This window comes from Gobio gobio (genome assembly GCF_949357685.1).
Source record: "Gobio gobio genome assembly, chromosome: 13".
Lineage (NCBI taxonomy): Eukaryota > Metazoa > Chordata > Actinopteri > Cypriniformes > Gobionidae > Gobio > Gobio gobio.
Genome location: NC_137106.1, coordinates 27988238 through 28090337, shown reverse-complemented (window position 1 = coordinate 28090337; position 102100 = coordinate 27988238). Strand labels below are relative to the sequence as shown.

The 102100-nt window shown below is 37.1% G+C and overlaps 3 protein-coding genes across 4 annotated transcripts; 1 reads left to right on the top strand and 2 right to left on the bottom strand.

The window, feature by feature from the left end:
• Window positions 1-15145: 15145 nt before the first annotated feature.
• eno4 (enolase 4) lies at window positions 15146-28779 on the top strand (the record flags this gene model as incomplete). The annotated part of the gene is made up of 13 exons (XM_079832756.1): window positions 15146-15319; window positions 15570-15698; window positions 20397-20581; window positions 20710-20858; window positions 22265-22434; window positions 25503-25631; window positions 26225-26296; window positions 27154-27312; window positions 27453-27578; window positions 27701-27893; window positions 28049-28095; window positions 28453-28570; window positions 28688-28779. The coding sequence occupies 13 exons, from the start codon at window positions 15146-15148 to the stop codon at window positions 28777-28779; spliced, it is 1743 nt and encodes a 580-aa protein (XP_079688882.1).
• A 149-nt stretch (window positions 28780-28928) lies between these two features.
• On the bottom strand, window positions 28929-70572 carry shtn1 (shootin 1). 2 transcript variants are annotated; one of them, XM_079833358.1, is made up of 18 exons: window positions 70459-70566; window positions 70081-70268; window positions 68349-68401; window positions 67446-67506; window positions 59857-59951; window positions 53320-53482; window positions 52744-52841; window positions 52314-52395; window positions 50992-51086; window positions 50701-50847; window positions 50332-50485; window positions 48911-49037; window positions 40302-40384; window positions 39013-39119; window positions 36802-36852; window positions 36483-36609; window positions 36249-36395; window positions 28929-29090 (listed from the first exon to the last, which is right to left on the bottom strand). In XM_079833358.1, the coding sequence occupies exons 2-17, from the start codon at window positions 70145-70147 to the stop codon at window positions 36262-36264; spliced, it is 1644 nt and encodes a 547-aa protein (XP_079689484.1). In that variant the 5' UTR covers window positions 70148-70268; window positions 70459-70566; the 3' UTR covers window positions 28929-29090; window positions 36249-36261. The 2 variants fall into 2 exon arrangements, with proteins under 2 accessions (XP_079689484.1, XP_079689483.1); XM_079833357.1 differs by lacking the exon at window positions 28929-29090 and having other exon boundaries at window positions 35877-36395; window positions 70459-70572.
• Window positions 70573-71141: 569 nt separating this feature from the next.
• On the bottom strand, window positions 71142-100787 carry atp6v1ba (ATPase, H+ transporting, lysosomal, V1 subunit B, member a). Its single transcript, XM_079832942.1, has 14 exons — window positions 100547-100787; window positions 89646-89701; window positions 88603-88701; window positions 88394-88487; window positions 88212-88289; window positions 87366-87505; window positions 83221-83322; window positions 82405-82502; window positions 82197-82320; window positions 75424-75574; window positions 74258-74340; window positions 73712-73816; window positions 73480-73609; window positions 71142-72102 (listed from the first exon to the last, which is right to left on the bottom strand). Exons 1-14 carry the CDS (start codon window positions 100653-100655, stop codon window positions 71960-71962), a joined length of 1512 nt encoding a protein of 503 aa, XP_079689068.1. The 5' UTR covers window positions 100656-100787; the 3' UTR covers window positions 71142-71959.
• Window positions 100788-102100: the final 1313 nt, after the last annotated feature.

Below are 102100 nucleotides of genomic sequence, written 5' to 3'. Positions count from 1 at the left end.
CAAAATCTAAAACCAAATTGCTGCCCCATTACTGCCAATGCTGGAATTCAAAATGTCACTGAATTAGACATGTCGAACGGCACTGCAAATTGTGATGTTATTTATTTAAACAACTCTTAACAAATATCAACAATGTAAATACAACAGTGTCTTTCACTTTTGTAGGAACATTGGTTTATGAAAATGGCTGGTAAACCTTGTATTTTATTGGTTATGTGACAGCTTTAGCCGTGTTCGCCAATTCAATGCACTCTAACAACAGTTTGGACGTCCTACAGTATCCATAATTTGCTGCAAAGACATGGTTCTTCTTTTGTCATTAACCATAACCATTTTGTCATTAACCATACAAAATTCCACCGCTCTTTAAGACTGAAAGCAATTTCCTTGCCTTGCTGCAGAATTATAACTTCCTATCATTGAGATCTATTCTGGATTCAGCATAAATATGCAGTTGGGTGCTCCCATATAGTCCATGTTTGTGGATAGCCAGGTGAGTGAGGTTATTTTGTTGAGAGATACTTTATTTGCATTAGCTTCGTACAAAGCAAAAAAGGAATGCCACATAATATACCATTCATAATATGCAACATAATATCACTAATGTGGTTCATGATGATTTACATGCATGATGACTTTTTTGGACCGACAGAAAAGTTATTTCGATCAAAAGATCAAAAATCTTTTGATCGAGATATCACTAAAAGTATAATTAAGTATTCTAACTATAGCCTACTTGACTTGTAGTTGCATTTACTCTTTTGATTGAGTAGCCTACAGTGTATCCGGAAAAGATTCACAGCGCTTCACTTTTTCCACATTTTATGTTACAGCCTTATTCCAAAATGGATTAAATTAATTATTTTCCTCAAAATTCTACAAACAATACCCCATAATGACAATGTGAAAGAAGTTTGTTTGAAATCTTTGCAAATGTATTTAAAAATAAAAAACGAAGAAGAAGAAAAAAAATCACATGTACATACTGTAAGTATTCACAGCCTTTGCTCAATACTTTGTTGAAGCATCTTTGGCACCAATTACAGCCTCAAGTATTTTTGAGTATGGCACACATATTTTTGGTCAGCTAATTTATCCCATTCTTATTTGCAGGACCTCTCAATTTCCATCAGGTTGGATGGGGAGTCTCTGTGCACAGTCATTTTCAGATCTCTCCAGAGATGTTCAATCGGGTTCTAGTCTGGGCTCTGGCGGGGCCACTCAAGGACATTCACAGTTCTCCCCTAGCCACTCCTTTGTTATCTTGGCTGTGTGCTTAGGGTCATTGTCATGTTGGAAGATCCAAAGAGCTCTGGAGCAGGTTTTCATCAAGGATGTCTCTATACATTGTTGCATTCATCTTTCCCCCGATCCTGACTAGTCTCCCAGTTCCTGCCTCTGAAAAACATCCCCACAGCATGATGCTACCACCACCATGCTTCACTGTAGGGATGGTATTGGCCAGGTGATGAGTTGTGCCTGATTTCCTCCAGACATGACTCTTGCCATTCAGGCCAAAGGGTTCAATCTTTGTTTCATCAGACCAGAGAATTTTGTTTCTCATGGTCTGAGAGTCCTTTAGGTGCCTTTTGGCAAACTCATACAGACCTGATTGGTGGAGAGCTGCAGAGATGGTTGTTCTTCTGAAAGGTTCTCCTCTTTCCATAGAGAAACGTTGGAGCTCTGTCAGAGTGACCATCAGGTTCTTGGTCACCTTCCTGTCTAAGGCCCTTCTCCCCTGATCACTCAGTTTGGCTGGGCAGCCAACTAGGAAGAGTCCTGGTGGTTCCAGACTTCTTCCATTTATGGATGATGGAGGCTGTGCTCATTGGGACCTTCAATGCTGCAGAAATTTTTCTGTACCCTTCCCCAGATCTGTGCCTTGATACAATCCTGTCTCTGAGGTTTACAGTGGTCTAAATACAAAATTTTGGTGTCATTTTACAGGAAACCCTTTGAAGTTACAAAAGTGTAATATACAAGTATATGTTGTCTGAGCTGCAATAACCCCCCAAAAGAGGCGCTTTTTGATTTTTTTGGTTAAAAATGCATTTTTGAAAGTGCTCAGGCCTTGTATGCTCTAGCATCCTGCAGACAGTTTTGGCTGCTTCCACTAGATTCCAGAAAATACTGGAAAAAGAAATTTTGTCTGTATTGATTTATTCAAATGGATCTGAATGGAGGAATATTAGCCCCCCCCCCCCTAACCCATTTACAGTGGTATAAATTAATATGAGGTCAGAGCTCCTCCACAGACATTTAAAATTTAAAGTATATACTTGATGATGTCATTCAGGACTCTGTACAGGGTCTGCAGAGTTTAAGAGGTTAATACATTTTTAAAGATTTCAAACAAACTTTTTTCACATCATCATTATTGGGTATTGTTTGTAGAATTTTGTGGAAAATAATGAATTTAATCCATTTTGGAATAAGGCTGTAACATAACAAAGTCATACATATATATGTAACAGTCATCTGCTACAGAATCTACAGATAAAAACCTCACAAGCAGAAAAAAAGCAGAAACAAGTGCTGTATTCGAAATCGCCCCCTATACCCTTATTCAATATTCTTTACATTACTCCACTAAGCTATAGTCCACTTGAAGGAGTGAATGAAAACAACTGAGTGAATTTGGCTGCAGCTTTTGCATTTTGTGCTTGCTGTTTAATAATCATTTGACACATAGCAAACTGGCAGCTAGTAATGACAAGATTTATCTTGAACTCTGCCATGTAAACTAGCGTGTATAAACCGTAATTAAACAATTAATAATCAATTAAAACGTAATTTATACTTCTTTGATATTATGCTGGACCAGCGCGGTTTGGAAAATGTATGGATGATTGATTCAGCGGCGGTCGCCATCTTCTGGCGAGATGCGGGAATTCATTCAGCGCGCGACTCTCACAGTGCATTATGGTATTTTCTAGCAGTTGAGCGTACAGCAGGGGTGTTTATCAAACAGAAGGCTGCATCCTACAAAGGCTGCATATCTCGGTTGTCACGTCTTCAAACGTAGCCAAAGGCCATCTCAATTTGAAGGATCCTTGGAAGGCAGCCTTCATTTCGCTTCCTTCATTCGGCCTGTTTTGTAGGACGCATCGGATGTTTCCTTCGTGGCCTTAAATCACCCACAATCCTTTGCTCACATTCCAATTCATGAAAATAAACTGACGGAAAATGAGTTGGTACTGAGCTTGTCTGAGTTTATTATGAAATGTAAGACAAAACCTAAATCTGACCGCATAGCACAGTTTTGCTGCAGGGTCTTCAGCTGGGGACCACCGCTCATTGACCCAGAACATCTCCTGGTGACGGAGCAGTGAACAGGGACATCTCCCTGACACCCCCTGCAGCAAAACCTAATTGGATGTTACTCCCCAAGCCTTATCTCGTAGTTTCAGCCAAAGCCAGTGGCTTGCTTTCTCAGGTTCCTCAGAGAGCTCTTTAGTGGATCTGCTCAGTGTGGTTCCCCATAGTCCCAGATCCTTGAGCAAGCATGCTGTTGATCTGCTCTCAAAGCCATTGGCTCCCACCTCCACCGGGTACAGCCTCACACTCCATCCACTTTCTCTGCACTCCGCGACCAGGTCTGCATACTTCGACTTCTTTCTCTCATAGGCAGCTTCCAGTCCCTCCTCCCATGGCACTGTCAGCTCGATCAGTATCGCTGACTTCACAGCTACAGACCACAGCACCACATTTGGTCTTGGTGGTGGTGCATATCTCCTGTAGGAACTGGAGCTGCCTTCCAGGTCTACTTCTATCTTCCACACCGCCCCTGGTGTTAACAGCTTGGGGGTTGGTCTCTTGCTGGTATGCATTGCGGGTTACCCCTGCCTGAGGAAGTAGATCCCGACTCTCTGATGGACTCTGATTGTTTTCCTCCTGCCGACTTTTCTCCAGCACCTCTGCCAGCTTCCTGAGCACTTGGTCGTGCCGCCATCTGAGCCGACCCTGTGTCAGTGCTGTTTTGCAGCCCGACAGAACATGCTGGAGTGAGGCATTGGTGGTCCTGCAGAGGTCACAGGCTTGCTCTATTCCAGGCCATTGGTGGAGGTTTTGAGGGCTCGAGAGGGTGTCTGAGCCGAGCCTGTGGCAGTTTCCAGAACTCTGCCCAGCTGACTGCTCGGCTTGCGACGCCCTCCCAAGTTGTCCACCGCCTTTGCTGCCCCTGTGCCACAGACCTCACTCTGAGCTCCTCCTGCTCAATCCTGGTGACCACTGCACAACAAGATCCTTCTTCTCCTTCCTGCTTACCTTGGACCATAGGATAGGTGGCTCGCTCCATCCGAGACCTGCCCGCCCTGTCTGGACCATGCCCACAACTTGTTGATGTTGAAGTCTTCCAATCACCTTCTGCACCTCCTCCTTGACCCTCCATTTCCTTCCAGTCTCAACTCTGGCATCCGCATCAGCCACTGCCCTGTCGAAGGAGTCTCTTAATTGTATCACCAGCCTTGCCTTCTCCTGCCTATAGCCCAGGGTGATGGATTTCAGGGGTAGCTGGAGTGAGTTCCATCCATACAGGCCAGCAGCTGAGAAGCACCGTGGTAGGCCAAGCCATTTGCGGATGAAGGAGTTGGCTTTTGCCTCCATCCTACTTACGGCTGATGAGGTGACTTCGCACAGCTTCAGAGGCCACATCACCCTTGGGTACAGGGTGAAAGACCAGATGTATAAAGTCTTCCCAGGCTTCAGATGGGCTGATCCACGATGTGGGGGATGTCTTCCCCCGCTGATGGTGAAGGTGACCCTATCATTTCTCTCCCCCTTTCGCAATGAGAGGCTCCTTGACTTCTGCGGCTTGAACTTCATCCTGGGCCAAGTGATCAGCTCATCCAGCCTCTTCAGCAGCCTGGATGTGCATGGGGCGGTTGGTAATAGGCAGGTGATGTCGTCCTGGAAAACCTTGAATCCCGGCTTTCTGGCAGCTGATATTGATGTAGTTGTTGTTCTCCGTGATGGCAAGAAGAATGACCACCTACCTCACGGAGAAGAAGATTTTCCCCTCCACATTCAGTAGAGCTATGCTCCTGAACTGCTCGATGGTCTTACCATTCTGTTGTTTGGTAATATAGAGACTGCCACTGCCCTCTGCGGCTCAGATGGTATGTTCTGCTTAGTCCAGGTGATTCTCATCAGGGTCCATAGCAGCTTCATCTCTCCTGGGCAGTTCTTATAAGGCTTGTACGTTATTCTGTTTGGGCCTGGTGCTGAAGAAGAACTTGCCCGCGGGATCACCTGCCTGACCTCGCTGAGCTTGGGTGGTGATGCGTCAAACTGGGCTGATGGTTCTGAGCATAGATATACATAATAAAGGCTAGATGTGTCGTACGCGCTGCTGGCCAATGAAGGTCGATGTCCGCACCTGGCATCTTGTCACAGTCAGCGCGCTCACTCGTAACATTGTGTTTTAATGGTGCATGTACTTTTTAAATAACCATAACTTGCTACATTTTTTATACCGATTTTCAAACTGTTTGATTTGTTATAGCCACGTTAATAATGTTTGTAAGAAACCAAACCATTTGTAAATCCATCAATATTTCAGCAAGATAAGAGTATTTGTGTTCGTGCAGATCACTCACCTTACATCAGGTACCACAGAGCCTGCCAGAGAGCTTGCCAGTAACAAGATGGCTGCCGGTGATGACGTTAGAGACTCAACCGTAAGACATCTAGCCTTTATTATGTATATCTATGGTTCTGAGGGTCTAGGCCAAGCCTGCAGCACTCCTCTCAGAAACTGATGCCTCCGCGCCTTGATCGCCCCCCGGTGGTTGGTCCCAGTATAGCTCCTAAACCATGTATTACAATGGACGCGAGACAAACTAAACAATCAAATTACACTTCAAATAATTGTTTCCTAAAGATGGTTTCTGTCATTTTAGGCAGTTTTTATCATGATGATTTCATTTCAAGTGTTCGTTTTTTAAATAAGTTTAGTTTTGTGACGTCATGATTGACAGCTGAGATTGACGGCTTCTCTGAGTGAAGTTGTCACTGAGGCACTAACAGACTTTTTTCTGGATTTTTGGGAGGAGATTGGAGCTTTAGCTTTCATTTCTACATTTCCGTAACTGTTTATTTCACACCAACATAATGAATTGTTCTGCATCTGTAAGAGTGTGGGCAGGCTTTTGATAATCGCGCCTCTACTTCCTGCTCTCTACTGCGCAACTCCGGTCCCGAGATCACTACTGCGCAGACTCGGGCCCTGTCCCAAATGGCACACTTCATGTGCACTGTCGTCTTGTGGACTTACAATGGCCACTGCATGCGCATGTCCGTTAGTCCCCACGAGACCGTAGGGTGTCCCATTTGTCATTTTAGGTCTCAGAAGGGTGCTCGTGAGCGCCCCCTTTGAGGTCAATATGCGCCCTTGATGCGCACTTCTGCCGAGCCCGCACTGGTGCGTCGTCCATATTTTTTTACGGTCTATGGTCTAGGCACATACCCTGGCGAGCCCGTTCTTTGCTGGGTCACTGTACTGAGTGCGGATGCGCTCCAGCAGTTTTTCTTTTGAGATATTCAGGGTTCCACTTCCAGGAAGGGTTGTATGGAATTCTAAAGCTGACTAAATTATAAATAAATACATAAATAAATATACAAAGAAATGTAAAAATACAACAATAATTTACATCAATAACTTTTACGTCATTATTTATGTATAATTTTTTTTCTACATTTATTTATTTCCACTTTTATTAATTTCCACATTTATTTATGTATATATGTATTTATGTCTACATTTATTTATTTAACAACTGTGAAGCTGTGGGGAAGTTGATGGACTCGATCTAGCTCCATCTGTGTTTTGATCCTCGTTCTCAATCCGATCCAGATGATTTTCTCAGCTTTTTGTTTGTTTTGCTATTTTATGAAACTTACCCACATTCATGTGTTGATAAAAAATGCATGAAGTTAGAATAAATTTTTTTTAAATGGAAAGAGTTAAAGTACAGTTATATTTAAAAAAAATAGGCTGATACCTAAATAGGAACATACACTGTAAAAAAAAAACGGCTCTATATGGCACCAAAAATGGTTCTTCGTCCACCTTCAGGAACCACTTTTGGTGCTATATAGCACCATATCTTAACATGTTCTGTATAGGGTAGCGGTGCTATATAGCACCTTAGTTAGCGGTGCTATATAGCACCTTAGTCAAATAACTGGTGAAGAACCACTGAAGCACCAAAATTGGTGCTATATTAGCACTTAAAAAGGTTCCCCTATGATTACGAGCGAAGAACCATTTTTTGTGCCATACAGAACCTTTTTTTTTAGAGTAGTAGTATCCTTAAAGTGCAAAAATAATATATATTAGTAAACTATACCCTTAAAAATAAAGGTGCCAGCAAGAACCAAAAATGCAATTATACTGTACATAAATAAGGAAATAATAAATAGTAATAATACATTTCTGAGCTACAAAGAACCTTTTGTGCAATGGAAAGGTTGTTTGGATATTAAAGGTTCTTCATGGAACCATTAACCCCACCAAAGAAACATTTAAGAACCTTTATTTTTATGAGTGTATAAGTATGATGTTATGTTCACTTAAAAACTTACAGTATACTTGCAGTATAAAACTTCTAATCTAGTAGTTTACTGAGAGTTTACTTCAATGTGTACTTTCATACACAAAAACGTATTTGACTAGTAAACTATCAGTATACTATAAGTTCATTTGTAGTAGGCTAGTTGCAGTACAAATGAAAAACTTAGTTGTAAACTAGTTGTGTACACAAAGTTTACTACTGTTACACTTAAAGTATAGCTACTTTTATACACTAAAATGTAGGCCAGTGTAGTCCCAAGTAGTATTTAAATAGTACAATTACAAATTTAATTCTAGTAGGTATACATTGATATTAGTATACTTAGGGTACTACATAAAGTAGGCTATATGAAAATATAACTGAACTTTACTTAAATGTAGGCTACTTTAAAATTAACTTGAACTATTCTTATTTTTTGTAAGGGTAGGCCTAGTAATCAATCAAATTAAAACAATAAATACTTATAAAAGAAACAAATATAATCGCCCTCCATATAGGCCTATTTTAAAAACACAAACAAGCTTTGACAAACGTTCAAAGTTATAATGTGACAAAGGATGTTTGCTGCACAAGACTTGACACCATTATATAGGAAAAGGGTATTGTTACATTCATTTACATTCATTTTTAATAGGCTATAAGCAGCTTTTGAAAATGATGTGTTGCGCCATAAATCGTTTCTTAAAAGATTTCTTAACAACAACTCACAAAGCCTTGACGTTAGGACAACATGCCCTCAAGTCCACAAGGGGGAAGTGTTCATACAGAATGTCAAAACCGGCATACAGAACTTCATTTTAGGTAGCTTTAATCTAACGAAACTGATATAAGAGCACCCCTTTTTTCTCTTATTTACAATGACAAATGCACAAGAACTAAATAAGATAGAGTTGAGAGAACTCTCTGTGGAAGCCCTAATGAAGGGTTTTATGTAAGCCAATTGATAAACAGCAAGAATGTCAATATAGGCCTACAATAAACCATATTGTCTATGCATGGTAAAATAATATTTCAAGGTAATGAACCAATTAAGATTCTCTATTCCATTTTAAAAACAGGTAGTCGTCAATGACTGGCTGATCGTATCTCTCTCAATCGATGTTTAGCACTCGATGTGCCCATTTATTTTTTTCCTTCGACCAATTCCCGGGGCAGCAAGCTGAACAGCTCAAGCTACAAACAGAATATACGCATAAACCCTTACACACACACACACACACACACACACACACACACACACACACACACACACACACACACACACACACACACACACACACACACACACACACACACACACACAGTCAGAGCTCCAAATAAGACTCGCATAATGTTACGCAAATGTAGCTATACGTAACTGACTATAGCGCCATGCTCGCATTTCCAGATGCATTTGCGTTCAGTAGCCTAGAGTCCAGCTGTTTTTATCTAGCCTACTTGTGGACATTGTGTAAGTGGAGGAGATATGTTTTTACTTTAAACTATTGCTAGGAAATGCTGGCTCTGTGTATTTTGTAAGTAGTAGCCTAATAGACCTTAAAATGTTAATCGCATAGTCTACGTAGATATTTGATATAGATGTTTTGACATAGCCGGTGTTTAAGCGCGAGCTAATGCAGATATTTGAGTGCGTTTATTTAGACTATTTCCCAAACTTTGCACCAACTTTGCAACAAAAATTTTATTTAGGCTAGACATTTACAAACTACATTTTTATACATTGATTTTAAGAATGAAAGAAACAAAAGACAGACGACAAATTGTTGAATTTGTATGCCAGTTCATTATTGCTTTTTTGCCTAGACGGTTTTATATAGCCTATATATATATATATATATATATATATATATATATATATATATATATATATATATATATATATATATATATATATATATATATATATATATATATATATATATATATATATATATATATATAGGCCTATATATATAACGAATAGCTTTATTATACTTTTTGATTTCTTTGACAAATGAAATGGGTTTCATTTGAAACCTACTAAAGAAGAGTTTCCATAAAACTCTTCTTTAGGTTAGACTAGACTTCCCAGTTAACTAATAGGCCTAAACACACAGCGCAATAATGCCAAGCTTATAGCCGACACATTGGTTTTTGGTGAAAGATTCGGTATTCCTGCGTGTCTTACTTTCAGCGCTATATACGCTTTTTTGTCCCTAGCTCTCATCGTGCACACTGCAGGGTTAAATATCACTTGTCTCTTATTTTCCCTGGAAGAAAATGCATACTCACACGGGTACGTGCGAAGGTTAAGGGTTTGAGCTTACTTATATCTTTGCCAGATGGCAGCAAGAAAAAAAAGACGCGAATAATTCAAAAAATCTCTCTCTCTCACTTTCTCTCTCTCTCGGTCCAGGTATCAGAGCAATGCGCGCGACATGTCCGTGAACCCTCTTTAGTGAGCTTAGGAGAGTGACTTAAACGAGATCGGTTCATTAAGGCAGGAACTCATTATGGCTGAAGAGGTTATTTAAAAAAAAAATGTTACAAGTTTTATACGAACATTTTTTTACGCACCAACATGTAGGCTATTTATTATGTGCGAATATATATTTTTGGTCATTGTAGCCTACAGGAATTGCATTCTAATGCACACTAATTTTCAAAACTTCTGTTATTAGGCTATTTTACACAACCCCTATTGAAAGATTTCTTGATTAGCCAACTATATTAATTCATACCCCACAAAACCGTATTAAAATAGAATCTGTATATTGCATGTCTATTGGATGCATAATTTCCCCCGGAATATTGTCAGTATGATCATATTTAGCAGCAAATTTAGCTAAAGCTAATTAAGTAGCTAATTCCCAGATTTTTAAACTAAAATGATTTTAGTTCGTGCAACTCTTTCTCGGCAACCTTTTAACGCTTGAATAATAGCCTAATAACTTTTAGTTAGAGACGAATAATGAGTCTGGACGCTTAGACTCGTGTAAATGCACGTAGGCTACAATAAAAAAATTAGCAGCAAAACGTGGTTCGTTTTGCGTTAGGTCTGCACCATCAAATCAAAACAAAACAAATTTCTTATAAAGTTATAAAACACCACACATATTTTGTGATAGGTAAGGAATTCCTCATTGAGTCATTGTATTAATTCAGGATGAAACACACACTGAAAAAAAAACAAATAAAAAAATCTATTTGTGTTCATTCAGATGACACCTGGCAAAGTTTGAAAACATGACTGGGCAAGTGCGCGGCTCTGAAAGCATTAATCAGGGCATCGGGCGATGCATCTGGCGGCTTAAGGATGGGAGAAGACGCGCTAATTAGGTAGAAATTGCCCTTTTCCCCGTGACCCAGGGACCCTTGGCAAGCTGTTAAACATTAGTTAAGCAATTAAAACGCGTAAATGCAAATGTAGGTTTTGGTGAAAGCTCTGGCCGTGGCAAAAAGTGCATTATATTCCGTGTTTGTTATGATCCACGCATGTCTTATGTGAGGTCACAATGTATTATGACGGCATGACAAAAACGCAATTACTGGCCTTAAGGGACAACAAAGCAACAAGTGGTTGAGTGCGAGATGGTTGGTCTGTGCTTGGCACGAAGAAATATTCATAAAAAAAATTTAAATTACTTTCTAGAACTTTATGAGAACAACAAGCATGACAACATTGCTTTAGGCTTTAAGAGGCAAGGAGGAACAAAACAGACAGCTAATGTAGGCTATCTGGGAGTGTCTGAAACACTGGCAGTCACATGTCTTGACAATTCCAGCTCTAATAGTGTTGAAAAGCCTGGGTTTCTTTACAGGGCCCAGCGGTCGCCCCAAAACAGGCACAGGTCTGTTAAGCAGGGTGCTTTAGCCACAGCTTAGCAGGGTATTACGATCGTCTTTGTTTGGTGACTAATCCTACTTTTTACGATTCTCTTATGCAGTATAGAACTCGAGATATGGACTTGGTTTGTCTGTATCACATTACTTTCGGGTTGTCTGAATGTCTATGGATGTATCCTCTACAAAATGTAAGTCAATAAAAATTCTTAATCAAATTAACAGTAGCGAAAGTTGCTATAGGCCTAGTATATATTTTTTTGCATTATTGTAGTCACATAGCCTAGTTAATTGAGAATTGTATAGGCTAGATCATATTGCTGTGGCAATCACTGCAACCTAAATTACAAAAATATGATATTAAGCCTAGGCAATTAACCTGAATTTTGTGACGCGTGTTCAATGCAAAATGTGCATGTTCTCGTGAAAGAAAATACATAGGCCTATGTAACAATGATAGCTTTTGAGTGCATGCGTAGATTGAATTTGAGAGTGCGCAGACGTGACCGGCTGGTGGCGACAGTATGTGCATGCTCACTTGAACTCCGCGGTGACCGCACAAGGGATACATAAATATCTGCTTAAAGTATGTTTTAGCCTGGCCAATAAATAGGCTATAGCCTATTTCAACATTTATGTTTCAAGACCATCAATTTTGTGAAAATTAATACTCTATTAATTTGAGTGAAATTGTAAATACAGAGGTGTTTTCCCACATGTTCCACGTCAGATCTGATCTTACTTACTAGACGGCATCCTAATGTCTCTGTGTTTCCCCCATGCAATGCTCTGTGTAGCGATGCGCTGAAAAAAAGGCTATGCTTCATCGATACCTGTTGCCTTTAAAATAATACTGTTTTTGCCTCTGAGGAAATACGATGTTGGATCGGTTCATATTTAAGCAAGCATATTTTGTTGCGTCAGATATTATTTGTGTCTTCCCCATCTGCACTACCCGCCAAGAGCAGGAAAAGCCAATGAAACGCGCTCTAGTACGTGACGTCAGTGACGCTGGTGCCCTCTCGATGACTTCCTGTCCTGGAGCAACTTGACCTCAGCGTGAACCTGAGCCCGGTCTAGAGCAGAAGCGCGTGCCACACCACAGGTATTTCATTTGGAAAACTGATTTTTTTTTAAATTTATTTCATATTTTTTCATTTGAATAAAGCTCCCAGTTCATTCTGACACAAGTTTATGTTAAAAGTGTGTTAATTTCCGCCTATATCTCTTAATATATCCAAACCATGATATTTAGTCTTATGCATGTTGTGAAAAAAACAAAACAAAAAACAAAACAAAACATAAACTCTGGTTAATCTAGACCTTTAAGTAAATTTTCGCCAACGAATTCTACTATAATCTAAGGTGGAAATAGCCTACCTTGAAAAAGGTTATATTTGGCAATTTAATGTAGCCTAAATTAATTCTCACATTAGCTCGTAACATATAGGCCTATATAATAAAAATCTGGATAGAAAACTGTGGACGCTTCTGTGCTGTAATTTCAAAGACGCATCCTGGATTGTTTTTAAAGAGATAGCTCACAACAGTGCTGACTGCATGTTTTTTTTTTTTTACAGCAGGAACAGATAATAATAATAATAATAATAATATAAAACAGTCAACAGGGGGAAAATCTGATACGTGCTGGCAAAATAAATATTTAATAATCCTCTCTTTGAACCCATAAATTGAAATATTTCAAATAATATAGCTCACATATGTGCTTAGTTATTAATAAGCACACACTTGCAAAAACATCGCACTCAGCTATAGCCTATTCATGTTAGGCTATTTGTAGAAAAAAATGTAAATTCAGAAAGAATGTAGGCTATTACAATTAAATTCAACTGTAAAATAGTATATTTGTAGCCTAATAATTCATACTTTATATTGAACTTTGCAAAACTGCGTAGGCTAAATTACACGCTTTGTTCAATAACGTCATAGTGAATTTTAAAAATGAACCAAAAAAAACAAATGTGTATTCACATTGCAGCCTTTTCTTCACTAAAGGACTTTAAATGCGTTTAAAGTTTTAAAAATAAATAAACAAAATAATTTGCCATTAATGCTGTAACATGTTGTAAGGCAGATGTTGAAACAGAAACCCTCGGTTAACATTAAAGTGGTCATTGGTGCTCTGTTGTAGACTACAGGCCTTTTCGCAACCCATCCAGACAAACAAACAAACAAATAACAACTTGAAATGGCAACAATTTAGTAGAATAATTAATGTAGAGTGCAATAGATTACATACATTCAATAATTTTGTATACGCTTATAGGCTATCAGCCATGGGCTAAGCAGCAACCGCGCAGATCCTCACTTTGAAGCACTTATAATAAAAACAATAATATTAATAATAATACGTGTATTAGCCTACTATTATTAGTATTATTTTTATTATTTTAAATATGTGTATTTACAAGCTACTTTTAGGCTACTTCAGCAATTTTCTTTATCAAGCAGACTAGGATGTTTGTTTGTTTAATCAGAACGAAAAAGCCTAGCCTATGTATATGATTTTCGCGGTGTTTTTTTTTTTTTTTTAACTTAATTGTTCGTTCAATTTTGTTTTATTTTGAACACGTAGAATAACAAAATTCAGGTTTTCCCATTATAGTAAAATATATTTAGTAATTTAGGCTACTTTATATATATATATATATATATATATATATATATATATATATATATATATATATATATATATATATATATATATATATATATATATATATATATATAGGCTATATATATATATATATATATATATATATATATATATATATATAAACGTAACAGAAATGTCTGGTGAAACAAAGCGTTAAATGGTCAATTATATAGCCTAATATTTTACACACGCGAAAATGTAAAGCCTTATAAACTATGGCCTCTATCGTATTGACACGACACTAATAAACTAGGGCATCTCTGATATTATAACATTATAATATTTTCAACTAAACGGACGTCCACTTGAACACTGATTAATCCTTGTATTTCAATGTTCATTTGATATCCCTTGGGCCGCGAGTGTAAGATTAACGTCAATAAGTGTTAAATCCGCTGGTTCCGTAAAGCTCTTAACCAACCAAATCATAAAGCGGCCAAATATTTTGATATGGTGAAGCTGGCTCATGTTTTTCTGAAAAAGAATAGAGATAGAAAGGATAACAAAAGAATTAAAACAAACAAATAAAATATAGGTTAGGCTACATATATGCCATTATAAAACTATTTTAGCCTAGTAGTCTAGGCCTATATTAAGGCTACGAAAATTCATCTCAACGTTTGCGAGTGCACGTAGGCCTTTTATTAAGTTTGATCATTTATTATCAAATTTATCATTAAGTAATTTAAGGCTTGAAGGTTAGGAACAAAACGTCTAAAAATATTAAGCATAGCCATATAACGTTATCAGAGTTATATTATATATACACGCCTTATATTTATAGCCAACATAAACACTATCCATCAATGAACACAGCATATTACGTGAAGAGGAATGGAGGGTCCTGTTAGATTTATGGAGGCCACAACAGCGTCAAAATGGATATTGAACTCGTTCCAATTAAATGCAGCTTTATGAAGGAGAAACGCAATCTCAATTCTCGCGGAGTTACAGCTGAGCTAAGGTTGCCGAGCAACCAGAGACCATCAACAAACCCTGCGAGGAGTGGACGCGCACATAACAGCGATAGACTGTAAACAAATGTAGAAATTCTCTCGTAAACCAAACAACCATGTCGTATAAAGGATTCGTGAGCCATAGCAAAGTATCAAAAGAGGACCAGGAGTTTTACGACTTGAAGAACAAAGCCGCAGAGTATTACCGGTCCAACGGGGTCCCGCAGAAGATAGAGAGCGTCTTGAACGAGATGTTTTGGCAGAAGCCGGATGATATCTATGGTTATCTGGTGGGACAAATCAACGTACTTATGCTTTTGAAATATGACAACTGTAAATATTTCATCTTAAAATTATAATTGCAACGTTACCCGTTTTAGAATTACGGATGACATTTTTGACATTGCGTCTTGTCCATTTTAATTTACAAGTTATTCTGCCAGAATGAAGTCAGTAGGCCTATGTAGGTCAGATCCCCATAATTACACACACCAACATAATGGAGAAAAATCAATAACTGCTCTTTCACTGCTCTCTCAGGCAAACTATTTTTCCAGGCTCTCGTGTGCTCCTGTGATTAGTAAAATAACCGGAAGGAAGGTGTTTGACGGAAGAGGATCGACAGCAGTTCTGACCGAAGTGCACTGCATCATCAGAAATGAGGAAAAGGTAGATTCTGAAATCATCCACGTTTCCCCTGCATTTCAGAGCAGCTACAGTTTGTCACATGGATGGGGGTTAGGTGTATTACAGTAAGCAGGCCTAAAATAATGAAATTAATGTCAGTCAAATGTTGCTTTTTGTAGGCAACAAGGTGGATATCAGATCTAAGTGTCTTTGTTTTGATGGTTATGAGGAACTAGAAACTGGTCGTCCTCCCTTGTAACCTTTGCACCGTGCTGTACAGTTCACACGAGAAATGTGTAGTGACACGATGAATTTAGGTCACAGGATGTCCCCATATGCATGCACACAGACAAATAGAACAATTAGATTAGGAGAGCGTGTGCGTTTGTACAGTGACGCACGTGCCTCAGCATCCAACCACTATAAGTGTGACCATCAGATCACTCTCTGTCTCTCATTCCCCGTCGGTTTTGATTTCTCTCTAAAGCTCTGTTTGCATTTGCGAGGTAAGCATTATGCCTTCTGGCATGATGGCCATATTGCAGTTGAGAGTGCTGCCGTTTTGGTTTGGCACATTTAGAGCTTGTGACGGTAATACAGCGGGACAGGGAACAGCCGACTGTAGGCATGAGCTGGGGGGAGGAGAGGAGAGGGGAAAGGAGGAGGGGAGGAGAACAGCACAAAAAAGGGAAAGAAAAGTTGGGAGAAATGCAGATAGGAAGAGAGGATTTCAAACACTGCCCAGGTTCAAATCAGTGTTTTGGCAGTATTGGAAGGTGATGTCACACTTTTCAAAATAATTTTCTGACCTTTGCATTTAGCATTAGCCAAACACCCTCATATTCAGCTATAACTGAAGCTCTCCTTTGCAGAGATTGGGTACAATCACTCGTCTACAGCATTGTTTAGTATGGTTGTAGTAGAGATAAATAACAGGACAAATGAAGCATACTCATCACATCGATCTAAGTATTTTTGGCACTTTACCTATTGTAAGAAATACAAGAGATTGTAAGACATTTTGACATTGAAATCCAAAGATTTCGACATCAAGTAGCAAACACCAGTACAAGTCAGATCAGGCCCGGTTCCATCACTTTTACCAATAATTGGAATAGAATTTTAAAAATATTTGATCTATTTTTCTATTAATCTATTAGTATGCCTTTACATGTGATACTATTTTAACATGTCATATTTCTGTCCCATGCAGAGTGAATCCAGCATTTATATGTTTATGTTACTTCTGAAACTTTGCAGCATGCAATTGGCTATTCTATTCAATTAATTATACAGGCTGTAGCCTTGAATGCGAGCCAAAACAGCTCCCTTTACAATCACTAAAACTGTTGTTTGTCAGCTCATCGCAATCTCACAAAGTTTTGTTATAATCAATGAAGCTGTCAACAATGCACAATAAATTTCTCACATTATGTCTAAACTTTGTTAATGAGAGGTTTTATTTTTGGAAATTTGGATTTCACTCACAGAATGTAAATGCACACGGCCGCTGCCGCTCGGCTCGGGCATTCATAACGGAGCGGTGCGGAGCAAAGTGAATGTTTCAACTTTTCAATGAATTCCTATGAAAGTTAAGCTTCCATAGAGACAGAGCGACACACGTCATAATCTGAAGACCACGCCCACCGGGGGGGAAAACAATCAAACCGTCTCCATTAACTTTGCATTGCGTGAAACAGCCTTTTTGTCATTTCGGACTTATAACAAAAAACTGAACAATGTATAAAAGCTGATATGTGACAAGGTGTACAGCAAACAAGCTAAACAAAACCCAGAAGCAAAAACCCAGACGTTTTTATAAGCTGTTGACCCAAAAAACGAGCGTTTAAGTACAAAAAAGTGGATTCAGGCCATTGAGACAGAGCGCGCGGGTCATATTACACTGAGAACTATGACGACTAGAGGGAACGTAATCAGCGACAGTAAATATAATATATAAAACGGACATTTGGATATTTGACTTAACAGTGACAAAATGTTTACTGCACACATAGACATATTGAGGCATATAGAGTGTCAGGATCCCAAAATTTACCCATTCTTCCTGCTGAAGCTTCACTTCGTATTGCCTGTATCCACTTTTATCTTCTTAAACGCTCGTTTTTTTGGGTCGACAGCTTATAAAAACTTATTTCTGTGTTTCTTTAGCTTGTTTGCTGTACACCTTGTCCCATATCAGCTTTCAGGCATTGTTCTGTTTTTTGTTATAAGTCCAAAATGACAAGGAGGCCGCCTCCCACAATGCAAAGTCAATGGAGAGCGTTGGATTGTTTTCCCCCCCGGTGTGGGCGTGGCCTAAATACGCCCTGTCTCTATAGGCATGATATGATAACACACCAGACTGGACACGCTTTCTTCAGCTCTGCTCAGCTCTTCGCTCTCGTGATGAATGAAATCTGACTCCTGCTGCGTTTGTGACGTGACTTTCGTTCGTCTCACTCACACTTTATTGAAAAGACACGTTCAGTTTTTAATTGTAGTGTTTATTCTCTAACTGAACAAATTTATTTTATTACTATGAATATCAAAACGATGGTGCCGCGGTGGGCAATTGATATAACCAGTAGCCGTGGCTTTGGGAGTGGCCTCATAGGGCAGCGAAGCAAGTGCATTCTGGGGGTTGTTGTCTTTCATCCACATGAGACAAAAATACATTTTCTTCTTTCTTTTCTTGGTCTAGAAGGCACCAAATTCAAAAATAATTTCACATTTCTACTATATAAATGACCCAGTTTAAATACACATTCATCTTCCCAGCACTGAAGTACCCCTTTAAACCAGGGTTCCCGTGGGGTCTTAAATTTCAAAATCTAAATTTTAGGCCTTGAAAAGTCTTAAATTCGCTGAAGTATTGAGTTCTAAGTCTTAAATCATTTTAAACAGGTCTTAATTTTCCTACGTCCATGTAACGCTCCCTCTAATGCTCATTGAAATGCTCCTGCAGCGCTTTTGTGTGTGTGTGTGTGTGTGTGTGTGTTTATTCCGGGCTGTTGTAGTTCTTTCTTTCGCTAGTCCAACTATAGTTTGCTGTATTAGAACTACAAATGAGACCAGCATGCATCTTATATTGCAGCCAATCAGCTTTCATGTTATTGGCGCGAGTCTCTTTCGGATTGTACCACAGACGCATCAAACAGATTTTATTCTTCAGATGACAGTTCTCCAGTTCTTCCAGTTCACGCGATCGTGAAAGCGAAGGTGAATCTTTCTCACTTGCCATCTCGCATAATGACCAAATAAAAGTATGATACGTCCGCTGGCACTAAAAAGAGTTAATAAAAGTGATGTAAACCACAAACTCAATTCGGTAGACACAGACCGATGTCAGACTGGCTGTGGATTCTGTGCACGCATTTGCCGCCTGTCAGCTCGCGCGACTGTACCGAATGTGTCTATTTCTAGGCTTACTCGATCATACACACATTAATATCCCTATGTTCTGGCGGTTATGTCTTGACTCTTTTGAGTAAAACATTTTGGGACGTGTGTCAGTATTGGATCTGCACATTACTGTAGTTCTTAAAGTGAAAGCATACTAATATAGCCTATACCCACTCCTGTCTGTGTTAATGTTAAACAAACAACAACTACAGGGAAAAAACGGTACTTCAACTTAAAGCACTGTTTGTATACGTATCTTTAGGTTGTATTTATTTTTCCAATTGTAGTTGGTTAATAAGTTCTTATTTTATTAATGACCGTTTACTTGAGAACTTTTTACTTATATTAAGCAATTGCTTACTTGTTAGATTTAGTCATATTTCCCACCCTAAGCGATAATGTTATTAAAGCTAGATAGCACACCACTGGACTAGCCTTTTTTTTGTAATACCAAACAAGATTCATGCATTTTGTTTGTTTTATTGTCATGTGTGACTATTGTGCATCTAATATGGTAAATGTGGCATCCTATGAAAAAAACAACAAAACTGGAAATGACCACCTCAAAATCATCATTTTGATCGTCATTTTGATCTCAGAAAAAAAAAAAAAAAATTATATATATATATATATGTTATAGTGAAATCCTGAGATTGAGCTATGAGGAAGTGCAAGTTTACTAATACTTTGTTCAATTTGAATAAATGAATTTGCTTTGCAAGTAATTTTGTGATTCTGCATTTCCTTTGTACGTTTTTTTATTGCGTGATATAGGTCTGAAATTTAATTCATAATGGTCTTAAAAAATCTTAAATTTGACTTGGTGAAACCTGCAGAAACCCTGTAAACACCTCTGATTGGCCATTGCATTCAAGAGATAAACAACTATGTCTGTGATTGGCTACATTGGCTTGGTTCATTTTCTTTAAAAAAAAATAAGAAATAGCAGTATATTTCTTAAAAGGCTGAAGCTGTGTGTGCAAATATGTGCTGTAAATAGCCTTTTTATTATATGTTTATATTATTATTGTTATTTCTCTGGAAATTATTTTTGATCTATATAAGAACACTTTTTCTAATCATATAAAACAGTCCATGACTCCACATGCTTTCATTGTATTTATTGTTAGGTAAAACTATAACTATAAAACATTTTAACTATTAAAGAAAACTATAAAAGCCAAAATAAAATAAAAACTTTTTTTAAAAAATTGCATTTGAATAATCAGACTAATTAAATAGGCCTAAAATAAATGTAATAATCAGATTTTACAAATGCAGTTGAATTCATTACAGGGGCACATTTTGATTTTCAATGACCTTTTGTGTAAATCATAGCTGGTGTGCAGTGCAGTGATGGGGGGCCCTTGTGATGGTATGGCAGAGTCATTGGAGGCGGTTTCTAATAGCGACCAGCAATGTCTGTCCAACACAACAGCTCTGAAGTGGATCAGAGAGCATCTTAGTCCAATGCTGCAAGGCTTCAACCCCACTGACCAAAACCATGTAGACAAAATACTCAGGTGATCACACATACAATAGAAAATACAGCAAAGAAGATCCACCCAAATTTTGACATGAAAGTTGCTATGATAAGCAAGCTTTAATACGCGCGTGCATGCAAGACTGAGGTTTTGTGTATGTTCTGCAGAGATTTCTTCATGGCACGTTACCTGGAGCACAAGGACAGTCTTAACAGAGAGAAGGAGGAGGGGTTGAGTGATGAAACAGTGTCTGAGGCTCCGCCCCAGGCCACTCCCACACTGGCCCCTGCCAAAGACAAGAAAGGTGGTGATAAAGGTAAAGGAGCTTAAACGAATAGTTCATGAAATTTCTGTCATTAATGCTGCCTTCACGTGCTCTCGGAATTATCGTAAATACGAGTTTCCTAGGTAAAAATTGCACATGAACGCCCTCACATTTTGAAACTTGAATGCAATGAGCTCGTAATCACGACGTCAGCCAAACTGACCAAAATTCCAAAATGACCATATTTCCGATAGCACGTGAAGGCAGCATAATTACTCACCCTCATGTAGTTCCAAAACCGTAAAACCTTCGTTCATCTTCGGAACACAAATTAAGATATTTTTGATGAAATCCGAGAGCGAGAACCCTCCATAGACAGCAATTTAATTAACACTTTAAAGGTCCAGAAAGGTAGTAAAAACATTGTTAAAATAGTCCTTGTGACTCCAGTGGCTCATCCTTAATTTTATGAAGTGACGAAAATACTTTTTGTGTGCAAAAATCGAACAAAAATAATGACTTTATTCAACAATTTCTTCTCGCCTGTGTCAGTCTCCTATGTTTACATTGGCCAGCTCCTGCGTCAGCATCACACGCATGGTTCGTGGTGCTCACCTGAACAGCTTCGGCCAATGGTAAGCCGTCATTCTACCGTAACTCGGAAGCGCTTGTTACAGTGTGTAGTGCAGCTGGGGAAAGAAGATACGGAGCTTCCACAAAAGACGAGTTTAATGATACGAGGAACAAAGCAACCAAACATAACAATAACATACAGACAAGGAGTGCAGGGAGTGAGTTCAATATAAAGGGAGTGCTAATGACAAAGACCAGGTGCAGGGAATCCAGGGAGAGCGGGAGACACGATGAGGAAGTGAGTTCAGGTGTGAGGAGGATCCTGGGAAATGGAGTCCGGGACAGGTGTGGATTGTAACAGCGCTGGACTGTATTTACTATGTCAACAGTGTAGGAGACCGACACAGATGTGAAGAAAGTTGTTATTTTTGTTAGTTTTTTTTGCACATAAATGTATTCTCGACGCTTTATAAACTAAAGGTTGAGCCACTGTAGTCACATGGACTATTTTAACAGTGTCTTTCCTACCTTTCTGGGCCTTGAAAGTCTTAATTAAGTAGCTGTCTATGGAGGGGTCAGAGAGCTCTCGGGGTGTTCCGAAGAGGAATGAAGGTCTTATGGGTTTGGAACAACATGAGGGTGAGTAATTAATGACACAATTTTCATTTTTGGGTGAACTAACCCTTTAATGTCTTGCCATTTCTAAAAGGTTTTTAGTTGAATGCTTCTCACTTAATCTCAGTAACCTATTGGACCTATTGGACAAACCTTTGATGCTTCATCTCTCTTTTAAGATTCAGATGATGTACGATAACACACATCCTTTAATCTGACCTCTCCGTCCCCTGCACTTTCTCTTGCTGTCATTCTATCTTTGTTCCAAGGTAAAAAAGGAAACAGCACGGAGAAGCTCCTCCCTCCTGCAGAACCCCCAGAGCCGAGGTTGCCAGGGGCCACTGCAGTTGGTGTTGTTTCTTTGGTGGTGGCTAAAACCGCTGCCAGACTTTTAGGAGCACCCCTATACCGACATATCACATCATTAAGAGTCCTGCAGGTACACTCCCGATCAAAAATTTGGGGTTGGTAAGATTTTACCACTTTTATGCAAAATAAAGTGATTTGTTTAATCAAAAATACTGTACAATTAATATTATGATCAGTGGTGTGCTGCTTAATATTTTTGTGGAAATGTTGGTACATTTCATTTGAAAACATTTACTTAAAATCTTTTTTTTGTGTGCTTTCAAACGATTAATCACATCCAAAATAAAAGTTTGTGTTTACATAATAATATGTGTGTACTTACTGTATACACACACATGCATGTATATATTTAAGAAAAATGTGTTATATTTATAAAATATTTGGTAACACTTTATTTTACAGTGTCATTGTTACAAATATTACATGTACTTGCCATAGTAAATTATGCATAATTACATGGAACTAACCCTCAACTAAATCTTAATCTTAATCCTACCATAACCCTAGTAAGTACATGTTGTTAATTAATATTACTCAGTACTTAAATATATAATTGCACTGTAGCAATGACACCTTACAATAAAGTGTAACCAAATATTTATAGTTAATACAGTATATACAGTATATACATGCAGATATTTCTTAAATACAGTCAAACCAAAAATCATTCAGACACTAGATATAATATTTTCCTAGTGGGTGCAGGACACTTTAGTTCATTTATGTAAGTGAGGATAGCAAAATAAAGTAAACTGTGATGTATTATACCCACAACAGTGGACTACCAGTAAAACTGATGCACATTTGGGACTAAAATTATTCAGACACTTTGACCTGACCATGTTCTGTTTAAGTGTTTTTTTTCTTTAATTGCTAATGTGACCTTTTACACCACAGACTGAACAAAATTAGGCATTGCTTGGTAATTGGTTGACCAAAATTGGTATTATCCAATTGTGTACTTAAATTTAACAGCTGATTGGTTGATTGTAATCCATTAAATACCTTTCTATCAAAGTTATCTGACATTATCAAGATGGATTTGTTCTGACACAGTTTAACTCTTGAGTTCTTGTCATATTTTATTACCATTTTATAAGCTATATCGAATAACCTTATAATGTGAGAAAATGTTGAAGGTGTATCAATACAGTTTGGTTTGACTGTGCATACATGTATGTGTGTATTAAAATATACATAATCATTATACACAGTACACACACATATATTATTTAAACAAACTTTTATTTTGGATGCGATTAATCGCTTGACATCCCTAATTTTTTGTAACATTACAAATAATACATGAAATCTTTCCTGTAACTTTTGCTCAATTGAACGCATCCTTGCTGAATAAAAATATTAATTTCTTTGAAAAAAATCTGAGCACAACATTTCAAATCACCTAGAAACAATAATTTCTGCAGGTTTTATTAAGGTAAATTTAAGACCTTTTATTTGACCAATTAGAGAAAATTTAAAGAATTGAAAGGGATGTATTCATCCAAAAGTTGACAAATTCCGTGACATTCCACATTATACAGTAAATTCCATTTTTATGAATGGACTCTGCGATTCCATACGTGTTTTCCGCATTTCAGAAATCATAGGGCCCTAGTTTAATGCCATGATATTGAATTTAAGACTTTCTATTCCAATTTACAGGGTTCCTACACAATTTTCATTTCAAAATTCCATACTTTTCCAGACTCGAATTTCCAGACATCCCTACAGATTTTTCCGACCATATTTAACTTGTTCTGATAAATTGTTTTCAAATTCAACTGCTAACAAGTGTTACATTCTAAAGATTTAGTATTGTAGCTAGACAGGAAGTAAGGTGGGAGAGAGAGGGGGGCGGGATTGGGAAAATTCCATGAGGCAGGACTCGAACTCGGGTCTCCCGAAGAACAACAGCACTACATGGCGACGCACTTACCCACAATGCTATCGGCACCGACAAGTATGTTACACTCTGAGTCAAAACCTCTATGTAGGCTATCTAATATTTAGAAATCCTATATTAAAATATTGCCTTTTGTGACCTTAACGATCAAAATGCTAAATCAGTCACAATTTTTTAAAGGGTTATTAATTTATCCAAAAATGAAATTTCTATCATAACATACTTACCCTCATGTCATTCTAAACTAATAAGACTTTTGTTAATCTTGGAAATCTTGGACACATGAAGATATTTAAAGGATTAGTTCACCTTAAAATGAAAATGTCCTAATCATTTACTCACCCCAATGCCATCCAAAATGGCACCAACTCAGTTGGTTGCTCAAAAACTTAATTTATCTTTCACTGAAGAAAGTAAGGCATGGATATCTTGGATGGCATTGAGGTGAGTAAATGATTAGGACATTTTCATTTTGGGGTGAACTAGTCCTTTAATAAAGGGACTAAAACATCTCCGATTTAAAATATAAAAAGATATTAATATAATAAAGTCTTATGGTTTTGAAAGACATGGGGGTGAATAAATGACAAATTTTCATTTTGGGTGTACTATTCCTTTAAGAACTCCACCATCGACTCCCCAACTTGCTTTCTCAAACTACAAAGTGCTGTGTTAACCACTGTTGAACTGTGAAAAGGAAGGAACACACAGGTCTGACCTTTACTGCCATAGCTAGGCTACAAGTTTTTCATTCATTGAAAAAAACGATTGTGTATATATTTATTATATACATTTAGAAATTATTAATTTTATATTTAGAAAATGAAATAGGGACAATAGTCTGGAAACATAAATAATTTTCCATACTCTGATTTATTTTTTCCATACTTTTCCAGACCTGGAAATTACTCAAATTAAATTCCATACTTTTCCATACTTTTCCAAACCCCGTAGGAACCCTGAATTTAAGGCCTTAAATTGTAGATGCTCAAATTAAGACTTTTTAAGACCCGCGGAAACCCTGTAATTAGAAAAAATATTTACTTTAGTATGAAGTCAAATGTAAATACAAACACACATGATACATGTGTTAATCGTCAAGTGGACATCAGTGTACTTGAGAAGAACTGCATTGTGTTCTGATGGAATTATTATACAGAAATATACTGAACACTATTCTGATGTAAATCTCCTTTTTATCCCTTTCCTTCACTTCCTGTGAATTGCTTTAGGCTCAGAATGAGATGCACTTGCCTGTGCCAATGATTACAATACTCAGCTGTGGAAAGAACTCTTTGGGTAAACTCAACCTTCTGGAGGAGGTCATTCTTATGCCCAGCTCGTCGCAAAGAGTCAGAGAAGTATGCATACGTATGCATAAGATCCCACCTTTTCACCCTTAAACACAAACACTCTGATGACAATCCATGTTTTCACTGTTATATGTCAAGGGGCGGTATTATGGATCTTCTGAGAGAGTACAGAATCTCCGGATCAAAACACAGGCGAAGAAGGAACAAAAACAAGTGATACAAGCAATTTGATCATCTTTGTGAATCCGATCCGGACGTAGTCTTTGACAAAAACGCGATTGTCTCAGCATTTTGTTAAAAAAATAACCAAGTACCCTTACCCAACGTATCAAGTGTTGATATAAAAGAATGCATAAAGCTAAAATAAAAAGTTTTTTGTTGTTGTTTTAAAGCAGGGGTTCTGTTATTTCTTTTGAGATATTGCATGGTCAAATATTCATAAAACAAAATATTCTTCTATTAACGTTACTGGAAGAGAACCATCGAGAGAACCTTGCCAGAACGTTAGCCAATGTTAGCCACTGGGCTTTTAGTAAACTAGGCTGCGTATGGCTCAGATTTGTTAATACTGTGCTGACTGCTCTCGCTTGTCTTTAGTGTACAGTATATGTTATGTATGTATGCATGTGTTGTTCTTGCAGGTCATCGGCATGGGCCTTGAACTGCAGTGTGAAATGAGGAGAGTTTTGAATGGATCGGCATATAAAGCAGGGGTAAGGATGCTCTCATATGGTTTGACTCAATGACAAAGGAACATAATGCTCTATGCTCCGGCTCACACAAAAGCATCAAGCAGCACGCAAATTACGTGGGGATTTTTTTGATGCTTTGATGGGATAATTATCTGCGCATCACCATCTGAATGAAATAAACAGGCCCAAATCATGTGCAGGGCTTATGAATGGCGATTGAACCACTTAACAGCATGTCACACAATAAATATATATTCATGTTTAGATGGGAGGCTATTACTGGTGCACTGTGAATTGTGGGAACCCCATGGCACTAATGCTATAGCCTCGGTAAAGACATTCATAACATTATGATGTTGTGAAAAAAATGATCACCGTTTCCTCAAAAATATTAAGCAGCACAATTGTTTTCTACATTGATAATTATAAGAAATGTTTCTCGAGCATAAAAGCAGCATATTAGAATGATTTCTGAAGGATCTTTGATCCTGAAGACTGGAGTAATGATGCTGAAAATGCAGCTTTGCCATCACAGGAATAAATTACATTTTTACAATATTATAAAATCAAAAACAGGTAGTTTACCACCCCCCCCCCCCCCCCCCAAATAAATGCAGCTTTGGTGAGCATAAGAGACTTCTTTCAAAAACATAAAAAAATCTTAAAATCTCACCGACAACAAACTTTTGAACGGTAGAGCATGTAAACAAATCATTCTGTGAATAATTTTTGGAATTCTTTGTTGGAGGTTAAGATAATGGCCCCAAACTAGTATACAGTCTGAAACTTATCCATTTCAGTTTTGCCATATGTTGCCAATATTTCATTATGAGACATTTTTATTCCTCTATCACTCACCTGTTCTCTTACTGTCCCAGGCTATAGGTGTATCAGATGAGGGAGCGTTGCAGGTGGGGTTCGAACATCCCGAACAGGCTCTTGATCTGGTCACGGAGGCGTGTGCTAACCTGGCATTGCCTCTGGGTTCAGACCTGCGCTTGGCTATAAACTGTGCAGCACACGGCCTCATGGACTATGTGAGTGATGGGAAGACAGAACAGGGAATTTATTAGGCTCATATTCACTTATGCAAGTACTAAATTAGATATAACACGTTCAAAATGAGTCTTAATAACATACAGTAACCATTTTAAATGATTCTCTTGCTGTTTTCTAGTCACGTGGGAAGTATGAGGTAATGTCAGGCTGTCACAAATCCCCAGATGAGTTTGTGGACATGTACGAGGGGCTGATTAATAAATATCCAGCTATCAAATCCCTCATTGATCCTTTCAGGAAAGAGGTGAGTTTAAAAAAAAAAAAACATATTAAACTCCTTATTTATCTGTATAAAGCAATAAAAGTGATGCTGCTCATCTGGTAGACCGGGGAATGGTTGAACTGACAGCGTGTCTCTGAGTTTAGGATGTAGATCAGTGGGAGAGACTGGCCTCAGTGATTGGGCAGTCCTGCTGCCTGATTGCAGATGCTGCATCCAATCTCTGTCCTCGCTGGAGTGAAGCGAAACCCCTCCCACCTGGGGTCACTGGGGTCATTAATAGGCACCACAATGATATGACCATCTCTGACCTTATTCAAAGCATAGCAGAGCAGAAAGGTACGCTCCAAACATAAGCAAACAGTACATTAGGTGCCAACTGTGTGTTCTGGCATAAGTCGTTTTGACAATAATTTCTAAAAGTATAATGTCCAAGTCTAAATATATCGCCTGTAATAAGTACACAAGTCTTCCCTATGTGCATTGAAATGCAGAGACGATGCTGGCTGCTGGCTGTGGCGATACATCAATTGTTGACCTGGTGGGTTGTTCATATTTCTTGATGTTTCATGCATGTAGTTTTTTTGATCATGTCTTTTAATAATAATAATAATAGTAGTGGAATCAGAATAATTCAGTTCCTGAATATGTGCCTATGAATATACAAATGAAGTTCATGAAATTACATTTTTATCATAAATTTGAAACGAAATGTGTTAAACACACTAATTATCATAGCATATTTGCCCAAAAAGGGCATGAAAACTAAAACGAATTTTGCTGATTTGATTAGTGACCTATATGCAGAGTCTTAAATATTTCTTCATTTGATTTGTTTAATTACATTTTGAGTCCCAGGTTTTTAGTTTTGGACCTCACCATATGTATGTGTTTAAAGGCCGTAGGGTCAGGCGTGTCCTTTCTCAAACTGGGCGGGTTGAGAGGAGGGGAGCGAATGGACAAATACAATCGCCTGATGGCGATAGAAGAAGAACTGGAGCAGGAGGGGATCCTGTGTACGATTCTCTCTTTCACACATTCTCACACTCACATAATGGAAACCACCATTAGTAGCATCTCGATTCAGAAAACTAGTGTGTTGTTTCAATGTATAGTACCTTTGTGTCTTGCAGGTGCTCGAGAAAAAAAACAGCCTCTGTCAGACCTTTCCGAAACATTTAACTCTGGAAGCGGCTGTGACTCTATGACCATCTCTGCTAAATGACATCTCGATGTGACTTCATCTCCTGTCTGCCTAACATTATCACAGTAGGGTTTGTCTGAACTGCCTGACTGCATGACATCAAAATGTTTTAGTGCTTAAAGACGGTTTATACATTTTTGACACTTCTTTTTAATAAAGCCCACCCGAAAAATGTTTGATATATTTTAATATTTGTCACAGTAAACATTTCCACTTGTCCACCATATAATTATTGTGATTGAGGTCTAATATTGCCCACAAAATTAATTTAATTAAATGTGTGTGTATTTTCCTTCCTGAGTTGTTTTCCATTCCTTTTGTTTCAGATTTACCTGCAAGATAAAAATACAAATTATTATTACAAAATTAATTGTATACATTTATACATGGGGACCTATTAAAAAAACTTATATTATATATATTTATATAAATAAAATTATATAATATTAAAAATATATATTTTTTATATTTGCCCTGTGAAATATTACACATTATAGTTAAATACAGAATTGATATAATACAATAGAGTATAATTTAAATATATAAATACTTTTAGTATTATTCATTTAAATTCTAAAATGCTACTTGGATTTAAAAAAAAAAAAACTCAATGAACTCCTTCCCCCATTTGTTCTCGTTTTTTTTTTTTTTTTGAGAAATCAAAGCTGTTCTTCAATTATGAAGAGGCATAAAACAACCAATCACTTCCTTCTCCACATCCTCTTCTCACTATATACAGACAACAGATACTGACACACATGGTGACTGAATGGGGCCAATTATCCAGCCTGTTCAAAAGGGCAGCAGTGTCCGCTTCATACAAGTGTTTGTGTGTGTTTATGTGTTTGTGTGAAAGAGTGTGAATGGACTGTTTTGTGTTAACAAGTGAGAGAAAACACAAACCCACAGCTGTGCTGCGAAACTACAGACCACTCTTCAAGAATGTGATGCGTTCAGCTCCCAACCAACTCACATGTTCGTTCTCTTGTTTGCCTCTTAATTGATTTATATAATCCTGAATGTACCAACATTGCACATTTTAAGGAGAGAAACGCAGCTCTGAGAAAGTGCCCCAAAAAAGTTACATGATGCAGAGCAGACAGCATTTTGACAGCAAGTGTACAATGAGTGACATTTCCACACGGCAGGAGAGGAGGGGGTTGCTGGAGACGTGCGCAGAGAGAAAGATTTGAGACCAGCATTACAAGTTACTCTGGCTCCCCACCAGGCAATCATTCTGTTTGGAAAATAAACAAAATGACTAACAAAACAGACGAAATTAAGTGTTTTACACATACAGTACACACACAAGCTGGGCTCCAAATCGAGGTTGTTTTGTGTTGCATGACTATGGTTTCGAAACAAGTGTTACACAATAAAACACAATAAAAAAAGTGAACGCAAGACAGACAGAAACGGCAGCCCAGCATGACGTTTCATGATTATAAGCTTCTTGAGATTGACAGAATGTTTATAGTGCATCGATTAAGAGAAACTGTAGGCCAGACGAAGATAGAGAGACTACAATTGAACAAGAGATTTACTCATTTACAATTTACATCTTCAACAAATTGCAAACCGGAAAAGTCTAGCAAGACAGAAGAGCTAGTGAAAGTGTGAGTTGATTATTGATCGTCTTTTGAGAGCTATACTGGGGAATGGTTGTTGAAATTGATGAAAAAACTCTCTCATTATAAAAGTATCGAGATGCTTTCCAGAATCTTTATCATCCCAGGTTCTGATCTCATCTCTCCCGCATCTAGTTTGAAGGTTATACACTGTAGATATTCACACACAGTAGTGGCATATACAGTAGCATTTGTTTTATATTATTTTAAATATGCTTTAAACTTTGATATGAAGGAAACTTTGTTACCATTGTTACAAAATTACACGTTTTATATAGTATTTAGTTCACATGTGAATAATTTCATATTAAAAAAGTGACACTGCACAAAAGTTATGTTTACAATTTCTAGAAAACATTTAAAAGACACTACAATTTGTAATTTTAGCCAATCATAAGATGTAACTTTAATTTGATATTTGATTGAACGTATTGTTAGAAATGAAAGCAACGCACCAACAAATTCTTCATAAATAAAGATGTGCCAATGCAACAACATGAGAGTTATGAGAGAAAATACATACAAAACCCGTCTAAACTCCTGAAATATCCCTGATATCGGCTTTATCCATGCTATATACACAGCTAGCCTACTACAAAACTGATAAAACGCTGTCAAAAATGATTGTTTTTCATGAACAACAGTAGTTTAACCAACATTTAACATTGTTGTTTACCAGATTACAAACAACCTCATGGTCAAAGCTCTTCAAATCACCTTGACAAAAAAAGAAGAAGAAAAAAACGCTTTTCAAACACAGCCTTGAGTTGGAGTGTACAGTGTGTGTTCTTCTTTGTTGCAGACCAGGGTCAGGTGTGGAAAAGAGTAAAAGGGAGAGAAAGGGGGAGAAAGAGAGAGTAAGTAGGGAATAAAGTTTCATCTAGTGTCCGGGAAGATTTAACCCCATGAAGAGGTCTAAGCCGCGCTGGAAATTGTGCCTAAGTGTGTGAAAGCAGTGGAAAGGCGTCACTGAGCCTTAGCACAGACACACACATCTCCTGTTTCACTGCACAACAACATCACAGCAGCTGCAGCTCACCGGAGGAAATGAAATCCTGTTGTGTAACGAGGCATGACAAACGTCACACCATTGTATAAATCTGATCTAGTGTGCGTTTAGGACAGAATAAAACGCTTCTCTGCGGACTGGATGGGGAAAGATGCAAAATTTCAAGGATCAAATTCACAGTGGACAATGTGAAACGTAGATGATGTTTATCCACAATGCCAATGAATGAACAAAGCAAACACTAAATTGCTGACCTCAGGTCAACAGCAGATGCTTTAAGACCATCCTGAATGATTTTCCAGCCTTGTAGACCTTTATATCGCATCAAGGTCTGACAGACCCTTTTTTTTTATTTATTAAAGAAATTACTTTTATTCAGCAAGGCTGCATTCAATTGATCAAAATAAGACAGTCAAGACATAATGTTGCAAAAGATTTTAAATTGCAAATAATTGCTGTTCTTTTGAAAGAATCCTGGAAAAAAAAATCGTTGTCCACAAACAGTTGTTTTGAACTATGATCAGCACCAAATCAGCTTTTAGAATGACTTCTGAAGGATTACAAAATTATAGTTTTCACTGTATTTCTGCTCAAATAAATGCAGCTTCGGTGTGCATTAAAGGGAGGATCTAATGCTATTTCATGCATTCTGACTTATTTACATGGTTAAAGAGTTGGATTCTCATGCTAAACATGGCCAAAATGTTATGATGCATGACAGTATTTCTGTGCCAAATACACTCCTTCAGGATTCGAACAAGTTTCGTAACGGTTTTTTTTTTAGCATGGCCCTTTATGAAGTCATAAAGGGTGGAATTCCTTGTATGGGCACTTCTCCCAGATGAGCGTGTCAACATAAACCAGAACTACAGCGTCATCAATGAGCTTTGTCCGGGTTACAGGAGCCGTCGGCAGCGCTGTCATTTTGTTTTTAGACCACAAAATCACTAGCCTGGTCTTTCAAGACTCTCATACATTTCATTTGTACAGAGAGTCTGGCCACTCTCCATTGACAAGCGTTAACTTCCTTGAAGGCGGGTACTCTGTTGAAGTTTAAAACTATTGGATCTGCCCAGAGCCACTCTGGATCTGCCATAACCAATCGCTAACGTTTGGTCGCGACGTATGTCATGCGCCGTTCGCCTCTGTTTCTCACATGGAAGTCCGTAAAAATAACTGTGCAGATTGTGCACGCCACCTCAGTGATAAAACCTAAAACTTGTTCATTCGATTATGATTTATTCACAGTGGAGTGGGGAGTTTTGGGATCGGGAATGCGCTGCTCACGTGGCCCATGACACGATTGTATGCTGTAAATAAAATGTCATATGCTTGGTATGATAAGAATAAATGCTTCTGTAAATAACGTCCCAATTCAAATGTTTACGTGCTTTTCTTCTTTTTATTTTTTGAGCGTGATGAAATATATTGCTCTTGTAAATACTTGCCAGCATTTAAAGAAATCAAGTCTAGAAATGCATCCAAATTACAGCGAAGCGCAACCGTACGGTGCTCTGCAGTGGTAAAAAAACGATATAAACAGTGAATTTTGAAGTGATATATTCTTGAAAACTCAGAGATGTGGATTCAGACAGCAATTAAATTACCACACGACCTTGGTGTTTGTCTAAAACAGTAGGTAATTCGGCCGGGGATTTTTACACGGGCGGTGGGAGGCGGAACGCAATAAAATCACCACTGTAAATGATGACAATACCTTCCGACCCCACGAGAAACAATTACCATCCGAATAGGGCTTCAGCCAACTCCTTCACAACTAACGGAGCGAGCTGGAAAATCAAACTTTTCCTGAACCCTGTGGGGAGGAGGGCCACAACATCATGGCCACCAACAAAACTCAGCAAAGATTGTTCTTGCTCCGGCTTTAACTTCTGGATGTTCGGCAGCGGAGCCACAACGGAATGAATGGCTTCGCTCGCATCTTTCTCCGCCGCCATTACTGAACTACAACTCAAACTAGCGCACAACGTCAACGTCATCGTTCTCAGCCACTCTCTCTGTTCGCTGATTGGACCGGTAAGCATTTGTTCGGAGAAAACCTAAGAATATACCGCAGTCCCAGACGGAGTACTGAAGGAAAATGAAAATCGAGCGGAAGTACGTAGGAGGGCGGAGCCAGGCTACAAAATCACACTAAATGTCACTAAAGAAGTGTGTTTTTGGTTGTGAGGGAAAGATAAACTTGTTCAGCTTCCCAAATAACCCAGCGGTAAGGAAACATTGGATGCAGTTTGTTTTTCCGGAGTAGCAACGGAATTCTGCAAGCGTGTTTGTTTGCTCCCGGTCACGAGTCAAAACCACAGGCGGTGAGTGAAAATGCATCATATGTCTGTGTTTTGTTGGCAATCAATGATACAGTGTATGATTCTTGATACTTACTCACATGTAAGTGCATATAATGTAAACAACATGAAGGTATAGTGAAAGTTATCCAGGGAGTGCGTGTGTGCTCGAGATTCTTAAGCTCCACCCACTGCACGCCTTCACGAGTTCAGCTGTTTTCAGAAAGAATCGGTACAGCGTATCAGTCTTTCATAAATATGATAAAACTAAAAACTCTTCGGCCATATGAAGGATGTAATACTACTCTATAGGTACTCAAGATTAACATGAGATTGGCAGAAACTGTGTGCGTAATGCCCCTTTTAAAGACTTGTTTCAAAAACATAAAAAATACAAACCGACCCCAAACATTTGAACAGTGTTTGAATCTAATGTTTTGAAGGGCTTTAAACAGGCATTATCAGATTTTTTTTCTAGTAGCGTTCATTAATAAAGACATTTTTTCAAACTGCACTTTAGCCCTACTTGATGGGAACAAAGAAAGAAAAGAAAAAAAAACCTAAAGAAATGTGCAACCACTTAGAAATTATAACTTGACTACATGAACATTTTGACCTTCACACCAAAAAGAAATATCATGAACCTTTCAAAAAATTTTTCAAAAATAGGGTCTAGGTTGCTGGAAGCAGGCATATGTTAATTTCTATATAAACCAAAGTACTTTTCTGTATAACAACACCTTACGAAAGTCTGACCTCCTTTAACGAAGCATTTAGAGTGTCACAAAGATCATCTGCCTCTTACAATGTCTCTTCTGAAACCTCCTCAGGCCCGTGGCTATGCATGCTTTCAGAAAGCTTCAGCCACTCGTTTAAACTTAACTGCTTTATATATTCTATTCAATAGCGCTTTACTGTCATGTTGGCATGTAAACAATTTGAAAAAGAATAAGACATTTCATTACAGCTCAGTCAATAGATGTATAAATAGCATCAATTTATTGTCTGTTATTTAAAAAAATTGTCATGTGTGATTGATGACCCAAAATTGTTTCTCTTCTCTATTGTTGGTGAAAACATCAATTTCTGTGAGAGAAAGACCAGTGCTGAATGAGAAAAAAAATATCCAGGTTCGTGAAACAGTAAAAAGATTTTTAAAAGGGGGATAAGTTCACACCAGTGGCTTGTAATTACAGAGCGGGACATTACAAGGTTAATACTAGTCTAGCCAAAGCCATTTGAAAACACACTAGGTTGGCACATGTTCAAGGCTAGTCACCAACGCCCCTCTAGAAACGCTTCTCACACAGACAAAGCATGTGTCAATAACTTTGTTCAGAGAGGACGGTCCAGCCAAAGTATAAGACTGTGAGACCGAGGGGATTTCGTTTCACTGCTATTAAAACCTTGCAGACATTTCAAGTCCATCAAAGCGAAGAAAATAATCAAACATTATACCACTAAAAGATTTGTACATGTTCTCAAGCTAATACAACTTCACTAATATGTTTCTTTCATAGCTCAGGAGGATAGATTAAGTTTCAACTTAGTCTCTTCTGAAATTACTGAAGAGATAAAAAAATTTAAAAAAAAAAAGACGCAAATTGTTGACATGAAGTAATAGTATAACGCTTAAAAAAAGATTGTGGATGCAGTTTAGATATTTAGGTTTGTGACGAATATTTGAGTAATCCTGGAATCACAGATTCAAACTGCTCAAATTTGCAAAATATCATTGTTGAGATTACTATAATAATATCTGAGATCTCTGGCGAATCAAGCAACCCCTTGTACAAGTGACATGTATACTACTGTTTAAAAGTTTCAATGCTTTTCTAAGTCTCTTATGCTCACCAAGGCTGCATTTATTTGATCAAAAAACAGGAATAATCTAAAATATTATTACAATTTAAAATAACTATTTTTTATTTGAATATATTTTAAAATGTAATTTATTCCTGTGTTGGCAAAGCTGAATTTTCAGCATTATTACTCCAGTCGTCATGGTCACATGATCCTTCTGAAACATGTATTATTATTATTATTATTATTATTATCATAATAAACAATTGCTCTGCTTAATATTAGCTTTTGATCAATTATTGATCAAGTATTCATTTCTTTCAAATAAAAAAACTAATAAAATAACAAATAACAATAATAAAAAATAAAACACTTACTGACCCCTTTTTTTTTTAATTATAGTGTATGTTAATATTCTGAATCATACAGTATATAAAATATATTATTTTATGGATTTGGAAGATGGAAATTTAAGACATTAAATAGACATTCTTTAAACCAAACCAAACAAAAATGAAATATTTGCGAATAAATTGGGATTAAATGGTTTGACCCAGCCAAAAAGAAAAAAACTCACATCTGCTTGCCGCGGTCAAGTCGCATTACAGCTGAAAATCTGCAAGTATTACATTTTTGATTTTTTTAGTCACATGTGTTTGGGTAGTTTGGATGAATTGCGCACGTGCAGGAAGACATATTTTGTTGGTGTTTTATTGTATGGCTCTGCATAAAAGAGCAGATACTCACAACCTATGAGCTCCTATGAGGGCTTGAGAAGGTTAGTGTATATTGTGGTTGGTGTGTGTTGCTGTGTGTTCTGTTCCCTTGTGTCCTGGCCTGGTTCTGGGTGGGTTTGCTCAATCTTGGTCAGATCCAGAACACTACTGGGATTCGCTGGTGGGGAAGGGTTGAAAAGTTAAACGGATGATCTGGCTCAAGGGACAGAGATAATGTAGTGAAATGTGTGTGTGTTTGACTGACTGTTATTCTTAGCAGTCTTCAATGCTTCCCTCCGTCTGTGCAGGGCTTTCTCCAGCTCGGACTTCGGTGATGGTGATGGAGGGCGTGTCTCAGGCGAAGAGGAGGGGCCAGTACGCTTGACGGAGGTCTAAACAGAAAGATTCCATTATCATGCTAACGGCTAGTTTTCAATTCTATTGCAATACATTTGTTACATTTTTGTATTTGTATTAAAAAAACATGCACTTTCATATAAAAATATATATACATTTTTAAGTGGTGATAATATAATATAATATAATATAAAATTATAAATAAATATAAATAAAGCAATCCTGACCAGGATTCCCTGAAGTTCCTGTATGGCAGAATTTGACGGTGTCCGTTCTTTCTGCAGGGAAACCCATCAGAGAAATAATTAAGCAACATGTCATGAAATGAAAGACTATGAAAGTGCATTATTGAAAAAAATATATATTTTGAAATAAAAACACTCCTATATCGCCAAGGATGCATAATTTGAGCAAAAATACAGTAAATGCAGTAATATTGTGAAATATTATTATAATTTATTCCTATGTTGCAAAGCTGAATTTTCAGGACCGTTACTCCAGTAACGAGTATTCAGTGTCACATGATCTCGCAACAGAATAGCGAGGTTTTTTTTTGAGCTGACATGTACGCATATTAAAAAAAGAACAGCATTCACTTTTGATCAAAATATATATATATATATATATATATATATATATATATAACACAAGTATTTGATACATTGCCGATTTTGCAGGTTTGTCCACTTAGAAAGCATGTAGAGGTCTGTCATTTTTATCATAGGTACTCTTCAACTGTGAGTGACAGAATCTAAATCCACAAAATCACATTGTATGATTTTTAAGTAATTAATTTGCATTTTATTGCATGACATAAGTATTTGATACATCAGAAAAGCATAACTTAATATTTGGTACAGAAACCTTTGTTTGCAATTACAGAGATCATACGTTTCCTGTAGTTCTTGACCAGGTTCGCACACACTGCAGCAGGGATTTTGGCCCACTCCTCCATACAGACCTTCTCCAGATCCTTCAGGTCTGGGCTGTCGCTGGGCAATACGGACTTTCAGCTCCCTCCAAAGATTTTCTATTGGGTTCAGGTCTGGAGACTGGCTAGGCCACTCCAGGACCTTGAGAAGCTTCTTACGGAGCCACTCCTTAGTGGCCCTGGCTGTGTGTTTCGGGTCGTTGTCATCTTCAATGCTCTTACTGAGGGAAGGAGGTTGTTGGCCAAGATCTCACGATACATGGCCCCATCCATTCTCCCCTCAATACGGTGCAGTCGTCCTGTCACCTTTGCAGAAAAGCATCCCCAAAGAATGATGTTTCCACCTCCATGCTTCACGGTTGGGATGGAGTTCTTGGGGTTGTACTCATCCTTCTTCTTCCTCCAAACACGGCGAGTGAAGATTTTTGTCTCATCAGACCACATGACCTTCTCCCATTCCTCTTCTGGATCATCCAGATGGTCATTGGCAAACTTCAGACGGGCCTGGAAATGCGCTGGCTTGAGCAGGGGGACCTTGCGTGCGCTGCAGGATTTTAATCCATGACGGCTTAGTGTGTCACTGATGGTTTTCTTTGAGACTGTGGTCCCAGCTCTCTTCAGGTCATTGACCAGGTCCTGCCGTCAACTTCTTCTATTTTCTAATAATTGTGCCAACAGTTGTTGCCTTCTCACCAAGCTGCTTGCCTATTGTCCAGGGGCCAGTTGCATAAACTTAGCCATTATGTTTAAACTATGTCTTAAGAACTAATTTGACACACTAGCAATTAGTCAAGAGGTAGCTAATCAGTCTAACTTTTCTGATTCAAATTAGACCAATCTAACTTTTTATATAACTGACTTTAAAAAGTTAAGAACAGTCTTGAAGAAAAAAATAGACGACTAACTTTTAAGACTAGTCTAAGCAGTTTATGCAACCGGCCCCTGTATCCCATCCCAACCTTGTGCAGGTCTAAAATTTTATCCCTGACGTGCTTACACAGCTCTCTGGTCTTGGCCATTGTGGAGAGGTTGGAGTCTGTTTGATTGAGTGTGTGGACAGGTGTCTTTTATACAGGTAACGATTTCAAACAGGTGCAGTTAATACAGGTAATGAGTGGAGGACAGGAGGGCTTCTTGAAGAAAAACTAACAGGTCTGTGAGAGCCGGAATTCTTACTGGTTGGTAGGTGATCAAATACTTATGTCATGCAATAAAATGCTAATTAATTATTTAAAAATCATACAATGTGATTTTGTGGATTTTTGATTCTTTTTGTGGATTCCGTCACTCACAGTTGAAGAGTACCTATGATAAAAATTCTACATGCTTTGTAAGTGGGAGTAATTAATTGTGAGTAATTTGATCAATTGATTGGCCATCATATAAGTAACTTAATTTAATTTAACTGTACAGTACAGAAAGTTAAGAGCTGTTAAAGAAGAGAGTTTGTATGGCAAGTTGTATTCAGGCTGTGAGTGTTTTGTATGAGTTTTTATGAAAAATGTACCGGTCCAAGTCTGGCTCTGTTGGTTGTCTGGGAAACACTTCGGAGTTGAACTCCGTTTTTGATTCGCTGCATCATCTCATTCACAGCTTCTTGTCTGACGTCCTTCTCTGTCAAATTAAAACACAGATCAACACACACTCATTGCCTGAATGTTACTTCAGTTATAGAATATGCAGATGCACTTATGATAAACAGCATTTATGTAGATAAACACATGTCTGCTGCTTTTCATCAGCAGTCAATTTAGACACAGAATAAGGTCAGACATACTGACACAACTAAACAGAATTGCGAGGGTTTCTTTTTGAGCTGGCATGTACAAATATTAAAAAACAAATCAAAAGAAAGTTGATCAATGGGGTTTGTCTTTGTTTAGTGGCCTCGGAAACATTTTTAATCATTCTGTCATTAACTGGAACAAAAAATGTGAATATTATCTGCTTACCAGTCTGATGTTTTTCTGACATGATAAAAATCTTTAAAAAAAAAACATTCTCTTTTCCAAAGACACTAAATTGCCAGTGCATTTCAGAGCTCAGTATAGTCCAATAAAAAAAAACTTCTATTCATATGAGATCATTAAAATGTTGTTGAACACCTGAAAGAAAACCGCAATTACGAGAAAGTAAAGCTTTGGCCTGCCCTGCACTTATATGTGAAATAATTTTTGTCAATTTGAATCACCATTCCTTGTAAATATTCAAACCCAGTGAAAAAGTAAATAAAGCAATAGTGATAAAGGAAAGGCTAAAGTTCACCAGTCAAATTATCTAAACCTTAACATCATGCCAATAACTGAAGAATTGTTAGATTTTTGTTAGCATAAATTGGTAATGATGACTTATACAAACTCTGTTCAAAAGTGTTTGTCCTTCAGCGAAAAGCTGCACGTCTTCTTTCTTATTCTCTTCAATCTTTTTTTTTGTGTAAGGCTGAAAGAAATGTCTCAGGACAAACTTGAACCCACTGATGAGGAATGGATTTTTACTTTATGCGGAATAGTATACATTAATTACATTCCGTCTGATTGAATACACTGCATTTTTAAATTGACACTAAACACTGATCAAAAAGGTAAAAATAAACATCTGACATCTTTCACGCAGCTTGATAAAACAATGAAAGAACCTTGAACCATCAGCCATTGCTGATTACGCTGCTTTTAACTGATCAATCTATGTATTCTTTGCATTTAATAATTATTGCGCGCATCCTTCAAACAGCAGAACTTTTAACCTCAGTAAATTTATAGAATGGAAACGGAAATGTGTCAGATCTTTGCTCTTTACCTGGGGCTTTCTCAGAGTCTTTCTCCACTAATGCAATTTCAGTGCTCACATTTTTTTTCTTACGAAGTATAGACAGTAATGAGCTGAAAGAGACAGAGACAAAAGAAAGAATTAGAAAAAATAGCAACTGACTATTAAACAATAAAAAAAAAGAAAACAAACCCTTCGATATGTCCTGGCCAAACAGTTTCAACAAGAAAAATGTAATTGAAACGTCCCAATGAGCAAACTTCATAACATAAATCAATTTATTCTTTAAAACCCATTTAGCTTGAATTTACATTTTTAGTACATTTAAATAATGCATATTATTTTATGTTTTGTTATCTTAAACCCCCAAAATGTCAGGTGGTGCAACTGTCTGAACAAATGAACAGACAAAGAAAACTATTTAAATGGTGTCTCAATATTTAGTTGTTGTTGTTTTTTTTATTAAAAACTAAATACTATGGCATCATTTTAGGTTTGAAACCTTTCATATAAGGGTCAATGACAAATAAGGTTTTCAAGATAAAAAAATAATAATTTTAAGCAAACTGTTTTAAAATGCATTTTTATGTCCAAAGAAATGTATGGTGTTGATTCACATTGGTTTTACAGCTTTTAAGGCAACATTAATTAATTATTAATCAAGTTTTCTGATTTTACCACCCAGAAAACGTCAGGTGGTGCGACCATATTCATTTAAAATAATATACATTTAATGTTCTTAGCACTATATTGAGAACTTGTAGATATATGAATATATATGAATCATTGGAGTGTCTAAAATGCATTTCACATGGTAAATTCTAGGGCTGAACGATACATCGAATTTTCATCGTCATCGCGATATGAACTCGCGCGATGAACACATCGCAACCGACAGCCTGACACGATGAATAAGGGAAAACATATGGATTCAGGCTGAACGAGAGAGGAAGCTTTGTGTGGTGAGACAAATTTAAGTTTGCTTGCATTTTGCTATCTGGTCACACGATTTTCCTCGAATTTAACAATAGGTTTAGGCTTACTCCATTTTATTCTACTGGACATGGAATCTCTATTTGTTTCCCCAAATCCTCATTTACGTCTCTCACAGGGGATTAAACGTGTCTTCCGTTTGATTAATTTAGGAGAAGCCTAGGCTATATTTGCATCATTTACTGTGGTAAAGTAGAAAACGGAGTAGGACAGATACATTTTACTCCAAACTTTACTTTATTTAACACAGTTTGTGCTTGCTATTAGACTTGGTCAAATTTATGTGTAGCCTATAGCGTATTTCACACGCCGGAGATCTCTGTAATTGCAAACAAAGGTTTCTGTACCAACATAGGAGAAAACATTAAGATATCAGAAAACGATGCTTCTTTCCTGCTCGTGTCTTCCCTTTCAGCGCAAAGAGACAGATGACGCACGTCTGTGAGGAAATATAAACAAATTTTTTCTTTAACTAATATTTAACTTATAGGGCCCTATCTTGCACCCAGCGCAATTGACTTTGTACACCGACGCATGTGTCATTCCTATTTTGCACCCGCGCAAAGCGCGCTTTTCCCTCCACAGAAGCACGTCGCTAAACTAGTGAATGAACTTGCGCTACCTGGGCGGTTCAGCGCAAAAAAGGAGGCGTGTTCCGGCGCAAACAATCCCTGGTGCTATTTTGCTGTTCCATTAAACAATTGCGCCACTGACCAGAAAAAACCTAGGGCCCTATTTTAACGATCTGAAACGCAAGTGTCAAAGCGCGAAGCGCAAGTAACTTTGTGGGCGGGTCTCGGCGCTGTTGCTATTTTCCCGGCGGGATAAATGGCTCTTGCGCCCGGCGCAAATCTAAAATGGGTTGGTCTGAAGTAGCTTCATTATTCATAGGTGTGGTTTGGGCGTAACGTGAATAAACCAATCAGAGCGTCATCCAACATTCCCTGTAAAAGCAGGTGCGCAAGTTCCATTATGGATTGCTATTATTATGGCGTATTTACCAGGCGCACGCCAGGAGCGGTTCACAGCCGAGGAGACTGATGTTCTTGTAACAGCAGTGAAAGACAGAGAAGTTGTGTTGTATGGGGATGGGAGAAACCCACCCAAAATAGCGTCGGTTAAACAGGCGTGGGAGGAAATAGCCACAATTGTTTCATCAGCTGGCATCCCCAGGACGTCGCACCAGTGCCGCAAGCGCTACAATGACATCAGAAGACAGGGAAAGTCCAAGCTTGGCAGCATCAATCGGGCACGCCGTGTAACGGGAGGTGGATCTGCCTCTACTCAGGACCTGACGCCAGCAGAGGACATCGCTGCGTCCACCCTCACCGATTTTTTTCCCTGGTTCTTGACGGACAAACAAATTTGTTAGATGTCCTTATATACATAAATGTCTTGCCAGAAGTTGCCACTATTGGGCAAACAGGTCTCCTTAATTATTAGACTACAATTAGCCTGAATAATTTGTAAGCTAGATTTATGCCTATTTTTTCACATCTTCGTGGCACACCACAATGATTTCCGTCATCTCATGTGTTAATATTTTTTAGTGTAACAATTTATGATTTGCAAAAATAACTGTTGCATCTGTGTAGATTACATGAGCAAAGTGTATGTGCGTTGTGCACGCTATACATTATGGTCAAGCATGCGCCCTTAAAATAGCATAATGAACAACGCGCAACGCGCCACTGACTTTAGACTAGGTTTTTTCTGGTCAGTGGCGCAATTGTTTAATGGAACAGCAAAATAGCACCAGGGATTGTTTGCGCCGGAACACGCCTCCTTTTTTGCGCTGAACCGCCCAGGTAGCGCAAGTTCATTCACTAGTTTAGCGACGTGCTTCTGTGGAGGGAAAAGCGCGCTTTGCGCGGGTGCAAAATAGGAATGACACATGCGTCGGTGTACAAAGTCAATTGCGCTGGGTGCAAGATAGGGCCCCTAGTCTAAAGTCAGTGGCGCGTTGTTCATTATGCTATTTTAAGGGCGCATGCTTGACCATAATGTATAGCGTGCAAAACGCGCATACACTGTGCTCATGTAATCTACACAGATGCAACAGTTATTTTTGCAAATCATAAATTGTTACACTAAAAAAATATTAACACGAGATGACGGAAATCATTGTGGTGTGCCACGAAGATGTGAAAAAATAGGCATAAATCTAGCTTACAAATGATTCAGGCTAATTGTAATAATTAAGGATAAGACCTGTTTGCCCAATAGTGGCAAAACATATATGTATATAAGGACATCTGACAAATTGGTTTGTCCGTCAAGAACCAGGAAAAAAAATCGACTGAAAAACTGAAAAAACTGAAAGACTGAAAAAAAAAAAAAGACTGTGAAATCACCTTTACCATAATGTACAACATTACAACTTCACTTCTCTGTCTTTCACTGCTCTTACAAGAACATCAGTCTCCTCGGCTGTGAACCGCTCCTGGCGTGCGCCTGGTAAATACGCCATAATAATAGCAATCCATAATGGAACTTGCGCACCTGCTTTTAAAGGGAATGTTGGATGACGCTCGGATTGGTTTATTCACGTTACGCCCAAACCACACCTATGAATAATGAAGCTACTTCAGACCAACCCATTTTAGATTTGCGCCGGGCGCAAGAGCCATTTATCCCGCAAGGAAAATAGCAACAGCGCCGAGACCCGCCCACAAAGTTACTTGCGCTTCGCGCGTTGACACTTGCGTTTCAGATCGTTAAAATAGGGCCCATACTATTTATATTTTAATTATTTACAGATATTTATTTAAATGTTTTACAGACTGTAGTTTGTTGTTTCACTGACGGAAGTAGGCCTACTAAAATAAAAACGCATGTTTGAGCCTTTTTTTTTTTTCAAAATGTAGGCTATTTAATTGAGGTAGCCTATATATATATATATATATATATATATATATATATATATATATATATATGCGCCGTTTGTAAAGCGACTCACGCTGAAAATAACAGCAACATTTTGACACATTTAGCTTCAAACAATGTTTAAAAAACTGGTATGAATTTTTGGCGGTCACTTTTTTAGCACATTTACAACAATATTTATCAACTTAGAGATATTTGAAATAGTTAAATCTAAATGTTAAATCTAAATCTAAATGTTAAATCTAAATCTAAATGCTAAATCTAAATCTAAATGTTAAATCTAAATCTAAATGTTAAATCTAAATCTAAATCTAAATGTTGAATCTAAATCTAAATGCTAAATCTAAATGTTAAATCTAAACGTTAAATCTAAATGTTACATCTAAATCTAAATGTAAAATCTAAATGTTAAATTTAAATGTTAAATCTAAATGTTAAATCTAAATCTAAATCTAAATGTTAAATCTAAATATAAATGTTGAATCTAAATGTTTCGGGTGAAACTAAATATTTAACTAATATGCAAATTCAGAATGCAGATAACCGGTTTTAACATTTAGATTTAACATTTAGATTTTACATTTAGATTTAGATGTAACATTTAGATTTAACGTTTAGATTTAACATTTAGATTTAGCATTTAGATTTAGATTTAACATTTAGATTTAGATTTAACATTTAGATTTAGAATTTAGATTTAGATTTAGCATTTAGATTTAGATTTAACATTTAGATTTAACATTTAGATTTTACATTTAGATTTAGATGTAACATTTAGATTTAACGTTTAGATTTAACATTTAGATTTAGCATTTAGATTTAGATTTAACATTTAGATTTAACGTTTAGATTTAACATTTAGATTTAGATTTAACATTTAGATTTAGATTTAGCATTTAGATTTAACATTTAGATTTAACATTTAGATTTAGATTTAACATTTAGATTTAACATTTAGATATAACATTTAGATATAACATTTAGATTTAGATTTAACATTTAGATTTAGATTTAGCATTTAGATTTAACATTTAGATTTAACATTTAGATTTAGATTTAACATTTAGATTTAACATTTAGATATAACATTTAGATTTAGATTTAACATTTAGATTTAACAATTAACATTTAGATTTAACATTTAACATTTAGATTTAACTATTTAAAATATCTCTAAGTTGATAAATATTGTTGTAAATGTGCTAAAAAAGTGACCGCCAAAAATTCATACCAGTTTTTTAAACATTGTTTGAAGCTAAATGTGTCAAAATGTTGCTGTTATTTTCAGCGTGAGCCGCTTTACAAACGGCGCCCCATATCAATCTCAATTAAATAGCCTACATTTTGAAAATAAAATATATAAACGAATAATATATTTAACGAATATATAACGAATTTATATATATAATATAGGCTATATAAAAATATATATATAGGCGTGCGTGCTTGTATAGCCGCCACCCCAACCACCGCGGCACTGCACAGTTGCACTGCCGTGTTATATTTCGTTCTCCCTTCTCTTTCTTTAATATGAAATGCTGTTTGAATTTCCAAGATAGAAACGATTTCTTGCCCTGGCTCTGTTGTTCTGTTCTGGCTCCATCTCAACCTCTAGCTCCCGCTGCTCCTCTTCCGACTGATCACGCAAACTGTGCATTTTTTCGTTTTCATATTGGGGCGTTCTGAGAAATGCATTGAGTTGCCTTAATTTATTTAGAGAGTAAATAAACTCATGAAACAGAGAAGTAGGCTATGGTTAATGTCATCCATTGATTTCAACAATGTAACTGTAGGCTATTCTAAATATCAACTATTTAAATTGTAACTGTAACGGAATACAGTTAGGCTACTCATAATATGTATTCTGAATACGTAATGCCGGTACATGTATTCCGTTACTGCCCAACACTGAACACGACCTATTAAAGACATGGGAACAGTAGGCTATAGCTAACATTCACATTTGAATATTTATCGCAAGTCATATCGTCATCGCAATATTAAACAATGTTATCGCACATCGCAGCTTTTCCTCATATCGTGCAGCTCTAGTAAATTCCCTTTCAATTTATTTATGTATTGCCCTTTTAGTCCAATTCATATACACTGACACTTTTCTATGCGTTCAAACACCCAATTTTCCATAAGGAGTTTTTTTTTTTTTAACTGTAAAAATTATTTGTATACATTATATAACGGTTTACAGTTAAATTTCTTACTTCATTTTGCAATTGCAGTGGGAATTGATACTTTTAAATGTAAATTTGCTGGTCGCACCACCTGACATTTCAAACTCAATTCAAATCTAACAGGCATGAACTTGCATACCTATACAAATGTTTGACCATTGGAGGAAAACGCTTAACGTGTAATTAAACGCGTTGCGTTCATATTCTGGGCTCATCTGATTTTTTGTACATAGTATACGTTATTAGTATCATGTTTACTGAGTTTGGTCTCTTAATAACAGTGTCTTAGTACATTAAGCCACGTTAAGCGTTTTAGAATGTCCCAGCTGAAGTTGTCCTTGTGTTAATGGTTGTGTAATAACTTCTGTATGCTGGCAATAAACATTTTTGTAAGTGTGTCTATAATGTGATATGCTAAAATGATTTTATTGCGGGTCGGGTGTCGGATCTATTTTAAGCGGGTCGGGTCGGGTGTGGATTTTATTTAGTGCTGTTGTCGTAAAATGGGTCGGATGCGGTATTAAGTACTGTGGGTACGGGGCGGGTGCGGACCCCTCTGGGGTCTTCTGAGTGATGTCATATGCCGTCGTCACATGGTTTTCTTAAAGTAACATTGCATTAAATGGCATTTTTATGTCGGTTGACCCCTGACATTTGGAGAAGTAAATTTTTTTTGGACAAAAGTTTTTTAAGTAATAGAATAGTTTTGAAATCGGACCGATACACTATTTTACCTCATTTATAAGGAATTTAACATATAATCATGCCAAACTATTTGATTAATAATTTTACTGAGAAAACAACATTTTTATTGCAGTTTTGTTTTCTGCTTGTAGGTTCGGACGGTCGCACCACCTGACATTTTTGGTCTTTCAAACACCACAACTCAAAAAGAATTTCAAAAAAATGAAAAGGGTTTCTTATTAAGGAAATATTGTAGATCAATTTGATATATGACATGTATTTATTAAAATTCTTTTTAGGAAAATAATGAATTCGGACACAAAAAAAAAAACATGTCATGTCATTGAGCCACAAACAGATTTTATAAATATCAGTAATTCTGTAAATAGTAGTAAATCTGTTGAAAGAAGATACATCTAATGTAAATCTAATGTAATCTAAACCTTTGTCCAGCAATTTGTATATTCTCAAATGTCAGGGTGGCACAACTGCAAACATGGCTCTTTTATTATGAATTGATGAAAGGTAATAACAGTAAACATGATGATGCATCATCTAGAGGATCTAACTGATCCTTGAGGCAGAGTGAAAAGGCTCTGTCAAATATGCTAATCTCAAGTATAGGTAGGTTGGTACCCCTTCCATGTCAGGTGGTACAGCTACAGTATATACATACAACTACTTGGTTGTACCGCCTGAAATAAAAAACAGTCAATAAATGAATTTAAACACTTCGAAATGTTATTTAACAACTGAAACTTGTTTAAACACATTGTCCATCAGTTTTCAAGCTTTACAGGGAGTGCAGAATTATTAGGCACGTTGATTTTCTGATCATATTCTTTTTCCAGGCACATTTGACCAATTCCAAACCACAGTAATCCTAATAACTACTATTGATTTAGTATTTAATAATGTATAAGTGATATATAATTGTTCATGAAGGCTGGAAATGAAAATCATCTTATATTCAGGTGTGCAGAATTATTAGGCATGTTTTCTTTTACAGATAAATTGAGCCAAAAAAGAGATTTAACTCAGACTGAAAAGTCAAAAAGTATTAAATGCCCATGAGAAGGATGCAATACTAATGCAATACTAGACATTGCAGTTAAGGCATGACCATTGGACAGTGAAATGCTCGTTGGGTCAGCAGGATCTGACAAAAACAGGTGGTGAAGAAAAGACACCTGTTAACTGCAAAAGAATTAAGAATTAAGGTGAAGAATTAAGGGTGAAACCATCAGGAACCCTTTAGTCTCCAGCGCCACCATTTTCCAAAGCTGCAACCTACCTGGAGTCTCCAGAAGTGCAAGGTGTCAGGATCTCAGAGACTTCAGTTAGGTAAAGAATTCTAAAAAATGACCCCCACTAGATAAGAATCACAAGCTGAAGTGTTGTAAAATACATGAAGAAGGTTTTTTTATAGGCTTTATGGACAGATAGGTTGAGAGTGACTCTTGAAGGACCAGCACCACATCCTCTAGTACCACTGTTTGAAGAATTCATCTTCCAGAATCTGGCAGTACGTTTTGGGAGTTCATTTTAGTCCATCCTGAAGTCCGTTTTGCAGAGATGGACTAAAAATGAACTCCCAAAACGATTTATCAATTTATCTGTAAAAGAAAACATGCCTAATAATTCTGCACACCTGAATATAAGGTGATTTTCATTTCCAGCCTTCATGAACAATTATATATCACTTATACATTATTAAATACTAAATCAATAGTAGGTATTAGGATTACTGTGGTTTGGAATTGGTCAAATGTGCCTGGAAAAAAAATATGATCAGAAAATCAACGTGCCTAATAATTCTGCACTCCCTGTATTTGTCAATGACCCATACACTCATTTTGATGTTTTTCGGCACAAATAGACACTAACCTGAGTGGGTTGCTTGAGGGGGCAGAGGGTGGAGGTGGAGGAGGTGGGGGTGGGGGAGGTGGAGGGGGTGCTGGAGCAGCTGCTGGTGGATTGGAGATCTGCTGGAGCTTCTTTTTAAGTTCTTCCACTGCAAAACACACATGGTAGGTTTTGAATGCTGTCTGAATTTAAGCAGGTGTAGCATTCATTACATTGAATAAAAAGTAACAGTCAAGATATTTATTATATTACAGTTCTTTTGAACTTACTATTAATCAAAGAATCATGAAAATATATGTATACCTGTCAGGGTTGTACATCATTTTGAATTCTTTTTAAATTCCAACTTCAATTCAAGAATTTTAACTGAGGTATCAAACAATATCCAGTAATTCCTGCAATTCAGTAAATTCCACTTTAAATTACAATTCAACTTCCTGTGCCCAATGCAATTCTAATTGTAGATCAAGAATTCAGAACAGCTTGAATTGGGCCTTCACGTGTTTTCGGAATTTTTGTAAACATGAGTTTCCTAATTAAAATTTGCACATGAATGCCCTTTGAAGTCACTCACTTCAATGCAATGAGCTCATAATCATGACTTCAGAAGTGGAAATTACGAATATTTACAATATTTACGATTTCCGATAACATGTTAAGGCAGCATTAGTTCTAGAGTTCCCCTAGCCTGAATATTGTCCCCAAGTGGCTAGAAATTTTGATCGGTGTAAACCAAGTTCTGTCTGTCTTTCTCTGCCTTTGAGAAAATGACAGCTCAGACGAGCTGATCTTGAATTCTCCTGTTATGACGTCATAATCGTTCTTTTGAACCGGTTCTTTTTAGTGAACCTGTTCTTTTTAGTGAACTGTTTTTTTTTAGTGAACCAGTTCTTTTTAGTGAACCGGTCGAACCAGTTCACCAAATCGGACTGAATCATTCTAAACGGTTCGCATCTCGAGTCAGCGCTGATCCATCATTTACTAAAGTTACTAACTTTCTGACATGAGTGACAGTCCCTCCGACTAGAAATAAACGAATAACCTGAAGTATATGCTGTAACTACAACAGTTCACTGAACTGAGACGTGCTGAGAACTGATGAGAAGTGAACTCAGGTCCATCCGTCTCTCTGGCAGGCTCGTGCCTCATAGACCACGTTAAACCACGCCCCCTCCGCTCATTTCAAATGCAAAGATGTCAGCCAATCACAACAGTGGCCGTTTATACTGAAGTCTCACAGCAGACACGCCCCTTGAAACAGGGCATTCAGCCACAGGGCAAACATCAGTATAGAAAAAATTGCTTTTATTTCTAAATTATGACATTTTATGAAGTAAAAATCATACTAACAATATAAGTACACCTCAGAATACATTATGAAATAAAAAAAAAAATCCATGCCATGGGACCTTAAAACTCTGAATTTTTCACTGCACTGGTACCTGTGAATCTGAGGTCTTTGGCTTCAGTTTCAGCTTTAGTGTGTTTATGTTGCCACTCTTTCCTCTCCTCCTCCAGTAATTCTGTCTGTCTCTGTAATGCTGTCAGCTGCTTCTTTAATTCACTGCCATGTATCTGTTGTTCAAGAGCTTTTACCTAGATTCCGCAGAAATACACACAGCACAACAAAGACAAAAAAACATGGGTTGTTAAAATGGAACGTGACCTTTGAACTGTATAGAATAGTTCACTTACAAAATGAGAACTCTGTCAACATATGAAGATTACATCATCAAATTAAATGGTGACCAGGCTCTCTCTGGGTCACATCTGGGTCAGTGTGTGTGTGTGTGTGTGTGTGTGTGTGTTACCTGCTGTTGATGCTCCAATCTCTGTGTCTCTAGAGTGTGTGTCAGTGTGTTGATCTCTGCCAGAGCTTTCTGCAGAGCTTCTGCTGGAGACACAGTCTGGATCAACATCTGGCTTTGTCTTTTCAGCTTCTTCTGTTCTACTAGCATCTTCATACACACCCAAAGAGAGCACATAAAGAACACATTCACACACACCACTTAATTAACATTCCAGAAATACATAAATATTCAGAGTTCCTAGAATGTCTTTCATTAAATTAATTATGAAATCAAATCAAATTGAGCTTTCACCTCATGTGCAAACTTCTCTGCTTCAGAACGCAGGTCCCTCTCAAGCTTTAGATCCTCCTGTAAGGCCTCAAACTCATCTAGAGCATACTGAGAAACTACACACGCATACACAGGTAAGCATTCAGATTAGAAGTTAGAGTTTGGGGCCTATTCAAACACGATTCAAACACACAATCTTTGAAATGTCGATGGTGCCATGTAAATTCATACTAAACTTCGGATGTAGCCAGAACAGGGCATTCACTAAATGGCAGAATTTGAAAGGCATTTAGAGTGTAAGTGTAGGTGACCCATAATTCTGCCGTCCTTTTTACAGTTGATTTTTTACACTACTATTAAAAAGTTTGGGGTCAGTAAGATTTTTTAAAGTCTTTTATGCTCACTAAGGCTGCATTTCTTTGATCAAAAATACAGTAAAAAGTAATATTCTGAAATATTATTATAATTTAACGTAAATTTTTTCCATTTTAATTTATTTTAAAATGTGATGGATCCTGATGGCAAAGCTGATTTTTCAGCATCAACAGTATAAACGTTTTGCGGTTTAATGTTTTTTTTTTTTTTTTTTTTCCAAGATTCTTTGATGAATAGAAAGTTACTGTCACTTTGATCAATTTAATGCATCATTGCTGAATAAAAGTATTTATTTCTTTCAAAAAATTGACTCCAAACTTTTGAACGGAAGTAAACAACAAATTAATTTCAAGAAAATTGGGAATGGTTATATTATAAAAAAAATGTGCACCGTCATGTTTCTACGTAGCCCTAAACAGACAAACCTCTCTACAGAGCACTAGCTACTCTTTGCTGTCTCAGACAACGACATCTTTTTTCTGTATCGGCCACTTTTGAAAGGGAGGGGTGAGTGGTGGACAGTTGCAGTTCCCAACCTCACCACTAGATGCCGCTAAACTTTACACAGTGCACCTTTAACTGAAAGCAACTTGTCTTGAATATGGTACATACAACTACTCAAAACACAGAAAAAAACAAACAACCAAACAGAAACTTATGTCAAATTATGCATTCCTTTTTTTGTGATATTTTCATGATCTGTTATGTGTCTATAGTCAAGCAGAAGGTGTCAGAAATCACTCGGATAACAAGACAAGAAACACAGTAAAGGCTTTGAGTAAAGAAAGGAAGATGTACCTGAGTATGAGTACAGAGGTTAGGATCAATTCTGGATTGAAAAGCAGTAAAAAAAAAAAAAAGAGAGAGAGAGAGAGAGAGAGAGAGAGAGAGAGAGAGAGAGAGAGAGAGAGAGAGAGAGAGAGAGGTTCATGAAAGAGGATATAGTAGAGAGCAGGAGCACAACTGACCTCTGTTGTATTTTCCCAAGAGCTTCTTTTGTTGGAATGTTTCAGCTATTAAAACAGTATTATCATGTTTCTCTTTCAGGAGCTTAGGAAGAAAGGGAGAGTGATGGCTTCACTTATTTGGGTATTAAAGTTGTTCATCTGAAACATTAAACAACACGACACAAAGACAACCCACTCTTTTCTATTTGATAGTTAGTGAAAGCCTCTGTGAAACATGGCAAGGGTTAACACTAAAGACATTAAGGAGATGAATCAAAACAGTTCCATTCTGTCATGATGAGAGGTTTTTACATGCATTAAATAAGTGAATGATTTTAGAGTGTATATGCTAGAACTTTAAAAAAAAATTATGTACAGAAGATCACCCTTAAAAATGAGTATTGGTTCACTGATGCAGTAAAACCCAAGATTAAACGCCTTTTTCACATACCTCCTGTCTAGTTTGGCAGAGCTGCTCTCTTGTCGTCTCCAGATCAATCACTATCTGTTTCTTCTCAGCCAGGATCACCTCTAGTTTATCCCTCAGCTCTACCACAAATAATCAAGAAATGTATTCATAACCTATAGTACAAACAGCCTGAATTCTCAAGTGTCTTGTAACCAAACATCATGAATTGAGGCAAAGTGGAAAATTATTTGTGAAAAATGACTTAATTTTAAGTCTGTTTGTCACTTCTAAGACTTGAAATAAAGCACATGTTGAATGGCCTACTTTTATAATGTTTTGTATTATGTGTGGTTTTGTGTGTGTGTGTGTGTGTGTGTGTGTGTGTGTGTGTGTGTGTGTGTGTGTGTGTGTGTGTGTGTGTACTTTTCAGCTTTCACACAAGTTTTCATCCATTATTTGACTTAACATGAGGAGCCAATGTTGTTAGGCCCAGTTGAGCTGCTTATTCTTAAGCTGCAAGTGGTGTAGAAATTATACACTTCACCTTTAATGTGTAGATACAAATGTGATACAAATATTTTATTAAGCAATACATTGTGGGACAGTGCATTGACCCACCTGTGATGACAATCTGACAGTGGGAGGAGCTACAGACACCTGACGACTCCTGTGGATCATCTTCATCCTCATCGTCAAGATTGATGTCAGCGACGACATCGGCACCAAGACGGGATATATAGAGCATACTCTTCCTCTTCAAAGAACGGTTCTGTCTGTTCAACTGGGAGAAAGATATACATTTATGTACTGTATTTGGCAGATGCATTTATCCAAAGCGACAAAAAAGAACGAAAATACAGGGTCTTTTGACAGTGCAGAAAAACGTGCAAAACCAGCACAAGTTAATCTAGTGAGGGCAATGTCGTCACATTTATAGGAATAATCAGAGATCAAAATGACACCTGTAACACCACAAATGATATAAAACCCAAGCCGGTGATTTTCTGCGTTTGCCTCAGAGTGAAAAGATATGAGAAATCAAATCAGCAGCATGTAGACAGACCAGCCCACTGGAACCCCAGCGAGCGCCCATGCAATTCCCCTCAATCACACAGCCAAACACACACAGCACGAACACTCAAAAAGAGCAATAATCAAGGGCAAAATAATAGACATTTCATTACACGTATGCAGGGGCAGCAGCAGCAGACACTCCTGTTTTCATAAATAATTACAGCATTCTATCAGGCACGGCCACGAACCCCCACCCTCGCAACATGTACATACCTGCATCCGAGACATTTTTACCTTTTTGAACATCTAATTAAAGTAATTTAAGACTGGTCATTCACACTTCAATTAGGAAGGCCACTTAATGGAAACTCAGAGAGCCAATGGGGGTGGAGTTATGTAAATTAGTCCCGGATGACATTCCGGTAAAAGAGAAAAAGAGTGGGAGGCAGGGATAAAATGCCCCCTCTTTAACGAGCCTTTATTAATGACATCCAAGTGAGGACACACAGCACGTGAATCCATTTCCTGATGGCGTCCTTCCTGCTGAATGCATCTTTTAAAAACGCAATCAACAACACATAATACAGGGATAAACACGCAGAAACACATGCGCGCTCGCTCTGTGATAATCATCCGGCATTGATGAGAGCGCAGCGGCGAAATTACACAGTGGCAGAAATCAGACGTGCGTCCCGAGGTGGCCAGGCCCCTCATCTCCTCTGATCACACATCAAAACAAAATGTCATGTGTTTGGATTGCACTTTGATTTGACTGCCACCACCCGCGAACCCTCATCCATTACTGCTTTTTAATTCAAAATGTCCCAGAGTTTAAGAAATTGATTATGATTTTCTTCTTCCCTTTTGGGGGGTGGGGGTGGGGGGGTAGATGAGGTGTCTGCCAGCCTCAGGTCTCTTGGCAGACAAAATTACAGCCATCATACACAAAAAATCATACAGCTGAAATGTAGACTTTTTGAGACAATTCTGCTCGCCATCCTCCAATCACACCTACCAAAATTTTTGGACTCATTTAAATGTAAATTTGGGATGAGCCAATGCTGTAATTTTCCCAACGTATCCTTCACATTTTCAGGAAGAGGTGAGATTTATTTTCCACCATGGAGACTGAGATGCAAATCAAGTCAAATTCTTCCACGCTTATTTAATAGATGTTCAATAAGATTAGTTCACATAAATACAGCAATCAACAAGGCAATATCAATATTTAATGTCTAGTTATTTATTTACTGTATAAGTGGGATAACGTAGAGTCATCTGATCACTGTGGCAAAATAAACCTAGGAATGCACCAATATTACAATTCTTGCCAATACTGATAAGGCGATTATTATTTTCATATTCTGGCAGATAGTGGATGAGTGTCGAGTATAACAATTGTATTAAATATTAACTAAAAATAACACAAAAAAATAAACCGTTTTAAATGCTAACTGATACAATTTAGGCATCACATTATAATCTACAGTATGAAAATGGATATTGAGTTTGAGATATGCTAACGATTACATTTAACAGCATTATTAAATGATTGGTGTTTTTAAAGATGAACAAAGATTATAGCAAATGTAAAAACAAAGGAGAGATTAGCATTAATAATGAAATAACCAATATAGTCCAATACCAATAAAAATTGATTTTTTTTTTTTATATTAGGTGATAAACGATATGGTACCAATATATTGTGAATTTCTAAATAGGAATGTTTCACATATATCACATGTTTTGTGATGACCAGCTGACTTTATGTATTGCATACATTACTATTCAAATGTTTTTCTTTTCAATAAATTAAAACTTTTATTCAGCAAGTGTGCATTACATTTAAAAAAAAAAAAAGTTAATTCATGTTACAAAAGATTTCTAAATAATTGCTGTTCTTTTGAACTTTCTATTCATCAAAGAATCCTGGAAAAAGTATCACGGTTTCCACTAAAATTTTAAAGCAACAACTGTTTCCAACATTGATAATAATTAGAAGTGTTTCTTGAGCCCCAAATCAGCATGTTAGAGTGATTTGTGAAGGATCATGTGACACTGTGCCATTACACAAATTAATTAAATTGTAAAATATATTAAAAAATTAAACAGTTATTTTGAATTGTAATAAAATATTGTTTTTGTCTTTTTCAAAATGATTATTTTTTGATCAAATAATTGCAGTGACATTTTTAAAAAATCGTACTGTCCTCGAACGGTAGTATAAAAAAATAACTTCGGGGAAAATCAACCATTTTAATGCAAGAAAACTAGAACTTAAGAGACCAATGAATGCAGCATGTTTCCTGTCTTACAATAAAGACAGATGGGTCATTATGTGCTGAAAGAGCAACTAGTGACAAAAACAACTGCATCCTCAGTCAGACATGTATCCTGATAGAAGTTGAGCAAACCTGTGAAGGCCAAAACCTTGCTGTTCATTCCACAGACGCGAGGGGCTCGTGTGGGGTTGTGCACAGACCAGCCAGGACAAAGGGCATCTGCACCAGTTTTCATGCACAGTGGCCACCGGCAAACACAGCAAAAGCTGGGCTGTGCATTTAAGGATGTCAGGAAACCATTGATTGGTTAAATCGAGCTTTTATCTAACACATAATGCTGAGGCACAAAACGGCCCAGCTGCAGGTCTATTTCCTCCGCACAAATGAAATGCTCAGTGGCCTTCCTCCACCACAGCTTTCAGAAACATCTGTGATGCTTCACATACTTCAGGGGGAAAAAATGTATACCTCAAGAGAATACTCTAGAACTACACTAGAAAGTGATTTTCAAGAAATTGCAGGAACAAAATCTTGTTGACCATGCAACATAACCAAGAACCACCTCTCAAGTCTATTTTGTCATATACAAAAATGAAAGTCTGTTTTCCTTTGCACTGTGAAACGTCTTCTTTTCTTGGACAAAGAAAAACGTCACACGACAGCTAGCCTGCTTCTTAAACGCAGGACAACAGTGTCCTTTTTCAATCTAAAGACTATTTTCTCCTGGTCTTTATCTCTTTTATCTGTGTCTTTATTCCTGTCACAGCTACTGTTCTCTCATTTCTCTCTCTGTGTGTGGTGATCAGCACTCATCACCGACATACAGCAGAAGAAAGTTGATTCATCCATCAAAGAGACGGCAATGAGCCGGTAATCGTTCCCGCTAATTTGCCTCACACCTGGGCTTTTAGAGATCCATTTACCTGCTGAGCGTTCAGCGTAGATGCCACTTCACTTTTCAGACCAGACTGAGCCTGAGCGGCAGAACCGAAACCCGACTAAACAATGTGCTGAGCAGGGACTGATGGCAAATTGAATACTTCTGTAATGAGCGGGACCAGTGAGGTGGGCAGGCAGTCACAACCAAGATGTAGGTATACGGGAGAGAGATAGTCTTAAGATTGACTTCAGCATGAACTGAATGGAGTGACTGCCCATGTGGAGTACAATTGTGTGTACTTTGCTCAGGATGGAGGAGGAAATAAATGGATTGAAGGTTGGTTGGATGGATGGGGGCATGATGGATCCCAGCCTATTTACCATGAAAGCACAAGCGAAAACATGAGTGTATGATTCTACAAGTAATGTTTCTGAGAAGAGTAGAGCAAAGAAACAGAAGTAAATGGATATTAGTTTAGAACAGAACATACAATAATTAAAAAGAAGAGAATAGAATTAGAGATGCACCGATTGCAATTTTCTTGGCCGATTTTCTTTCCAAGAACAATAATTGACAGCATATACAAAGAAAAATCTAACATTTTCTTCAATGGAAAATTGTATTTTCATAAAAAAAAGACAAGTAAAAAGTCAGTAATAATTTAAGATTAAGAGAGATATGAAATAAACACAGCTTTAAAGCCCAGTGTTGAAAATCGAGTTTTTAATGTTGTTTATTAGCCTGGATGCCAGCCGAATGTAGCCCCGCCCACAACATTTGAGTTCAGGAAATTCAGTCTGGACTTGATCCGTTGTGGAGCAACTAAGCCCGAACTGAAGCTGTTCGGACCAATGAAATTGTCAGGGCGGGCTTTATACGACGATGGACAGATGATAAACAATAACGGAAGCATTCACGTCACCAAAGAGCGCTTGGGTTGAATTCGTTCTAACTTGAACAAATACAAACTTGTTCGTATATGCATTCACCTTTACTATTTCTCTCAAAAATGATGATCGTGTTGGCAAGTACTCCGTGTATCCTTAAATTCTTTTTTACAACACCGGCAAAGATCGTTTACACTCATCTTCTTCAACTTCTTCCAGCGTGCGTGCAGTTGAGTTCTGTTGACAACTATGCGTCGCTCCGTTGCTCTGAGTGGTTGTAGGTCTATCCAATTGAGGTATTTCCTGGTTCGGTTGAAACACCCCCCATAATCACAGCCCAATGGAGCAGTATCAGACTCATATTCTGACTAGAATTGAGTATGACGACGTCAGGCTAGTTGTTTATAGGTCTATGTGGTGTTTTTAATAAGTTGAATGTTTAATTCATCAGTCAACACCATTGCTATTTTCTCCTTAAAAATGCAGTGGACCAAAAACAGTCTCAAAAACGTTTGAAAAATCGCTGGAGTATCTGACGTCACAAACTACCGACTATCATGTCAACGTGCGGGTAGGTTTTAGCATATCATCATTACTATGCTGTGAAGCAGCGAGTCTCAAGAGAATCCATGCTGGTATATTTTTCTGTTGATTTGAAAAATTGTGTAAATTTAGTAATATAGCAGGTGAATTATATACATGATGTTATGATGAACTATGTGCCTTTCTCCACTGACGTTCTATGATCTTCGAAACGTTTCTAAGGATACTGATTTTTCGATGGCAGCTGTCTGACTCTGAGATGGCGAATGAGAACATAGTTTGTGTAACATTAGCAACACATTATTAGCTGTTTGATAACATAGTCAAACAAAAAGATAATCATATTCATTACTGTTATGTGTCCGATGTTGTAAAGAGTGATACCATTTTTCAGCATTTACTACAATAACTTGAGTAAAAGTTGAACGAGTGGATCTCTGAGCTGGTGTGAGTGAGTGGAGGCGGGGCTAATTTTCATTTTCATGTTTCCGTGTATACTAAATGCAGAGCATGTGGAAAATCAGCCGATTCCTGTCCCTGGCCGGTCAATTGGTGCATCTAAATAGAATCAAAGGAAACAGAATCGAACCAAACTCAGAAAAACTGAATCAAAGAAACAGGCTCAAATGATTCAGAACAGAACAGAGGAGAGCAGGACAGAAGAAAATAAAATGAAAAAGAACAGAATGGAATAAAAAGAATCAGAACAAAAGAGAATCACATGAAACAGAACACAAATAAATGAAATGCAGTGGAATCAAACAAAACCATCAGAATCAAATAAATAAAAACAGAACAGATTAAAATGATTCAGAACAGAACAGAGAGCAGAACAGAAGAAAATTAAATGAAACACAACAGAAAAAAGGAGGATCAAATAAAACACAACAGAATCAACGGACACAAAACAGAATAAAAAATGATCTAGAACACAACAGAAACAAATGAAACAGAAGAAATCAAATCAAATAAAAAAAACTGAAATAAATAAAAACAGAAAATGATCAAATAAAAAGAACAGAACAGAATGGAATAAAAACAACAACAAAAAAGAACATGATGAAACAGAATCAAGAAAAAAACTGAATCAAATAAATAAGACCAGAACATAAATCAATGAATCAGAACAGAACGGAGGAGAATGAAACAAAAGAAAAAACATAATCAACTGACACAGAAGTGAATCAAATGCACCAGAACACAACAAAATCAAATGAAAAAGATCAATAGAGAATCAAATAAAATAAAAAAAGGAATCAAATGAATCTGAACAGAACAATGGAAAATCAAAAGAAACGGAACAGACGGAATCAAAAGAAACTGAACAAAAGAGAATCACATGAAACAGAGCAGAAGAAAATTAAATGAAACAGAATAAAAAAATAAAAAAATCAATTGAATCAGAACAGAGGATAGCAGAACTGAACAAAATCAAATGAATCAGAACAGAGGATAGCAGAACTGAACAAAATCAAATGAATCAGAAGGAGAATAAAATGCAAAAGAATAAAACAGAACAGACAATCATAACTTTATTGTAAAACCTCACCTTTGAAGCCAACGCTTCTACACTCTCTCTGCATGTCTTCTCAATCTCTAGATTCTCCTGAATGTTGTTCACCTCCTCTATCACCCTGTGTGACACTGAAGACAAGAAATATGTCAAATATTTTGATGGTTTCTTCAACGCAAACATACTACAGTTGTCACTACAGGCAAGCACATGACTAATTTTCACACACTGTCGCGCACACATTGAAGCAGTCAGAACAGTACAACATCATGACATTCATAGACAAGGTCACAACATCATACAATTACTCTGTCCAGAGTCCTGAAACATAGAACAGCTCTTTATCAGCTATCATGCTCTCCAGACTCCTTTCACACAAGCTGACTAGGGACATTCGGTGTACAAAACAGCTGGAACTACAGTATACATGATGGACACGACACATGCTAACACAATCTCAGCTTTTTATTAGTGGTTTCAGAATTTGATTCCACTGTGTGTGTGTGTGTGTGTGTGTTAGGGACACACAATATATCAGCCACTATATTAGTATCTGCTTCGATATATTAAAGCCGATAAATTATGGATTATTTCCTTCAGCTGAAAAAGGAAAAATACAGTTAAAGGATTAGTTCACTTTTAAATAAACTTTTGCTTATAATTTACTCACCCCCATGTCATCCAAGATGTCCATGTCTTTCTTTCTGCAGTCAAAAAGAAATGAAGGTTTTTGATGAAAACATTCCAGGATTTTTCTCCTTATAATGGACTTCAATGGGCTCCAAACGGTTCAAGGTCCAAATTACAGTTTTAGTACAGCTCCATTATATGGAGAAAAATCCTGGAATGTTTTCATCAAAAACCTTCATTTCTTTTCGACCGCAGAAAAAAAACTCATGGACATCTTGGATGACATGGGGGTGAGTTAATGATCAGCAAAAGTTTATTTAAAAGTGAACTAATCCTTTAAATACAAGTCTGTCATATATAGGCTACATAAAATTATTAAGAGAACATTACTATAATTGTGTGCTTGGGACATGGCTTTTAAAGGTGAGACTTTTGTTTTTGTAATCAGGTTCTAAACAATTATATAAAAATTGATTTAGACTTATCGGCCAATATATTGGTTATCGGGTTTCAAATATAAAGAATTATCGGTTATCGGTATCGGCCAAAATGTTCATATCTGTTCATTACCTAGTGTGTGTAAACAGTAACTGTCAAAAGTTTTTTTTAAATGGTTTTGAAAGAAGTCTCTTATGCACATTGCACACCAAGGCTGCATTTATTTAATAAAAAAATACAGTAAAAACAGTAATATTGCAAAATACACTGCTCGGCCCAAAAAAAAAAGTCGCTGTTTGGATTTAAATTGGCAAATGCTTAAGAGTTAATGATTGGATCATTATTAATGCAGCTCTTGAAATCAATGCTGTGATGGTATTTCCATCAAGATGTGCATCAATTTTTTTTCAATATTGACAATGCAAGTCCAGCACTCTGTCAAGTCTCCTCCAGCACATCCTTTCAATGAATTTAAGGTCTGAACTCAGAGGTGCCAATGCATGTGTGAAAATGATCCTTCATGCTCCCTCCCAACCATTCTTTCACAATTTGAGCCTGATGAATCTTGACATTGTCATCCTGGAATATGGCCATAATGTGTCTTCCGACATGGTTTAAGAAATGAAAAGCTACACACGCCATCAATTAGAGTTGGAAGACTTGCCAAACATATAACATAATAGAAACATAAAAATCACTGCAATAAGGATAAAATCATTGACTCTTAAAGGGTTACTTCAGTGATTTAGCATTAGGCTTTGTATCAGTAGAAACCCGGTAGTATATTCAAATTATGGTACTTTCCCCCTCAAATCCCCCTGAGATGAGAGAATTATGCATTTTAATTCTGGAAAAAATCCTCCGATGACGCAAATATCGTCATTTTGCGTCATCAGAGGATTTTTAGGCCAGAGACTACAGACTACAGCCACTAGATGGAGCTGTTCCGCATGTTATCAACCCGCCCATAGGGGAGAGATCTCACGCACAGAATGTAAGACACAGACGGCCGCACGGACAACGCAGCGCGGTGCAGAGTAAAGTGAGTGTTTCAAATTTTCAATGAATTCCTGTGATAGTTCAGCTTCAATATGCGATCTGAAAACGTGCCAGACTGGCGCTTAACGTTACCTCGGCTCGAATGAAATCTGACACTGCTGCGTCTGTGCCGTGACTTTCGTTCGGCTCACTCACACTTTATTGAAAAGACACTTTCAGTTTTTAATTGTAGTGTTTATTCTCTAACTGAACGAAATGGTTGTATTACTATGAAGATCAAAACGACGGTGTACGTAGTGGCCTCGTAGGGCAGCGAAGCAAGTGCATTCTGGGAGTTGTTGTCTTTCATCCACATGAGACAAAAATAAATTTTCTGTCTTTTCTCAGTCTAGATTGCACCAAATTCAAAAATAATTTCACATTTCTACTGCATAAATGACCCAGTTTAAATACAAAGCTTAATGCTAAATCACTGAAGTAACTCTTTAAGCATTTGCATATTTTATTTCCGAACAGCGACTTTTTTTTGGCCGGGCAGTGTATTATTACAATATAAAATAACAGTTTTTTTTTATCATTTGTAATTTAAAATGTATTCCTGTATTCCTGTCAATATCAATATTGAAAATTTTTGTGCTGCTTAAATTTCTTTGTGAAAATGGTGATACTTTTGTCAGGATTCTTTGATGTTTATTAATGATGATTCTTAAAATGTATTAAAGGGGTGATGAATTGAGAAATCAACTTTCCCTTGAGCTTTTGATATATAAGAGTTCATGTCAAATATAAGAATATCCATTAAGTTTCAGAGCTGAAAACTTTCTTGTTAGTCAAAGAAAAGCTTTTATAGACACCAGACCCTGAAAACGATCTTTTGCTTCACCCGTACGTCATCGCGCGACGAAACACCACCTCTACAGAATAATAAGCACGTGTAATTCAGTAGCCCCGCCCACCGACTCATGGAGCTGGTCGGATTGCAGCCAGCAGCAATAAACATGCACAGGATTTCACGATATTGCGCTATTCCTGGTTGTGGAAGAACACAGTTGCTGCATAAGCTTCCTTCGGATCCTAATATTAGGAATATGTGGTTGAACTTTATTTTTAATGAAGTTCCAGCTCACTCGGGGATTTGCAGACATATTGAGATTGAAACACTATGCTGTGCCTTCTATATTGGACCGACTGGAATGGTGCAGCACACTTATGTGAGTAAAACAGTTTTTTTATACGTGATAGTATTGCATTGTTACAGATCGTTTGATATGTGTACGATTGTGTATTGATTATGTGTAGAGAGACTTGTAACGTTATGTGTGTGTCCACGCGAGTGAGAGTGTGTGTGTGTGTGTGATTTAGTGTCTGTTTGATATTTTGCGAGTTCTCTGAGCATTTCCCCCAGATGATTCCTGGGACAGACGGTAGCTGAAGCTCATTAAATATGCAAATATTATCCAATCCTAGCCGTGGGCGTTTACTTCCAAGTCTTCAGTTCGGCACGCCCATCAAATCCTAGTGTTTCTCAGAGAGCCTCAAAACCAAGGCAGAAAATAGCCTATTACTTATTCATTATGATGTTTTTGAATGTAAAAACCACATAAACGCCATAAGTTGACTTCAGACAACAGTATAAAAAAATTTAAAAAGCCAGTTCATGACCCCTTTAAAGCATATTACATCTTTTCATGTCTTGTCATTGTCTTCACTGTCACTTTTGATCAATTTAATGCACCCTTGATGAATAAAAGTATTAATCTCTCTCTTTTAAATTTTACCACAAATGTTTGAATGGTATCGTGGGTCGCACAAAAATGGTTTTCAATGTTGTAGTAATATTTCACAGTATTACTGTTTTTACTGTATTTTTGATCAAATAAATACAGCCTTGGTGAGCATAAGAGACTTCTTTCAAAAAACAATATATTTTGGTGCTGAAAAAAGTTCATGTTCATCTTATTTAGCAACCTCTTTCAGACTCTCTTTTCTGCTGAATCACCTCACCACCTTGGCCTTCATACAGCTATTGTCTGTTGTATAGATCTGTTCAAGTCAGCTCAGTGCTGCCCTTCATACTGATCCTATAGGGAGGGGAGACTGAGATCAACGCAGCCTTGTCTATCCGAGCGTATTTTTTGGATTAATAGTTATCTGTGGTGTCTCCTTGCATTCATTGGCAAACGCAAGAACCTCCGACGAAGGTCCACAGTGTCTCTAAAGATTCTCGAAAAGAAAAAGAAAAGGTTTATAAATGCTCAAGATTACTCTCTCGTGCACAAAAAGAGTCCCAAACTTTCAAAAATTCCAAACGCAGTCAGCCTGACAAGCAGCCGCAATCTATCAACTTCCAAAGAGGCGGAAGATGGGGAGATGGAAGAGGCAGATGCTCTTAACGCCCGGAGCTCTTACCTTATTTGTGTCCGTAATCACCAGAGACTGGCCATGGACCAGCTCACAGCCTCTTAACTAATTACACATTGTGGTGGAGAGGCAAAAACAGGAATTAGCACCATCACGACCAGCGGCTGCCTCCCAATGACACCTAATTAAAACTTGATGAACGCTCGTGTCTGCGATATCCAAGTTCCCGCTGTAAGCCTTTCCCTGTCATTCATTAAACAGTACTTAGCTGCCAGTTGGTCTCCCTCCACCCCATCTTTCATCTCTCTCTCTCACTGGTAGTACTAGCACTAAGTGACAGGTTAATTGTAATAGCTGCTACACATAAACCGGGCTAAGTGTGAGGCAGTTGCGGAGCAGGAGGGGGACGAGGGGGGAAACTTCACACGTCAGGCTTGGCAGCTTTAATTGTAAGTTTTGGCCTCCCCATCAACGTTACATCTTCAAATCTCTTTCTTCTCGCGCCGTTCCTCTTGCACGCGTGTCTTCTCAGAGACAGACAGTGATTACGTGCACGAGGACGGCGAGTATAATGCTATCGGGCCTGCGTGTTGGAGAAGTGAATTAGAGTGTCTGATGCTGTTTCTACAGCGCCGAGCTTGATGAGGGGGCAGATGCCTTTGTGGTCTTATCATTAGAACACAATGGTCATGTTGTCATCAACCTTGCCATCTCCAATTGAAAAGACATGATTGTGTGTTGGGGGCTTTTTCCTTGCTCGCTCGCTCACCACTTCCCCCCCACCTTGCCAGCCTCCCCCTCGGTCGCTTTGCGCTGAATAGAAGCAATTTTCCGAGAGCTATGAAATCACGTAATAGCTCCTAATATGCAGCTGCTCTGCTAGAAGCTGCAGCCACTATTTAAGTGGAAGTCATACACAATACGTGTTTATGGTGGAGGAAACATGAGCAAAGGCCAAGATTATTCACAAAAACACACGCTCTTCTCTATCAAATAATGACCTATTTTGTGCATTAAAATGAGAATGTAATGGATTTTTCCCCTCCTCCCCAACACCAGCGGCCATTTGTTGTGCTTTTTAAAATTTCGCCTTTTTTTCACGTGCTTGAATTCCATGTTTCCCTTGGAAAAGAAAAAGAAGGTGACATTTGTATAGATGTGCGAGAGAGGTGAAGTGCGGCGATTTGGAAAGGGAGGGACTGCGGAAAAACCCATTTGAGACTGAAACCTGTCGCTTTTCCCCTCATTCATGTGTGACGATTGATATCAACTAGGGATGCTCCGATCAAGATTTTTGCAGCTGATACCAACTACTGATTTCTTGTCATCGTTCAAGCTTTATATAAGTTAACCCCTCACACCCTGAAGGTGGCATATTTATAATTAACTAGAATAAGTAACGAGTAATAAGATCCTGGTTGATGAGTGATGATCTTCCAGTGCCGTTTCAGCTGTGCGCTCCTATTCTATGACGCACCGTAAAACTAGACCTGTCCATCTGAGCGATCAAACCATTTTAAGCGCGCTCCAGCTGTAAAACAGTGTCCGACTGGTCTCTACACATCATCCCTACGCCCCATACCCAAGATCCAGTTTCCATTGGATGAACTTTCAAATGACGTTGGAAAACACTGCATCCGAAATCTTAAAAATGCTGCCTTCAGAGAATGCATTCCAAGGTAGGAAGGCACATTAAAAGGATAGTTCACCCAATGAGTTTCTTTGTTCTGCTGAACACAAAAGAAGATATTTTGAAGAATGTTTGTAACAAAGCAGATAGAGCAACCATTGACTACCATAGTAGGGAAAAAAATACTATGGTAGTCAATGGTTGCTTTATCTGCTTGGTTACAAACATTCTTCAAAATATCTTCTTTTGTGTTCAGCAGATCAAAGAAACTCATACAGGTGAGTAAATTATGACAGAATTTTCATTTTTGGGTGAACGATCTCTTTAAGGCACGTCTGAATCCAATGTTAAGCCGCGTTTCCACCGCAGGAACTTTCCCCCGGAACTAGGAACTTTTGGGGGGAACTCGGTGTGTTTCGACCGCAGGAACCAGGGTCTAAATGAAGTTCCGGGTAAATATTTCCCCCTCCAAACCGCCCTTTAGATACCTTCATCTGACTGATTTTTGAAGACAGCATAGATGTACCCTTCGCTGCCTTTGATATCCCACAATCCTATGCGTTCCATTCTGGTACAGTTGAGCTAAAAAAGTACATTTTTGATCATCGTTTATCATTTCTTATGTCATTTCTAGAGAGAAATTACTATTGTAGTAATTAAATATGCGCTTAGTTCTCACCGAAGCTCTCTCTATTTTGCTGTAGATCAATTTTGTGTGCTACCTTTGTGTGCAAACGCTGCCTGCAAAGTGATTGCATGATTGGGCAGCAAGGCAACAAGTAAGCTACCTAAGTTTTCGATCACAGCCTTGATCATGATGCGATTGAATTAAGATGTGTGATTTACTATGGTTTACTAATGTTTCGCAAAGTTACAAAGCAGAACGTGCCGCAAAGGCCTCATCTGTATACCGTTTACATGTGCGTCGACTGCAACTTTTTATGGTTTTAAGACATTTTTGACCGGTTTGTGAGATTGACCAAATTTAGTAATAACCGTGATTAGTAATTAGAATGTGATTATCGGCAGATACCAATCTGCAGCCGATCGATTGGAGCATCCCCAATATCAACCACAAACTTCAGACTATAAGAGCATTTCGGTCGATACCTCCACTCATGTCTCCAAAAGGAATATCTTTGGCACCTAATGTTTTCATCAAAACATTCTACCCAGCATTACATACCTGTTTGAGCAGAGTGAATATAAACTCGGATACATACTTTTGTTCACAGAAGGAATTTTAGTAGGATTATGCCTATTATTTGAACAACTACTCTGCTTAGATTTAGAGCAGTCTGAATAACATTAAAACATGTCTGGTTGGAAAACAGGTTAATGGAATAACTAGGTGTGTCTATATGGAACAGTGTCATAGTTCTTGCAAGATTCTGTGGTCAAAGTCCAAAAGAGCAAAGCACACAGCCAGTATTTCCCACAGAAACCGAAGCAGTCATGTGATTTACAACATACTATTGTTTCAATGTACTACACAGAAGGATATCACCGGACGGACATTACGTGACTGAGAAGTTAATGAGATAAATCTAAGATCTTTAAAACCAACCTTGTTCAAATTCTTTCAGCTTCAGTAAGGCCTCATCCCTCTCCTCTTGCATTTTTTTACACTGAAACAAAATGAAATAAATATAGAGTATATTATGCACTAATAGAACATATTTTTTATTTAAAAGAACAGCTGCATTTATTTTAAAGCAAATTCTCAGAAAATATCATTTTAAATGTACAGATCACCTAAAAATGAAAATAATGTTATCATTTACTGAACTTAAAGGGTTAGTTCACCCAAAAATGAAAATTCTGTCATCATTTACTCTCATGTTGTTCCAAACCCGTAAGACTTTTCTTCATCTTCAGAACACAAATTAAGATATTTTTAATGAAATCGGAGAGCTTTCTGTTCCTCCATTGACAGCTACCCAACTGACACTTTGACGTTTCGAAAAGTTAATCAAGAGATTCTAAAACTAACCCATGTGAATTGAGAGGTTTAGTCCAAATTTTCTGAAGAGACTCAATCGCTTTTTATAATGAACAGATTGAATTTAGACTTTTATTCACATATAAACATTGATCAGCCAATATAAACAGAAGCTCAACCCAACCTGCTTGACACACGAGAACAAACCTCTTGCTGAAGCTCAAACTTGCTACGTAGCACATGAGAATGAACCTCGTTGGTTCTCACACATCGAGAGAACATGCTTGAGCTTCCGTTTACCACAACTGATGCGTGAGTTGATGAATGTTTATATGTCGTCATTTTTTCAGGATTATCTGATGAATTGAAGGTTCAAAAGTTCGCTATATCAACAGAAACTGCTGAAAAACTATTTATAAAACTACTTTATTTTTGGGTGAACTATCCCTTTAAGACCACACACAGATGTGCAAAGAACGAAAATATGAAGATGCGAAAGAAAGGACAGCATGAATTCAAATTTCTTACCTCCTTTTTGATTTTCTCATGTTCTCTTTGTAGGCTTTCATACTGGATAAGTACTGCAGAAATACAAGGGCGCCAGTTAAACATATCTCACAACTTCCCAAGAACTACACCGTCAGTTAATGCAATACATGAGAGAGATCAAACTCAAGAGGAAACTTTTACAGCAGCCCACAACTCATGTCCTCATGAGGATTGCTCATGGAAACTAGCGCTAATTTACAAAAGTATTTTTAATGTTGCAAAAATATATAATTACAAATAGAGGAAATGTTCTTCCTTGATGAGAAATAAATTAGTTGGTCAATACAATGACAGTTCCAGTCATATCTGCCTGTAGTATGAATCAGCATCAGCTCTACTGAATATGCATCTAATTTTAGAACAGAAGCCATGATCTGTAAAGGGTTTACAAACCACACTGTGTCTGGGTTATTAATGTCACAGTGAGACAGACTACCATGGAAAAGACTATAGCAGACAGTCTCTTGAGTTTAATTTAGTAAAGTGTCAGAGCACAGCAGAATAATGTGAATAATCCTTCTGCAGGGCGCTTTGAGCAAAAGGATAGAAAGCAAATCTTGCCTGAAGATGTATTTCAGAGAGTTGTTTACTAACCTAATGCTAGAGGGAAATTATACAGCAGTCAGAAGCATTTACTCATTTAATCCTAACAGTAACATTTGTGGGTTCAAAAAGAGTTGATGTATTTTACACAGTTGAAATGAACGTGCAGACTGTTTTGATTTCATGCAAACAGTTTTATATGGTCACATGACTACAGATTTCAGAGATGATGTCTGCGTCAAAGCTCCATAAAAAATGCCATAATACAGATGAAACTACCAAATAAATATTCAATGGGTCTATATAAATCAAATATGTCATAAATCATGATCACAATATATGTAAACATGTCATTGGTCACATTTGTGTCCACTGGGAAACCAAAGTCCCAAGTACTGTAACTGTTTGATACACAAAACGGTAGGTTTCTAGATATAACTACATTACAAAGTACAAAGTATAAGTAAATATATATAAGTAAAAAATTTATTTATTCTTGGTTTATCAACCACAACTTTCCCCTAAATTTAAATCTTATTTTATTGATAAAGAGAGCAAATCATTTTTCACCGCTTACAAATTGTGACCAAAGACAAACATAATATATATATATATTTAAAGTAAATGCACTTAATTGTATTTGGCTATTCAATGTGTAAAATATATGTGCTCACCTAGCTGGGAAAAATGGAATTACATGGGTAATAAAAAAAAAGATTTCTTTTAAGATCTTTGCAAAACAAAAGAAATTCCAGGATGTTCACCAAAAATGTGTGTGCATGCCCAAACAAGCCTCTTAAAGCAAAAGAGTTTACAGAATTTAAATGCTTTATAGTATTTTCCTCTGCATGCAGAAGGGATTAAAACTACACGGGCAGAGATTGTCATACAATCTTTGTTCCACTTCACAATTTGTTGGTTGTTAAATATGTCTATTTTTTTCCAGACTAGAACTATGATAGATTTTTATTTCTGGGAATACGGATAAAATAAAAGTCGATATCGAGATGAGTGCTATAATAAGAAAAGAAGAAAAAAAAACGATTTCATGGCCTATTATTATAATACCTGTGTGTGCAGACTGTTACAGACAGTTACAGCAACCTAGCTCCTTTAAACTGAGATACCCGCACTATTCGCTTCATGAATTTGACACCGTCACCCTTACCTTGGTTGGACAGTTCAGAAATCATTTTCATTTCTTTTTGCTTCTTTTGCTTCCCCGAAGACGCCATTGAGAGTTCCTGTGGTCACTGATTCAAAACTTCGATTAAACAACACAGCGGACAGCGCGAGCGATGCAGGAAATGTTACCTGGGCACACCTACTGTCCCTCGCGTGCTCCTTTAAAGTAGCCTACAAACGTACCATGTAAACAATAGTTTAGTTTTTTTTTAGTCCTACTAACTTTATAGTAAAAAGCGGTAACATGGTATCAGCAAAATGGCATTAAAATAATGAATACAAATTACATTCTTTACGATTTAGTGTTTCTTCAACTATAAACATGTTTGGCCCTAGTAAACTTTAAAGCAAGTTATTTTACCTTAAATAGTCCACGGTGGTTTCATGTATAACAGGACAATTCTGTAATTAAATTTTTCTTTCTTAGAAAGCATGACCATTTCCAAATATCAAATTACGTAATGCGTTTAACAGTATTCTGTGGCGGAAATGACGTTTCGAGATTTATGGTGGTATAAAAATGAAAACTCCAGCACTTTATATATGCTAATACGTGTGATTAAATAATATTTTCAATTTCTGCCCAATATCAGAAAATTATAGCTATATTGGAAATTACACATTACAACATTTATATTTACCTTGATTTCCCCTTGTCGTCTTCACAGACTCCTTCCCAAAAAAGTACAACTAAGATTTAACACAACACTTTTATAAGGGACAAAATTGTTCACCCCCTAATAAAAGCAGAAATGAGACCACACCTAAGTGACAGAAGTGATTTGCTAAAAAAAAAAGGGGGTTTTACAATAACAATATACATTAAAAATTAGCAAAACCATTTGTAATTTGACTTAATCATGACATTTTTTACATTTAGTAAAATCATCCCCTGGGGCAAAGAATAGCTTGAAGTTACAGAAACACCTAGCAACTAAAGGAACTATGATATTGATGTGAAAACGGTTCTCATGGCAGACAATCCCACCACACACAAATAAAAAATACTTTTATTATGACAAAAAGATGAAGCAGTCACCCAAATCACGATATAACAATATAATTTAATTCATCAGAGGTTTGACAGGTTTAAACAGCAAACAAAACAGGTAAAACACGTTTACACATACAGAGTAAGAGGGGAATGTTTAATCAGTCATACATTGCAGAACATATTTCAAAGCACAGAAGCTGTAAACATCCTCCATCCTCCTCTATTAGGGAAATAACAGCTGTCAGTGACAAGCACACACACAGACAGACTATATGATCATTCAACAACAATAATTACCAGTCTATCAGCATAACAGAAACTAAGTTTGTTTGTTTGTTGGATATTAAAAATAAAGCAAATATTTTCTCAAGGGAAGGGCCGTAAATTAATTTGTAATTAAATATTCTCAATACTTACATTGGAATGTTTGGAAACATTATTTGTGCACTTATTACAGTGATGAATGTGAGCAAGCACACACATGTGCAAGTGAACCCTGAATGTTTTTAATATTCTCTTTAGGCTGCACACAGTGAAATAACTTGAACACATTTTTTTAAAAAGAAGAAATAAACTACAGGACAGTATGCATGTCCAAAACAAAACAGTAATACAAAACCAAAGCACAACTACACATCCTATCCACATGATACAGTACACAAGAACATGTATAACACAACAATGGGGGACACTGGAATAATCTATGGGGGTCATAACACACAAGAGCATGTTAAATGCGTTTTATCCCATAATTATGCCCTGTAATCCTAAATATCACTTGTCAGAGTAGAGGTGAACACAAGGGATGAGATTTTTTGTAGGAGACCAGGCATCCAGAAGGAGTAGAAGGCCTTAGGTCTCAGGAGGCTCAGTGGCGGGCAGCGGACTCTCTCGGGTAGAACTCGGCCAGTGTGCTCTGAGGAATTCTCTTCAGCATTTCTTTGGGGAAGATTCGGAGCAACTGCCAACCAATGTCCAGTGTCTCGAACACTGTTCTGTTGTCATAGGGACCTAGAGAAATGGACACACATACCTTATAACCTCATCTCAATCACATGACCTAACACGCAAGCTTTAATTATGCATCATATAGATCGACAAATATGTCAACATATAGCCACAAATATATCTAGTAAGACTTGTTTTATTCTTAGAAAGAAACTTGTACTTTTATTCTCCTTTTGAATACGTATACTTTCTATTCAGCAAAGAATCCTGATTTTTTTTATCATGGTTTCCATCAAACTATAAAGCAGCACAACTGTTTTCAACATTGATAATAATAATAATAAGAATTTTTTTTTTTTCTTGTTTCTTCCCCAAATCAACATATTAGAATGATTTCTGAAGACTGGTAATGGTGCTGAAAATTCAGCTTTGGGTAGGAATAATTTTTTTTAATAACTTTTTTTCTGTTCCTGTGATGGCAAACTTTTGATTGGTAATGTACATGGATAGATAAAAATATATAAAAATGGTAAAATAAAATAAGAATTATAATTCAATGTTTTAGCTTTGAAGCAAAAAAAAAAAAAAGCGAATGCAAAGGAATGTAATGTTCTTTAAGAAACTTTACGGCCTTGTATTTGGCTTCAGTGTTTGAAAGAAATATCCTATCAAAACCACTGACTGACACATAGCATCTTTAATGGTGTATTTCAGTTAAACAGAAAAGTGATTTACTTGAAGAAAACACTGTATTGTTCTACAAAACCGATGGGAAGACGAGTTAATGCATGTTTTGTTCTCGGTAAATAGAAGAAAAAACTGAGATCGTTGAGTCCATCATCTGAGGAACTTAGACAATGTCCTTTTCTACCAACGACGGTAATGACACAGCGATTGTGTGACAGACACAAAGGAAGCCGAGAGATTTCATCCCATTAATAGGGCTGCGATCAATATGAAAGATGTACATACATCTTTTTAAGTGGAGGATTTGATGGAGACAGAGAGCCTTGCACCTTGTGCCAAACTGAAGAGCAGCAGCATTGAGAACATCATTCACTGAGGTGAAAGTGCTCTGCGGCAGAGCAAGAGCAGTGGCTGAAATACTGTCTAGTGGTTTCCAATGCAGAATATAAAATGGCATAATAGTGTACGCGCACACACAGGCAGCAGAACCTTGAAATTTGAAAAAAAAATTCTATAAAACTGCTCCAGCGTGGTGAACTCTGCTTAAAATAAAGCAAAAGTTCCATTTACCAGAGAAAGACTGCAATAATTGGGTCTTCCCAAAGTTTCCTTTCTAGTGCAGACGTGAAAAACAATTTAACTGCTCCCCAAAAAATGGTTAAAATGGCAGTTTAAACATTCCTGCTTAATTCAAACCTAACTAGAGTGAATGTGCCCATGCAGTAATGCAAACCGCACACTAGGGGTTTGTACCTTGAGCAATGAAATTCTTTTCGAACTTCTGCAAGAACTCCAGGTACAGCAGGTCATCTGAGGTCAAAGCTTCCTCACCCACCACAGCCTTCATAGCCTGAACATCTTTACCAATGGCATAACATGCATACTATGGGATTGACAGAGAAACAGAGCGAGAATTAGAATGAAGAAAGAAAAAAAAAATTCACATTAAATTGAATTCTGTTGTATGAACATTCAATTTCTTTACCAGCTGGTTAGAGACATCAGCGTGATCTTTGCGGGTCATGCCCTCTCCGATAGCAGATTTCATCAGTCGAGAGAGAGATGGCAGTACGTTGATGGGTGGATAGATCTTTAAGTGGAAAAAAAGAACACCAAAGAGTACAGTTTTGAAGAAATATATGTTCATATTCATCTGGGAATCAAGTGTGCAAGAACGTGTGAATTTACTCCGGTATAGTTTGGAAACAAAATTATCCTCAAAAGTGATCTTGCAAAACCTTTCTTAAGAAACATTAGAGGATATCCTTGTTTATAAAAAAAAAATCAACTAAATACAATATATCAATAATTAAATATATACCTACATAAATAATTAAAACAACATCTGAAATAACTAAAATAAAATAACTAAATAAACTAAAGAACAATAAAGAGTTTCAAAGAAACTATATTCTAACTTCACAAATGAAGATGATATTTATTCCAATAAATTGATGTGTATGAAACATTAATGGGCCCTTCTGTACTTTTGTATCCCTCTCATCTTTTTCCTAATCACAAAATGTCTCACCTGTCTGTTATGCAGTTGTCTGTCTACATACACCTGTCCCTCTGTGATGTATCCAGTCAAATCAGGGATCGGATGGGTGATATCTGTGTGAAATGGAGAAAATTAGGAATTAACAGATTTATCTTTTATCTTTTCTTATTTTTTTTCAGCCAGAATTGCTCATTCTAGTCATAAATTGTGATGTGTATTAGTTGTTCATTTTGTTTGAAGCATCTGAGGATATTAAATGGATAGTTTACCCAAAAATGAAAATTCTATCATCAGTTACTCACCCTCATATCATTCCAAACCTGTAGGAGTTTCTTTCTTCTGATGAACACAAAAAAATATATTTTGAAGAATGTTAGTAACCAGACAGTTGACCACTGACTTCCATGGAATTACTTTTTTTTACTTTATCTGGTTACTTGCATTATTCAAAATATCTTCTTTTGTGTTCAGAAGAAGAAAGAAACTCATACAGGTTTGGAACAACACGTGGGTGAGTAAATGATGACAGAATTAGCATTTTTGGGAGAACTAACCCTTTAAATTATGTATTAATATTGTGATGTTGTGATGGTCAAGATAGAAGGGCAAAGAAAGCAAAAAAGAAGAAAGATGGAGGTTTCCTGGTGCTGCTATAATGGGGAACACCCATTCAGAAACACACACAGGTCCTTCACAAGGATGTTTCTATAGTAACCAAAGCCATCAAGAGTGCTAGTTACTGGGCGCAGTTGCGGTGTCCAGACAGAACACAAAATAAACACCTAAAAGAACTACATAATTAATCAAATAACTATATAAATAAAACTAAATAACTAAAACTACTAACTAAATATATATATATATATATATATATATATATATATATATATATATATATATATATATATATATATATATATATATATATATATATATATATATATATATATATATATATATATATATATATATATATATTTTTTTTTTTTTTTTTTTTGTATTTTTTTCCACCAGGCTGAATTCTAAGTTTGATTTCAGAGAAAAGTAATAGCACTCTTCTAAACAACTTGCACAATTTAGGATATTTGAGCCGATGTTTATAGTATATTATAGTACATTGGTATATTAATTAATGTTATATAAAAATAGGTCTAGAGTCTAATTTAGAAAGCTAATAAATGTGTATGTGCTTGTACCATCATTAGGCATGGTTAGAATGGGGATCTGGGTGATTGATCCATTCCTGCCCTCCACTCTTCCAGCACGCTCGTAGATTGTAGCAAGATCAGTGTACATGTAACCTGGGAAACCACGACGACCCGGCACCTCTTCACGAGCAGCAGACACCTACAACCCGCAAGACACATAAGGACAGAATTGGTGTTTAACATCATGACAAGAAGTTCTGTGTGTAAAAAAGTTTTCCATTGTCTCCACTGAGGTTACACAGAAGCATCTTATAACAATGAAGTTACAAAAAAAAACGAAAGAGTAGCATCTGTTCCACACCAAGCGATCAATGACCATTTCAATGATCCATTTCAAGCCGGTCAAAATGAGGTTAATTGTTTTCTACTTGCTGCATCTGCACACCGAGGCACTTTTACAAGCAGAATATACACTCAAATCTTCTCCCAAGGTTAAAACGAGTGTAGACACTGTTCTGAGCATCACCTTTCCCAGGCTGAATGAGAGAGGGAGTTAAATGTTAACGCTCCCGTAGCTCTTTGGAAGTGGCTGCCAACCGCAGAAGCCAAGGCAGGCAGCTTTGATAAGACTGAATGTCTCCCAAGGTTACAGAGGCACAAAGGCAGGAGAGAATGGTCCTTTCACATGCACGCAAATATTTAGAATGAGCATTATGCATTTGACACGTTTAGACATCAAAAGATCTTTGTGGAACAAAAATGATAAATCTCTGGCATGAGGGTGGAAGAGATCTGCCAGGGGGAAAAAAAAGTATCTTCAGGAGGCTGAGGAACATAGTCGAATTAATCTTATTTTGTACTAATCTTCTGTTTATATAACGCCCACTTGTATATTTGGAATGGCATACAGCCCTACTACTATATATGTCGATTTTTTGTACGCATGAAGTGACCTAACAGATTTACCAAAATGTGCCATATATAAACAGAGGACACTGTTTGAAATACAGTATTCCTAATGCAACACACTACATTTCCTTTATTCTTCCAGTGTGACAAATAAACCAACATCAACCTTGAGATAGAGAGATATATAGATATATATATATATATATATATTAGTGCTGTCAAACGATTAAAATATTTAATCGCGATTAATCGCATTAATGTCATAGTTAACTCACAATTAATCACAATTAATCGCACATTTTTATTTATTCTAAATGTCCCTTGATTTCTTTTTGTCCCATTATTTTTTCTTATTTTAATGCTCTTATCAACATAGAAAAGTGGATCGGCTTGCTTTGTTCAAATGTTTGTTTTATTGAAAACAACATTGGCATACTTTAGTGTTCGATTTCACACCAACATTCTCACTTGGAGCAAATAATCTCACACAATGTAACACTGCCCATCAATAAAAGGGTGAAACAAATACTTTGTTGCACAAACAGCCCCTTCAACAGCCCTTTCTAAGGGATCAAAACAGGGTGATACAAAATAAAATTACAAAGTGCACATGCAAGGTAAACTAGGACTCCGCCTATAGTGCAGTTAAACCAGGGGTCGCCAACTAGTGAACTCCGGTCCGAATCCGGACCGCGAGATGCGTCCATCCGGACCGCGAAGCCTTTTGACATAATGAAACAGTTAACGTTGCAATGCTCTCTGTTACTACGTTCAGACCCAGACGCGCGGTCAAGCATGCAGTGAAGAAGAGACTGATGGTGCGCTCACACCGGACGCGAATGACGCGACATGCACGCCGCTTAATCCGCGCCGCAGAATGTCTATTTGCGTCTTTGCATTGACTTAAATCACTCGCGCAAAACGCTTCATTCGCGTCTGGTGTGTAGGCTACGCACCATCAGAGCAGAAAGCAGCGCTCAAGACAAGCACTTTTAGTTGAAGACCCCTGAGTTAAACCATGGCTTAATACGTTTCTCATTTCGGCGTCTCACGCTTGCCATCCAAGTCTACTCTTTTAATGGCCCAAACGAGTGCGGGCAGCCGCAGCGTGCCTGATGTTTTGTTTCCGGTCTAGCTACATCCGGAGTGGTGTTGTAGTTTTTCTAACGTTACTAGTTGTTGCAACAGCATGTGAAAAAACTACAAAGTTTGTTAGACCAAAAAGAACGTTAATCTCGCGATAAAAAAATTGACGCCGTTAAAATAGGTTTGCGTTAACGCCGTTAATAACGCGTTTAACTGACAGCACTAATATATATATATATATATATATATATATATATATATATATATATATATATATATATATATATATAGGGCAGATATTACTTCTGGTTCATTCATCAAATAGCAAGTGGAAGGTCAGCAAGTTGAGCACGTTGCATTTTGGAATAAAGTACAAAGCGTAGTGTCCTCTAGTTGTATGCTACACATTTTGCCAAACGTAGTACTGTAGGCCTTTGGATTTTAAGCATAGAGCAAATTTGCACAGTATATGTATATTACACATATATTGCAAATGTGCACATATACACACACACACACACACTGATCAGGCATAACATTACGATATTATTCTAATATTGTGTTGGTCCCCCTTTTGCTGCCAAAACAGCCCTGACTCGTCGAGGTATGGACTCCACTAGACCCCTGAAGGTGTGAAGGTATCAAGATACACACACACACACACACACACACACACACACACACACACACACACACACACACACACACACACACACACACACACACACACACACACACACACACACACACACAACATTTACAGCAACAAAGCCAATGTTTTTTTTTGTTTAAAACACGATTTTTACACTTTGGCAGATGGTGCTGAAATTCATTCATTACGATTGGACACAGTGGCTCTTCAACATAAGCCACACAGGAAACATGATACTAACCGTAACGCTGGCCATTGCTCCAATACGGTTCCAAATGTCAAGAGGGTGTTACTGTGCTTTTGTTTCCTGAGCTTGTGCTCTTTTATAGCCCTCATAGTCATTTTCTGTTTTTTCACTGCTAAACAGTTGGAATATGATATGACAGCAATGGCTCTGGACATGCAAAGTATTGCTAATCAGAATTGAGAGGGTCTAAGTAAGGTTGTCATTTACATACATATATGATATGATGTAAATGTGTTTGCTGTGCATCTAGTCTAAAAAGTGCACAGTATAATGGCTGGCAAATTATAAAATGAAAAGGAAACCAGACAGAGAGATTTAGGATTATTTACATGACAAGGTCAATTATGCTTAAGCAGGTATGGAATTGAAATGGCGAAGAACATGATATATCATGAAACAGGGCACTGGAAAAATCCCTACAAAGCAGAGAATGTGTTGCAGATTTGTTTGCCCTTGCATCTAATAGAAAAACCTACTGGTCCCTTGAAAGCTTTCATAGCTATAAAATGTCAACAGGAACTGTTTATATGAGGTACATGTGCATTATGCCTCTGTAAAAGAGACCTTCCACCATGTTTGTTGAAAAGGCTGAATTCACCATAACAAGATTTATTAAATAAAGACATACATGCTTAAAAAATGCATTGAGTGAGTTCTTATAGCTTGTCCACTTACCAATATAAACCCATTGGAACACTGAAATGGCTTCAGTTTATTCATTTATGGCCACTATAGTTCACAGGGACATTTTTCATACTAGAGCAACATTCATTGGGATGTCACATACTTATTTCTTTTGAAGAGGCGCGGGTAGAAGCCTGAATCATTTGATGCCACACGAGAGATAAAATGTGACCAAAAGAGAAAAGACGACATTTTAATTACTTAATTTTTTTTTTTTTTTTAACGCAGATTTGCAGTTATCATTTTGTGCCAATATGTTGAATTTTGGGGTAAAAATCATACCCTATATATATTGTATTGTTATATATAGTATTGTCAACTCATCAATTAAATATTTATCTTATATTCTGCATAATTGGTTGTTTTTAAATAAACACGAACAAAAACAATTTTTAGGGCTGGACGATATGACTGTATATACACTGAACAAAATTATAAACGCAACACTTTTGTTTTTGCCCCAATTTTTCATGAGCTGAACTCAAATATCTAAGACTTTTTCTATGTACACAAGAAAACGTCTGTTTCTGACAGTTTGTGCAGAAATTATTTGGTTATGCAAACCGATTGTTGCAGCATGATAATACACGGCCCCATGTTGCAAGGATCTGAACACTATTCCTGGAAGTTGAAAACATCCCAGTAGTTGCATGGCCAGCATACTCACCGGACATGTCACCCATCGAGCATGTTTGGGATGCTCTGGATCGGCGTATACAACAGCGTCTTCCAGTTCCTGCCAATATCCAGCAACTTCCCATAGCCGTGTGGACCAATATTCCACAGGCCATAATCAACAACCTGATCAACTCTAAGCGAAGGAGATGTCTTGCACTGACTGTTTTTTTTTAGTCATGCATTTTATCATGGAGGATTTCTTAAACATAATATGTAAAAATTTGTCTTGTTCTCATGAACCCAATCTCGTGTCTCGTCTCGTGAGATAATGTCTTGTCACACCGCAACAAATCACGCTTCTCTGTTTGTCCAACATCAGTGCCTGATTTTACAAAAACATCTACTGGATGAATAGGCAAAAATTCCCACAGAAACAAAATCTTGTGGAAAGCATTCCCATTTAAGTGGAAGCTGTTATAGCTGCAATGGGGGGAGAAACTCCACATTAATGTCCATGGAGTTTCCCCAAGCTGTCAGCTCCGCTACAAGTTGGAGCGGTTAGTAAGGTCTCCACAGACAGTGCGTGTCCTGAGCAAGATCTAAATCCATATGAATGGCCCGTTCAGAGCATAAGCAAGAAAAACTCACTTTTCAGAGTCACGCTAGTCTGCAGTCTAGGTACTTTGCTGCGATAGTTGGTGTTGACGCTGTTACTACCGGTGTTCTTGCCCACCACGGCACCACCCCCACCGTCGTTTTGATTTTTTTATAGTAGTAAAAATCATTTAGTTCAGTTAGTGAACAGACACTACAATTAAAAACCGAACGCGCAGTGCGAGCCAAACAAGAGTCACAGCACAGACCAGCAGGAAGAGTCAGATTTTATTCATCACGAGAGCGAGAAGCTGAATGACAAGATGACGGCGGAAGATTTGGTTTCAATGCGAAATATAAAAGCATTTGTCAAAGTTTGTCATTATACTGTTTTATTGATGTGTTTTTTCATCAAGAATAACAATGAACCCACCATTCAAGCAACCCGCCCCCGAATTGGCACTAATTCTAAAGTGAAAGTAAAATGTGCACGGCCATTCAGGAGTAAAATGTGCACGGCCATTCAATGAGCAGATTGAGCGTTTTCAGGGACACGCAAGGCATATTAAGTTATGATGACTAGGCTACTTTTATTATTAAATTAATATTACAATTCATATGCCCCGCAATATTTCACAGCGCATCAACGCATAAACAAAGCGCTGCGGTGATATAAAGATTAGTTAGATTAGCTTACTCCTCATTTTTTTAAAAAGACTTGTTTAACACGAAATACTTCTTGATTCACACTTTTTTTTTTCACAATGGGCCACAAGTGAAATATTAAGAAAATAAATTTGATTAATCTCTCATCGTCTCTAAGAGAATATGCGTCATTAAATCAGCGTCAGATTGCCATAAGATTGGTTCGTTTTTACTTTCTGTAGTGAATAATTGACTGGCATTTGAGACTTCTTCACTGGCATAGCCTAACTTTCACTCAAAGTTTGCACATTGTGATACGATATCCACAGCCAGCCTTCATGGTTTAATATGCAAATATTTTCAATATTGCGATGTGGCTTTATTCTTTTGGTCACGCAAAAATTATGGACAAACAATGATTTACATTTTGAGCGCATAATTTCCTGTGATGGCAAAATTAAGTAGGATAAATTATTGAATAAAATAATTGCTAAATTATTAATTATTTATATATAAAAAAAGAAGGTAAATAAACAAGTAACAAGCAAAATTAAACTAGTTTGCTTAATTTCTGCAAATACTTTGCTGATGCAGGTAGGCCTACAAAAAAAAGTAATCTTGTCCCCCCTAACTCAAGAGTCAAATGTCACCCATGTTAATGTCTATGTATTTAGAATGCAATGTTATTAAACTCCCTGTTGGTGTAATGGTCAATTGTCCCAAAACTTGTGTCCATATAGTGTATTTTAAAGTGTAATTCATTTCTGTGATGGGAAGGCTGAATTTTTTGCAGCCATTATTCCAGCCTTCAGTGTAGTTCAGAAATCATTTTAATATGCTGTAAGAAACATTTCTTATTATTATCAATGTTAAAAACAGTTGTGCTGATGAATATTTTTGCAGAAACCAAGGTACATTTTTTCAGCACTCTTTGATGAATAAAAAAGTGCACCGGATTTATTTGAAATCGATTTTTTTGGTAAAATGTTTAAAAGTCTTTACTGTCACTATTCATTTAATATGTCTTTGCTGGAGTAAAAGTAGGAATTCCTTAAAATAAATAATGAATATAAATTATTTAAAAAAAATGATGAGACTAGTTTAGTATAAAAGGAGAAGGGCAAAATAAACAAAAATAAAACAGTGATCACTATGCATTTTTGCAATATGGAAAGGAGTAGCTTAGTTATTATATTCCACTGAATAAAAAGGCATATGAATTTTGAGCAACAGAATTTTCCATTTAAAGCAAATAATGAATTATTTTTGGAAATTGCTATTAAAACCCACTTAGCTCAAAAATCTTTCATTTTCAGTTCTTGCATTTTAGTTGCCCTTTGCATTCATTATGTAAAAAATCATTTATCAATATGATATGGTCCTCACCTCTCTCAGAGCCTCTGCATAGGAGCTCATGTCCGTGAGGATGACCAACACGTGCTTCTCACACTGATAAGCCAGATACTCCGCTGTAGTCAAAGCCAGACGCGGGGTGATGATGCGTTCAATGCTACATAGAAAAGATTCAGATAGTCAATATGTTATACAAAATGCATTACATAAGAGGATGAAGGTCATTTAAATGAATTCTTACGTAGGGTCGTTGGCCAGGTTCAAGAACAAGCACACATTGTCCATAGAACCGTTCTCCTCAAAGTCAGACTTGAAGAAACGTGCAGTCTCCATGTTGACCTGGGATTCAAACAAACAAACATACATACATGTGAAACACCAAACCAATCCAAAAGAAGTCCCTTCCTGTTTCACCAGCATCTAATGAACTAACAATGTCAGGAATTTCTTGCTCATTGTTAAAACAAAATCTCTACTATTTACTTCAAAATGACCTCTTGAAGAACACTTCCTGCTAAGAAGGAAAATCCTTTTCCATTTATAAAAGGTCTAGCATTTTGACCACCCGGCACATGAAATCAAGATATAGAGTTTCAGGGTGTCAAAAGCGAATGCATTAGCCATGATTCCGCACCGGGAGCGCAGCGGCCACAGGACACAAGGCTGGGTCCGTGACATTTCAAGCGCGGGTTAATGGAAGCCCTCCACACTTGAATACACAGGTGAACCTGACACCTGACGCAGGTAATACCTGTCTGAGAGGACAGACCGCAGCCACTCAGGTGACAATAACAAAGGTTTGAAGAGGAAGCAGACTAGTTAAGGGCAGAAGGTTAAGGTGGTGCTGAAGAGCAGGATTAAGTCACCTATGAGGACCAACATTCACCCACTCACACAAAACTGACACAATTTTACATTCCGTCCACTGAGAGGATCATTTTAGTCTCAGTCTCATGTATAGAGACATGGATGTAAAATAAGCATTTTGTTTGCTGTAAGAAAAACACAAGATAACACATACACTGCGGCAGAAATAAAAGCACAGAAAACCACTCACCCCCATAGCAGCAAAGACGATGGCAAAGTTTTCTGAACTGTAGTCCATCACATCTTTGGATTTCTGCACCAAACCAGCCTGACGACAGATCTGGGCAGCAATCTACCAGTCAAAAATCACAGAACCAATATTAGTTAGCCCTGTACATTTTTGATTTTATTTTGGAAATATCGAAATCAACTGCAGGCAGTCGATCCTTTTCCTATTTAGCACCTAAACTCTGGAACAGTATTCCAAGCATTGTTCGGGAAGCAGACACGCTCTGTCAGTTTAAATCTAGACTAAAAACACATCTCTTTACTATGGCATACACATAAAACACTTTTTCAACTAAATGATTGTTAGGCTGCATTAACTAGGTCAGCCGGAGCCGGGAACACTTCCCATAACACCTGATGTACTCGTTACATCATCAGAAGAATGGCATCTACGCTAATGATAGTCTCTCTGTTTTATCCCAAGGTCTACTGCAGTCAGCCGGATCCGGGCCGTATCCAGCTCAGATGGTGGACCTGCGCCCAGACAAGACCAACGCATGACGCTGAAGTGTCGGCAGAGACCGTGTCAATTAGACTCCCCCTGAAATTGCCTCATCGACACGGCATCCTCAATAAACCCATCTCCGGCTTGATGACTCCGATTGTTCGAATATTACAATTTAATAATTGTTAAATCGATATGTCATCCTCAATAAACCCATCTCCGGCGCGTTGCCTCCGATCTTTCGAATATTGCACTTTAAAGCCGTCACAGGCGTGATGACTCCGATATTTCGAATTATTCCTATTTAATAATTATTTAATCGACACATCATCCTCAATAAACCCGTCTCCGGCGTGTTGCCTGCGATCTTTCGAGTATTCCGATCTATTATGACCTCTGACCTGTAAAGTTGCAATTATTTGATCAAATATACAGTGAAAACAGTAATACTGTGAAATATTTTCTACTTTAATATATTTTAAAATGTATTTTATGTGTAGCTTAATATTTTTGTGGAAACCATGATAATTTCCCCCACCCCTGAGGATTCCTTGATGAATGCAAAGTTCAAAAGAACAGAATTTATTTGAAATAGAAATATTTTGTAAAATTAAAAATGTCTAATCCTTGCTGAATCCTTCAGCATCCTTGCTGAATACAACTTCTTATTGACCACAAACTTTTGAATTGTAGTCCTCTATACTTTAATTCATACTTTGTTTGATTTCCACTTTTTAAAAAAATCAATTCAATTGTAGATATATATTATATATAAAAAATGCACTGTATGTGTGTGTTGATGTATATTTGTTTGTGCGTTTGCAACAAAGCGATTAAGACTATAAGCATTAGGAATTTCACGCTTATCACTTAACGTAATGGTCCTGGACATCTAATCCGGCCTGACCCCTGACTGAACTCTGACCCTGAACACCTGTTTCTCTGAGTGGATAAAGCCGACTGTGACCCCATGACTCCTGTTTAATGAAACGAGAAACTTTTATATCACAGCACAGCGCCTTCATTAGTGAGACACTGAAACTCACTTTACACTTGGGCTGCTGGAAGTTCAAATCATTCAACCTTGGCTTTTGATCATATATTTTCATAACTGACAATCACTAGTTTTATTCTCTCTTCACATAAAAGTTGTCTTAACACAGGGTTTAAAATTACATAAACCCAGGGTTAAGCATAGTGTGAAAAGCCCAAAGTGTTGTGGTTTATTATCATTGCCTGTGTGTGTGTGTGTGTGTGTGTGTGAGGGTGTAAATGGGAATTTTCTTGTTGATGGTTTGGAGAGAACAGCTCTCTCGAGTGTTAAAATCACAGGGTGGAGTGAACCAGCCAGTGCTACTCAATGACATTCACACAAGATAATACTTATGCTAGTGGTAGCAAAATGTACACAAAGCCTAATTTGCCAATAACTAATTGTGCCACTTTATTGCATGACATATCTAATAAAGATGTGTAATATCTGCCACTGGACCTAAAAACATATTTTAAAGGAAAACAAGTTATGCCATTTAGATAAAACATTGTAGATATGGTATACATTTGAAATACATTTCAAAATGATTATGTACCATTCATTTATAATTGACAAGATATAACATTTACTAAATAAATATCCTGTTCATGTAAATATAGAACAAAATTGAGTGGCCCTGGGGGAAAAAAGTCCTCATGTACCCTTAAAACACTGCAAAATATACAGGCAAATTAAAACACATAACAGAAATAATAGTTATCATTATTAATGTTCTTCCTTAGAGTGCAGGGATGAGGAGAATCTAAAACCACTTACTCTGCAGATGCCACCGGTGTTTGAATGTTTGAGGCACTTGACTAAAGTTGGGTGCTGTAATTTTATAATTCTAAACAATATCTCAAAACAGCACCAAAACTGAGGGTGAAATGATGGCACTGAGGTTTAGAAATGATTTGACCTTGAATTACTAAGAACTACTTCACAAAACCTTCATCATCTGACTATGATACAAAATGGTAGAAATGATTGACCTTCCTACACCTCCGGTAAAAAATATATATAAATATATATATAATATATTATATAAAATATAATATCAGGAAATTTTCATTTTGAAGTGAACTAATCCTTTAAAATGCTCAACTTTACAGCAGAAAAAAACAAAAACATGTTTACAGCCTGGTACAAATTGTGGTTTTGGTCTATACAGCTAATTTTGCCCTTCATGACAACTGTGAGGGGGGTGAATTTTTTTATAACTCATTTGTTTACATTATATAAAGCCTTAAAGTTCTGCATAATTAAGGGCGTGGCCACTTTGAATGACAGGTGGACAGCCGTTTGTCTGCTGTCTGTTGGTCATCACGTCACCTCAGCTCCGCCCACGTCCCGCCTCTTTGCCCATTTTCTATTATCCGGGAGTGACGTGCTGCCAAGATGGCAACGGCCAGCTCGACCCTACTTTACGCTTCAAAACTGCTCTTCAGAATCCTATGGGTGTCGTCACGGACACTAAGTCCATATTTTTTCCAGTCTATGGTTAGAACATTCATTTTCCAGCCTGACAGCAGAGAAGTTTGGCAGCTTATTACAGCCATATCTGGTGGGCAGCTTATTACAAACAACTTATTTATGATCTTTGGGACAGAAATAACTAAAGCACAAGCACTACTTAGAAAGCCTTTGTAATACCTCACGAAAGGTTTTGAGAAGTATATTTTCATTTCTATTCATCTCCATAATTCATGTGATAATGAGCTGGTGGCAAAGAAATTGACAGTGACCTCTGCCCCAGTTCTTTGAAAGTTTGAGGAACAAATGTAGAGTTCTAAAATCATTTAGTTCAGGAAGGACATCACACTTGTCTTAGAATTAAACAAACCATGTGACCTAAAGCATGCACTGGACGTATTGATCATTACTAAGTGGTTGGTTTTGTTTGTGTACTCTAGAGCTCTCGAAATCATACCGGTTCTTCCCACATTCACACGAGAGGAGAATGTGATGAAACGAACCCTGACCCACCTCACAGTTTCCACAGAAACACCACAGGCTGAAATCAATTACAGATCCCTCTCAAATTAACGTTAATCACACAGCCTTGTCTCGCTCGCTCGCATAATACAGAAAATGGAACTGTGGCTGCCTCCGTGCTACACAATAAAGTGCCAAATTTGATCACAACACTTCAAATGAGGGAATTTAAATAAATCCCTCTAGGTTTCATTAAAATAATTAAAACACACTGGCAAGCAGCATGGTCTGTATTGTATCATCTGTTCCTGAATTGAGCTCTGGATGAACACGGAGCATTTCGAAGAAAGTTCAAATCTGGCTATAGCGGAATGCAAACACAAGGTGAATCGAAGTCCTGCTGAAACACCGGACATGTATGCTAGTTATAAAACAAAATAATGGTCAGACTGAACAATTATCTTATATAAATAATCTCAAAAGTGCTGTCAAATTTGTGTTTACATTATATATATATATATATATATGTGTATGTACTCTGTATAATTATTATGTATAATTATTATTATAAATACAAACTCATTCATATATATTGGGGTGGGTATATTATATATATATGAAAATATTTGTTTATACATTCCTGCAGAGCAAAAATGTATGTTGTGTAAAGAGCTACCCGTGCTGTTAAACACACCTCATTGTGCGGTAGTCCAGCAGCACTAAAGATGGGGATCTTCTGACCACGGGCAATACTGTTCATGCCATCAATAGCAGAGATGCCAGTCTGAATCATCTCCTCAGGATAGATACGACACTGTGGGTTGATAGGCTGACCTAAGAGGAATCAAAGGGAGAACAGAACAGCGATCTCACATAAGCGGAAAACATATCTGGTACTTGAGTCGACAAGGTACAATTTCTATTTCTAAAGATGGAAAATATTTTTTTTCAGGCAAAACTATCCACATTGACCACTCGTGGCAAATGATAAAGGCTTATATTTTATAAAAAATTTGTTTTCTCGTTAAGGCATATCAGCATGCTACACACTATTTGGAGTGGAGTGACCTTGAGGCCTGATCAACCTTTTATTACACCTCCTCTTATACGTTGGGCTCATTCAAATGTTGCTTTGAGTTACCATTGTATACCTTTGATAGCTCAAAAGCTCACCTTTGCCATTTCAGCTTAGCAGAGATCAGGGTCAGTAAATGGCTTAAAAAGCACACAAAAATTCCCATTCAACCTTTTCAAATATTCAAATACTAACAAGGAGGAATTTTAAGCATTTATGAACATATTGCTGGCCTTTCAACTAAGCTGCAGACAAACGGCGACAAAGAACATTTAACATGGCTCCTGGAAGGCTAATTGGTAAAGACCTTCTGCTAAATTTTAAAATAAGTTTGATACCAAAAAGTCCCCACATCTAGAGTAAGTGTGATCACAGTATTGCTCAGTCACTTATTCACCTCCCAAGAAGACGCTTGTTCCTGCAAATGTTATATAAACTTAAAAAAAAAAAAAAGAAGCCTCTTACCCATGATGTCCAAATAGTCCTCAGCCAGAACAGTAGGACCCCGGTCAATGGGTTTACCTGACCCGTTGAAAACACGTCCTGAAATAAAAATGACAAGTTCTTCATGACATCTGTATTGGTTATGTAGGAGACGCATAAAGACTATGATTACATAAGCTTGTGGGCATTAGTCACATGCTTACCAAGCATATCCTCAGAAACAGGTGTGCGCAAGATGTCACCAGTGAATTCACACGCGGTCTTCTTAGCATCAATACCTGAGGTTCCTTCAAACACCTGATGGGCACAAGATGTAAATATTGTTCCAGTTATGATCTGATCTTAATTGATGTCTAACAAATATTTATAGAGAATAGTTATATTTTAAAAGAAAAACTTTATTTCAGTGCACCTGGACGACAGCTCTGGTGCCAATGACCTCCAGAACCTGCCCGCTCCTCTTGGTCCCATCAGGTAAGGTGAGGTGCACAATCTCTGCATAACGTGGAAACTAGAGAAGGACAATAAAGACAGATGAAACCTCAAAACCGTTTCGTTTTTTTGGCTGGGAAAGTCATTACTTTTATTTAACAAAGATGCATTAATCAAAAGTGACAGTAAATATATTAGAGTAATTTGTGAAGGATCATGTGACTCTAAAGATTGGAGCAATTATGTTGAAAATTTAGCTTTGCCACCACAGGAATAACTTACAAATATTAAAATATATAAAAATAGAAAAGTAATTTTAAATTGTAATAATATTTTACAATATTACAGCTTTTTTGCTGTATTTTTGATCAAATAAATGCAGCCTTGAAGAACATAAGATTCTTCTTTCATAAACGCACACAAAAAAATAAACAAACAATCCAAACTTTTGAACAGTAATGTATGTTTTTACTTAAACATAAATGACCAATAAAAAGAAAGAAAGAATTGTATCCAAAATATAATGTTCAAAAGTTTAACTATACAATTATTCTCATTTCATTGCTGCATTTGGGGAAAATTTCCTTCTTTCTCTTTTCTTTTACATTTGAAAGCTAGGACTATTTTCTGGATTGTCTTGACTAAAAATTAGAGAGTTAATGTTACAAATTAAAAGACAAAATATTATTATTATTATTATTTTCTGTACTGTAACTTTAAAAAGTTTGGTAACACTATTTTACAGTGTCCTTGATGCATGCGTTACATATAATAGTATATAGTAACTATAAATTATGCATAATTACATGCAACTAACCCTAATCCAAAACCTCATACTAAACCATACCCTATAGTAAGCACATGTAGTTCATTATTATTACTCAGTACTTAAATACATAATTACACTGTAACACGGAAACCCTAAATAAAAAAAGTGTAACCAAAAGTTTAAAACTAAAGAAATAATACATTTTCTATTTTGAGATACTTTCTATGTTAAAACACGGGGAAAAATTATCTTACTTTGACATTGTCCAAGATAACCAGCGGCCCATTTACACCAGACACAGTAGAGTAGGCTGAGGATGACAAAAACAACACAAAATGTAAAAACATGCACCTTTTTACAGAATCTGTATGGCTTGGAACGCATGCTATATAACACCTCAAATTAATATTAAAATGTACACCTTCAATTTGCATTTTTATTCGACCATTTGAGACGTCCCTGAATAGTAAACATGCAATTACAAAACAGATATATGGGAAACTTTTATTGATTCTAGGTTGCTGCATGTCTTCTTGACAGGCATGTGCACACACACACACACACACACACACACACACACACACACACACACACACACACCAAGCACTCGCTGTGACCAATAAAGTGCATGAAATTTGCTACAAAAGCCCACAATCACATGGAAATGAGGACTCTTTCTCTTGACACCTGTGCATCTAATTGTACACAGTGACCTTTACTGGAGTATTCTAAATGGCTTTCATAAATTTCCATGTCCAAATGTCAGGGCTACAAGAACATAGTTAGCACATTCGAGGCAGCTTTTTCGGCAGATGTCACTCTGTTCCATGAGGGACAATTACTTGCCTCAGACTATGGTAATTTATGATGGTTCCAGGTGCCCAAAAAGTCTCATACAGCCTATATAAACAATTACATTCATTTTAGGGAGACAGAAAGAACTATTTTTGGGTTGAACAGGCCAAGCAGAGTGGGGCACAGACGTGACTTTAAGATGACACTCTTTTTCCATCATGACCAGGGTACATGTGACTCCTGAATCACTCTTGGACAGCCTGTCAGTCAAACTGACTCAGAGATTAGTATGGCACAAATATAACAACAGAAACTAATTGTTGGGAGCTGTGGTGCACATGCTCTTACTGAGTTGTGGTGCTCATAAGGCAGGTTCTAGTCTGACCTGCAACATGCCACAATACCTTCTTTTCAGTCAAATCTAATGGTATAGTAATGCAGAAAATAAAACCAGTCTAGATTTTTCATTTAATCAATATAGGCACAATTATTTGCCCAGAGACAATGCTTTTTAATCTCTCCCCAACAAACCCAGAAAAGTATGAGCAAGTATTTTTGTTTTTAGTCCAGGGTGCAGGTGCATGCTCAGGATGGGCCGTCATTAGGAGCGGAGGGTGTGGTCTCATACTTTGGCCTTTTACTTTGCATGGGAAAACATTAGCCGTCCTGTCACAGGAGCCAATTTGGTGTGTGTCCATTCACTTTGTTTCAGCGTGTGTGTGTGTATACGTGAAAGAGAGAGATAGTGCATGCTAGATGGAGAAGAGTCGGCTTTGTCTACTCTGGGTCGTCCATCACGCCTCAGTGTGTTGGTTTTGTGTGCGCCGTCAGACTGTGGTCTGATATCAAAGGCAGTAGGAAATGAGAATGGACCGTCTCTAACGCCCAGCACAGCAGCCCCACGGGGAGCAGACACTATGCCACTAATTAGGCTTCAGAAAGCAGAATCATTTGTCAATGCACTATTGCCGTTTCCCACACACACACCTGCACATAGTGACTTTCCTAACTGGCTGAGGAGTAAAAGAGAAAAACGTGGTTCCTTCCTCAGTTACCCTTTTCAGTTATTTTCCTTTATGGCTTTTTTTATTTGTGTTCTATCTTTGTTTTCATATAAAAAATACATAAACAAAGGAAGAACTGTGTTAAAATAAGTGTAAAAATCTTATGAGGCCCCCCTGCTCTAACAAATAGTATCACAGTTACCGAACGACAGACGTCTGTTGTGTTTTCCCCTATATATACACACCTAATTTTATTGACATCTTAGCAAAGTAATCCTTAGAGTGTCTACAGTGCATAACATATTTTGTCATTGTGTATTATATGCATGTTAATTAATAATTATTGCATTCTAGTTTCCAGGTATCTTTAGCATCTGATTTTACTTTTAAAGACAGAAAAATAGTCATACAAGTATACCAGTACATGCATTAAATACAAAAAAACTAGATTATGATTATTCACTTTGACCTATTATTTGTTGTCAGTCAAGATTGGCTAGATACACTGTAATCGTATGTGATTGAACAGATATAAATAAATAAAAAATCTTAAGTCAGTTACGAATTTTAAATTAAAATATCAAAAGTGCGTTAATCAAATGAAAAATGAAATGCATAGCAACATTAATGGAACACTATATTATAACTATTAAACAGGATTAATTTCCACTTTTTTAGCATGACATTTTTTAACTTACAGCCAGATCATTTTAATGTGCTCCCTGTGTCCTTACATAAAAAATGTTTTATGCGAGTACATAGTAGTTAGACACCTAATATAATGTGTAACCGATTGTTCTTTAGTCAAGTAACTAAAATAAAAAGTATGTATAATAATATTATAAGTAGATATTATAGTAGCATCTAAAATTATTTAAAAATTATAATGAAAAAAATTGAAAGTGACAAACATCTTTGACTTCAAACTAAGTATTAAATTAAAATATATATCTATATATAAAATATATATATCTATAATTAAAATATAATAATAGACAATCTTAGCATAAATGTAATATTTATTTAGCTTAAATATAGTTTTTTATTCATTTCATATAGGGCCATTCATTGCAGTTGCACCACCTGACTTCCTGGTTGCGCCACCTGACTTTTGCAACTAGTTTCGGACCGGTCGACCTCCAATAAAACTGCTACTGACATGCTACTTTAATTTACTTGTATTGAAATGAAAATATTTTTATTTTAGTATGGTTATGCAAAATCCTATTCTACCAAAAGAAATCTTAAAATATGTCTAATAAAACAAGAAATCTCACAAAAAAGATATTTTCTGCGAAGGTGAAAGACTTGAGCTCCCATTATTGTGATTCCCTGAGCGACACGTCTTCCCTAAATAAATGATTAGTCTCATAATTGCCGTTATTATGGTGAAAAAAAACAGTAGTCAAATCAGCCTAACACTGAATATTCGCTCTATCAAAACACACAAAAACAGATGCGTTTGGCAAATGCGCGAACACACTAAAATGCACGCTTCCTGCAAATTCCATCATTTTTTAAGACATTATGGCTTTTTCTTCCCTCCGTCCTTTTTGCCTCAGCCCAGACAAATTGCAGTATGTGCTTCACAGGGAGGTGCTTATAAAATGGATTTAATAGCTACACTTACCCTACAAATTGCCCATATGTTTCAAAGGAGATGCATATGTCTATTTACTGAGAGGTGATCATAATTATGAGGCTGGAAAATTGCGGCCATATAATTGTACATCAACCCCTTAAAAGTCTCTCGAACGGAACGCAAACTGCTAATGGAAAATAGTAAGGAGATGAAATCTTTACTCAAACAAAGCTCATGATACGCTTCGATATTGTGCACAACATTAGACGAACGCTAAATGAAAGCACGCAGGTGCTAATATGCTCTGCCAAAGCAGGGCGCAGCTAGTTTTTAGACAAACAACCAAAGCTACAATTTTTAATTTGTTATCTAAATACAAAGAGCACAAAACGAGCTGTACAAAACAAATAGTGTAGGAAAATCTGATCATAATTAAGCAACAAGAATTGCTTATTTAAAAAAAAAAAAAAAAACAGGGCGATGAAACGCAACCCTGCCGAACCATGAGCCAATCACCATCCAGCTCTGTGATGAAGATGGCGGCCCACTTCAACTCCACACACAGAGGACTCAGTGCCGCATAAGAGGCCTTGTAAAATAAAGATTAAAAAATGGCTATACATTCACATGGTGTGAAGTAGCAACATTTCCCATTAGCCTTGAAAAACTTTCCCCACCCCTCCCAGGACACTTGAGTTTGAGTGCGCGGGTCCGTGGGCTAGGCATGCAACACCAGCGCGGGTCAACGCGAGGCCTGTGGAGCTGCCAGGCCCTATTGTGAGCCGAGATGTTAATTGGTTCTAATCCGGCGGTAGAAGCTGTTTTGGTAGCCTGACCCTGCGCCCTGAAGGACACCTTGGTGTGAAATACTAAAGGGCCCATTCAAGTGGTGCTGAAAGGAGGCATGGAGCATTCCAACACATTTCCATTTCTGCTGTGAAAGAGAAGCGCTGATGGGGGAGCGGGGGGGGTGGGTGTCTGCATGGTGGGACAGTCGTTTTTTGGGCCGGCCGGTAGCGTTGCACTGAAACTGAATTAACGATACAAAAGCACAGGCAAAGGTGCCAGGCTTCTCTCATTCATGCACATCCTCCTGCATTTCTTCTTTTTCTTTTTTTGCAGAGCATCCACACGGTGGTTTCCCATAAGATGCTATAAAAGAGAGTGCTAATTGCCCCATGTTTGGGATCAGATGGACACAAATGAAACTGTCATTAAACAGACAAACAAGCCTCACACAATTCCGCCATGACACCCGCTAAACTTACCCCGCAAGGCCCACATATTAAGATTTGATAATGAATTCGGAGACATTGGATGTCTTTGATACCGTAACTGAAAAAGACTGATCCTGTCGGAGGGGAGTATCCATTCAAAGACGATGTATAAACGCACAAGGATGGGAAATTCTGAGTTGGTCATCAACAGTCATGTTTCAAAACGTAAACGGACATTCTCAGTTTACATTTGAAATTCTCATTTGTGCGTTTAGGAAGTGAAACAAAATCAGAAATGACCTGCAATGTTGGCAATGGCTTCATATTAATAATTTGGAGACTCTGAAATGACTAATAGTTTGATATGAAACCTCTACTTTCTGACTGAGAGAATAATGAACAGACTGTTTAAGCTGTATAAAGTGAGCAAATGTTCAATGGTAGAATTATACAAACCGCCTGCCAAAACACCACAAATTACCCAGCTATTCTGCAAGTACAGACAATGTTCAATACGACCTGTCGCCGCGAACGTAAATGGCACAAAACGTACGTACTGTGCTTTTGATTAAACACACATTAGCACATTTCTGTGAAAATAAAAATTATTTTCATGACAATAATTGCAGCCACGGTCCTGTAACTGCTAGATTCTAAACTCAGCATTATGCCTATTCAGAAACATGCTGATCACTGAACAAATGTAAAAACTGTGGGACACAATAAAATGCTTTTTGAGAAGAAGAAGAAGAAGAAAAAAAAAAAGAGAGAAACGTTGGATGACCAATAGACAGACATATGAAAGACAGTGTTTAAGAGCTCACAGGGGACCTTGATGGTATTCTCTCGGACTTCAATGCTAACAGAGGGAATCCAATTATGGCACTGACAGCACAATGTGCAACACGCTCAAAAGGACAGTTTTTGGATTTAGTGGACTACGCATCAAAATAAATTGAGCAAAATCGAAAGATGATCATTTTGAATGTATAAAATATTATATGACAAACTGAAGATATTGTTTGGAGACCCTTCATGACTTTACACACAATAACATGATTATAGTCTCTATGAATAACCCATAAGTGCTAGCTAATTAAATATGAACCTTCTCTAGCAGAACCTTTTACTGTCATTGTGAACTGAAAAGTTATGAAAAACTATTAAATAATGATAAAAAAAAAAAAAATGTATTATAATAAATCAAAAAGTTTGCCATGTATGTTTTTCATTCAGTTCAGGTTCTGTTAATAAAAATAATAATGTAATGCCCATTTAAAGAGCCATTTAAGAGAGGCGAAGAATCCGTCTGAAGTTACAATGGAATAACGCGACATCAAGATTAAATGGGACGAAAGAAAAGAAATTAACCCGATATGCTATAAACAAGCTACCAAACATAAAAATACAAACAAAGCAAGACCTGCATGCGACACACAGACAGTCTGATAAAGACAGACACACACGCAATTGTGGCTGTTCATCTGTCCTAACAAAGACCTCCACAGTGATGACACCCCCATCAAACAGGAATGCTTTTAACCCCACAGGTAGAGGCAAAGGCTGTAACGGAGGACTCCCCACACGCATGCACTGATTGGGTCGTGTGTAATCAGACGACTGCGTGTGCGTGTGTCTGTGTGTGTGTGTGTGTGTGTGTGTGTGTGTGTGTGTGTGTGTGTGTGTGTATGAGGGGGGAATCGGTGGGAAGAGCTGTAATCTGTGTGTGTTTCCTGGCGGGATGCAGACTGAAGGGGTGACAGCTAAACTGAGACAGCTGGTTAACCCCACTGCCTCTCGAGGAGAGGTTGCAAAGTGGTGCAGTTACAATAGATCGAAACAGCCGTAATGTTACTGCAACAGTTTTAGAGTGATTTGCAGGGATAGGCGGGTTTTCACCCGTACGCTGCCTAGCAACAGATCTATAACAAAAGTCCATAGCGGGCCCCCTATGACAAGCGAAGTTTACACTTGTTTGTCAGATATCATATTAGAGTCCATGCGGGTGCCGTACTTAAGTTACTTTGATGTTGTAAACAAGACAAGATGATTTAAATCAAAAAACTTTAGCTCAGAATCTCCATATTTTAAAGAATTGCCACACAAAATTGTAAAATAAAGTTCACGGGTTAACAGCACATTAGACAGCCATTCTTTTATGTACAGGTATGTAATACACAGTGCAATAAAACAAACTCATATTTATGCAAAATGCATTTTTTTAAATGCCTAAGACAACAATTGGCAGACCACTTTCTGCGCGTCGCCATGAAAAATTTTATATAAATCATTTTGATATAAATATTTCATATTATCCACAAAATGTAAACATCTTAATATTTGAAATAATACAAATTAAAATATAAATTAAAAAAATTATAAATAAATAAATGTAACTAGTATTACACAATGTAACAAAGTGATAGATAAATATTAGATGGATAGACGGATACTATTAGGTAAACAGTGAAAATTACATAATAAAAGACATTTTGCCAAAAGTAACATTTTTCATAAAAAAACTAAACTATATGCATTTAAGACAGGACCATAGTTCTGTACAGAAAAATAGTGTGTCATATGTGACGTGCATAATGGAATAAAAAGGATTTGTTCCCCCCTATTCAATTTAAGTAGTCCATAATTTTATATACTTGGATACTATTTTTGAAAGTCGACTGTTCTATACTCGTCTTTCATTTACTTTTCTTTGATGGCAAGATGAAGTCGAACGCCCACCGCGGGCTTTCTTTTTTACTGTCACGACAATTGATTAATTACAGGCGGACAAAAGGATTAGCAACAGGAAACAGTGGATAAAATAAAGGAGGGCTGTGACATCTGAAAGATTTGTTTATAACCATGTCATTACGGGTAATTGTTTCTTCACAGAAATACCATTACCGTGCTGAATGTCTTTTCAGCACATTTAAACGTCTATTCAGCATTAAAACAAAGCGAATAGACAGTCTGGGTTAATTGCTTTTGTTGCAAATGACGTGATTAAGACAAAAAAAAAAGGCCTTTACTTCCACAGAAAAGATGAATGCACTGTACGTTTACTTTGTTTATTTGTTTCTTCAGGCATCTTCGAAATTTGACTGGGTATAAGAACGCTAACAAATTATTTAAACACACCAGCCGAAGAAAGAAAAAAATAGCGTAATTGAAATGCAAATATTTGATATACTTTAAATCTTCATTCTCTACATACCAAACATTTAGTAACAAAATGGCAAAATACTTTCCAGCTGCTGCACCCTTTCAATTGCCTCAATTTTAGTTTCTTTTTTAAAATTTGAGATTTAAAAGTTTTAAACTTGAATGTTTTTTTTTCCAAGCAGGACCAATCAGACCTGCACCGACGGACACGGCCTCTTGACTGTGACGGCATATCAGGCGTTGCAAGGACTCATGGGTACAGATCTGTGTTTGCCTTCCCATCAGTCTTCATTGCCTTCAATCACAGCCCACTATCAGCATGCACTCTGCCACTGATGAGGCACAAAATGGTGTTGCTATCTGGCATGCCTACATTAGAGAGGCTTTTTTTAACAGTATGCTGGGGGGCGGATCAGATCGGGGGTCTTTACGCATGCAGCTTCTTTGGCTTTCAGAAGGGAAGGCTTCAATTCTTCCATTAAGTCATTTATTTTCTTCCTGGTTTGCTAAGAGGCTTTCAGCCTGAGCTTTCCTTTGACACTCTTAGAAAAAAAAAAGAAAACACGCTACCTGTGCTCCTCGGTGAGACTGTGTGCTTTGAGGTCTAAATTAATGAGATTTACACTGAATAACATCAATAATACACATGAAGGGGGGAAAAATGAGAGAAAGATGCCAGACGAGCTGTAATTTTAGCAAGGTTCTCCATTAAAGGGGTAAACAAAATTAACTACTCAAGTGCTGAAACCATACACAAGAGTCAAATTATGTTATCGAAGAGAAGCTGCTAACACATTATGACTGTGCGGAGTCATCTGATGTTTCAGCAGGTTGAATGCAGGATATTTTGAGGTTTCGAGAAAAATGGAGAGAACAAAATGAAGGCTATTATATGTAAGAAAAAAACAGAACAACAATTCTACAGAAAAACCTTCAGTGATCATACCGGAACTTCTGAGCCTGAATGTTTGGCTCATATGAAACTTCCCCATAAGGCAAATATACACTTCCTCTGCAATTTAAATCATGAGAACACAAAAATAAAATCTCAACGGCGGTTTGAGGTCAATTTTTTTTTTTAAAGCAATTCATGATTTTTTTTTATTTTTTTTTTATTGATACAATAACAAAAACATTATTGATATCATATAAAAAGTATCACAGTTTCTACAAAAATATTAAGCATATATATATATATATATATATATATATATATAGATAGTTTAGGGATGGAACGATTACCGGTTTCACGATAAACCATGATAAAATGTCCTGACGGTTAGTGATATCGTTTAAAAATTAATTATCATTAAAACCGCGCGTGATTATCACGATTTTGAAAACTCACGGTAAATCCTGTCCAGTCAGCGCCAGTCAGGTGCGCGCAACGCTGTTTTTAGAATGAGAAGAAATGGCAGAAGGCAGTGACAGCACTCGGGGGATTGTTCAGCCTTCTAAAAGGACCAAATCTGAGGTGTGGTCATATTTTGGCTTTTACTAAAGTCCTGAGTGATGCATGTGTGGAAAAAATTAAGAGACCACTTAACATTGATTTCTCATTTTAATATTCCATACTGTTTTACAGTATTTTTGATCAAATAAATACGGTCTTGGTGAGCATAGACTTCTTTCAAAAACATTTTCAAGACCAAACGTGTGAACGCTAGTGTAAGTGAATGACTAAAAAAAAAAAAAAACACAATTTTGCAACTGGAATACAAATATGTTCATCAGCAGTACCTAAGCTCTACTTCCTCCATTTGGCCAACTATTGCATCTCGGTGGGTTTTCCCATATTACTGCTTGTGCCCGGTTCAAAACTGACAAAACAGATGTTGCACTGCCCTATAAATGTCCCAAAAAAAATTTATTGGATTTCAGATCAGCCAGCTATATCCCAGTGAACTCCTAAACATTGACAAAATGCACTTTTAGCATGTATAAAGACTTATATTTACAGCCAGAGAAGTCACAATAAAAACAGATGACTCATCCTGCACTACACCACTTTGTCCAATCAAACACTCAAGAATGCTCGTCCACCTCATACCCTCTACAACCAAATAGGAAAACAGGTGAACCCTTTAATATGTCCCATTCTAACTTAATAGGAAATATGTCAACACAGGAAAGAAACTGCACTTTTCATAGGGTTTTAAACTATTTGCGATCTGCTATTATTCTGCGTCTGTCTGACAAGGCAAACAACTTGACAACAAATGAACAAAACCCTTGACAAGAAATGGAAATGACAAGAGTCAGAATGAGAGAGGCTGAACACAAAAAGTCAATTTAAATAGACATGATGGAAAAAGATGAAAAGCACTCCTCAATAGAATAAAAACAGTATGAGCAGATTCAAAGATGGATCTGTACAAGTCATAGTTTCACACACCAATGTAAAATTAGACAAACATTTTCTGGTGTATAACTGTTAATTAACTTTCAAACAGAATAAACTGAAGTTAATGTAATAAAAGATTATGAATAATTATTTTAAATGACAATATGTGACTATACACTCAGTAACAAGAACTGTAAATCAGTCTAATGCAAAAACATATGTAACTTTTTCTGTTACAAAAAAAAGTCACATGATTTGTGTGGAGCTGAAGGTTCCTCACTTCACTATATTCACCAGCTCAGCTGGGCGTCACGTGATCATGTCACATGAGAGGGATCATCACTCCATCTGCCTCTCTGTGCAATAATACCTACTGCGTACTGAGAATCGAAAACAAAATCATAAAAACGTCCATTCCGCTCACTAAATACAGACCTAAACTGCATATTTATATAGGCACTAAGACAGTCATACTATCAGTATTAAACTAATGAAGCTCAATAAGCCATTTATAGATGAAGCCTTAAAACACGTATATAGCACAATTAAATACCAACCTTAAGCAATTTATGACACAAACGTATGGTTTATTGTAGTTTTGGATGAAGATTTAGATCAGATTAACCGATCTGCTAATAAATAAGAATTAGCCATGTTTGCCTAGCCTAGCTAGCATGTTTATGCTTAGCCCTTCAAAGACACCAAAGGTTATACAATTTTTTTTATTAAAATTAGCTTTAATAACGCATTTCATTTGTTTATTTACACACTGGCCGTTTAGAAAAAAATGAGTAAAAAGGCAAAAGTGATGAGCGACGTCCTATGAACAGCTCAATGTAGTTTTAGCACGTCAGCTGTGCTCTATTGACTCATTTAACAATATAACATTTGACAACATTGGTGGCAGCTCAGCCGCGTCCTGGCGTTTTTAAACCTCTGATCAAACACAAAATGCAGGTTAAATAGCAGTGCAGAGAACTAGCAAGAGAGAGAAACGCCAGATGTGTTGCTGCTGTTAGCTGTATGAATGAAAGGTAAAAAAGACACTCACTCAGTCTGGGCTGGGAGATGTAGTTTCTGACTACGGCTTGAGCGTGCTGCCGTGCCGCTGCTTCGGGGCCGTTCAGATCCACGGGTCGATTAGCTACTAATGTAGACATTGTTACTATTTTTCTTAATTTAATTAAACTGTGTATGTGTAAACAGATCTACGCGGAGAGCGGATGAACTGACGGAGTCATATGACACCGTGATCAGGAAGTAGCACTCGTGCACGCTCACGTTAAAGACGTGAGTTTTACGAGCGCGTGCATGAGTCAGCAAGTGTCAGGGTACAGTGCTATAAAAGGACCATTTCTACAAATTTACACTTTGGTGTCCCGTGACTTTTTTCTAACGCAACCTTTTAACACAAATCCCATGTTTGATGATGATGTTGCCGTGAGAACAGCTAAGAGTTATGATAGACTAGGCCAACATAAAACTAACCTAACGTGAAAAGTAGCTAAGCCTAGCTAGTTTTAACATTTTAACCTCCTAAGACCCAAGGAAAAAACGTTTTTTGAATGTAGTATTTTTTCATGTCATTACATTGTTTAGAGCATAAGAAACAAATTGATTTTTTAAAAATTATATTTTATTCAGATGTTATGCTATGTCCTCGTAGTGGACACAGGACACAGAGTTGTTAAACAAATAAAATGACATGAAATGACATGTATAGGCAAAAACAATGGGATTTTTTTTTGCATTCACCAATCAATTTTTAGGTTTGTTTAAAGATGATTCTCAAATATGAAAGATATAACGGAATTAATTGATATACCATTTTATTTAGCAATATTTTCAGAATAATATCTAATATTTTATAGGAATATTGATATAATTTCTTTCCCTATCCACTTGTTGTGTCTCCCAAAATGCCTGATGAACATGATTTTAAGTCCCGGTGTCCTCACTTATGAAATCAATGCCCTGTTTCGTAACAAAAAGTCACATTTTGATTAGAAACACCATAAAATTTTCCTGAGATGTTGATTTATAACAAACAATTTGAAAAATAGTCAGATTTAAATAATAATTACAAAACATTACAAAATATTATCATATTCCTTTCCATAAGAGTGCTAAATTTGATCATTCAGTCATTTTTAAAGACCAAGGAGAAGTTGTTGTCCTGGGGCCTGTACCATGGTAGTTTAACAAACTCAGGGTTACAGGATAAGTTTTGAGTTGACAAAACCAAACCAATCTATTCAGGCTTTGTTGGTCCCATGATGCTGATCATCAGCTTTCTCTGTCAACTCAGGCTTTGATCCTGAGTTTAGGAGTTCAGCTGTGACATCAGTGGTGAACAGCCAATCACACGCTGTGGATCAGTGAAACTGAGATTCACTTCTCGCGAGAGAAGCAGCGAGATTCATTTCTCTCTTCTGCAGAATATTACATGATTGAAAAATATTAAGAATTTAAACAAATTTACACAGCAAGAAGAAAAGAGATAATTTTGAATCATTCAAAATTAATATTATTATAAATAAGCATTGTTAAAAGCCATACACTTTAGTCTTTAATAGCCATTTGCAATGTAGTGACCTTTAATTTG

What these genes read in the sequence shown, in the direction of transcription:
- atp6v1ba (XM_079832942.1), bottom strand. Translation starts at nt 100,655, where the DNA reads ATGTCTACATTAGTAGCTAATCGACCCGTGGATCTGAACGGCCCCGAA. An exon ending in TGTTTCTGAGGATATGCTTG is followed by an intron (nt 88,290 to 88,393) that starts GTAAGCATGTGA and finishes TTTTTATTTCAG; the next exon opens with GACGTGTTTTCAACGGGTCA. An exon ending in GGACTATTTGGACATCATGG is followed by an intron (nt 87,506 to 88,211) that starts GTAAGAGGCTTC and finishes GATTCCTCTTAG; the next exon opens with GTCAGCCTATCAACCCACAG.
- shtn1 (XM_079833357.1), bottom strand. Translation starts at nt 70,147, where the DNA reads ATGGCGTCTTCGGGGAAGCAAAAGAAGCAAAAAGAAATGAAAATGATT. An exon ending in GCTGAAAGAATTTGAACAAG is followed by an intron (nt 59,952 to 67,445) that starts GTTGGTTTTAAA and finishes TCTTGTCTTCAG; the next exon opens with TGTCACACAGGGTGATAGAG. An exon ending in AGACTCTGAGAAAGCCCCAG is followed by an intron (nt 39,120 to 40,301) that starts GTAAAGAGCAAA and finishes TTAATTTGACAG; the next exon opens with AGAAGGACGTCAGACAAGAA.